The sequence below is a fragment of the Oratosquilla oratoria genome, chromosome 12 (genome assembly GCF_046742065.1).
Source record: "Oratosquilla oratoria isolate Oo_2021 chromosome 12, ASM4674206v1, whole genome shotgun sequence".
NCBI lineage: Eukaryota > Metazoa > Arthropoda > Malacostraca > Stomatopoda > Squillidae > Oratosquilla > Oratosquilla oratoria.
In genome coordinates, this window is record NC_134788.1 from 25,691,603 (window position 1) to 25,835,781 (window position 144,179).

General features: G+C 38.6%; 6 protein-coding genes and 1 long non-coding RNA gene across 7 annotated transcripts; 6 read left to right on the forward strand and 1 right to left on the reverse strand.

Moving 5' to 3' along the window:
- Positions 1 to 17,991: 17,991 nt before the first annotated feature.
- LOC143030610 (uncharacterized) lies at positions 17,992 to 20,372 on the forward strand. The gene has a single exon (XM_076193776.1). It carries the CDS (start codon positions 18,489 to 18,491, stop codon positions 19,851 to 19,853), a length of 1,365 nt encoding a protein of 454 aa, XP_076049891.1. The 5' UTR covers positions 17,992 to 18,488; the 3' UTR covers positions 19,854 to 20,372.
- Positions 20,373 to 29,540: 9,168 nt separating this feature from the next.
- On the forward strand, positions 29,541 to 35,428 carry LOC143031133 (uncharacterized). Its single transcript, XM_076194618.1, has 2 exons — positions 29,541 to 29,855; positions 32,640 to 35,428. The coding sequence occupies exon 2, from the start codon at positions 32,775 to 32,777 to the stop codon at positions 33,726 to 33,728; it is 954 nt and encodes a 317-aa protein (XP_076050733.1). The 5' UTR covers positions 29,541 to 29,855; positions 32,640 to 32,774; the 3' UTR covers positions 33,729 to 35,428.
- A 3,944-nt stretch (positions 35,429 to 39,372) lies between these two features.
- Positions 39,373 to 58,265, forward strand: LOC143030612 (uncharacterized). Its single transcript, XM_076193777.1, has 2 exons — positions 39,373 to 39,465; positions 56,605 to 58,265. Exon 2 carries the CDS (start codon positions 56,711 to 56,713, stop codon positions 57,494 to 57,496), a length of 786 nt encoding a protein of 261 aa, XP_076049892.1. The 5' UTR covers positions 39,373 to 39,465; positions 56,605 to 56,710; the 3' UTR covers positions 57,497 to 58,265.
- Positions 58,266 to 73,662: 15,397 nt separating this feature from the next.
- LOC143030613 (uncharacterized) lies at positions 73,663 to 77,239 on the forward strand. Its single transcript, XM_076193778.1, has one exon. It carries the CDS (start codon positions 74,132 to 74,134, stop codon positions 75,671 to 75,673), a length of 1,542 nt encoding a protein of 513 aa, XP_076049893.1. The 5' UTR covers positions 73,663 to 74,131; the 3' UTR covers positions 75,674 to 77,239.
- Positions 77,240 to 77,926: 687 nt separating this feature from the next.
- On the forward strand, positions 77,927 to 91,955 carry LOC143030614 (uncharacterized). Its single transcript, XR_012966918.1, has 3 exons — positions 77,927 to 78,082; positions 91,369 to 91,622; positions 91,813 to 91,955. It is a non-coding gene; the product is annotated as an uncharacterized LOC143030614 (long non-coding RNA).
- A 10,189-nt stretch (positions 91,956 to 102,144) lies between these two features.
- Positions 102,145 to 113,187, reverse strand: LOC143030615 (uncharacterized). The gene is made up of 2 exons (XM_076193779.1): positions 113,057 to 113,187; positions 102,145 to 104,842 (listed from the first exon to the last, which is right to left on the reverse strand). The coding sequence occupies exon 2, from the start codon at positions 104,628 to 104,630 to the stop codon at positions 102,672 to 102,674; it is 1,959 nt and encodes a 652-aa protein (XP_076049894.1). The 5' UTR covers positions 104,631 to 104,842; positions 113,057 to 113,187; the 3' UTR covers positions 102,145 to 102,671.
- A 17,618-nt stretch (positions 113,188 to 130,805) lies between these two features.
- Positions 130,806 to 133,493, forward strand: LOC143032042 (uncharacterized). The gene is made up of 2 exons (XM_076196510.1): positions 130,806 to 132,557; positions 133,481 to 133,493. The coding sequence occupies exons 1-2, from the start codon at positions 131,422 to 131,424 to the stop codon at positions 133,491 to 133,493; spliced, it is 1,149 nt and encodes a 382-aa protein (XP_076052625.1). The 5' UTR covers positions 130,806 to 131,421.
- The last annotated feature ends 10,686 nt before the right edge of the window (positions 133,494 to 144,179 follow it).

Here is a 144,179-nt window from a genome sequence, read left to right on the forward strand (position 1 = left end):
GGGGCCAAAAAGGTCAACTCCTACATAGGAAAATGGCGGATTGGGAGTAAGTCTATCGACGGGTAAGTCTCCCATCTTCTGAACACACACCTTACCTCTTACCCTTTTACAGGTGACGCATTTGGAAATGACCTTAGAAATGGTACGTTTCCCTCCCAAAATCCAGAAACCACCTGTACGGACGGCTCCTTCTGTAATCACTCTCCCTTGGTGGTGCACTGTCTCATGGTAGTGACGGATCAACAACAAGCCTAAGTGGGATTCCTTTGGAATAATAATAGGCCTTGCAAGCATACCAAGTACATCACTGCCTTGACTCAACCTGCCTCCTACACGAAGTAGGCCCTTCTGGTCTAAATAAGGAGACAGAGATGCAATGGGACTGGAAGGAGGTAAACAAACTTCACCTTGCAATTTAGTCATGGCAGACGAGAAATAATCCTTTTGGTATGTCTGAACAATGAAATCAGCTGCATCTTCTAGTTGATCGGGTGACTTATGTTTGTTGCATATATGCCAACCTGAACAACACTTGTTACCTTGTTTGAAAGAACGGGCTATATGCTTAAGGAGAGCTACCGCTCTTACAAGTCTCCTCCAACAGGAGAAATTAGAGAACCTCTGAGCTAATGACGCAATTGCAGGCTCTACATTGCTTTTGTTTGCACTAACAAGGGGTTCAGACTCAATTGTGTAGTCTGATACCTTCACTTCTTTATCTGTCTCAGGGCTTACAAGAGGAAAACTTCCACTGGTGGATACAACATCCTCAAATAAGCTTGAGGGACCTGACAACCAATCACTCTGATTTAGGTCGGTTATTTCAAGACCACGGGTAGCCAGGTCTGCTGGATTACAATCTGTAGGTACATAATGCCATTGGTTAGGTTCGGTGGACGACCTAATGTGGTCTACTCTGTTACTCACGTAGACCTGAAATCTACGCCTTTCATTATGAATATAGCCCAAGACAATCATGCTGTCAGAATAGAAATGCCTTGCGTCTAAGGGTTTGTCCAAGCAATCCGAGATGGAATTGCTGAGATTAACTGCCATCACTGCAGCACACAACTCTAACCTGGGAATAGTATGACCATGGTTGGGAGCTACTTTAGCTTGTCCCCTCACAAAACACACCTGGTAGCTTTTGGTATCACTGAAAACCTTAAGATATGATACAGCTCCTACTGCTACTCTGGAAGCATCTGAAAAGGTATGAAGCTCTATCCTGTGAGCTTGAGACAAAGAAATACTAGCAAACTGACGATTGATGCTTATGTCCTTGAGGTCCCTTAAGGACGTTAGCCATCTGGACCATTTGGTATGGATCTTAGCTGGTATGGGTTCATCCCAACCACACTTTAGATTGGTTATCTCTCTTAGGAGTAGTTTTCCCACTATTATTACTGGAGCTAAGAATCCCATGGGGTCAAACAGGCTATTTACAACAGACAGTATCCCTCTTTTTGTCGAAGGCTTGTCTGAATCCATGAACTTATAGACGAAAACGTCTCTTTGGATGTCCCATAAGAGGCCCAGGCTAGACTGCATAGGCATAGAGTCAGAAGTTAGGTTCAGCTCCTGAAGGTTATCAGCCAGCTCACTGGTGGCAAACTTTTCCAGCACTTCCTTACTGTTGGAAGTGATCTTGTGCAAGCGCAGACGTCCTCCTTCTTGAAGTGCTGACTTAGAGTCTTGGATTAACTTGTAAGCAGTCTCCGCATCTGGCAGAGATGCTAACCCATCATCCACGTAGAAATTGTTCTCTATGAAATAGCGAACTTCAGGAGAGGCATCTTCTACAGACTTACGCAAGCCATAGGTGGCAATGGCGGGAGATGGCGTGTTCCCAAAAACGTGAACAGTCATTCTATACTCAATCAACCTTTCATCAGGGTCATTATTCTTGTACCAGAAGAATCTGAGATAATCTCTTTGCTCAGTCTTCACTTTGAAATTATAGAACATCTGTTCTACATCAGCTGCCACTGCTACAGCTTCCTGACGGAAACGTAGAAGAATCCCGAGAATACTGTTTGTCATATCAGGACCTGACATCAGCATATCATTTAGGGAGAACTCTCTGGATTTGGCAGAAGAGTCGAACACAACCCTGATCTTGTCAGGTTTCTTAGGGTGGTACACCCCAAACAATGGAAGATACCAGCACTTCTGATCAGACTTCAATGGTGGTGCAACCTCAGCATGCCCACGATCTAACATCTTTTGCATGAAGGCCATCATATGCTGACGTTTTTCCGGCTTTGTGCTGAGGCTACGATGGAGAGACAGTGTGCGGTGCCACACAAAGTCTCTATTATTACTGGTGGCTACAACATTGGGACGGAAAGGCAGTGGCGCGACCCAATGACCACTTTGATCCTTGCGGAACTCTGAGTTCATAACATCCAAGAACTTCCTGTCTTCAATCGACAGGGCGGCCTTGTCATCATCTTTGGTTACCTTGAACAAATCATCCTTTACTTCAGAAACATGAATCTGGTTACCACATGGTGCGACTATAGAGGGACGTCTATCATGTACAAAGGATGTTTTGAAACTGCTAATGACAGGAGGCCTACAAGTGCCATGGAGACACACTTCCCCAATGATTGCCCAACCCAGACTGGTCTGTTGAGCTAGAGGGGCATTGACAGGTCCAATTCTCTGGTCAAAAATGTAATGAGCTGAAGGCACATCTCGACCAATGATGAGTAGAATCTCAGCTTCAGGAACCAGAGGTGGAATACATTCGGCCAGATCGGACAGATGGGGATAACCACGAGCTATGGCGGGGGTGGGTATCTCTTCTCTTACATTGGGAATGCTGTCGCATTCCACTAACTGAGGGATATGTACCTCTTGTGAGTTATGCCAAGACACGATGGTGTAATTTTTGGTGGTGCGCCCAGAAGCGCCCGTTACACCTGCACAGGTAGCTAGACGATATGAAACCCGATTGCTCAGCTTGTCAAACAAATCGAAAAACTCAGACCTTGCTAAAGAGCAATTGCACTGATCGTCTAGGATGGCATAACACCACACTCCGAGCTCTGGCTTACTTTCAGGATAGACCTTTACCAAGAAGGTCTTGGCGCAGGACTTACTCGTGGAAGTGGGGTTACTGCATATCAAGGTACATTTGGAATTGACCGCAGCATCCTCCCCTCCCTGAGTCTTTACTATGGGGGTAAGAACATTTGGAAGCGGCACTTGATTGACTACAGGGGAGCGAGGTGTTTTATCTTGAGCAACCTCCCTTCCATGCTGTGTAACCGCTTGAGTCGAACTCCTCTTCGACCTGGGTTCATCGTGATGTAAGGCAGTCACATGAGTATGGGCCTTACAGAGTTTGCAGAAGGTTCTCTCTTTGCAGCTGGAAGGAGGATGGTTACCTTTGCAACATCTGTTGCACATTCCTTTATCGTTTAGGAAAACCTTCCTCTCGCTCACTGACATGGTGCGAAAAGCCCTGCAGAAATCCAAATGGTGTACGTAGGCATCATGGTAGACGCAAAAATCTCCCTTTTCTGCCTTTCTTTGCTCGGTAGGACTAGCGGCGCCAACAGACCTGTCAGCGCCCATGGTCGACTTACTGCCACTGGACAACATGGTGTCAGTCTTCTTCACACGTACTTGAGGAAACTTAGAGGGAGGTGGCTTCTCTGGTTTCACAAAACCATCGGCTCCAAGGCTTTGATAAGAGAAACATGGATCATTCTCGACCCTTGCCATCTCCTTCACAAACTCAATGAAGAAGGAGAAAGGTGGGTACGGCACACCGTGAGCAGTCTTGTAGTTCATGGCTCTGCCAGTCCACGCTTTCTGTATACAGGGTGGAAGTTTTGCGACAATGGGATTGATGCCTGACGAGGCGTCATAATATGCAAACAGTGTACTGTATACAGGGTTAGCCTTCAAGGCTTCTATCTGGTACAGAATGTCACACAGGTCGTATAACCTTAAGGTGTCTCTAGGTGAAATCCTAGAGAAGTTGGCGAGCTTCTTTTTAATTGAAGTCTCAATGATCGAAGGGGCAGCAAACCTGTCATCCAAGCGCTCCCAAATTCTACTGCACGCCAGGTTTGGATTCTTGGCATTTGAGTTTCTGGTTGTACGGGCCCATTCTTTAGACTCAGGACCTAGGTACTTAACTAACAGGTCTATTTCCTCCTTACATGAGGTGCCTAACTCTTGCACGACTTCCTTGAAACTCTCTTTCCAAACAGCATAGTCTTCCGCAGTATCATCAAACGTAGACAGCCTGCTAAGAAGTAAATCCTTCCGCAAGAAGAACTTGCTCAAATCGGCAGAATTGGAGGTTGTCCCCAACCTAGGAGATGCACTCCGAGGAGGTTTTACTACAGGTGGTGACACATAAGAAACATGGTTAGCAACAGGTTGCTGCGCAGGTTGCACAGACCTCACCTTTACCTTTTCGATACGAGGTTCAAAACTGAATGGAACATTGTTAGCAGGCTGTGAGTTAACTCTGAAATCAGAACAGGGCTTGAAAACAGGGCTTTCAGGATTCAAGCCTACCAGATCCTTCTGACTAGCGGAAACATCGACTATACCACCCTGTTGCTCCACATATAGTTGGGTGCGGGTAGCGACTGTACCTTTTAGTTGGTCCCAGTCACTGCATGTTTCCCAATCATCGTCGGGTCCTAAGTGCCTAAGTTCGGCTTCGGCTTCTTCCAACTCCTTTTGTTGTGTCATAACTTTGAACTTGGCCTGCATTTCAGCCTGCTCTTTCATAAGCTGACCCTCCTGTTCGGCAAACTTGACTCTGATACGAGCGGTCTCCACCTTGGCTCGTTGCTTCCTTGCAACACTAACACTGGTGCTACTGGAACGACCTGACCTAACCGACCTTCTTGAACTGCCCTTCATGGAAGGGGGCATACAACGCTCAGAGTGGTCGACGAGGGATAAAGGAACTTGATTGGACTTCGGGTCATCTTGTAAAAACGGTTCAGTGTGGTGTTCCTCTTCCGAGAATTCAACTGAGGAAGAGGAAGCATAGTTACTGATTACCTGACGAAAAGATGCCTGAAAATCCCTGTCTTCGTGCTTCACTGATTCAGCACGAGCCAGACTTTCTGGAGTACGTTCACGCATTAAGAATTCCAGGTACCTTTTTACAGTATCCTGGTACACAGCGTGGGCCTCATACAACCAAGGACCATGATTCGGTTCTTCCAATAAGGCTTGTACTCCTTCTCTACTCGCCTTTACCCTCTCTTCATGCTGATCAGACGCTCTCTGAAAAGCCTCTTGCCCTTCAGCCGTGAGGACTCTGACCCTACCAGAGACGGGTCCTTCATCTATACTGTGGTTGGAAGACATATTGCCAAGCGAGAGAAACAGTGAGAGACAAGACAGTAATATGATAAAGAAGACAAGGAAACTCGAACTTAATCGAAAACCACGGAGTACGTTACCACACTCCTAACTATACGACTATTGAGGTAGACAACAACAGATTAAACCCTACATTTGGTTCAATCTAAAAATGCACATTAGTCGCATGCTTATATTAACATATGACAGGATTTAGGCAAGGTAGCTTGCCTTCAAAGGAAAAACACATGCTTAACTGCGACGTGGTGTTATGTAAACACTGTTGGGGCTTGGCAACCATACGTTGTTGCCACATCACACTCGCGCGCCGATACGATCACTAAGACTGCCACATCACACTCGCGCGCCGATACGATCACTACACTTTGGCTTGCGCTACACTACACTTTTACTTGCGCTACAAAACCAAGCGCACACACGTAAACTTATGCCAGGAAGGCGACACATCAAGTTCATGTGGTGACGACGAGGGGAATCTAGACGTGGCAACGGCGTGCAGGGCGTGGTCTGGCCGACACCTCAAGATGGACTTGGCATACTGCATGGCTAACTTTTAACTCCTTCGCAGCGGCTCTTTTCATTCACCTCTTCACGAAAGCGATTTTCTTGGCAGAGAGCGCCAATGGCCATCGTTTTTCATTATGGCGTCACAGATTACTCTGCGACGCATAGGGGGTTAGCGTAACGAGTGCCCTCTTTTCTGGATTACGTAACGTAAACAACGCGGGGTTAAGGATCCACGGGGTACTCGTCGCTAACATTTATTGGCAATAGAAAACACGACTTTCTCATCTTCACACAACAGGTGCTTCCGTTGAAACCATGGCAGCACACAGTAATTGGGAGGAAGAGTAGAAGTAGAAGTAGTAGGAGGAGGAGTAGGAGATGAAAAACTGTAAACAAACCAGAGCAACGCTCGTTACTAACAGCTTTTATACAGAATTACAAATAATCTGAACATGAAATACGAGCAGCTTTAAGGCTAAATTCATTATGACATACAAGAAACAATATACCAGATCTAAAACTAAATTCAGCTCAAAACTCACCGAGTAGGCCGCGAAGGGAGCGGGGTATACAACTGAAGGCGTTTCAAACCACACTGGCTGGAGGCGCGACGTAACATCGCACCACCGCAACAGGTTCTTACACACCTTCTTAAGTCTAATTCTTAAAGTGAACATTGTACAAATAATGAGATGCTATCTTGCAGCACAGCTTGCAGACAACTTACAACGATAGTATTCTTAAGCAGACGAAGCTTCTGCTCGCAGCATACTTAAATTAAACATTACGAAAAACAAACTTGGAAACCTCTTCCGAGGGGAAACGAGCCTTACGACAAAAAGATATGTAAACATGGGGATACACGGACATATAAAAAAGCCCCGTTACCTCTCGTAACGGCACATACAGTAATGTCTTCATGGTTCAATAATCAGAGACCTACAACAAACTTCATTTTCCCTTACTGATGAGTCGACTGATGTCTCAGTTACAAAGCACCTGTGCATATTATGTGTCAGATATTTCAAGAATGAGCTATGGACTACCTGGAAAAGACCACTCGCTCTACTCGCGCGGGATCGGTAGTTGCAGGAGTGATGAGATGTCTGTCAGAAAATTAAAATATAGTTGTGTATGAAAGAGGGCTATTGCTATCGGGCGATTCTTAGGGATATCTCTTCCACGTAGTCGTGATGTCCAAAGTGAGTCGCATGGTACTGACTCCTGCTGCCAGGAAATGTGGATAATTCGCTGGGAAGGACAATGGCAAGTTTGTTTATCCAGTTCAATGCTCAAATGAACCACCATCCGTGGGGTTTATACATAATATAACTAGAATGGAACAAGCATTTTGTTGTTTAAACACGTGTTTTATTGACACTATATACCCATTAAAAATAAAAATAAAATTATATGAAATCTGTGCTTACTTTTTTCGTTTGACTACCGCAGTCATAGTTTCGTTTACAGATATAGCCAAGTTGAAAATGTATTGTATCCATACATACCTGACTACAACTTCGAAGACAATGTCTGTCTATGGTTAAAAAAATAAAGTGCTTTCTGAAAGTGCCTTCACAAGGTTGGCTTACACACTTTAATGACAACGCCTTGCTAACCATGACCGAAGCTACAACCTTTTCTTCTGCTTCTTCAGTTTCGTAGCTTTCGTATGTGTATTAGCAAAGACTATGTAGGGAGAGATAGGAAAGCTCCAATACTTTATTGATAAAAATGGCAGCCGCTACACTACCGCCACCTGTTGGCTTAATACAATACTACAATATTTTCAGGGCCAACTATTATATATATATATATATATATATATATATATATATATATATATATATATATATATATATTTGCATTTCTTATTTGTAGTCTTGTGATAACTTTTTCTCGATATTATCTTTTAATATAATTTTATTAATATAAAATCTGATTTCAACTTGAAAGAAGTGTATGCTGATATGTTTGTATTTTTCTTACTTATTTTTTTGCTGATGTTCACTAGATATCTTTTTCATTTATTGTTTTCTATAATGGTCGTTAGTTATATAATTACAAAGGATTACAAAGGGAGAGCATGCCGACAGGAGACCTTTTGGTCCACATCTAGGTCGGATGCAAAAAAAAAAAAAAAATATATATATAAATAATAAATAAATGCATAGGTATAGTTAAATAATAAACAAACAGGTAAATTGTAAATAATAATAAACAGTCAAATGATAACAAAACAAATAATATAAAATAAATGATAATCATTACAGCATCTTGCTTAGGTGTCATTACAGCATTTCAACTCGCACATTAAACTCTTCCTCTCTTATGTGCTATGTTTCTGCCCCATACAGTGTTGTTGGCACAATCATTCCTTCATACAATCTCATAGCATCCACTCCCAAATGTCTATCTCATTATACTTTTTAATCCACCAATACAGTACTAAAGAGATATGGAGCAACAGATTGAATAATACAAGACTTGAAATACTTGTAATTATCAATTTAAACCAATGACCGTTCCTAAATAACATTCTAGCTAAAGTCCATTAAATGTGAAATCCATTATACTTAGTCCTTGGCTTATTTTCTTCTATCAGATAAAATAAAGATTCAATCTCTCTTTTAAACAAAGTTAGAATAATTGCAATGTGGATAGTTAAGAAAACACTTTGATTTTTCCTCAGCTTTATGCTTTATTCATGTTCTCAGAATGCTCTGACATGAATAATATTTACATGCAAGACATGGACATAGGAAATTCATCATGCACCTTTATCTAAAACGAATACACAATTAGAAAGATAAGTTTAAAACCAAACTTATGTATTAACTGAAGAATACAGATACGGAAAAAATAAAACAAACAAAAGGAAAATACAAATAATAATAAAAAAAATTGTAATAAAGAGAACAAGTAGAACAATTATATACAGTATATATATATATATATATATATATATATATATATATATATATATATATATATATATATATATATATATTTATATATATATATATAAATATATATATATATATATATATATGTATATATATTGCACTCAAGAACTATATTTAATCAGCAATCAGATATGTACATAAAAGAAAAACAGAACATAAAACAAGATATCATGCAAGACAAACACTGGAAAAAAAAAATTGTGAAAATATGCATACTAATCCAGAGAATATATACCAAATTCTTTTTATCATTGATGACATCCCTTTCTGTAAATACAAAAGTCATTGAATTCAAATCATACTGCATTACTGATGCGTAATTTTGATTAATTTCCTTTTTTTTTTTTCCTCCATCATATCCACTGTCATTACATTTTCTTTTGTTGTTTAGTTTCCTGTTATAAAACTTTGTAAAATAATATAGCCGCATCTTAATGTAAATGCAAACTATCATATTTTTCAAATCATCACACAGAATTAAAAGGATAATCTTTTGCATTTATTACATTAGAAAGCTTTCTCTTCAAATTTTCTTCATGCATGAGTTTTTCAATATTTTCAACAAACACTGTCTCAATTTGTTTGATAAAATTAATTATGGTATTATTAGCATAATATAAATACCTTCCCTCACCTGCATCCTTTAAATGTGTATACATATAATTTTGTTCTGAAACAGATTCAGATATTTGAAGAACCTCATTACAGTCATTGCATTTGTGATTTTTTAAACATTTATGACATATATAACCAGTTATATATATAACTATATTATTTTCTATCTCACACTGATTACAATTAATGTTATTATTTATAGAACTAACCTCTTCTGGATTAAATGATGCAAAGTATTTTGCAAGTTCACTGTCCATTCTTCTGGATTAAAAGTGGAAAAATATGTTGCAAGAGCAGTGTTTCCCTCACTGTTGTCCCCTTGAATGTAAAAATTTTCTTCTGGTACATTATCTAAGTCATAATTTTTATCTGGTGAAGAGTTTAGATTTAAATCATTATTGGTACTTTTTCCATTTCTGAAATACTTCAAAATTTCACTACCATCTTCTAAACAGTTACTATTCATAGATTTCTCCATAAAATTCCTATTCATAGATGCTTTTAAAAATATTACAAATTTAGGGACAGTTGGTGTGTCCGAGTTTCCACCAGCATTTCTAATTGAGCTAAATAGGTTTTCAAGTGCATCTTGATTAATTCGGTTTGTGATCAAATACTGAAAAATATTATTTAAATTAAAATCTTCCCATTATGATATTAAACTGCAAATATTTAATTTCCACCCTTCTGTGCATGGAAGTGATCTTTTAACTTTCCATGATGAAACCCATGTGCTTAAGTGCTGCAAATTACTAATTTGTGTATTCTCCCTATTTATTGCACATTTACTTTCTTTATAATGATGTAGTTGAGCACTATTAAAAGTATCAAATAAATTATCCATGTTATTAATAAATTCAGCAGTTGCATTGGCTTCGTCAGGTAAAGCACCCAGATGTGCATAAGTATAAATTCCTGCTGCAACACTTCTGCTAAATACCTGACTGGCAAAAGAGACACACATTTTATCAAAAGTGTTGCAAAAGTGGAGAGGGGGGGTCGCCGATTAAATGAAGCGGCCTTGCTGTAGATGTGCTGTGTCTTGCGACACTGCTTCTGACCCAGGGCTGTGGGCAAGGTGCAGGGATGACCCGTCATCCAGGAGGTGCTCAGATGAGAGGGAGGGTGGGAGGGGTGTGGAGTGTATTTAGGGATGAAATGGATGGGAGTGTTTTTATGCCTTTCCCTTTTTGGCTACCTCCCTTGAAAGGGAAAGCCTTGGTATATGTATGTATAAATGTTGCAGAAAATATGCTTATCTGTTAATTTGGGGCAAGACGCAAATTCATTTTTCTATCTCTTAGGTAAAATTCCTCTATATATTTCCACCTTATAATATCTTGCTTCATGATATTATTCCTAACATTCTTTAGGAGATGCGGTGTGTCATAAAAAAAAAAGAACTTTCTCATTATCATGCATGACAAATGGGGAATTTGGGGTTACATTTAATTTCTTATAAGTACTCCTATTGATTGAATCATGATCACACACTAGAAATTTTGGCATTGGTCCTGCAGTTTTTAATTAGGTTAAACAATCAAGAACCATCTTTGCTAATGTTTCTGAATTTATACTAGTATAAAAAATAAAATAACCTAAAATCTGTTTCCATTTCCTTTTTAAACCTTTTGCCATGAACGCCATAACATTTGTAGCAACTTTGTTGGATTTTCCATATTCCCCTAAATTTTCAAACCCATCTATGTTGTCCCTACTGATATTATAAAATATGCCTTGTTTTAAAGGCATAAGATCAAATGCCACACCACACACTTTATCTTGGCAGTTCATTGTCTCAGCCTTTTTCTTTAAATCCTAAAAAACATAGTCATTCCAACCTGCATTAGAATTCATTCTCTGTAGCCAATACCTCAGCATTCTCTGTGATGGCAGAACAGATTTTTGATAATAAATCATAGGCCCTTGCACTTTTGAAATAAAGGCTAAGAGCAAATGCTTGCTCTGTGTCCTTTCTTTTTTATTTTAGCAAGTTGCAACTGTGATTTAAAAAATTCAAGTGCATAACCACTTAAATATTTTGAAGTGTGTTTTATAATTTCAGAAGGATGACTGCATTTTGTGCAGGAACTTTTGTCCTTTTTTTTTCAAAATGTTTACTTTTTTATCAATTTATTTATACGCTTCCTACAGCTGTTCAGCAAATTAGCAGACTTAAGTCTCTTTTCATTTTTACATGGATTAGCTGAATGATCTGAAAAAATATATATATATAAATATATATTTATTTATGCATATATGTACACATATACCCTAATCATATACAATGATATATATATGTATATATATATATATATATATATAAATATATATATATATTTATGCATATATGTACACATATACCCTAATCATATACAATTATATTATATATATATATATATATATATATATATATATATATATATATATATATATATATTAGTAAAAACAAATATTTTTGCAAAAGGAATATACAATATTACAGGACAAATATAATCTTAGTATATATACATTATTACATAGTATATTATTACCACTCAAAATATTATAACTATCATTGATATTGATATTAAAGTGAATATGGAAAAATATTATAACAAGAGTAAAGTTATAAATAAATTTATTATTAGTATTAGCATTATGATAACCATTGTTATCCAAAATAATGTTACAAATAGTGACATTAATATGATTAATGATAATGCTAATGAATTTGCTCATGTTAGGTAGTACTATAAGTATATAAAATATTGGTCTCACTTGTTACTTTTGAAGCTGCATCTTCCACAGTTGTGTATGGTTGTTGTTGTTGTTGTTCCTCCTCAGTGGGTTCTGTATTTTGATCTGTATATATTTTATGTATAAATATGTTAAGGTAAAACTACAATTCTCAAAATCAATAAACACATATTAGTGATTATATATATATATATTAAACATGAGCATAAAAATTCAGCAATAGGGCATAAGCACATCTATATGTTATAAAAGAAATAATAATTACCGCTTGTATTCAGCTTTCTAAAATTTAAATCTGTGTATGCATGTGAATCATCCTCTATGGCATGCTTCAGAGAACCTGGAAATGGGATTTGTAACACATAATATAAAGAATTGAAGATAATAATCATTCAATTTATTGTGATTTTTCTTTTTTGTTAACTCACCAAATCCTGATTCCATATACTGTAGATAGAAAATTGCTACAGGCACTTCAGGTGCAGACTTATAAACCATGCCAGGTTTAATATATCTGTATCAGATGAAGCCTGAGATGCCACCTCCCCATTACTGTCTGTTGGTGTGATGGAGCTTCATATAAGAGGAATTGTTGCTACACCTGCACATGCATGCAAAGGAAATTAGACATAACCTAAATATTGAAACAAAATTAAACATTCCTCCTTCGTATCCTTCTCCTTCCGATCTTATTTCCTTCTCTTTCTTATCCTTCCGATTTTATTCCGGAACTTCATATAGGAGGAATTGTTGCTACACCTGCACATACATGCAAAGGAAATTAGACATAAACTAAATATTGAAACAAAATTAAACATTCCTACTGTACTTATGTTTTGATTATTTAATAGCAAACCACTTAAATAACATTCTAACAATTCATTATGTTTAATATATTCAAATAAACAACTTAAATACATAAAATTAAGATTCTGATCAGGTACTGCATTCTGGAGGAGTCTGGAGCTGGTTGTTCCATTTGTGTAGTTTTTTGGGAAAAAATGTCTACTGCATAGCCTGTAACTCCTGTTCAGATCCTGAGCAGATTTTTTAAATAATTGTGGGACCTGGAGAACATTCAGCCATGCCATACATCTGCAAAGATGTATATAATAAGATTATCATGTACAATATTGAATATTACAAAAATATGTACTGAATCAAGAAAAGTGTAATCATTACCTATTAACTATTTACTTTGCCATTAATTAAAAAAAAAAATAAAGTAGCTAAATTACTGTGTAATCCACACTATTTACTTTCCACACTATGCTTTGTCAATTCTTAAAAGACCTGTTTCAGCTCTCTCTTGTCTTGAATGTGACAAGGATTCAATGTGTCTTAAGGATTTGTAGGAGGGCAAAGAACCCCATCAACCCTCCCTCTTGGATGGAGTGAGAAGGAAAGGGTTATGGGGGCCTGGACGGGGGTAACGGTGTTCGATCGCCAAAAAAATAATGTCAGATTCGTTCGAATTAGCCCAAAATACCCTAGAAAAGCTCATATAGTATAATATATATATATATACAAGCCCCTGGCTTCGCCAGCCCGGCTGCGCCGGGGGGCTTGGCCTGCGGCGCACCTCGCTTCGCTCGCGGAGGGCTACGCCCCACCTTCAAACAAAGGCTATAAAATAAGCAACTGTAAATTATTCACCTCTTTTATTTTCGTCATTTTTGTTTTTTAGAAAAATATTTTTATTTAGACTTACGCCCAAGATCCGCTCGAGCCCTCAAGATCCGCTCGAGTCCCAAAGATCTACTCAAGTCCTCTAGATCCGCTCGAGTCCCAAAGATCCGCTCGAGTCCTCTAGATCCACTCGAGTCTCAAAGATCCGCTCGAGTCCTCTAGATCCGAAGGAGAAGAAGAAGAAGAAGAAGAAGAAGAAGAAGAAGAAGAAGAAGAAGAAGACGAAGAAGAAGAAGAACGCGAAGACGAAGAAGAAGAAGAAGAAGAACGCGAAGACGAAGAAGAAGAACGCGAAGAAGAGGAGGAAGAAGAAGAACGCGAAGAAGAAAAAGAACGCGAAAAAGAAGAAAAACGCGAAGAAGAACGCGAAGAAGAAGAGCGCGAAGAAGAAGAAGAAGAAGAAGAAGAAGAAGAAGAAGAAGAAGAAGAAGAAGAAGAGGAAGAATACCACCTGACCCCGACTTCTTCTTCTTCCTATTGGACAACCTTACACCCCCCCCCCGATGTCCCCAAAATACCACGGATTGAAAAACTGGAAAGACTTTATTTTTTAAGTTACGCCCAAGATCCGCTCGAGTCCCAAAGATCCGCTCGAGTCCCAAAGATCTACTCAAGTCCTCTAGATCCGCTCGAGTCCCAAAGACCCGCTCGAGTCCTCTAGATCCACTCGAGTCTCAAAGATCCGCTCGAGTCCTCTAGATCCGAAGGAGAAGAAGAAGAAGAAGAAGAAGAAGAAGAAGAAGAAGAAGAAGAAGAAGAAGAAGAAGAAGAAGAAGAAGACGAAGAAGAAGAAGAAGAAGAAGAAGAAGAAGAAGAAGAAGAAGAAGAAGAACGCGAAGACGAAGAAGAAGAAGAACGCGAAGACAAAGAAGAACGCGAAGAAGAGGAGGAAGAAGAAGAACGCGAAGAAGAAGAAGAACGCGAAGAAGAAGAAGAAGAAGATGAACGCGAAGAAGATGAACGCGAAGAAGAAGAAGAAGAAGAAGAAGAAGAAGAAGAAGAAGAAGAAGAAGAAGAAGAAGAAGAAGAACAACAACCCGAGGAAGAAGAAGAAAAGCACCAATACCACCTGACCCCGACTTCTTCTACTTCTTCTTCTTCTTCTTCTTCTTCTTCTTCTTCTTCTTCTTCCTATTGGACAACCTTACACCCACCCGATGTCCCCAACATGCCACGGATTGAAAAACGGGAAAAACTGGAAAGACTTTATTTTTTAAGTTACATTGATATATATATATATATATATATAGTATATATATTTTTATATATAAATATTTATATATATATTATATATATATATATTTATATATATATATATATATATATATATATGTATTTTTATAATATACTGCATATATATATATATATATATATATATATAATGTATGATCCTTAAAACAATATCTTATTGGCGACATGTCTGGGGACAATATATTTCCTTCCTATGGTAAATTAGATGACACATTATTACACCAAAAACACATGGTACAAATTACCTTGCTGTATCCTTTGGAAAAGCGTGAAAGACATGGTTTGGCGTTATTTCTTTTCTGCTCTTGCAGAGAACACATGGGTGCGACCTGCTATACATGATTTTGAATAGATGCCGGGAAACAAACAGACGATACTTTTGCATCAACACAGCCATCTAGCGGCCTGGCACAGCACTATTGACACGGACATCAAAACTCGCTGTTTTCCTATCTTCTGTATATGGTCTTTGGTTTGCTAGCAAAACAGGTAACAAAAGTGAGTAGAATGTTAGCCGGAAATTCACTTGAGTGTTCAATTTAGCCACCATTCCCGGGGTTTATATATGAAATATAAATGAAAGTGAGCATGCATATTGTTTATACAAGAGCTATATCAAAATACACCAAAGAATTTTGTCTTGCCATTATGATTTAGGGGTAAGATTGCCTTGGGGCACAATTTTGTTAGACAAATTTAATTGTATATCAATTGAATTGGCTGTTCTCACTGTATAACTATCACTCGATAAGCTTATCTCGCCTGTATGTTTTGGTAATGGTTGATGGATTGGCCAGGAAGGGGGTGGGTGAATCTAACCTAACCCAACCCCATGTAAGTAGAGGTGGTGATAGATTAAATTGGGTTGGTAGGGCAATATACTTTTTATTCAAGAGTGTAAGACATCAATATTTTATAGTTTTCTCCATAGGCTTTTGGTGCTATTTCTACAATAAATAAAGTCATGGGAGTGTCCCCTGAAAAATGAAAAATGAGTTTAGCAGCAAAGTTAATATCAGATTCCGTGAATCTGATATGAACTTGAATTAAACTATGGAACATTAATATCTTGCATCCTTAGAAGGGGGCTGTGAGCAAGTTTAACATGAAGAAGAAGGTAGGTGATGAGCCTACATCAGGATGTGCATGGCTGGGGCCAAAGCCATCACTTTTGCCATATGTGTATGGACTCTTGGGACAGGTAATCAATAGTTACTGCTAAGAATTGGCCCTGATATCTCGCAGGAATGTACCCATAGGGCTACAGAGAGTAGGATGCCTAGACCCACACTCCATCCTATTTTAGCTGCCTTTGTTGCCCAAGTAGGAAGACTCAGTGGAAGTATTCATTCTTCCCCCTACCACAGGGGAAGGTAAAAATGGAAATATATACTCAATGTGTTATGAGAAATAGGTACCTGGGAATGGATGCCAAAAGGAGATGCATGAAGGGGTGATTGCACTGACAGCAATGCATGAGGAGCTGAGATGAGATGGGGGAAAGGGTGGTGGATGGGAGTGGAATGAGTGTGAGTAGGTGCATGCCTTTGACTTAGCCACCTTCCTTATAAGTGGAGAGTAGTATGTAATTCGAACCAACAACTAGGCAAATGCAAGACCAACTTAAGAGTGTGGGATGGGTGAAAGGCATGCTTTGACACTGCTACCCCCATTTTAGTAGGAAAAAGCTTATGTAATATTGCCAGCAATTATATCTAGTACACATATTGGACAGTGGCTCATGTCAGAGATTTTATCTGGTAACTATGTTTACACTGTAGTGAAACAGTACAAATGGGTCAAAGCAAACACCATCATAATGAGCAGTGTACCATTTTTGTGGTTTCCACTATATGAAGGTAAAACAAGACAAATATAAGTGTAGTAGTTTCAGAGGGATGCATTTGTTGAGTGTAGTTGGAAGGCTTATGGGAGGGTTTTAATTGAGGGAATAAGGAGAGGAACAGGTAGTAATTGGTAAGGAACAGCATGGGTTTAGGAAGGGGGTTGCATGGGCCAGATTTTTGTAGACATGTGAGAAAGCTTTAGTAAAACTCAAGGATGTTCCTTGGACCATTATGGATTTATAAAAGGTTTATAACAGGGTAGACAGGAAGGCACTATGGGAGGTATTGCAGATATATGTGATTGGGAGAAGCTGTTAAGGGCAGTCAAGAGATTTTACAAGAGTTGTAGAATCTGTTAGAATTAGGAAGGGAGAGAGCAAGTGTTTTGGGATAAAGGTGAGGCTGCATCATGGATGTGTCATGTCATCATGTCTGTTCAGTGTGTACATGGAATGGGTGGTGCAGGAGGTGAATGGGCAGGGAATTGGAAATGGTTGATAAAAATGGAGAAAAGTGGGACGTGAGCCGGTTGTTATTTGCTGACGACATTGTGCTTGCAGCAGGGTCATAGGGGGGATTAAGGGAGTTAGTGACAGACTTTGGAAAGGTATGTGATTGGAGAAATTTTAAGGCAAATGTGGGTAAAGTAAGGTGATGTGGTGTACAAGGGGACAGGATGGGAGCAAGTTGGAATTAAGTCTGCAAGGATAGAGACTGGAAGAAGTCTCACCAGGAACTCACCAAGGAACGTGCCCAGCTCTGCCAAATGAATATAATCATTGACCAATATTAACAGCAGTCAAGTAGTTGGTGATGAGAAGTCTGGATACATACATAATTTGTTTTGGTACAAAAGGACTTGAGCATGAAATGGTATGTGTACATAGTCCATAATCCTATTATTACACATTATTATACATATGTATATATATATATATATATATATATATATATATATATATATATATATATATATATATTATACATGTATATATATGCATAAATACATGGAATAGGTTAGGTGAAATAGCCAAAGTTCAAGGAATACATAGGTTCAAATCTAAAAATGACAATTAGAAATCAAGGATAATTAAGTTGGCACTGTACCGAAATTTGAGGCTAAGTATGATGGAAATTGAAGAATAGGAGATGGGACCCAACAAGCGTTGCACCTTTTTCGTATACTACGATTAGGTCAATGTAATAAAACGAATGCACCTCAAAGATTTAGATGCCAATCTTATAATTGATTTTTTTTTTAAGGGGAATTATCACAACATTTTTTTTTGGGAGACCTATAGATTCCATGAATTTCTTAAACATTGCAGAGAATCCAGTGTGACATCTGTGGCACATCTGTGTCAATCTTATAATTACATTTTTTCAGGGTAATTATCAACATTTCTTTGGGAGACCTATAGATTCTATGAATTTCTTATATATTGCAGAGAATCCAATGTGACATCTGTGGCACAGCTATCTCACAAGTCATCTTCAATATCAAGTGATGACCAACAAAGGAGAGAAGCCTTTCCAGTGTGATTCTGCATTCTCAGAAAAGTCCCACTTCAAATATCACAGTATGACCGACACTGGTGAGAAATCTTTCCAATGTGACCTGTGCAATGCAGCTTTCCCATGGAAGAGTGATGTCAAACGTCACATGATGACCCACACAGGAGAGAAGCCATTCCAGTGTGACCTGTGCCATGCAGCTTTCTCAAGCAAGCGTGATCTCAAACGTCATATGATGACCCACACAGGAGAGAAGCCTTTCCAGTGTGAACTATGCAATTCTGCTTTCTCACAAAAAGGTAATCTCAAATATCACATGATGACCCACACAGGAGAAAAGCCTTTCCAATGTGACCTGTGCAATGCAGCTTTCTCACGAAAAGGCGACCTCAAGATTCATATGATGTTCCACACTAAAGAGAAGGCTTTCCAATGTGAGCTATGCAATGCAGCTTTCCCACGGAAGGGTGATCTCAAACGTCATATAATGACCCACACAGGAGAGAAGCCTTTTCAGTGTAACCTGTGCGATGCAGCTTTCTCACAGAGGAGTGATCTCGGACAGCACATGATGACCCACACAGGAGAGAAGCCTTTTCAGTGTAATCTGTGCGATGCAGCTTTCTCACAGAAAGGTAATCTCAAGTATCACATAATTACCCACACAGGAGAGAAGTCTTTTCAGTGTGACCTGTGCAGTGGAGCTTTCTCAAAAAAGTGTGATTTCAAACGTCACATGATGAAGCACACAGGAGAGAAGCCATTCCAGTGTGTAATGTGTGATACAATTTGCTTACAAAAGGGTGATTTTAAATGTCACATGATGACCCACACTGGAGAGAAGCCTTTCCAATGTATCCTTTGTGATACAGCTTTCACACTAAAGGGGCATCTCAAAAATCACATGATGACCCATACAGGAGAGAAGCCTTTCCTCTGTGACCTGTGTGATTCTGCTTTCTCAAGAAAGGGTACTCTCAAATGTCACATGATGACCCACACAGGAGAGAAGCCTTTCCAGTGTGACCTGTGTGATTGTGCTTTCTCACAAAAGGGTACTCTCAAATGTCACATGATGACCCACACTGGAGAGAAGCCTTTCCAGTGTGACCTGTGTGATTCTGCTTTCTCAAAAAAGGGTGCTCTCAAACGTCACATGATGACCCACACTGGAAAGAAGCCTTTCCAGTGTGACTTGTGTGATTCTGCTTTCTCCCAAAAGGGTGCTCTCAAACGTCACATGATGACCCACACTGGAGAGAAGCCTTTCCAGTGTGACCTGTGTGATTGTGCTTTCTCACAAAACGGTGCTCTCAAGTGTCACATGATGAACCACACTACGGAGAAGCCATTTTAATGTGATCAGTGTAATACAGTTTTCTCACAAAAGGGTGATGTCAAATGTCACATGATGACCCACACAGGAGGCCTTTCCGATGTCACTTGTGCAAAGCAGCTTACTTGTAAGAGTTGTATTAGGACAACTACTACCCATGGACAATAACCCCACAAGGACAACTACCCTATAGGTTATTGTCCATGGGGGTGGGTGGGTAAATGTCCAATATGAGGGATCTCAAAGATCATAGGTGACACATTGGAGAGAAGCCCTTACAGTGTGACCTATGTGATGCATCTTTCTTACGAAAGAGTTTCATCAAACTGCCTATGATGACCCACTGGAGAGAAGCAATTCCAGTGTGATCTGTGTGATGCAGCTGTCATGAAATAATAGTCTCAAATGACACGTGTGTAGTGTATTCAGATTAAAACAATGTTTAGGTTCATGGCGATATGTGCCTTTCGCTTTTGTTTTCTTGATGTTTTTGCATTAGTGGGTGCCATGATGTAAACAAAGTGTAATATATACGATGTAGTGGCAAGGATTTGTTTGGTTTATCCTTCTTAATTTAAGGATATTAATGATGAAACTGATTAATATGCACAGAAAAGCTAAGATATAACAATGGTGATGAGTCACAAAGTGTTTTTGAATGTTTTTCAGAAATCATTGGGCACCTCAGCCTCCTTTGATTACGTGCGTCATGACGTCTGGTGTCTAGACTAGGCTAAGGGTGACCACACCTAGTATAGGTGTCTTTACTTATATTACTTGGTGTTACACAACACTGGAAATCACCTGTTTGTTTTTCTCCTATTAGAGAAAATGTTTTAAGATGACCTAAATTTGCTTGAAAGTTTTTGATAGCCAAGAAGCTAGATCAGATTTAAAAGATGGCATCTTCCATAAAGATTGGACTGTTTAACTCCTCTGAAGAACTGCCATTTGATGTTTATTTGGTTTGTTTCAAGCACATTTAGCCACTTGGGAAATAACTGATGCTGTCAAGAAGAAAAATCTACTGTTTGCATAAGCACTAAAATGTTTGGAAGTTTAACAACTGTGACTGCTCCAGACATGCCAACTACAAAGACATATGATGAGCTTATTGAATTACTGAAAAAACATTTTATCACTAAGCCATCATATCACCGAAGCTTGTGTTCTTTTCAACAATGGCGTATAGTTGAAAAAGAAACTGTGAAAGAGCTATATGCAGACCTGAAAAAACTGGCGAAGGATTGCACCTTTGGTGCAACGTTTGATGCCAGGCTGCAAGACCAACTGTTTATGGCAACTGATGAAGTATCATACTTCAAATATCTACTTGCTGAAGGCCTGAAACTAGAAGCTTTGACATCTTCAACACTCCTAGACCGCATTCTGTCACTTAGTTCACATGGGGAAAGGAGAGATGGCAAAGTCCAGTTCATCAGGTACACTTGTGCATAAAGTGCATAGCAAGGCTATGTCAAAGTGTAAGCATTGTGGTTTCCTGCATCCAAGTTCTGCTAGTACATTTAAAAACTTGGAATGTAACTTTTATGGTTGCAAGGGTCATTTAGAAAAAAAAAAAAAATGGTAGAATTAAGCAAAATGATTCATACAAATCCAATAATAGTTTGAAGCAAAATAGTTCTAAGAGTTTTGAGAATAAAGATGTAAAATAAGTTTCTGAATCTGAACCAGAGAATGGAAATGAGTTAGAACACAGTGATAAAACATGTTGCTGAAAGTTTCATGTAATTGTATCAAATATGGTAGACCAGAAATGTACATGTTTATGTTAAATGATAAAGCTATATCTTTAGAGATAGAATCTGGTTCATGTGTTTCACTGTTATGTGAAAATTAGCTAAAAGTACTAAATGTTAAAATGACTCCATTTTCCAAAGAATTGACTGCTTATGGAGGTCCTCTTGTAGTAAGATTTAACAACTACGAGTGCATGCATGCATAAAGCTGTCCGTCGATTTCGACGATGACGTCACTCCATGCGAAGGAGTTGAAAGATGAAAGAAATTCAGCGTTGATGGGTCTTGCGGTGGCTGACGAGTCCAATGCGGGCGGCACATACACGTCCACAGATGTCACACACGTACTCTCCATCTGGGAGAGCTGGACGATGGCGCCTAGCTCGTCTTTCTTCAGCCACTCTGTCATAAATTTGGTTGAATGAGGTCATTCCCGACTGGCAGGTCGCCTTCCACTCATCTCTGTCTTCAGTTAGTGTTTCTAGTTGCATAGGTTGGATGCCACACTTTTTCAAGTTAGCCTTCAAGCAGTCTTTGTACCGTTTGCGCTGCCCACCCACTGATCGTCGTCCTTCTGCGAGTTCTCCATATAAAATCTGCCTTGGGAGTCTATTTTCCGGCATTCTTGACACGTGTCCAATCCATCTGAGCTGTTTCCGCACGATCATAGCTTCAAGAGAATCTACACCCGCCCTCATTCGTATCTCCGTGTGAGGTATGCGGTGCCACCACTTAAGGCCAAGAATCTTCTGCAGGAAGCTTATGTGGAACCTCTCTAGCGTCTTGATGTGCCCTCGGTAAGGGACCCAGGTTTCACTTGAGTAGAGCAGAATAGAGAGACAGATTGATTTGTAAACTGCGATCTTTGTGCGTACAGTGAGGTCCCTACAAAGAAACACTCTCCCTGAGAGTTTTCCGAAAGAGGTCGAGGCAAGGCTGATTCTACGATGTATTTCATCAGTCATATTACCTTTACTGTTGATAATTGAACCCAAGTATTTAAAGCTATTCACATTTTTGATCGATGTGTTATACACTTTGAAGGTGGTGGGCTCAATTTTGGGCTGCAAAGTGGACATCGCTTCGGTTTTGTCGGTGCTAATTACAAGGCCCGCGCGTGTGTAGGTTTGTTCCAGTTCTTGGAGATTGCGCTGAAGGCCATCAGAAGTGCATCCCACAATTGCGGCATCATCCGCATACTGGAGCTCAACCACGCAATCTCTAGTAGTTTTTGTGGGCGCTTTCAGTCGTCGTAGGTTGAAGAGATTGCCGTCCAATCGATAAGAAAGTGGCACACCGTCCTCTGGGCTGATGCCTTGTGCAGCAGCGATCATAACAGCTGCGAGGTACAGGTTAAAAATTACAGGAGCAATGACACAGCCCTGTCGCACACCGGTGCACACATTGATAGGGTCAGATCTAATACCGTTACCAAGGACTCTAACCATTGCACCGTCATGAAGGGCCTTGATTACGTTTAGGAACTTTGGTGGGCATCCAAATCTATGAAGCACCTCCCACAGCAATTCCCTATTTATAGTATCAAAGGCTTTCGTCAAGTCAATGAAAACCATATATAGATTACAATGTTGCTCAATGCACTTCTCTTGTATCTGGCGTATGACAAACACCATGTCGGTTGTGCTGCGGTTTTTTCTGAAACCGCACTGGCTTTCAGGTAAAACATTCTCAGATATTGTCTCAATGAGTCGCAAGAGCAGAATTCTGGCTAATATCTTGCCAGCGGTTGATAGGAGTGAAATCCCTCGGCTATTATTACAATCAGCTCTATCACCTTTATTTTTATAAATGCTGATGAGATCCGCATCTTTCCATTGTTGTGGGACGCAGCCGGAGTTCCAAGCTGCTGTGATTAGTGTGTGCAAGGCTCGGACAACAGCCTTCCCACCATGTCGAAGGATCTCCGCAGGAACTGCATCAGGTCCTGGAGCTTTATTGTTTTTTAACGAGGCCACTGCGTTCGAGACCTCCTGTATTGTTGGAAGTTCATCCAACTCCTCTAAGACCGGTAACTCTGGTACATTTTGTATGAATGAGGGGTCTACAGGGGTGTGCCTGTTCAGTAACTCTTGGTAGTGTTCCGCCCATCGTGCAAGTATGGCTGATTTTCCAGTTATAAGGGTGCCGTCTGCTCCTCTCACAGGGTGGATGGGGCCATGACGGGGTCCATACGCAGTTTTTATTGCCGAGTAGAATTGCTGCTGATTACCAACATCGGCGTAGCCCTGAATTTCTGCTGCCAACTGCGTCCACCAGCTGTTTTGCATTCTTCTCAGTTCGCGTTGAGCCTGACTCCGTGCTGCTTTAAGTTTTCCATGATTTCCATTTGTTGGATTGCGAAGGTATCTTAGGTTTAGCCTGTTTCGCTCATCAATAAGGGTCTGGATGTCCCCTCTCTGATCGTCAAACCAGTCTCTATGCCGTCTCCTAGTAGTACCCAGGACTCTGGTAGAACAATCCGTTAAGACATCTGCTACTGCACCCCACTTCTACGAGTATAGTACAAAGCATAGATTTTTTGTTACTGATTCACACTGTAATGATTTATGTGGTAGAGATCTAATGAACAAAGTAGGTATTAAGATCCCATGTTTAGATGAAGCTTTGAAAGTGAAATCAGTAAATGGCATGAATGTTTCTGATAATCCTAAACAACTTTTGGATAGTTATCAAATGAAGATTCACCTATTAAAGGAGTTCAAACTAAAATATGAACAAAGATGCTACTCCTAAATTCAGCAAAGCAAAGCAAGTGCTATTAGCTCACAAAGAGTTAGTTAATATTGCTGTAGAAGAGCTTTTGGACAATGAAATCATAGAACCTGTAGCTTATAGTGATTGGGCTTCACCCATTGTACCAGTTTTCAAAGATTCAGGTAAAATGAGAAATACTCATTACTTAAGCTTGATGAGATGTTGGCTACAGTTGAAGATAATCATGTGTTCTGTAAGTCAGATTTGTATAACGCATGTTTAAAAAAAAAAAAGTTTTCTGTAGAAGATCAGAAATACTTTATCTCAACTGAAAAAGGATAGTTTAAATACAAAAGATTGCCTTGTGGACTGGCATCTGCACCACGAGTTTTTCAAAGGTACATATCACAATAATTAAGTGGTATGGATGGTTTAATTATTTGTTCAGATGACATCCTTATTTGTGCCAAGTCAAAAGAAGACCAAAGTAATAAAGATAAGCTTGTTTTGAATGAATTGGGTGAGGCTAATGTCAAGTTGAATCTGGAAAAATGTGAGGTTAATAAGACTGTAATTAATTTCCTTGGTTATGTGATTTCTGGAGAAGGTTTAAATCCATGACCAAATAAAGTTAAAGCTATCCTTGATGCTCCAGTACCAAAACACTTACATGAGCTACAGTCATTTCTTGGATTAGTCACTCATTATAGTAGATTTGTCCATAAGATTCTGAAATTTTGTTACCACTATGATTTTTAACAAAAAACATTATCAAGTGTGTGTGGTCAAAACAGTGCCAAGTAGCTTGTAATGTCATTAAAGAAACTTTATGCAAATCTGATGTTTTATCATGCTTTACTGGAAAGTCAAAATTGATTCTAGAATGTGATGCTTCTCCAGTAGGTGTAGATTGTATATTGATACAGGTTGAAAATAATGTTGAAAAACGTATTGCATTTACAAGTAAAAAGCTTACTTCTGCTGAGAAAACTTATTCATAGACTGACCATGAAGGGCTAGCACTAGTGTTTGGTGTCACAAAGTTTAGATACTATGTATTAGGTAGGAATTTTGAGTTGAGAACTGGTCATTAACCACTTCTTGAATTGTTCAGAAAAAAAGAAAACAAAGCAAATCCAATAAATTGAAATGCAAGATTAATCAGGTGGTCTGTTTTGTTGTCACACTATATCTATGATCTCATTCTTAAAAGTGGTAAAACCAATGTAGTTGCTGATGCTTTGAGTAGGTTACCTATTGAAGTGCCACTAACTTGATTTGTTTTTATTTGAGACTAGTAGACATAATGCAGGAAGGGGACAGATGGGCTGATTGTACTTTCCTGGATTTACAAAAGGCATTCAATAAAGTACCACTCAAAAAGCTACTAAGAAAACTCAAAATGACAGGAGGTGTACAAGGAAAGTTATTGAAATGGATGGAAGATCTCTTGAAAAAGAGTAAAATGAGGGTGGTACTTAGAGACAGAAACTCAACCTGGGAAGAAATGGTAAGTGCAGTCCCAAAAGGTTCTGTATTAGCTCCAATAATGTTCGCCATACATATAAAAAACATGGATGAAGGTATAGAATGTTATATGAACTTCTTTGCAGATGACGCAAAACTACTAAAGAAAGTAAATACAGAAAAAGACTGTGAATCACTACAGAGAGACCTGGACAAAATCTGGGAATGGAGCCAAAAGTGGGCCATGAACTTCAACATCAAGAAATGTAGCATAATGGATTTTGAAAAAAAAAAAAAAAATGGAAATAGAATATCAGGGCAATATAAAATTGGTACAAAGAAAGTAAAAAATTTAGCTCAGAAAAGGGCCTAGGAGTAATTATTAACCAAGACATGTCACAAGAGAAGCATACTAACAAAATTGTTGGAGAAACCCACAATTGACTAAGAGCAATAAAGGTGGCTTTTAACTACTTGGATGAGGTAATGGTAAAGAAAATATTAGTCATACTGATAAGACCAAGATTGGAGTGCGCTGCAACAATATGGACATCCAGCACAAAAACAATATAAAGAAATTAAAAGAATCCAAAGAGCAATGAAAAAGATGGTGCCAACCCTTTCAAAATTGACATACAAATATTGTCCAAACTGGAACTACCAACCCTGGAACAAAGAGAAAGAGAAGATCTACTGGCCATTTACAGAATCAAGAAAGGCATGGAAGTCCTTGACACTGAAATTTTATTAAAGTGGGATAAAAGAAAAACAAGAGAACATGAAAAGAAACTCAAAAAGGATAGTTCTAGAAGAGATCTGAAAGAAAAAATAGTTTCCCACATAGAGTGGTGGTGTGGTAATTGTTGTTACGGGAATGGCAATTTCCCGAAAGCTTGTTTAATTTTCGAATCTGGAATCTTTCCTGTAACTTCGTACCAAACTATTGTAATTCTAATTAATATTATTAAACTCCCCTCCCTCTTTATTATTTATTCAAACCTATGTTATGATTTGATTAACAAATCGGGAACTTGAGAACTTACTTCAAGTATCAGTTGTCCCGTGGCTTCGAAAACGTTTTGAAGGCTCATTAAAAACTCCTGCCGAACAAGTCCCGGTACGCCAGACTAGCTTCAACCCTGGTACCAGTGACAAGCTTTAACCCTGTCACCAGAAGGACAATAAACCTCGGCAAGGATCTACAGCCATCGAAGCCTCAAACTTATATTCTGTTATAACGATTTGTTAGAGAACTCAAACAGGTAAGTATTCTAACGTTCAGTTTTGTTCATTTAATTACGACATTGGATGTCTGGAACAAATTGATTGAAACAGTAGTATGTGCAAAAACTATACAAGAATTTGAGAACAAACTAGATGCTGAAAGATACAAAGACGGTCACTACGAGCATAGCTCCCTTCCTGTATAATACAACTAGGTAAGTACGTCTCGTGGCACAGTGGTAGCGATCGCGGCCGCAACTACGGCGGTCCGCGTTCGAATCCCGCACAGAGCTGAAATAACTTCAGTATCTGCACTGCGAGTTGTTACTCCAACTCATGTGGGCGGGAAGTTGGGTGTGTGTGTGCATGCAAGGTCACTGCATTACCCATAGATTGGTCGTATGTAAGCTCTGAACTCTTCTGGGAAGGTAATAGCTGTTGATCACGAGTCCAACACGTGAACCAAGATCATGGTGAATCACACAACCACACACACACACACACACACACACACACACATATATATATATATATATATATATATGTACATATGTGTGTGTGTGTGTGTGTGTTGCTTTTTATGCTCTCCAATAAGTTATTTGAACACAGTACTGTATGAAATTATGTATTTAACAACGCAGTCGTGGAATTCTACATACACTAGTGGATGTATTATAGGACCAGAAGATATAAAAAAAATTATAATCTCAATCTATATTTGTTGAAAACTGTCAAATTTAAGCTTGAGTATGATATGTTATAGAACCAGTAGAATGCCATATGATCTGTACTAAACAAATTAATAGAAAAGTACACAAACAGATGAATGTTTGTAGCACCATTCATTGATATTGTCAAACTTCACAATAAAGAAAAGGAAATTGAAATGCTGTTTTGTTACAATACCTTAACATATCCTTTACAGGCCATGCTGACCTTATCAAATGTTAATCTGCTTCCATGATATGAAACACATTAGTATAATGTTCATGTATACATTTTCATGTACTGTTGCTTGGTTATCAGGAGAGAACATAAGCACTGAAGGGATCCTTCTTTCTGTAAAGTAGCATATGAAAGAAAAATTGCCAGTGTATTCAATAGAAATAAAACCAGGAGAGAGAGAAAATGCATTTTCTTTTTTTACTGTGTGAAACACCACAGAACAAAATACGGTGTGGGGACATTTTGTCCCGGGGGTGCAGATTTCAGGACATTTTGTCTGGGGACATTTTGTCCGGGGACCTTTTGTCCTACATTCACAAAATACACCACTATGCTCACTAATGTTGTACAATAGTATCTTCATGGCTCAATAATCAGAGACCTACAACAAACTTCATGTTCCCTTAGTGATGAGTCGACTGATGTCTCAGTTACAAAGCACCTGTGCGAGATGTTTCAAGAAGAATGGATTATGGACTACTTATAAAAGACCACTCGCTCGCGCGGGATCGGTTGTTGTAGGTGGGAAGAGGTGTCTGTATGAAAATTAAAAGACATTTGTGTCTGGAAAAGGTCTACTGCCACTGGGCGATTCGCAGGGACATTTCTTTCCTGATGTCGTGGTACAGGAGACCTAATTGGAGTTGGACGCTGAAATCAATGTCTGTAACTGGTTGCTTATGGGATATTCATTCAACAATAACCTCAACCAACAAAGTAAGGAAAAGGAGTAGGACGCTTAGCGGTAGGGAGAGGCAGAAAAATTGAAAAGACTTATAGTGGTAGGTAAACTGAAGTGAAAAGATGCAGTAGGAAAGTGAGAAATTAAATTAATTTCAGTAGAAGCAAAGCTTACGTAGATGTTTGTGCGTGCGATCGTATTTTTGTGATCTGCTCGTGTGTAGATGTAAGTTCAACTGGATATACAAGGGGCTAGTCATATCCTGGCTCCGGCCGACGAAACAGACATGCTGAAGTAGGGGAGCCATTTTAACGGCTACCTTTCCTCATGCTTGGGAAACACTGAAGACGGCGGCACACTAGACATTTGTCGTTTCCTTGCTATTTGTTTTTACACTTGCTTTGATACCCAAAGTGAGTAGCATGGTACTGACTCCTGCTGCCAGGAAATGTGGATAATTCGCTGGGAAGGACAATAATAATTGCAATTTTGTTTACCCCAGTTCGTTGCTCAAATGAATCACCATCCGTAGGGCTAAGATAAAATATAAGTAGACTGGAATATGCATTTTGTTGTTTAAACACGTGTTTCTATTGAGACTATATACTCATTAGAAATGAAAAAAGTATATGAAATTGGTGCTCATTTTTCTTTTGTTTGACTATCGCAGTAATAGTTTGGTTTACCAATATATAGGGGTTTATATAAGATACAAGTAGAATGGAACGTACATTTTGTTGTTTAAACACGTCTTTTTTATTGACACTATTTACTCATTAAAATTAAAAAAGTATATGGAATCTGTGCTCATTTTTACGTTTGATTACCGCAGTCGTAGTTTCGTTTACAATTATAGCCAAGTTGGAAATGTATTGTATCCATAGGTACCTGACTACAACTTCGAAGAGAACGTCTGAGCGTGGTTCTAAATATAAAGTGCTTTCTGAAAGTTTCTTCATTAGGTTGCCATACGCACTTTAATAGCAACGCCTTGCCAACCATGACTGAAGCTACAACCTTTTCTTCTGCTTCTTCAGTTTCCGTAGCTTTCGTATGTTTACTATGTGTATTAGCAACTGAGATACCTTTACTCAGTCTTACAGTCGTACGCGCCTACGAGGAGACAGTTGAATATTTGGCGTGAAGTTTTGTTACTGTTTTCGCCAATCACGGGAAAAACATACCCTGTGTGACGGATACTAGAGTTTGCGAGTAAAACAGGTTGCAAAAGTGAGTAGAATGTTAACCAGAAACTCACTAGAGTGCTCAAATTAGCCACCATTCCTGGGTATATATGAAATATAAATGAAAGTGAGCATGCATATTGTTTATGCAAGATTATATCATAATACACCAAAAAAGTTTTGTCTTGCCATGATTATGATTTAAGAGTAAGATTGCCTTGGGGCACAATTTTGTTAGACAAATTTAATTGTAGCTCAACTGAAGTGGCTGTTCTCACTGTATAACTGTAACTCAATAAGCTCATCTCGCCAGCTTGTTTTGGTCGTGGTTGTTGGAGGGGCCAGGGATGGGGTGGGTGAATCTAACCTAACCTAACCCCATATAAATAGAGGTGGTGACAGATTACATTAGGTTCGTAGGGTAATTTACTTTTCATTCAAGGGTGTCAGAAATCATGATTTTATAGCTTTATCCATAGGCTATTTCTACAAAAATAAACTCATAGGAGTGTCTCTTGAAAAGTGAGTTTAGCAGCAGAAACTGATATCAGATTAAGTGAATGTGCTAATAACTTGAATAAAACTATTGAATACTTATATGTTGCATCCTGAAAAGGGGGCTGTGCAGAAGTTTAACATGAAGAAAGAGGTAGGTGATGAGCGTACACCAGGAGATGCATGGCTGGGGCCAAAGCCATCACCTTTGCCATATCTTTGGACTCTTGGGGCAGGTAAACAATAGTTACTGTTAAGAATTGGCCTTGATATCTAATATGAATGTACCCATAGGGTTACAGACAGGAGGATGCCTAGACCCACACTCCATCCTGTTTTATCTGTCTTTATGACCTAAGTGGGAAGACTTGGCAGAAGTATTCATTCTTCCCCTACCACAGGAAATGGTAAAGATGGGAATATATACTCGATGTGTTATGAGAAATAGGCCCCTGGGAATGGATGCCAAAAGGAGATGCATGAAGGGGTGATTGTGCTGACAGGATTGCCTGCATGAGGAGCTGAGATGAGATGGGGGAAAGGGTGGTGGATGGGAGTGGAATGAGTGTGAGTAGGTGCATGCCTTTGACTTAGCCACCTTCCTTATAAGTGGAGAGTAGTATGTAATTCAAACCAACAAGTAGGCAAATGCAAGACCAACTAAAGAGTCTGGGATGGGTGAAAGGCATGCTTTGGCACTGCTACCCCCATTTTAGTAGGAAAAAACTTATGTAATATTGCCAGCAATTATATCTAGTACACATATTGGACAGTGGCTCATGTCAGAGATTTTATCTGGTAACTATGTTTACACTGTAGTGAAACAGTACAAATGGGTCAAAGCAAACACCATCATAATGAGCTGTGTACCATTTTTGGGGTTTCCACTGTATGAAGGTAAAACAAGACAAATATAAGTGTAGTAGTTTCAGAGGGATGCATTTGTTGAGTGTCGTTGGAAGGCTTATGGGAGGATTTTAATTGAGGGAATAAGGAGAGGAACAGAGGTAGTAATTGGTAAGGAACAGCATGGGTTTAGGAAAGGGGTTGCATGGACCAGATTTTTGTAGACATGTGAGAAAGCTTTAGTAAAACGCAAGGATGTTTCTTGGACTATTATGTATTTCGAAAAGGTTTATAACAGGGTAGACAGGAAGGCACTATGGGAGGTATTGCAGATATATGTGATTGGGAGAAGCTGTTAAGGGCAGTCAAGAGTTTTTACAAGAGTAGTAGAATCTGTTAGAATTAGAAATGGAGAGAGCAATGTTTTGGGATAAAGGTGAGGCTGCATCATGGATGTGTCATGTCATCATGTCTGTTCAGTGTGTACATGGAATGGGTGGTGCAGGAGGTGAATGGGCAGGGGATTGGAAATGGTTTATAAAAAAAGAGAAAAGTGGGAGGTGAGCCAGTTGTTATTTGCTGACGACATTGTGCTTGCATCAGGGTCATAGGGGGGATTAAGGGAGTTAGTGACGGATTTTGGAAAGGTATGTGATTGGAGAAATGTTAAGGCAAATGTGGGTTAAGCAAGGTGATGTGGTGTACAAACGGACAGGACGGGAGCAAGTTGGAATCAAGTCTGAAAAGATAGAGACTGGAAGAATTATCACCAGGAACTCACCAAGGAATGTGCCCAGCTCTGCCAAATGAATATAATCATTGACCAATATTAACAGCAGTCAAGTAGTTGGTGATGAGAAGTGTGGATGCATACATAGTTTGTTTTGGTACAAAAGGACTTGAGCATGAAATGGTTTGTGTGCACAATCCATAATCCTATTATTACACATTATTATACATATGTATATATATATATATATATATATATATATATATATATATATATATATATATATATATATATTATATATATATATATATGCATATGCATAAATACATGGAATAGGTTAGGTGAAATAGCCAAAGTTCAAGTAATACATGGGTTCAAATCCAAATATGACAATTAGAAATCAAGGATAATTAAGTGCACTGTACCTCAATATGAGGCTAAGTATGATAGAAATTGAAGAATAGGAGATGGGACCCAACAAGTGTTGTGCCTTTTTTGTATACTATCATCAGGTCAATGTAATAAAACGAATGCACCTCAAAGATTTAGATGCCAATGTTATAATTACATTTTTTCAGGGGAATTATCAACATTTCTTTGGGAGACCTATAGATTCCATGAATTTCTTATACATTGCAGAGAATCCAATGTGGCATCTGTGGCACATCTGTGTCAATCTTATAATTGCATTTTTTCAGGGTAATTATCAACATTTCTTTGGGAGACCTGTAGATTCCATGAATTTCTTATATATTGCAGAGAATCCAGTGTGACATCTGTGGCACAGCTATCTCACAAGTCATCTTCAATATCAAGTGATGACCAACAAAGAAGAGAAGCCTTTCCAGTGTGACCTGTGTGATTCTGCATTCTCAGAAAAGTCCCACTTCAAATATGACCGACACTGGTGAGAAATCTTTCCAATGTGACCTGTGCAATGCAGCTTTCCCATGGAAGAGTGATGTCAAACGTCACATGATGACACACACAGGAGAGAAGCCATTCCAGTGTGACCTGTGCCATGCAGCTTTCTCACACAAGCATGATCTCAAACGTCATATGATGACCCACACAAGAGAGAAGCCTTTCCAGTGTGAACTATGCAATTCTGCTTTCTCACAAAAAGGTACTCTGAAATATCACATGATGAACCACACAGGAGAAAAGCCTTTCCAATGTGACCTGTGCAATGCAGGTTTCTCACGAAAATGTGACCTCAAGAGTCATATGATGATCCACACAGAAGAGAAGCCTTTCCAATGTGAGCTATGCAATGCAGCTTTCCCACGGAAGGGTGATCTCAAACGTCATATAATGACCCACACAGGAGAGAAGCCTTTTCAGTGTAACCTGTGCGATGCAGCTTTCTCACAGAAAAGTAATCTCAAGTATCACATAATTACCCACACAGGAGAGAAGTCTTTTCAGTGTGACCTGTGCAATGGAGCTTTCTCAAAAAAGTGTGATCTCAAACGTCACATGATGAACCACACAGGAGAGAAGCCATTCCAATGTGTAATGTGTGATACAGCTTTCTTACAAAAGGGTGATCTTAAACGTCACATTATGACCCACACTGGAGAGAAGCCTTTCCAATGTGTCCTTTGTGATACAGCTTTCACACTAAAGGAGCATCTCAAACGTCACATGATGACCCACACAGGAGAGAAGCCTTTCCACTGTGACCTGTGTGATTCTGCTTTCTCACAAAAAGGTGATCTCAAATGTCACATGATGACCCACACTGGAGAGAAGCCTTTCCAGTGTGACCTGTGTGATTCTGCTTTCTCACAAAAGGGTGCTCTCAAATGTCACATGATGAACCACACTACAGAGAAGCCATTTTAATGTGATCAGTGTAATACAGTTTTCTCACCAAAGGGTGATGTCAAATGTCACATGATGGCCCACACAGGAGAGAGGCCTCTCCGATGTCACTTGTGCGAAGCAGCTTACTTGTAAGAGTTGTATTAGGACAACTACTACCCATGGACAATGACCCCACAAGGACAACTACCCCGTAGGTTATTGTCCATGGGGGTGGGTGGGTAAATGTTCTGCATGAGTCATCTCAAAGATCACATGGTGACACATTGGAGAGAAGCCCTTACAGTGTGACCTATGTGATGCATCTTTTTTGCGAAAGAGTTTCATCAAACTGCCTATGATGACCCACTGGAGAGAAGCAATTCCAGTGTGATCTGTGTGATGCAGCTGTCATGAAATAATAGTCTCAAATGACACATGCTTACTCACTTTGAAGAAAAATATTCCCAGAAAATTCATCTCAAACATCATGATTTTCCAGACTCTGGAGAGAAGCCTTTTACAGTTTGACCTGTGCAATGCAACTTTCTCAAGGATGATCTCAAACATCACTTGACGACCAACACCAGAGAAAGGCCTCTCCAGCAGTGTGACCAGGGTGTTCCGAAATAGAAAGTGATGACACACATGGATAAAAGCCTTTCTACCATGACCTGTGCAATGCAACTTTCTCATGAAGGAGCAATGTCTAGTGTGACAGTGCATTGCACATTTCTCAATAAAGACTGGAGCTATGTGGGGATATGATTGTTGGATTCAAACTAGGACCTTTGGTATTCAAGTGCAGAAATGAATATAAAATACTCCTTGGACAAAATCAACCTTGGCTCTTTTTTATGCTTCATAACAAGTTCTTTAAAGACAGCATTGTTTAAAATTGTTATTATGTACTTAACGATGCAATGGTGAAGACCTACATACACGAGTGGAAGTTTTAGTGGATTTATAGGACCAGACCTAAAATCTGTTCATTATCTCAATTTATATTTGCTGAAAAATGTCTAATTTATAGAGCTGGGCACGTTACTGCCAGACTGGTAGTGTGTTACCAAAAAATCTGTGGTGCATTTCTGTCAATGCATTTTATATACATATGTATATGCATACATATATACAATGCATATATGTATAAATATATATATAGTTTAATTGGTAATGCACTACCTGTGCTGGTAACTCACCCAGCTCTGCTAGTTTAAAGGTCAACTGAGAAGGGATTGGATTTCTTTAGTTTTTGTTATTTCATGTATGAAAATATAATTTGGAAGAAGTTAGAATGCTAAAATACATGTTTCTAGCATTGTATAGTCTTGATTTTATCCAAATAGCATGATCTTAAAAGTGTCTGATAACAGATGAACTTTTCAATGTTGTAGTTACATTTTCCACTGCTAGGGCAACTGAGGATGTAAGGTTTGTCGTTTACACTCTTGGACATGGCCAGTGATACAAAAGTGACTTCACATCAAGTGAAGAAGATTTATCGGATTTGGATGCCAAGCTTCATATCTACAGGCAAAAGTACCAAGGATTCATGAATTACAAATTGTTTTTTATCTGTGATAAGTCACAATAAAACAAGCCTATGTAGCAAAGAGAATAGAGAAATAAATTGACTGAAGGGGAGAGGAAGGCTAGCAAAAGATACTCACAGGCATGTCTATGAAATTATCTGCCAAAGGCAGTGGTTGCTGTGGGGGAAGTGAAGCCATCAATCATATGCCTGGTTACTTTCGCATTCCATATCAATTTCGCTGGTAGTAGTACTTGCAGAAGGTGAATATTCATCGTAAGAACTTTGTAACAGCTGAAAAAAATCATTAGGTCTACATCAGTATGAATTCCTCCTGGTCCAGTATAATTAGGCTTAACTCCTGCTGGGGTAGTACATAAGAATGAAGGAGTCTGCAAGAGACTGTAAGGCCTAAACTAGGTTGGGAGATTCCACATGTTTGACTCTCAAAGGAGACTTTAATTTGGTTTATTCCAATTGACAAGACGTGGTCATAGGCCTATTATGGAAGCCCCTGTCATCATTGTCATGCCTGTCACACTAGCTAACCTATGTCATGATTGCACCTGTAATCATTAGTCAAGCCTAACCATGCTTGTTAATGATTATCAGTAGCTCCTCTTGGGGATAGGTGCAACCTGCGTAGAGCCGGTGGCCAGGGGTAGTTGCTGCCGTTTGGCCCCCCAACTCTTGGGGTTGGGGGGTGGTCCCACGACGTAGTGAGTCCACTTGGCCAGACTGCGGTGTGGTCACCACCCAGCACTTCTAAGCTACCAGAAGGGGCTGGATGACCGCGTTGTGAACAGCTGCCCAGGATGTAACACTTCACCCCATACCATACAACACATAATGGAAGACTGCATTATACACAATTATGCACGCAAACAACACAACATACGCTCTATAAAAGATTTGTGGGAAAACCCAGTTTCGGCTATGGCATTCCTTGGGGAGACGGGACTGCTCGGACAGTCTAGGGAACGACAACAACAACAACAACGATTATCAGTGACAGCGTAGATAACACGGGCATTTTTGTTTGTTGAACCTGGGGTCTTGTCGATAACAAAAATTGTCGGTGTTGCATTTTTTTTAATGGGATTCATGCTGACTCGGCAAGACCAGGGACCCGAGTGTATTTTTTCCAAATGTTTCGAACAGAGTTTCGCTTTCAATCCAGGCCTCCACGACTCGTGCCGTCTGCACCGAATGATCCAGTCCTTTTTGCGAACAAGATATTTCAGAAAAGAATGAAAATGAAGTCCATTTGAAGTAAAATGTTTCGTCGCATCACTGTTTCATTTTGCGGCGACATAATAAACCATTTTTGAGCTTAATACTTGATAAAACCTTGCTAACACACGAAATATAACAGGTCACTGATCAAGTTGACAGTACAACTCAGCATTTTATAGTGCACGCATATGGGTGCATCAGAATATAAACCCCGAGGTTGACGTCACAGCCTTACGAGAACAGCCGAAGATAGGCGAACGAAAGTTCATCTGCTACCAATATTTTGATATGCCTTTTTATCACATTGCGCAATAATTAGGATTTAATTTTGCATTATTTGATCAAAAAGTGACTAAGCCATTCATTAGGAAATATTCAACACCCTTTGAAAACCTCAGTTGACCTTTAAGTTTGAATGTGACATGTTATAGAACCAGCGGAATGCCACTTGATCTGTACAAAACAAATGAATAAATTAAATGGATAAATTAACAACTTGTTCATGTACTGCTGCTTGGTTATCAAGTGAGAACATAAGCACTGAAAAAGTACCCTTCTTTCTGCAAATTAGTATATGAAAAAATATTGTGACTTGGTAATATAATGAACAAAAAATAAGTAGAGTAAGGGAGGTTCAAATATTTACATATGTTGACAAGCATGGATAGTTTAGTCTCAACTTCACGTTGAAAATGACCAAGGAAACCTGTGAGAGAAAATGCGTTTTTTTAAGTTCCTCCACTATGTTGGTATACACACATTTATCACTGTATTGCCAACTATAGAGCACCATTCTCCAGTCTTTCAGAGTATATATGATACGCGTCCAGAAGCTGGCAGGAGAATATTTGGCGGGAAAATTTGTTATTGTCACTGGCAAGTCTAAAGGATATGGTGATAATGTGGACGAATGTACGGAATGCGTGGGATGAGGGTAGAAACTCTTGGGACCCCGTTCTAACACTTTTATTCCTTTATGCCACGGTGTTAGCTCTGTTGCTACCATCACTTTCAGTTCTCTCCTTAATGACTGGTTTTATTCTGTTAACTGTTCCTTCTATGACATGATTCTTCATTCATTTTCAACTTCTCTCTTTTCATCACTGTAGTATTGTAAGTCACTCATCTGTAGGCCCCATGCCTCTTTCGTCCTACTTAGTCAAGTACTTAGTATTAGTATGGGGTGAATTAAATGTATTTTTCTTCTTTTCCGAATGATATTATACTACAACTTAAGTGGATGAAGTACAGCAGAGGAATCCCACCTGGGATCCTTGTACACCCACAAAGCCAAGTCTGCATCGACGTCACTATTTAATTCATCCAATAAATTTGAACGTTACAAATAAGTGCCACCCTTTAAGGGCGTGACTTTACCTCCGTGCACCAATAATTTCTTTCCTCCACCCTTTTCTCCAATCAGAAAGGCTGTTATACTGTCTCAAGCAATACTGCTTACGCAAGCAAACTTGTTACGAAGCGAAGTGGCTAAGCGTTAACAATTCGCAACATCTGCACCTCTATCTAAACCCTAGCTCGTGTTTACAAACAATCGACGGTGAGCGAGAATGTGTAACTCCGCAACTCCTTAGTGGCCATTGTTTTCAAAACATCTAAGTCGTAAAATGAATTTATCGTCATCTGCCCCTCTATATACCTACTTGTCTACCTCAATCTGCCATCCTTATGCACATGGGCTTTTATTTTTAGTAATCTCAGGTGGGCCACCTTGAACGCTTTGCTAAAGTCAATGTAACTAACATCGTAGCTATCATTGTTATCTGACGCTTTATATACGTTAGTGTAAAAAGAATGAAGATTAGTCACACATGACTTACCCTTGGAGAAGCCATGCTGTGAATCAGGAATCAATTAATGTCTCGATGTGTTCTCTGAGACTATTAGCTATTATCGGTTCAAGCATTTTACCTACGATATCAAACTGATTGGCCTGTAGTTGCATATAGATGATTTATCACCGTTTTTTAAAACAGTAACAACGTTTGCCTGCCCCCCAAGCAATAGCCACAAAACAAGTGTCTACCGACTTACTAAATATTTCTGTTAACTAGCTGCAGATTCCAAATTTACACTCTTTAAGCACTCTCGGAAAAAAAGTCGTCTAGGCCCAGGGATTTTGTTGCTTTAAATATTTCAATCTGTTTGACTACTACTTCTTTACTGATGATATTAGTCTACTTGTTCATCCCCACTGAAAACCGGATCGCAGTCGGGTACCATATCTAACCTCTCTTTAGCAAACACCGAGAGAAAATATTTATTAAACGCTTCACTCATTTTCCTCCAATCCTATCATGACATTTTCGTCGTTTTTAAATTGGACCCATCCTTTCTTTATTTTTTGTTCTCTAGAGATGAAAGAAGACCTTTGGGTTGGATCTAGCTTGTTTGGTATCCTTAATTTTATAGTTACGTTTCTCTGTGCGCGTGTTCTTATAACCAGTCTTACCACACCGTTATATTTGGACCTAAGGTGTATTTCCCCGTTTTATATTCTTATGTAAAGTTCTCTTTTCATACCGATCTCAGATTTCAGCCTGTCCGTCATCCATTTGGGAGTGACGTTCGACATTGAGTTTTTTTTTTTTTTTGTGACACAGGAAAATAGGATACGCAAGTTTGCTAGCAAAGCAAGTAGCAAAAGTGAATAGAATGCTAGCAGAAATACCTAGTGTAAAGCTACTTTAATGGCAAGTTTAGATACTTGAATGGTCAAATTAGCCACCATTCCTGGGATTTACATAAGAAATAAATATATAATTTAGCGTGCGTATTATGGTTTATACAAGATTTTTTATCTGTTATCTTTAACTATCACTGTACACTTATAGAGCGTTAAATACAATATGACAACCGCATTTATAGACTCGATTGTAAACATACGAGAACTTAACGGGAAGGTTTGTTATCGTTTTTCTTAGCCGCTATCCAAAAAGTCATCAGCAAAACATTCCCTGTGTGACGGATTCACAAGAGTTTGCTAGCAAAGTAAGTACCAAGAGGAAGTTACATGCTAGCAAGAAATGCCTACTGTGCTGCCACGTTAAACGATACTTTATGTGGGCTGGTTTTTCCTTAGTTCCGATCGACGCTGCCAAATTCGTAGACAGAATGAAAAAGGCTTGTCAAACGCTTGTTCATCGTTTTCATTCTCGCAAGGTAGACATGCAATATTACTATAGACATTAAGTTACAAATTCAGTATTATTCCAGTAACACGCAAGTACACCTTAAATTCGTATTTGCATTTCAAAGATTCATTTCTGCTATGGAATAGTTATGTTGGGGTAGAATGTATTAGGTTGATAGGATAGAATATTAGGTTATGTTAGGGTAGAATATATTAGGTTAGAAGTTATATGACAACATAAATTCCATGGTAGATATCAGTGTTTGAGTGATTCTAGAACTTTACCCTGCATTATTTGGTTACTGGTGTTTTATGTGTTATTGGCTGGAGTGCTCAAAATATAATGAAAGCTCTGTCTCATTAATGGAATGCACTATCATCTAACCTAAAATTGTGGTATATTCTTAGAAGTGCCACCTATCTATATAGCAAAAGAAAACTAAATATTCATTTTGTAAATTATACATACATATGCCAAAGGCATTCCCCCCCCCCCCTTACATGGGAGGTAGCCAAAAAGAAAGAGGCACAGAAACCACTCCCGCCCATTCCATCCCCTACACACTCCACTACCCTCCCCCTCCCCCCTCCCTCACATCTCGGCACCTCCTGGATGACGGGTCGTCCCTGCATCCTGTCCACTGCCCTGGGTCAGAAGCAGTGTTGCAGGACACAGTATATCCACAGCAAGGCCGCTTCATTAATTTGGCAACTCTGTCTCTGTCCCCTCATGCAGAAAAGGAGAAGACGGGGAGAAATCCCTTCGGGCTGCATCAATTTATTTCTCATACATACTCCCTCACCACCCCATCCCCCACCCCCTCATGCACCACAGCATCATCCATACACAACTCTTCTCCATTCACCCCTATCTTCTGTCCTCTCCCATCCTTCCTCAACAGACATTCCTCTCTTTCATAATGCCCCTTTTACCCCATCCATCTATCTCATCCTAGGATGCCCCCCTCAGATTCACTCCTTCCATCTCTGGCTTCCACACCTCTTTTACTAATCATTCTTCACTCATTCTTTCCATGTATCCAAACCATCCCAGTACTCTTTCATCAACCCTATCTCCCAACTCCCTTCCCACCCCTGTTCTCCTTCTCACTTCTTCATTTCTCACTCTATCCAGCCTAGTAACCCCTGTCATACTTCTCAGATATTTTATCTCAAACACATTCAAACTCCTCTCTTCCTCTCTTATGTTCCATGTTTCTGCCCTGTATAGTGCTGTCAGCACAATCACTCCTTCATATAACCTCCTCTTAGCATCCATTCCCAGTTGTCTATTTCTCATTACACATTTTAATCCACCAAGACATTTACTCGATTCTCTCAATCTACATTCTACCTCCACCCCCACTCCTCCATTTCCTGCCACATTTGAACCCAAGTATCAAAAATTATCCACTTCCTCCAGTCGCTCTCCCTTAATATTCACTTCCAGTCTGCTGCCACTCTCTCCCCTTGTACATCTCATCACCTTTTGCCCACATTTATCTTCAGCTTCCTTCTTTCACACACCTTCTCAAACTCTGTCACTAACTTCCTCAATACCTCCTCTGATCCTGCTACAAATGCAGTGTCATCAGCAAACAACAACTGGCTTATTTCCAACTTTTTTCCATTTTCTTTAACCATCTCCAATCCCTGACCCACCACCCTTGCATTCACTTCTCGCACCACCCCATCCATGTAAAGATTGAACAGCCAGGGCAACATAGCACATCCCTGATGAAGTCCCACCTTTACCTTAAAAGATTCACTCTCCCCATTTCTAATCCTAACACAAGGTCTACTACTCTCATGAAAATTCTTGACTGCTCTTAACAGCTTTCCTCCTATCCCATATATCTGCAATACCTCCCACAGTGCCTTCCTGTCTACCATGTCATAAGCCTTTTCCAAATCTATAAAAGCCAAAAAAACATCCTTACCTTTTCCTATAGCTTTCTCACATATCTGTCTATCCACAAAAATCTGATCTACACAAGCCCTACCTGTCCTAAAACCACACTGTTCCTCACCAATTACTCCCTCTGTTCCTCTCCTAATCCTCTCAATCAAGACCCTCACATAAGCCTTCCCAACTACACTCAACTAGCTGATCCCTCTGAAACTACTACACTCTCACTTGTCCCCCTTTCCCTCGTCAAGTGGAACTATACAGGCACTCCTCCAGTCCTCCGGCACTCTACCCTCTCTTAAACAAACATTAAATAACCTCGCCAGCCAGTCCACCATAACTGTACCTCCTTTCTTCAGACATTCTGCATAGCATCCATCCAACCCAGGTGCCTTTCCTGCTCTCATCATCTTAACAGCTGCTTTCACCTCATCTTTCCCTATTTCTCCTCCATTTTCCTCACTCATCACTCTCATTTTCTTAGTGCTTCCCACTGCAACTACCTTTGTCTCCCTATCCTCCTTCACATTTAGCAACTCCCTAAAATATTCTGCCCATCTTCCCCTTACTGCCTTCTCTTCGATTTTCATCTCTCCATCTGCACCTTTTACCTTTTCTTCTCTACTTGATTCGCCTCCTCTTCCTCTTTTAATTTCTTTCCAAAACATCTTTTTATTACTTTAAAAAATTTCTGTCATACTCTTACCCCATTTCATATCTGCTCTCCTCTTTGCCTCCTTTATCTTATGCTTGACTTCCCTTCTCTTTACTTTGTACCTCTCATACAATTCCCTCCTAATTTGAATCCAATATATGAAGGCCTGCTTCTCTTCTACACCCTTCTTTGCTTCCTCATCCCACCATTCACTACCCTTCCTTCTATTTCTTCCCGCCCTCCTTGTTCCACATACCATCTTTGCACACCTTATGACTCCCTCCTTGAACCATCCCCATTCCTCCTCCACTCCTAGTTCTACTCTGTTCTTCACTCCCTCCCACTCCTCTCTCAGCTTCTTCTTATACTCCTCCTTTTCTTTCTCATTTAAGCAGTTCACTCTAAGTACCTCCCTACCTTCTGCCCTTTTCCTCTTTCTCCACCTATTCTCCATTCGAAATTTACCTTCCACCAGAAAATTATCTGATATTCCCCCACTCTCTCCCCTTAAAGCATGTACATCCTTATCTCTTCCTACCATACTCCTGGTCACCACTATATAGTCCATTAATGCTCTTCCATTAATGCTCTATCTGCCACCCTTCCATCCACCACCCTCCTCCATGTGTACTTATGCTTGACTTTCTTCCTAAACACTGTATTTGCCATCATCAACTCTCTTTCTAGACACATCTCCATCATCAATTCTCCACTACGATTCTTACCTGGAACTCCATACTTCCCAATCACTCCATCTATTGGTTCGTTTCCTACCCTAGCATTAAGGTCTCCCAATACAACTACATTGATATTTCTCCTTAATCCCTCTATGCACTCATTTAAATCTACCCTAAAAGCCTCCCTTTCCTCTACACGCTTCTCATTAACAGGCCCATATGCACTTACAAAAACCCACATCTCCCTTCCCAGCTTCACCTTCATCCACATCAGCCTTGAAGAAACCTCCTTCCACTCCACTACACGCTTACCTATCTCTTCTCTTACTAGTACAGCCACTCCCTCTCTCCCTTGCCCCCTCTTCACTCTTGAGAACCTCCCAACTACACTCCCAAACTCACACTCACCCTTACCTTTTAATTTAGTTTCATTCAAAGCCAACACATCCATCTTTCTTCTCACAAGCATACTGCCTATCACTTCCCTTTCACTCTCATCTTTACCGCATCCACACACATTAAAGACCCAAACCTTAGGGTACTGTTTGGAAAACTCCTAGACCCTCTTATGCCTTTATTTTATTTTTTATTTATTTATTTATTTATTTATTTATTTTTTTTTTTATTTTTTTTTTATTTGGGGGGGGGGGGGAATGTCCCCTGTGGGGCTACAGGTAGCAGGATTCCAAGTCCTAACCCCCATCCCATTTTTGTCGCCCTTTATGACTGAAGTGGGAAGACTTGGTGGCACATTCTTTTCCCTCACCACAGGGTAGGCAAAAAAAGGAAATGAATATTCAGAGAAATGGTACAGGACAGTAACATGGGGTTGGGGGACAGCATAACAGAGGGACAGTTGTAGTATAATAAAAGTGTCATAATTTCTCTATGAACAGAGATTTCCTCTATCACAGACAAAATGATGTGTGGCTCTGGTCTGTAGGGGTGCCCCATATAGACCCTAAAGTATCAACTGCATGCTACTTTGCCACAATAACATGCAGCCAAGAGTCTTGGTGTTGTCATTCTGATTTATGAGTAAGATTGCTTTGGGGCACAAATTTGTCAGGCAAACTCAGTTGTACCTCACTTAAGTCACTATTTGCACTGTATAACTGTAATTCAATAGATTTATCTCATCAGCTTGTCCTGGTAGTGGTTGATGGAGGGGCCAGGGATGGGGTTGAGTCTAACCTAACCCAATTCCATGTAGGTATAGGTGGTGACATGTTAAATTAGGTTGGTAGGATAATTTACTTTTCATTCAAGTGAGTCAGAAATCATTATTTTATAGTTTAATCTATAGGCTTTTGATGCTATTTCTGCCAAAATTAACTCATGGGAGTGTCTCCTGAAAAATAGAAAATTAGTTTAGCAGAGGTTAATATCAGATTGACATGAATCGCACTATGAAACATTAATATCTGACAATCTTGAAATGGGAATGTGTGAAGTACCCCTGCAGAAGTTTTACCATGAAGAGGGTAAGTGATAAGCCTACACCAGGAGGTGCATGGCTGTGGCCAAAGCCATCACCTTTCTCATAAGTGTTTGGGATCCTGGGGCAAGCAATAATATACTGCTAAGAATTGGCCTTGACTTCTCCCAGGAATGTACCCAGAGGGAAACAGAGTAGGACGTCTAGTCCCATGCTCCATCCTGTTTTAGCCACCTTTACAACATGAGTGGGAAGACTTGGTGCCAATATTCATTCTTCTCCCTACCACAGGGAAAGGCGAAAATGTAAATATATACTCAATGTGTTATGAAAAATAGGCATCTGGGAGTGGATGCAAAGATGAGATTGTATGAAGAGGTATTTGTGCCGACAGTGTTGTATTGGGCAGAGAACTGGAATTTAAGTGAGGTAGAGAGGAAATTTTTTAATATGTTTGAGATGAAATATCTGAGATGTATGGATAGAGTGAGAAATGAGGTGAAGGGGAGAGTGGTAGTGGAAAAGGGGATGTCAGATAGGGCTGATGAAAGAATATTGGGATGGTTTGGACACACGAAAAGAATGAGTGATTAAAGATTAGTAAAAGAGGTGTGAAAGGCAGAGGTGGAGGGAGTGAACTTGAGGATGAGATGGATGGATGGGGTGAAAGGGGCATTAAGAAAGAGGGAAATGTTTGTTGAGGATGGAAGGGAAAGGGCAGGAAATAAGGATGAGTGGAGAGTTACTGTGTATAGATGATACTGTTATGCAAGGGAGGGGCAGGGAATGTGAGGGTAAGTGTTGCTTATGTGTGAATGATATTTTGATGCAGCCCAAAGGTATATTTCTCATCATCTTTTTGTGCATGAGGGGACAGAGAGGGGGGTTGTCAACTAAGTGAGGCTGATGGCCAGGGGTGGTTGCTACTGTTTGGCCCCCAACTCTTGGGGTTGGGGGGTGGTCCCACGACGTAGACGCTGCAGCTCCAGGACTTGGCCAGGCTGCGGTGCGGCCACCACCCAGCACTTCTAAGCTACCAGAAGAGGCTGGATGACCGCATTGTGAACAGCTGCCCAGGATGTAACACTTCACCCCATACCATACAACACATAATGGAAGACTGCATTATACACAATCATGCATGCAAACAACACAACATACACTCTATAAAGGATTTGTGGGAAAACCCAGTTTCAGCAGTGGCATTCCTTGGGGAGACGGGACTGCTCGGACAGACAGTCTAGGGGACGACAACAACAACAACAACTAAGTGAGGCTGCCATGCTGTAGATGTATTGTCTTGCAACATTGCTTCAGACCCAGAGCAGGGTGTGGGATACAGGGATAACTAATCATCAATGAGTAGCTAATATGGGATGGGGGAAAAGGTGTTGGATGGGAGTGGGATGGATAGGAGTAGGTACACGCCTATGACTTGGCACCTCCCTCATAAGGATGAAAAAAGCCCTTGCTATATAGATAGATAGCTAAGAGGGGGAGAGAATTGTGTGATTCAAACTCACAACTAGGCAAATGTAAGACCAACAAAAAGCTATGGGATGGGTAAAAGGTATACTTTGACTGCCACCCACCTTTTAGGAGGAAAAGGTCTATTGGTATGTAATATTGCCAGCAGTTATAACTAGTACACTGGTTGGACAGTGGATCATGTAGGAAAGTTCATCTGGTAACTGTGTTTATATTGTAGTGAAACAGTATGAATGGGTCAAAGCAAACACCATTATAATGAGCATTTTACAATTTTTGGGGTTTCTACTATATGAAGTTCCATACATATACCAAGGCTTTTTCCCCCTTACAAGGGAGGTAGCCAAAAAGAAAAAGGCATAAAATCATTCCCACCCATTCCATCCCTGAATACACTCCACACCCCTCCACCCTCCATCTTATCTTAGCACCTCCTGGATGACGGGTCATCCCTGCACCTTGTCCACTGCCCTGGGTCAGAAGCAGTGTCGCAAGACACAGCACATCCACAGCAAGGCCACTTCATTAAATCGGCGACCCCCCCTCTCCGTCCCCCCCATGCATAAAAAGAGAAGACGGAGAGAAATCCCTTCGGGCTGCGTCAAAATTTTGCTCACACATACTACCTCACCCCCCATCCCCCCACCCATTCCACCTCATGCATCACAACATCATCCATATACAACCATTCTCCATTCACCCCTGTCTTCTGTCCTCTCCCGTCCTTCCTCAACCGACATTCCCCTCTTCCCCAAAGCCCCCTTCACCCCATCCATCCACCTCATCCTAGGACATCCCCTCATGTTCACTCCCTCCACATCTGCCTTCCACACCTCTTTTACTAGTCTTTCTTCACTCATTCTTTCCATGTGTCCAAACCATCCTAATACTCTTTCATCAACCCTATCTCCCAACTCCCTTTCCACCCATGTTCTCCTCCTCACCTCCTCATTTCTCACTCTATCTAGCCTAGTAACCCCCATCAAACTACTCAGACACCTCATCTCAAACACATACAAACTCCTTCTCTCTTCCTCTCTTATGTTCCATGTTTCTGCCCCATACAGTGCTGTTGGCACAATCACTCCTTCATACAGTCTCCTCTTAGCATCCATTCCCAAATGTCTATTCCTCATTACACTCTTCAATCCACCAAGGCATTTACTCACTTCTCTCAATCTACATTCTACCTCCACCTTCACTCCATGTTTTCCTGCCACATTTGCACCCAAGTATCTAAAACTATCCACTTCCTCCAGTCGCTCTCCCTTAATGCTCACTTCCATTCTACTGCCACTTTCACCCCTTGTACATCTCATCACCTTACTTTTACCCACATTTATCTTTAGCTTTCTTCTATCACATACTCTCCCAAACTCTGTCACCAACTTCCTCAATCCCTCCTCCGATCCTCCCACAAGCGCAGTGTCGTCCGCAAACAACAGCTGGCTCACCTCCCACTTTTCTCCATTTTCTTTAACCATCTCTAATCCGTGACCCACTACCCTTTCATTTACCTCTTGCACTACCCCATCCATGTATAAGTTGAACAGCCAGGGCGACATAACGCATCCTTGACGAAGTCCCACCTTTACCTCGAACCATTCACTCTCTCCATTTCTAATCCTGACACAAGCTCTACTACTCTCATAAAAACTCTTGACAGCTCCTAGAAGCTTTCCTCCTATCCCATATATCTGCATAACCTCCCACAGTGCCTTTCTGTCTACCCTATCGTAAGCCTTTTCCAGATCCATAAAAGCCCAAAAAACATCCCCTTTCCTATAGCTTTCTCACATATTTGTCTTACCACAAAGATCTGATCTACACAACCTCTACCCTTCCTAAATCAACACTGTTCCTCACCAATTACTCCCTCTGTTCCTCTCCTAATCCTCTTGATCAAGATCCACCCATAAGCCTTCCCAACTACACTTAACAAGCTAATCCCTCTGAAACTACTACATTCACACTTGTCCCCTTTTCCCTTGTAAAGTGGAACTATACAGGCACTCCTCCAATCCTCCGGCACTCTACCCTCTCTCCAGCAAACATTAAATAACCTCTCCAGCCAGTCCACCATCACTGTACCTCCTTTTTTTTTTTTTAAACATTCTGCATGGCATCCATCCAGACCAGGTGCCTTACCTGCTTTCATCATCTTAACAACTGCCTTCACTTCATCCTTCCTTATTTCTCCTCCATTTTCCTCACTCATCACTCTCATTTTCTTAGCATTTCCCACTGCAACTATCTTTCCCTCCCTATCCTCCTTCACATTTAGCAACTCCCTAAAATATTCTGCCCATCTTCCCCTTACTGCCTTCTCTTCCATTATCATCTCTCCATCTGCACCTTTTACCTTTTCTTCTCTACTTGATTTGCCTCCTCTTCCTCTTAATTTCTTTCCAAAACATCTTTTTATTACTTTCAAAATTTTCTGTCATACTCTTGCCCCACTTCACATCTGCTCTCCTCTTTGCCTCCTTTACCTTTTGCTTTACTTCTCTTTTCTTTTCTTTGTACCTCTCATATGACTCCCTCGTCCTATTTTGTAACCAAACTGTGAAAGCTCGCTTCTCTTCTACAACCTTCTTTGTTTCCTCATCCCACCATTCACTACCCTTCCTTCTATTTCCTCCTGTCCTTCTTGTTCCACACACCATCCTTGCACACTTTGTGACTCCCTCCTTGAACCATCCCCATTCCTCCTCCACACCTAACTCTACTCTATCCTTCACTCCCTCCCACTCCTCCTTCAGCTTCTTCTTGTACTCCTCCTTTTCCTTTTCATTTAAAGAGTTCACTCTAAGCACCTCCCTACCTTTTGTCCCTTTCCTCTTTCTCCATCTATCCTCCACTCTCAACTTACCTTCTACCAAAAAATGATCTGATATTCCCCCACCCTCTCCCCTTAGCACATGTACATCCTTAACTCTTCCTATCATAATCCTATTTACCACTACATAATCCATCAACGCTCTATCTACCACCCTTCCATCCACCACCCTCTCCCATGTGTACTTATGCTTGACTTTCTTCTGAAACACTGTATTTGCTATCATCAACTCTCTTTCTAGACACATTTCCACCATCAACTCTCCACTACGATTTTTTCCTGGAACTCCACATTTCCCAACCACTCCATCAATTGGACCATTTCCTACCCTAGCATTAAGGTCTCCCAGTACTATTACATTGATATTTCTCCCTAAATCCTCTATGCACTCATTTAAATCTCTCCAAAAGGCCTCCCTTTCTTCTACACTCTTCTCACTGTCAGGCCCATATGCACTTACAAAGACCCACATCTCCTATGAAGTTGATATGACAAAATAATTAAAGAGTGACCAGTATGAACAGCAATGAAGTGGTGGCTGGTGGCAAGTAGTGTAGATGGGCACCTTCTCAATGCTGGATATACAAAACAACATTTGGCTATGAAAGTGACACAGGGCTGGGACACTGAACTGTATGAATGTGATGTCCATGCATCCCATTTTTATGAGTAAACCAATTCTATTCACTCTGGGAACACTCTTTGTAAAATTATTCATATGGTTATTAGGAATCAAAATTTCAGAAGTAACCACTGTCAGTGACTCAGCATCTGCTCATTGAGAGAGTGCAGATCCTAAATCCACTTGACCAACCAAAGTTTGTAGACAAGTACAACTAGTGAAGAACATGATGTCCTCTATGCCAGACTGACTTCATGAGTTGATATGGGAGGTGGATTTACCCTAATTATTATTTTTCTATTTGTTTAATTGATATTTATAATTTATAATTTATCAATAAATTTATTAGCATTTATTCAATATCAATTAATATTTGTACCTTCATATTAATATTTAATGATTAATTGATTAATTATCCCCATCTGGGGTAAAATCCACTCAGTACCATGCAGCTCATACTTTAGGGTCTATGTGGGGTGCCCCTGCAAACCATAATCACAGAGAATTTTGTCTATGATAGAGGAATTATCTACTCATAAAGAAATGATGCTACTTTAATGTACTGTTACTGTCCCTCCATTGTGCTGCCCACCTCCACTCTTAATACTGCCCTGTACCGCTTCTCTGAATATATATTAACATTTTTGCCTTTATCCCCCACCCCTATGGTAGGGGAAAAAAAGAATAAACACCAAGTTTTCCCATACGAGTTGTATAAGCTGGCAAAAAAAGGACTATGCACTCTGCTCTCTGTCATCCTAATGGGTATATTCCTATGAGAAGTTAAGGCATAAAAGGGTATGGGAAGAGGTTTTCAACTAGAACCCTAAGGTTTGGGTCTTTTAATTTGTGTGGGTGTGGTACAGATGAAAATAAAAGGGAAGAAATAAGCAGTATGTTAGTGAGAAGTGAAATGGGTGTATTGGCACTAAGTGAAACTAATTTTAAAGGGAAGGGTAAGTTTGAGAGTGTAGTGTTGAGGATGTTGGGAGTGAGATGATGAGAGAGGGAAGGGGTGGCTATACTAGTAAGGAAAGGGAGGCATGTTGGATAGATTTAAATGAGTGCATAGAGAGTTTTGGGAGGAATGTCAGTGTAATGGTATTGGGAGATCTCAGGGCTAGAGTGGGGGAGGAACCAATAGACAGAGTGGTTGAGAAGTTTGGAGTGTCAAGTAAAAATCATAGTGGAGAGGTTATGGTGGAGATGTGTTTAGAGAGAGGTGATGATAGCTAACTCAGTGTTTAGGAAAATAGTCGATCATTAGTACACATGGGAAAGGGTGGTTGATAAGGCTTCAACCTCTTCAATACAAGTCAACTTCTCACGCACAGCATCGCATGCCTGATGTATGATGATCTGATGATGCATCACAATACTTGAATTGTAAATTATAAAGTCACAGCTATATTACGTATTCTCTTTCATTCTGAATATATCAATAAATACAGAAGATGTGATCAAGGTAGTCAAAGAGGAAGGAAGTGTCAATAGCTGGTCCGAGTTTCGCTACGATTAGCGCTCCGAACAAGCGCTTTATTGCTACACTAGGAAAAATGCCTTGTTGTTATTGTGGAGAGTAACAATATGCTTTTGTGGAACCGGCAGGGTTTGTATCCAATCCAGTTCTTGGGTAAATAGTTTAATACAAAATGGAAAGCAATAAAGAAGTAAGAATTAATGAATCCAGGATTGAGTCCCCGTGGAAAGTAATACAAAAAAAAAAAAAAAAAAAAGTCTAAATAATACTCTGAAGACGACCAACAGGTACTTAAGTGATGAGTATTTCTCGGAATTTAGGAGGCAAGGGGAAACAATGGAAAAAACCTTGGACACAGAGAGATTTTAGGATTAGCAGAGCAATAAGAAGTAAAGAAATTAACAACTTAGCAGATGAAGTGATTGATTTAAAATTAAACTACAAAGTTCTTGCAACTAGAGGTATCCAACCTATGTACAACTAACGAGGTGATACTAAGAAAATTAAACGAACTAAAAAGTGAACTAAGAGCGATAAAAAGAGAAAATGAAAGAAAGGAAAACAAGGTTAGAAATACAAATGATGAACTGAAGAAAGAGGTAAAAGAACAATTGAAAGCAGTAACTGAAAAAATGGAAGAATCAATCAAAGAGACTGATCTGAATGAAATAAAAAATCAGTGAAAAAAGGGACACAAAAGTAAAAAACTTTCATTCAGAGAAAAAGTACAGTAGCAGGTAGAAGAGAATGCAAAGGAAACAGTGATCAAGGTTATCAAAGAAAAGGAAAATTGGGTGAGAGACACAGTGGACAAAAAGAAATGCATTGTGGTTTATGGTATCAATGAAAAATACGATGTACACAAATACCAAAGAGAAAAGGAAGGGAAAGAAATTGCAAAGGAGATTCTAAAAGTGGTTCAAGATGAAGGACAGAATTTCGATACAGAAATTGATGACATACACAGGATGGGTACATACTCAAGAGAAAAAAAAAACACAGACCAATGAAAATCAAACTAAGAATACATATGATAGCAGAAGTACTATCAAAACAACAAAACTAGCTAACAGTGAAAAATACAAAAATGTATGGATAAAAAAGGAAATGAATGCAGAAGAATTAGAGAAAGATAGGGAACAGAGAAGTGAAGCCGAGAAAAAAAAAAAAAAACAAGAAAAGAATGGAGATGGAAAAAAAAACAAGTTTTTTTGGAGAGCGCTGTATCTGAGACTGAGAAAATGGTACATCAGAAAAATGGAAACTTAAACCAAAAAAGAGAAGAGAAGAAATGTTTTTAAGTGGCATATGCAAATATGTTTTCAGGATTAAATGAATTGAATGACTGTCAATAGAGAAACCTGACATAATGGGAATTGCAGAGACAAAACTGAAAGGTCCTATACAATCAAGTATGGTGGGACAAGGATTAACCTTTGGTCGAAAAATAGGACAGACAAACAGGGGGTAGGAGTCATGATATTGACTAGAAAGGACCTAAATGTAATAAAGGCAACAGAAGGAAAAGATAATGTGGAATTAATCACAGTTAAAGTCAAAAACAACAGTATGAAAAGTAGAAGGCGTATGTGCCACCAAAAACTAAGACTTGGACTGACAGCGAACACTCAAAATTACTAGAAGACACAAAGAATGAATTAAGCGAGACACTGAAATATGGAGAAAATATAGTAATAGTAATATAGTATATAATATATATAATATAGTATAGGTGACTGTAACACGAAGGAAATAAATTGGGAAGAACTGGCAATGGGAGGTGGAAACATACTCTGGGGTAATGTCCTACTGGATATGACCATAGATTACACATTGATGCAATGGGTTAAAGAAAATGCTAGATTTAGACAAAACGAAGAACCATCGAGACTAGATTTGATATTCACCTCTGAACCAGAAATAGTGGAAGATATAAACTATAAAACACCAATTGAAAAGAGTGACCACACACTAATAGAGATCGAAGTTAAGGAACAAAATGTTGGAAAAAATGTGCAAATGATAAAACAAAGACAGAAGAAAAATGGAACATTTTCAAAGAAATATATAAAGAGGGAAAAGACAAATATGTGCCTAACCAGAAACAGAAAACTAAGTATATAAAGTGCTGGTATAATAAAAAGTGTAGCGATGCTAAAGATAGAAGAGACAAAGCTTGGAAAAGATGGAAAAGAGACTAAATGGCAAACATACATCAAACTGAGAAATGAATACGTTGACATACGAAGAGAGGAAAAAGGAAACTATGAAAAAGATATAATATCAAAATGCAAAGATCAACCTAAACTATTCTACAGATATGTAAATGACAAACTAAAAGATAAACATGAAATAGTTAAACTGCGTGAAGGAAATCAAGAATACACAGAAGATGTAGAAATGGTTGAAGTAATGAACAGACACTTTAAGTCTGTATTTACAATTGAAAGGTCACAATTGTGGGATGATAGTCACCAGGAAGGATCCCCTAAAATGAAAGAAGTAATGGTGACACAGAAAGAAATAAGGGACCAAATAAGGAAACTCGATGTCAGAAAATCACATGGGCCAGACAGAAAAGTAAACTGGATATTAAAAGAATGCATAGACGAATTCACAGATAAAATACACAAGATAATTGACTTCTCACTCAAAGAAGGAAAAGTACCACAAGACTGGAAAAATGCTAATATTATACCAATATATTAGGGAGGAAATAAAGAAAATCCAACAAATTATAGACCAGTGTCCCTTACAAGCACAATTGCAAAAATTTGCAAAAGAGTTATTAAGAATAAATGGACTAAACACTTGGAAGAGAACAAAATATTAAACCCCAACCAATTTGAAATTAGAAGTGGAATATCATGTACTACAGACTTAATATGCTTTTACTCAAGATTGCTAGACATAATAAGAGAAAGAGATGTCTGGGCAGATTGTGCCTTCTTGGAGATACAAAAGGCCTTTGACAAAGTACCACACAAAAAACTACTAAGAAAAATTAAAATAATAGGTGGAATACAAGGATTTTTTTTAGAATGGATGAAAAACTTCTTGGAAGGAAGAAAAATGAGAGTGATACTTAGAGAAAAGAACTCAAAATGGGTAAACATGATAAGTGGAGTACCCCAATGCTCTGTGTTGGCTCCGATAATGTTTGCTATTTACTATATAAATGACATGGATGAAGGAATTGAATGCTATATAAACTTCTTTGCAGATGATGCAAAACTGTTGAAGAGAGTGAGTAACAAAGAAGATTGCAAATCTTTTCAGGGAGATCTGGACAAAGCCTGGAATTGGAGTAAAAAGAACGAAGTGAATTTCAACATTAAAAAATGTAGTATAATGGAATTTGGAAAAAGCAAAATAGAATATCCGGTCAGTACAAAACTGGAACAAAAGAACTTACAAAAGTAAACTCAGAAAGAGACCTAGGAACATTAAACAAAATAGTTGGAGAAATCTACAACGTGATAAGATCAATGAAAGTGGCCTTTGACTACATGGACGAGGAAATGGTGAAGAAAATACTAGTTACACTGATAAGACCAAAATTAGAGTATGCAGCATCACTATGGACACCCAGTACAAAAAACAAAACAAAAACAAACAAAGAAACTAGAAAGAATTCAGAGCACTAAAAAAGATGACACCAACACTTATCATGTTGACATACAAACAAAGATTGGACAAACTAAACTTATTAACTCTGGAGCAAAGAAGAGAAAGAGGCAATTTGATAACCATCTATAGAATTATGAAAGGGATGGAAATCCTTGACAGGGATGATCTACTTAAATGGGACAGAAGTAATAAAAGGGGACACAAGAAGAAACTTAAGAAGGACAGTTACAGAAGAGATCTGAAAAAAAATACCTTTCTACGCAGGGTGATAGATACATGGAATAAATTGAAAGAGAAAACAGTGAATGCTAAAACTATACATGACTATAAGAAAGAACTGGATGTGGAAAGATACAGCTGTGGTTTTCTACGAGCATAGCTCTTCTCCTGTAAAATACAACTAGGTAAATACAGAATACAGGGGTCGCTCAGCTACAAATGCAAAATATAATCAAGGCACCAATGTAGGCATACTTGTATATCCACTTGCGCCTCATGATGTATACATTACCATCATCATATGGAAGACATTAATGGGCTATGTTGTGGTATCCAGGAGAAGAGTAGGAATATTTTTGGATGCCCATGTTCTTAGGGGATAGAGTGGGGGAATAGAAGATTTTTTAGGGGTGAAAGGCATGTTGAGAGTGGAGGACAGATGGAAAAAGAGGAAAAGAATAGAAGATAAGGAGGTGTTTGTAGTAAATTGCTCAAATGAATATAATAAGAAGCAGGAGTACAAAGAAAAGCTGAAAAAATGAGTGGGAGATAGTGAAGGATAGAACAAAGATAGAAGTGGAGGAGGAATGAAAATGTTTCAAAGGGGGAGGGACAAGGTGTGCAAAGATGGTATGTGGAACAAGGAGAGAATAGAAGGAATGGTAGTGAGTGGTGGTATGATGAAGTGGAGAAAGTTGTAGAAAAGAAGAAGTGAGCATTCATGGACAAGTTGCAAAGTAGGTCAAGAGAAATATGCAATAAGTAAAAATAATAATAATAATATAACGCAGCAAAGCATAAGATAAAGGAGATGAAAAGGATAGCAGATATAAAATGGTGGAGGGGTATGACAAAATTTTGGAAGTAATAGATGTTTTGGAAGTTAAGAGAAGTCAAGTATTGAAAAAAGGTAAAAGTGCAGATAAAGATATTAGAATTAAAGAGGAGGTGGTAAGGGGAAGATTGGCAGTATATTTTAGGAAGCTGTTGAATGTGGAGGAGGATAGGGAGGGATTAGTGGTAGCAGTGGGAGGCGATAGAAATTGACAGTGATGGGTGAGGGAAATTGCACCAGAAAAATATGACGTCGTCAGTCCTCCTCCTCGAGGAGGACTGATGACGTCATATTTTTCTGGTGCTGTTTGATCATCAAACATTTTGTTGTTTTATTATGATTTTTTGTTTTATTTGACCAAATGACAAGACATCGTGTCATCGGAGTTGAATGGCTTAAGAAAAGAGGTGCAAGTAGTCATTAAAATGATGAGAGCAGGTAAGGCACCTGAGTGTCATGTGGAGTGTCAGAAGAAGGGATGCATAGTAATAATGGACTTGCTAGTAAGGTTGTTTAATGTGTGTCTAAGGGAGGGTAGAATGCCAGAGGACTGGATGAGTGCCTGTATTGTTCTGCTTTAAAAGGGAAAAGGGGACAAATATGAATGTAGTAGTTTCAGAGGGATGAGTTTTTTTAGTGTAGTTGGGAAGGATTATGGGAGGGTTTTAATTGAGAGGATAAGGAGAGGAACAGAGGGAGTAATTGGTGAGGAACAGAACAGTGTGGGTTTAGGAAAGCTAGGGGTTGTGTGGATTGGATTTTTGTAGTAAGCCAGATATATGAGAAAGCTTTAGTAAAAGATAAGGATGTAGGAAATTTTGGATATTTAGGATTGGGGGAAGCTAATAAGAGTTTTTACAAGAGTAGTACAATCTGTGTTAGAATTAGAAATGGAGAGATCAAGTGGTTTGAGATAAAGGTGGGACTGCATCAGGGAAGTGTCATGTCACCATGTCTATTCAATGTGTACATAAAATGGGTGGTGGAGGAGGTAAATGGACAGGGGATTGGATTAATGAAAATAGAGAATAGTGGGAGGCAATTCATTTAATATTTGCTGACGACACTGTGCTTGTGGCAGGGTCAGAAGGAGGGTTATGTAAAGGGGCTTGGGTATGAAATGGTTTGTGTACAAAACATCCACATTCGTATTGTTACACATCTCAAAGAGTTAGATGTCAATCTTATAAATACATTTTTTCCAGGAGGAGGGTAACTATCAACATTTCTTTGGAAGAGCTATCCATAGACTCCATATACTTGTTATACAATGAAGAGAATCCAGTGTGACATCTGTGGCACAGCTATCACATGAGTCATCTTAAATATCAGATGATGATGCACACAGAAGAAAACACTTTCCAATGTGATACAGCTTTTTCACAAAAGTTTGATCTGAAATGTCACACAGTGACCCATGTAGTAAAGAAACCTTTCCAGTGTGACCTGTGTGATTCTGCTTTCTCAAAAAAGAGTGAACTCAAATGTCACATGCTGACCCACACAGGAGAGAAGCCTTTCCAGTGTGACCTATGTGATTCTGCTTTTTCACAAAAGGGTAAACTCAAACGTCACATGCTGACCCATACAGGAGAGAAGCCTTTCCAGTGTGACCTGTGTGATGTAACTTTCTCACAAAAAAGTCATCTCAAATATCACATAACGACTCACACAGGAGAGAAGCCTGTCCAGTGTGACCTGTGTGATGCAGCTTTATCAGGAAAAAGTGTTCTCAAATACCACATGATGACCCACACAGGAGAGAAACCTTTCCAGTGTAACTTGTGTGATTCTGCTTTCTCACAAAAAGGTAGTCTCAAATATCACATAATGACACATACAGGTGAGAAGCCTTTCCAATGTGACCTGTGCAATACAGCTTTCTCACGAAAGGGTGATCTCAAACATCACATGATAACACACACTGGAGAAAAGCCTTTCCAGTGTGACCTGTGCAATGCAGCATTCTCACGAAAGGGTGATCTCAAGCGTCATATAATGATCCATACAGGAGAGAAGCCTTTCCAGTGTGACCTGTGCGATTTTGCTTTCTCACAAAAAAGTGATCTCAAACGTCACATGATGACTCACAAATGAGAGAACCCTTTGTAATGTGCCATGTGCCATGCAGCTTTCTCACAAAAAGGTGACCTCAAATGTCATATGTTGTTGAGCCACACAGGAGAAAAGCCTTTCCAGTGTGCACTGTGTGATTCTGCTTTCTCACAAAAGGGTGTTATCAAACATCATATGATAAACCAGACTGGAGAGGACCCATTTTAATGTGACCAGTGTGATGCAGCCTTCATAGAAAAGGATGACCATGAACATCATGTGATGAACCACACAGGAGAGAAGTTATTCCTGTGTGTCCTGTGTGATGTAGCTTTCTCAAGTAAGTGTGACCTGAGTGATTCTTCTCCCTCGCAGAAGGGTGATCTTAACCGTGATATGATAACGTACACAAGAGATGAGCATTTCCAAATGTGACGTGTGCAACACAGCATATTCATGAGAGTTGTCTCAAAAATGGCATGGTGACTTACATTGGAGAGGGGTCCTTACAGTGTAATCCATGTGGTGCAGCTTTCTTTTGAATGAGTTTCATCAAACTGCATATGATAACCTCATCCTTCCCTATTTCTCCTCCATTCTCCTCACTCATCACTCTCATTTTCTTCGCATTTCCCACTGCAGCTATCTTTCCTTCCCTATCCTCCTTCACATTTAGCAACTCCCTAAAATATTCTGCCCATCTTCCCCTTACTGCCATCTCTTCCATTATCATCTCTCCATCTGTACCTTTTACCTTTTCTTCCCTACTTGATTTGCCTCCTCTTCCTCTGACCCAGGGCGGTGGGCAGGGTGCAGGGATGACCCGTCATCCAGGAGGTGCTCAGATGAGAGGGAGGGTGGGAGGGGTGTGGAGTGTATTTAGGGATGAAATGGGTGGAAGTGTTTTTATGCCTTTCCCTTTTTGGCTACCTCCCTTGGAAGGGGGAAAAAGCCTTGGTATATGTATGTATGTATGTATGCATATGATAACCCATGGGTGGAAAGCAGTTGCAATGTGATCTTTTGTGATACAGCTTTCTCAAGTAAAGATGATCTCAAATATCACATAATGATCTTAAAGGCCTTTCCAGCAGTGTAACCTGTGACGTAGAGCTTTCTTGCATAGGGGTGTTCAGAAATAGCACGTCATGTCCCACATAGAAATATGCCTATCGACCGTGACCTGTGCAATCCAGCTTTATCATGAAGGAGCAATATCAAGTGGCATATGATGGTCAACACAGGAGAAAAGTCTTTCCAATGTGACTTGTGCGATGCAGCTTTCTTGTGAGATGCTTTCAAAAGTCATGTGATAACTCAAGCAAAATTGAGACTTTTCCGGTGTGACATTGTGTTGCACATTTCTCAATAAAGATGAGCTATGTGGGGATATAATTGTTAGATTCAAATTTGGATTGATGGCATTTTAGGCTGAAATGAATGTGAAATACTCCTCAAAAATAAGTTTTATACTTGGCTCTTTTTTATGCTTTCTAACAAGTTCTTTAAACACAGTACCCTATGAAATTATTATTACGTACTTAATGATGCATTGGTGAAGTCCTACATACATCAGTGAAAGTTTTATTGGTAGTTGATATAGGACAAGAAGATCTAAGATCTGTTCATTATCTCAATTTATGTATGTCAAAAATTGTCTAATTTAAGCTTGAATCTGATATGGAACCAATTGAATGCCACTTGATCTGTACAAAATTGATAAAATAGATAAGACAAACAGATGAGTGATTGCAGCATCATTCATTAATATTGTGAAACTTCACAATAAAAAAAATAGTAATAAATATTTTGTTATAATACCTACATACATTCCGAAGAGGCCACAGTATGTGAAATACAAAGGCGGGACACCATGAGCATGGCTCCCCTTCCCACAAAATGCAACTAGGTAAACACAACTAGGTAACTAGGTAAATACACTGACTTCATCTATCGTTGTTTTAATCTGTATTCATGACATAAAACACACTAGTGTAATGTTATCAGCTTGTTAATGTACTACTGGCTGGCTATTGAGAACATAAGCACTGAAAAAGGGACCCTTCTTTCTTTAAATCATATGAAAAAATATTGTGACATGGCATTTTTTAGCCTAGAAACAAACTAGGAAAGAGTACTGAGATGGGTTCAAATATCTACATATGTTCACAAGCATGGAGAGTTTAGTTTCAAATTCTCCGTGTTCAAAAGAACAGTGTGTTCAATAGAAATAAAACCAGGCGAGATTTTTTTCGTGGTATAAAACACCGCAGAACAAAATGAACCACTATACTCACTATTGTTGTTCACTCGTGTCTTCATGGCCCAGTAATCAAAGTCATACAATAAGTCTCATTTTCCCTTGTCACTCATGAGTCAATTCATGTCTCAGTTACAAAGCATCCATGCACGTGTGTGATATTTCAAGGAGGATGTACCATAAGTTGTAACAAGATTCTTGACATTGCTTCCTATTACCTCATGTACAACATTGTCCTGTTTCTCAGATACTAAGTCCCACTTTGTTACAGTGGTCCAATGAGTAATATTACAGGATTTGGTACTGATGGTGCATTCAATGTGTGGAGACCTCACAACTCTGTGTACACAAAGATAAAAGAACATTCTCCGCATTGCATTGTAGTGAAATGTATTTGCTACAGGTGAAGTTTGTATGGAAAATATTCATTTGGGGAACTGCTTTCTAATCTCTTTCTGCTTAGTGAAATTGCAAAGTGGTTCGAATTTAGTTAAGCACACTAGGCATTTCTCATTAAGATGCTACTCAATGTGATTTTTGGTATCCAAAGTCACTCAGTAGCATGCTACTGACTCTTGTTGTTGGAAATAGTGGATAACTTGCTAGGAAACACTAAAGATGGTGGCACACTAGCCATTTTTTGGTACCTTTGTAAGGCCACGGATTTTTTTTTTTTTTTTTTTTTTTTCCTAAGGACTATGTGACTACTCACAAATAGGTATTGGGGAAATTGGATCTCTCACTCCACCCCTCCATTACATTATGAGGACATGTTCATATATATGAACCGATTAGGAACTTTAAGTTTTAGTAAAGGAGAAAAACCCACTACCCAGTTCAAGATTTCAGTACAGAAGCATTCTTAGGGTTTTAGAATTCATGAATATTTCACCACAGCAACGAAGTAGCAGAAATTTATATTACGAAATAGTAGGCGGGGACTCCAACAAAGCTACACGCACAATCACAAGCGCCCGGGATAGGCATTCAAAGGTGAGCCCCACTGGCAGAGATGAAGCTGTGATGGGGAGTTTACGAAAAAACCACAAAGACAACACATTTACACTCGTAACGATCATCAAGAGTCATGCATACCCGGACGTAGAAACCAATAAAAATCGCTGTAAACGGAAGGGGTTGCGACCGAAAGTTGCCTGCCCTCAACGATAAATTGGTGGTTATTATGTGTAGAAATAGAATTATATCTAAAAGGTGGCCGGAAGGGCGACGTAATCTCACATATTTCACACGGGCCATCTGTATTCGTAGGTTATTCTTGTCTTGTAATCCAATGAAAAGATTCGTAAGAACAAACCATCAGTGTAATTGGATAAAAAGAGTCAAGGGCAGCCCGGATTTACATGTGGGACCCCGGCCCTGTCAGGTTCATCCCCCATTACAACATTGCCCCAGTTTTCATGAAATGTGTTGTCAGCCACCTCGGGGTTTGTGTACAGTCACACTGCCACTCGGCGCTCAGTCACAGTCCGCTGATTACTCGTTTTCTTTACCACGATACACACACAAAGAAGTGTTTATACCATTGTTATGGAGTTGGCGCTAGTCCCCTAAATGCGCGGGGCCGCAGCCCTATAACCCTATCCTAAATCCGGCCATGGGAGAGGGACGTACAGGTGTCCTGTGGGTAGGCGCTACATACCTAACCCCAAGCCAACGTATTCTATGGAGTGAAACTACACCTTACTTGCACCATATCTGTGACATTGAGTATAGATTAAGGAGTTATAAGTTTTGTGATAAATACCATTATCTCTTATTTCAGTAAAACAGACTTGATTTTCCCATTTGCTCTCGGTCCTGCGAATGCAACGTAACACCTAAGCGGACAAACAAGGGGGGAATGGAATAAAATCATGTGGTGTCCACGAATTACCACGTATTCTTGAATATTAACCCTTGTATTTGGGATGGTGGCACCAAAACATGAACAAACATATTTTGAATACTAATCAAAACAATGTTAATTTAGAATTTCCCAACTAGTACTATATATATATGCATATCTGAATAAATTATCTCATCAGTGGTGTTCGGGACCGGGCATAGTTCCCATGAAGGCATAATGTACATCACGCCCATTCATGAAAAAAAAAAAAAAAACGCAGTCGCCATCCGAATACAGTCACTACACCTTGGAATTTGTGTTTCCCCTTCTCATAGATATTTGATATCCAAAATGAGCAGAATGATACTAACTCCTGCTGCCAGGAAAAGTGGCGAATTCGCTGGGAAGGACAATGGCAAGTTTGTTTACTCATTTCAATGAGCCACCATTCCTGAGGTTTATATAAAATATAAGTAAAATGGAACATACATTTTATTGCTCAAACCTGAGTTTTTTGTTTTTATTGACACCATTCAAAATTATATAAAATCAGTGTTCATTATTTTCACTTGACTACTGCAGTAATAATTTCGTTTACAATTATAGTCAAGTTGAAAGGACTTTGTATACCGAGATTCTTGTGTACAGCTTCGAAGGGTTCTAAAAATAAAGTGCTTTCTCCTGAAAGTTCCTCCACTAATCTGGCATACAAACTTCTATCGCCACGTCTTGCCAACCATGGCAGAATTGACCAACTTTTCTTCTGCTTCTTCAGTTTCCGTAGCTTTCGTATGAGTATTAGCAACTGAGGTTGTAGTGACGCATACTACGACCTGTCACAAACTGATCAAAGAAACCTCCGGAGCTAGCCTTATATAGTTCCCATAGTTGGCAAACGGTGAATATGCGCTAGCCAGTCAGGAACCAGCAAAGCGGACTCGAGAGACGAGCGACCTGCCTTGCCAATTACGCTGAGCCGCGGGCGACCGTTAGATAGGGCAGCTAACGGCCATACCACTCAGAACACTTATCAGGACCGCCCTCTACACGCGGAAAGTGAAATCAACTCACTTCTCGTAAGATACACACATACACCTCTGACGAACAGAGCCACAACACACGCACAAACATCTACACTTACTTTTTCTTCGACTAAAATTCGCTTCCTTTCTAACTTTCTCTTCTACTACATCTCATTTCAGTTTACCTCCCACTAAATATTGTTCCATTTTTCCACCTTTCTCTACTACTACGCCTCCTACCATTTTCTAAACTTTCGTTGATGATCCTAACCCCGTTGGTAATCCTAACCTCCGGCGTCAAGCGCTGCCCTCCAAGCTCCTGGTCCAGTTCTCCTAAGCCACGACAACAAATAAGCCCCTAATCGCTCGCAATTCGCCCGGTGGCAATAGCCCTCTTTTATACACTACTATCTTTTCATTTTCTAACAGACATTCTTCCCCTTCCACAAAACCCGATCCCGCGCAAGCGAGGTGGTCTTTTCTTGGAATCCAGAATCCAGAACACTACCGACTAGTGAACCAACAACATCTCCTCGTCCAGTCTTGTTGCCGTCCCATCGAGCCTCGGCGTCATCAGCTGCCACCGGCTCTCTGACGTTAGGCTCCCCGTCCAGCTACAACTAACTAGCTCCTCTAAGCTCTGGCCTTAGTCCGAGCTGCACCTATATTCCTCGTGTGACACTTCTAGTGTCGTACCTTGTGGCTAATTACAAAAGAGATTAAAGATTGCTTAGTGAGTTTCATTGTCCTGCCGTTGTTCCGAACGAAACCCACTACACCATGACGTCACGACGCACGCGCAAAAGACAAACCCGCAGACGACCAACGATTAGTTCTTTCAAAATTAATTCTTTCCCGTTTCTCTCTCTCTTTCCTTTGTTATTTAATTTTATGTTTTACCTTTTTGATCTATTTATGTACTTCGTTACTTATTTTTTTTATCTACCAATCTCTGCCCATGACGTCACGGCGCATGCGCAAAAGACAACAAACCCGAAGACGACCAACGATTAACCTAAAATGAATTCTTTCTCCTTTCTCTCTTTTCTTTGTTATTTAATATTATGTTTTATCTTTTTGGTCTATTTTTTATCTATTTTTTCGTTATTATTATTTTTTTTAATCTGCCAGTTTCTGCCCATGCCGACACGACGCATGCGCAAAAGACAACAAACTCGAAGACGACTAACGATTAATTCTTTCAAAATTAATTATTTCCCCTTTCAATCTTTTCTTTGATATTTAATTTTCTGTTTTATCTTTTTGATCTATTAATGTATTTCTTCGTTATTTATTTATTTTATCTACCAGTCTCTGCCCATGACGTCACGACGCATGCGCAAAAAAAAAAAAAAAAAAAATCTCTCCTTTTCTTTCTTTCTTTTCTTTGTTATTTAATGTCATGTTTTATATTTTTTGTCTATCAATCTATTTCTTCGTTATTACTAATTTTTTATCTACCAATCTCTGCCCATGACGTCACGGCGCATGCGCAAAAGACAACAAACCCGAAGACGACCAACGATTAATTCTTTCAAAGTTAATTGTTCCCCCTTTCTTTCTCTCCTTTGTTATTTAATTTTCTGTTTTATCTTTTTGGTCTATTAATGTATTTCTTCATTATTTTGTTATCTACCAATCTCTGCCTATGACGTCACGGCGCATGCGCAAAAGACAACAAACCCGACGACGACCAATGATTAACCTAAAATTCAAAATTAATTCTTTCTCCTTTCTCTCTTTTCTTTGTTATTTAATTTTCTGTTTTGTCTTTTTGATCTATTAATGTATTTCTTCATTATTTATTTTTTTATCTACCAGTCTCTGCCCATGACGTCATGACGCATGCGCAAAAGACAGCAAACCCGAATTTTTTCTCCTTCTTTTCTTTCTCTCTTTTCTTTGTTATTTAATGTTATGTTTTATCTTTTTTTGTCTATAAATTTATTTCTTCGTTCTTTAATTTTCTTTTCTTTTTATATTTTTTTATCTACCAGTCTCTGCCCATGACGTCACGGCGCATGCGCAAAAGACAAAAAACCCGAATACGACCAACGATTAATTCTTTCAAAATTAATTCTTTCTCCTTTCTCTCTTTTTCTCTTTCCTTTGTTATTTAATTTTCTGTTTTATCTTTTTGATCTATTAATGTATTTCTTCATTATTTTATCTACCAGTCTCTGCCCATGACGTCACGGCGCATGCGCATGTTTTATCTTTTTTGTACATCAATCTATTTCTTAGTTATTTAATTTTCTTTGTTATTTATTTTTCTATCTACCAGCCTCAGCCCATGACGTCACGACGCATGTACAAAAGACAAACCCGACGACGACAAACGATTAACCTAAAATTCAAAATTAGCTCTTTCTCCTTTCTCTTTTTTCTTTGTTATTTAATTCTATGTTATATCTTTTTGATCTATTAATGTATTTCTTCGCTCTTTATTTTTTATCTACCAGTCTCTGCCCATGACGTCACGACGCATGCGCAAAAGACAACAACCTGAATTCTTTCTCCTTCTTTTCTTTCTCTCTTTTCTTTGTTATATAATGCTATGTTTTAACTTTTTTTGTCTATCAATTTATTCGTTATTTAATATTCTTTTTTTATTCTTTATTCTATCTACCAATCTCTGCCCATGACGTCACGGCGCATGCGCAAAAGACAACAAACCCGAAGACGACCCACGGTTAATTCTTTCAAAATTAATTCTTTCTCCTTTCTCTCTTTTCTTTGTTGTTTAATTTCATGCTTTATCTTTTTGATCTATTAATGTATTTCTTCAGTATTCATTTTTTTATCTACCAGTCTCTGCCCATGACGTCACGGCGCATGCGCAAAAGACAACAAACCCGACGACGACCAACGATTAACCTAAAATTCAGAATTAATTCCTTCTGCTTTCTCTCTTTTCTTAGTTATTTAATTCTGTGTTTTATCTTTTTGATCTATTAATGTATTTCCTCGCTATCATTTTTTTTATCTACCAGTCTCTGTCCATGACGTCACGACGCAAACCCGAAGACGACCAACAATTAATTCCTTTAAGATTAATTCTTTCTCCTTTCTTTCTTTTCTTTGTTATTTTTTTTTATCTTTGTAATCTATTAATGTATTTCTTCGTTATTTATTTTTTATGTGCCAGTCTCTTCCCATGACGTCAGAACGTATGTGCAAAAGACAATAAACCCGAATTCTTTCTCCTTTTTTTCTTTCTCTCTTTTATATGTTTTTTTTCTATAAATCTATTTCTTCGTTATTTAATTTTCTTTTTTATATTATCTACCAATCTCTGCCCATGACGTCACGGCGCATGCGCAAAAGAGAACAAACCCGAAGACGACCAAATTCATATTGAAATTAAAATTCAAAAGATTTATTGCCATATAGAAATTATACATCAAAAGCGGTGTATTAGTATGCTAATAAACCCGCACAGACGTTTAAATAATTAATTGATAGTTCAGCTTTACTTTTGTGAACTTTTTCACAATTTTTTGGAGGAGTGTTATTATCTAAAAAGTAACATAGCTGTTCAGAGTAATCATTAATAAGGTCAGGATGCCTATATTCCATTAGTTCCCTGCAGTCTCTTTGAGACGAAAGTGCCCGTACATATTTCATCTTCAAAGTATTCTCTTATGATGACTACACCACACCCTGCTCTAACCCCATTTAATTACTGGTCCATCACAGTAAATATGTATGGAGTTAATTCCTGGTACAGTATTGATTTGGGACAAGAATTGCTGCCTCAGTTTATTACTGTTCAAATCACGTTTCTTAGTGTCCAGCTTGTTTATGTTTATTGGTACTTTGAGTGTGGTCCAAGTGTTTGGTTTCATTAGGTATTGTACGACAGTATGCGAGTACTTCATAGTCCATTACTGCTTCACACCGCAGTCTTGTCAGGCATTTGTTCTTTCTAACAGTGTCTGAAGCTATTTCCTCCCCTAATTTCCCTTGACCGTTTCTTATCATTCTTACAATTGACCTTACTGCTAGTTCTTTTTACTCTAATTATGACGCTTGAAAGATTTAGTTCTAGTCTCATGATTTGGATTCGTGTAGTTCTCGAACAGCCTAATATCATTCTCATGGCTTTATTCTGTATTATTTCTAGTGGTTTCAGTTTGTTTTCTGTGCATGCTATTAACAATGGTGCAGCATAATCTATCAACGATCTGATTGTGGTTATATACATCATTCTTAGGACAGGGATTCCAGCTCCAATTCCTTTATTGGACAATACCTGCAACGGCTTTAGTCTTGATGTGCAGACATGTTTCAAATAGTTTATTTCATTATTTCTCATCTGAAATCCAACATGCACACCTAGGTATTTATAGATTAAGACTTTCTCTAAATCTTTTCCATTTATTTCAAATGTTTTATCATTCCTCATTCGTGATTGTACTTTGCTTTTATTTTCATTTATTACTAATCCCATGTCTAAGCATAGATCTTTAAGTTCTGCCAATTCCTTTTCCATTATGCTTTCGTTTGCACATTCTAGTACTATATCATCATCGCTAGTAACCAGAAAAGGATACCCTGTGTAAAGGATACACAAGAGTTTGCTAGCAAACCAAGTAGCAAAAGTGAGTATAATGTTAGCGAAAAATACATAGTTTGTCGTCACATTAACAGCAATTTTGATACCCACTTGAGTGATCAAATTAGCCATCATTCCTGGCGTTTATACATGAAATACAAATAGAATTGAGCATGTATAATATTGCTTATACAGGAGTTTTATTTGCTAATTTAAGTATCATTATTTATACAAAAACAATATGACTGAGGACCACAATGAAAATAAGCTTACATGCTTTTTTGTGTTATCCTCGGCAGTTGCAATTGTTCTTTCGAACTATGTGTTCTTGACATTTTCTGCACTTCATGTATATTAATTCTTTGCCAAATAAACTTAGTATTATTATTATTATGACTATAGCAGTTATAGACTGGTTTGTAAACAACACAACTTGCGGGAAGCTATGTTATTGTTTTCGTCATGCGGTCTCCAAAAAGTCAATAAAACATTCACTCTGTGACGGTTACGCAAGGGTTTGCTAGGAAAGTAAGTACCAAGAGCGAATAACATGCAAACGAAAAATGCCTATGTGCCGCTACGTTAAGGGTTGCTTTATGTAGACTAGTTTTTCATTATGTCCGATCACCGCTACCAAATTCGTGAAAGCGGCTACTCAAACTCTTGTTCAGTTTTTACATTCGTGCAAGGCACGCAATATTACTAAAGATATATCATATAAAGTAACTGGTGGACACGTTTCTAAGACATTCGGTGTTATTTCAGTGACACGCAAACACATTTTTAATTATCGTTTTTCATTTCAAATATTCATTTTTGCTATGCTTATGGAATGGTTATGGAAGGGTAGGATATATTAGGTTAGGGGCTGTCAGACAACGTAAATTCCATGGTAGATATCAGTGTTTGAATGCATCTGGAACTTTGCCTTGTATTCATGGGCTACTGGGGTTTTATGTCATATGGACTGGAGTACTCAAAATATACACTGCCATCCAACCTAAAAAATAATGGCATTTTCTTAGAAGTACACACCTTTGCATTATAGCAATAGTAAATTAAATATTTATTTCGGAAATTGTAATACATAAAGATAATTTTGTGTTGTCACTGATTTAGTAAAATTGCTTTGGGGGCACAAATTTGTCATACAAATTGTATCTCGCTTGAAATGGATGTATTTTCTGTATTATAACTCACTTGATAACCTTATCTCACCAACTTGTTTTGGTGACAGGCTATCAGGGTGGTAGGGTAATTTACTTTTCATTCAAGGGTGTCAGGAACCATTATTTGATAGTTTGATCCATAGGCTTTTGGTGCTATTTCTTCCAAAATTCATTCATTTTTGTGTCACCTGAAAAAAAAAAGAGTTTAGCAGAAGTTAATATTGTACATATACCAAAGGCTATTTCCCCCTACACAGGGGGCAGCCAAAAAAGAAAAAGGCATAGAAACCACTCCCACCCATTTCATTTCCTATACCACTCTCCTCCACCCTCCTCCCTCCCTTTATCTCGGCACCTCCTGGATGACAACGGGTCATCCCTGCATCCATCCTGTCCAGGAGATGTATGTAGCCAAAGCTATGACTTTTCCCATAAGTGTATGGACTCCTTGGGCAGATATTTAATAGCGACTGCTAAAAATTTGCCTTACGTCTCACAGGAATGTACCCATAGGGATGCCTAATCCCATACTCCATCCTGTTTTAGCCACCTTTACAACCCAAGTGGGAAGACTTGAGGGCAATGTTCATTCTTACCCCTACAGGGAAAGGCAAAAATGTAAATATATACTCAACGTGTTATGAGAAATAGGCACCTGGGAATGGATTCAGAGAGAAGATTGTGCTGATGGCATGACATGGTGTAGAGACTTGGAATTTAATAGAGGTAGAGAGGAAAAGCTTAAATGTGTTTGAGATCCCACCTGAAGAATTCTGAGCCCAGTACGCCAAATATCAACAATGGAATAAAAGATAGGTTAGGTTGAATGAGGGTTATGCTTATTGTCATCAACTTATTCAACCAAAGAATCATAAACCCAGGATGGCCCACATGAAGAATTGTCACCCTAGGATAGCCTATATAATTGCCACCCTAGGATAGCCTATATAAAGTATTGTCACCCTGTCAAAATCTGGGGTGACAATTCTTCATGTGATCCAGGGGTGATCGTGCCGATGGCATTGCATGGGGCAGAGACTCAGAATTTAAGAGAGACGGAGAAGAAAACCTTAAATGTGTTTGAGATGAAATATCTGAGAGGTATGGAAAGGGTTACTAGGTTGGATAGAGTGAGAAATGAGGTGAGGAGGAGAGCGGTAGTGGAAAAGGAGATGGCAGATAGGGCTGATGAAAGAATATTGGGATGGTTTGGACATATGGAAAGAATGAGTGATGAAAGATTAGTAAAAGAGATGTGGAAGGTGGAGGTGGAGGGAGTGGAACTTGAGGAGAAAAGTAAGGATGAGATGGATGGATGGGGTGAAAGGAGCATTGAGGAAGAGGGGAATGTCTGTTGAGGAAGGGAAGGAAAAGGCAGGAGATAGACATGAGTGGAGAGTGACTTTATAGATGATAGGGGGTGCTCATGTGTGCATTGATATTTTAACGCAGCCAAAAGGGATTTCTCCCCATCTCAACTTTTTGTGCATAAGGGGACAGAAAGGGTGGTTTGCCAACTAAGTGAAATGGGATTGCTGTGGATGTACTGTGTCTTGCTGTATTGCTTCTGACCCAGGGCAATGGATGGGATACAAGGATGACCCATCATCCATGAGGAGCTAAGATAAGATGGGGGAAAGGGTGGTGGGTGGGAGTGGGTACATGACTGACTTGACCACCTCCCTTATATGGGGGAAAAAAAGCTTGTGGTATATAGATAGATAATTAAGAAGTAGGGAGAAGTGTGTAATTAAGAACATAAGAATGCAGGAGATTGCATGGGACCATAAGGCCTACACTAGGCAGTTCCATGTCCATTACCACCTGTCATCCCCATCCATAAATTTGTCTAACTGTTTCTTAAAACAACTGATAATTTCAGCACCAACTACATGGTTACTAAGTCTATTCCATTGGTTGACCACCCTATTAGTAAACCAATTCTTACCTATTTCATTCTTAAATCTAAATTTGTCTAATTTAAATTTATTACTGCAAGTCCTGCCTTGTTGATTTAATATGATAACCTTGTTTGTGTCACCCTTGTTAAAGCCTTTGATCCACTTGAACACCTCTATTAGATCACCCCACATTCTGCATCTTTCCAGAGAGTGTAAATTAAGGTGCCTAAGGAGCTTGTAAGGTAAATTTCTGAGCCCATTTATCATTTTGGTCATTCTCTGTACTGATTCTAGTGAATTGATGTCCATTCTACAGGAAGGAGACCAAAACTGTACCATATAGTCAAGGATGAGTCTAATGTCAGATATAGTTTGATAAATACATCTGCATTTCTATTCATAACTGTCCTATCAATGGATCCTAATGCTCTGTTAGCTTTATTCCTGGTGCTAATGCTCTGTTTCCTGGATTTAAGGTCAGGACTCACTAGAACTCCCAAGTCTCTCTCACAATCAGTTTTCTCTGAAAACATGTTATCTAAGCTATACTGTATCTGCTTTCAGGTTGTGCAGCTATATGTTTAACACTCTGCACTTTGAGGTATTGAAGTCCATTTGTCATTTTGCCAACCATGTGAACAATTTGTTAAAGTCTTTGTGCAGAATCTATCAATCCCATTTTCTAAGTCATTTATGTACTTAATGAACAATAAGGGACCCAAAACTGGGACCTGGGGAACTCCACCAGGAACATTTCCCCCATTTACATTTTACACCATTTATAGCGACCCACTGTTTTCTGTCACTGATCCAAGCTCAAATCCATTCAAACACTTTTCCTCCTATGCCCTGGGCTTTGACTTTATTTACTAGTCTCTTGTGGGGGACCTTGACAAATGCTTTGCCAAAGTCAAGGTGAATAACATCATATCTATCAATGTTATCTGATGGTTTATATACAAAAAGATAGAAGATTAGTTACACATGACTCACCCTTCAAGAAAATATGCTGTGAGTCAGAAATCAAATCATGTCTCTTGATGTGATTCTGGTAGCTATAATAACAACTAGGCAAATTTAAGACTAATGAAAGGCTGTAGCACGGGTGAAAGATATGCTTTGACTCTGCCACCCACCTTCTAGGAGGAAAAGGTGTATTGGTATATAATATTGCCAGCAGTTATGACTAATACACAGGTTGGACAATGGATCATGTAGGAAAGTCCTTATGAAAACTGTATTTCTTTACATTGTAGTGAAACAGTATAAATAGATCAATGTAAACACCATTATAATGAGCAGTTTATCATTTTTGGGGTTTCCACTATATGAAGTTGATATGACCAAATAAGTAATGAGTGACCAATATTAACAGCAGTGAAGTGGTGGCTGGTGGCTGCTGATGGGCACCATCTTGAGGCTGGACATGTAAAGCAGCATTTTGCCATGGAAGGGACACAGGGCTGGGACTCTGTAAATGGTGTGAATGTGATGTCCCTGCATCCCATTTCTATGAGTGAACCCATTCTATTTTATTGTGTGCTATTAAGGATAAAGTGCTAAAAGAAATTCAATACTGCCAAATTCAGTTCACTGTGGGAGTACCCTTGGTAAAATTATTCTTATATTAGGAATTAAAATCTCACAAGCAATCACCAACTTTAATGGGTTCAAATCAATGACTCAGCTGCCCAAAGTTTGTTGACAAGTACATTTTGTGAGGAACGTGGTGTCCTCTATGCTAGACTGACTTCATGAGTTAATTGATATGGGAAGTGGATGGACCCATTAATGTATTGTATCAATAAGCTATGTTGCATACAATTTTTTTTTTTTTTTTTTTTTTATTATTTATTTACCCCAATTATCTATATTTGTTCAATTATCATTTATCATGAATTTGTTACTGAATTTATTAATATTTATTTAATATCTATTAATATATATTGATTTACTATTAAATTGATTAATTTATTTGATAATTATTTATCCCTGTCTGTAGTAAAATCTGCTCAGTAGCATGCAGCTGATACTTTAGGGTCTATATGGGGTGCCCCTATGGACCAGAGCCACACATAATTTTGTGTCAGAGGAATTATCTACGCATAAAGAAATGTTGCTTTACAGTGCTACTTTAATGTACTGTGACGTTCCTTCTGTTATGCTATCCCCCAACTTTTAATATTGTCCTGTACCACTATGTCAGTGGTGAAATGGTGAGTTGTTGATTCAAACCCCACTAATAATACTGGTTGCTGTGTGGAATCTATTTCCTAATGACCAGAAAAAACATTTTATGAAGGCGTGATCCTGAAGCAAATTGAATTTGGATTAATTTAATGCCTTTCGCCATTGTTACCTCAAAATATGTAATCATTAACAAGTCAAAATACAATATGTATAGCTCTTATATACTTAATCACACATGGTTAAAGACATAACAATGGGATGTATCCACATGTCTCATGTTATTTGCGGTGTCCAAGCCCTGTGTTCCTTCCATAGCAAAATGTTGCTTTACATGGCTAGCCAGGATAAGGTGCCCACCTATGTATCCATACTACTTTCCACTGGCCACTACTTGATTGACGTTAATATTGATCACTGTTTATCAATTTGGTCATATCAATATCATATCTTTTTACACAATACAAGAATTTAAGAGCAAATTAGATATGATGAGATACAGAGAAGGGACACCACAAGTGTAGTTCCCCTTCCCGTAAGGTACAACTAGCTAAATACATATCAATTTCTTTAATATAGTGAAAATTCTAAAAATGGTAAACTGGTCATCATAATAGTGTGTGTTCTGACCCATTCATATTCTTTCACTAAAATGTAAAGAAATACAAAGTTGTTAGATCAAGTTTCTGACATGAGTCACTGTCCTACCAATATACCAGATATAAGTGCTGGCTATAATACATATTTATGCTCTAGTATTATGTTCTTGTATACAGTGTTTATATGGGAAATATGCATTTGAGAATCAGTAATTTGGGAAATGCTCAAAATAGACCAAAGCTTACAAAATGTCCAACTTTACATTGGTTGATGTTCATAGGCAGGGACACCTAAATTGAGATGATACTAGTATCAAATAGTTTCCACAAAGAGAATGATGAAACAACTATTTTGCCAGTATCGTAGCACAAATGTCACAACCGGTGAGATGTCGTTCCACCCTTCCAAATCTTATGACCAGATGAGAAGGTTGTTGTGGTGTGAGTATGCATGTAGCTATTTGATGATTTTCAGTGCATTTCTAATGAACGAGAAAAATGCAATATATCACAGGACTGTATTTGTCAGCATTGGTACCTATTTCATGTTAGGTGATGACATGTACACATGGTGTCTTTATGTACAAAGGGAGTTGAATGGTTTGCGTACAAAACATCCATGATCCTATTATCACATACCTCAAAGAGTTGGATTTAAATCTTATAATTAATTTTTTTTCCAGGAGAATTGTATTCAACATTTCTTTGGGAAAACTCTCCATAGCTTCCATGTATTTATCATACAATGAGGAGAATCCAGTGTGACTTCAGTGGCACAGCTATCACATGAGTCATCTTAAATATCAGGTGATGACCCTCGCAGGAGAAAAGCCTTTCCAGTGTGACCTGTTTATTGCAACTTTCTCATAAAAGTTTGATATCAAGCATCACATAGTGACCCACACAAGAGAGAAGCCTTTCCAGTGTGACCTGTGTGATTCTAAAAAAAGTGAACCTAAATGTCACATGCTGACCCACACAAGAGAAAAGCCTTTCCAGTGTGACCTGTGTGATTGTTTTCTTACAAAAGTGTAACCTCAAATGTTATGTGGTGACACACACAGGAGAGAAACATTTCCAGTGTGACTTGTGTGATGCAGCTTTCTCACAAAAAAGTCATCTCAAACATTACACGATGACCCACACAAAAGAGAAGCCTTTCCAATGTGACCTGTGTGATTCTGTTTTCTCACAAAAAGGTAACCTCAAACTTCATGTGACTACCCACACAGGAGAGAAGCCTTTCCAGTGTGACTTGTGTGATGCAGCTTTCTCACGAAAAAGTAATCTTAAATATCACATTACAAACCACACAGGAGAGAAGCCTTTCCAGTGTGACCTGTGTGATGCAGCATTCTCAGGAAAAAGTAATCTCAAAGATCACATGATGACCCACACAGGGGAGAAACCTTTCCAGTGTGATCTGTGTGATTCAGCTTTCGCACAAAAGGGTAAACTCAAACGTCACATGCTGATCCACACAGGAAAGAGGCCTTTCCAGTGTGACCTGTGCGATTCAGCTTTCTCACAAAAAGTTCATCTCAAATGTCACATAATGACCCACACAGGAGAGAAGCCTTTCCAGTGTGACCTGTGTGATTCTGCTTTCTCACAAAAGAGTGAACTCAAACATCACATCATGATTCACACAGGAGAAAAGCCTTCCCAGTGTGACCTGTGTGATGCAACTTTCTCACGAAAAAGTCATCTCAAATATCACCTTATGACCCACACAGGAGAGAAGCCTTTCCAGTGTGATCTGTGTGATGCTGCTTTCTCACAAAAAAGTAATTTAAAATATCATATGGCAACGCACACAGGAGAGAAGCCTTTCCAGTGTGACCTGTGTGGTTCTGTTTTCTCACGAAAGGGTAATCTTAAACGTCACATAATGACCCACACAGGAGAGAAGTCTTTCCAGAGAGACCTGTGTGATTCTCCTTTTTCACAGAAGGGTGAACTCAAATATCACATGCTGGCCCACACAGGAGAGAAGCCTTTCCAGTGTGAGTTGTGTGATGCAGCTTTCTCACAAAAGGATTATCTTAAATATCACATGGTGACCCACACAGAAGATAAACCTTTCCGGTGTGATCTATGTGATACAGCTTTCATACAAAAACATCAACTCAAATATCACATGCTGAGCCACACAGGAAATAAGCCTTTCCAATGTGAGCTATGTGACTCAGCATTCATACAAAAAAAACAATTCGAATATCACATGATGACCCACACAGGAGAGAAGCCATTCCAGTGTGAGCTGTGTGATTCAGCTTACATACAGAAAGGTCAACTCAAATATCACATGATGACCCACACAGGAGAGAAGCCTTTTCAGTGTGACCTATGTGATGCAGCTTTCCCACTGAAGAGTAATCTCAAATTGCACATGATGTCCCACACAGGAGAGAAACCCTTCCAGTGTAAGTTCTGCAATTCTGCTTTCACACGAAAATGTAATCTAAAGTATCACATAATGACCCACACAGGAGAGAAGCCTTTCCACTGTGACCTGTGCAATGCAGCTTTCCCACGGAAGAATGATCTCAAACGTCACATGATGACACACAGTGGAGAAAAGCCCTTCCAGTGTGACCTGTGCAGTGCAGCATTCTCACGAAAGGGTGATCTCAAACGTCACATGAGGACCCACACAGGAGACAAGCCTTTGTAGTGTGACCTGTGCAATTTTGCTTTCTCACAAAAAAGGTGATCTCGCTTGTCACATGATGACTCCCTAAGGAGAAAAGCCTATCTAATGTGACCTGTGCAATGCAGCTTTCTCACAAAAAAGTAACCTCAAATGATGTTGAGCCACACAGGAGAGAAGCCTTTCCCGTGTATACTCTGCAATTATGCTTTCTCACAAATAGGTGTTCTCAGACATCATATGATAAACCACATTGGAGAAAAGACATGTTAATGTGACTAGTATGATACAGATTTATCACAAATGTGTGATCTCAAACATTACATGATGAACCACACAGGAGAGAAGCCATTCCTGTGTGTTCTGTGTGATGCAACTTTTTCAAGTAAGTGTGACCTCAAATGTCACATGATAAACCATAGAGGAGAGAATCCATTCTAGTGTGACCTGTATGATTCTGCTCTCTCACAGATATCAAAGGTCACATGATGCCCCACACAGGAAATGAGCCTTTCCATATGTGACCTGTGCAACACATCTTACTCAAAAAAGTTGTCTCAAAGATCACATGGTGACTCACATTGGACAGAAGCCCTTACAGTGTAACCTATGCAATGCAGCTTTTTGCAAAAGAGTTTAATCAAACTGCATAATGTAACCCATGGTGAGAAGGAGTGCCATTGTGATCTTTGTGATGCAGCTTTCTCATGGAATAATGATTTCAACTGTCCCGTCTTTACTCACGCTGAAGAGAAACCCCTCCAGAAAATTCATCTCAGACATCATGATTTTACCCACTCTGGAGAGAAGCCTTTTACAGTGTGACCTGTGCCATGCAGCTTTCTCAGATAAGGATGATCTCAAATATCACGTGATGATTCACACCAGAGTAAGGCCTTTCCAGCAGCATGACCTCATGTGGAGCTTTCTCACGTGAGGGTGTTCTGAAATAGCATGTGATGTCCCACATGATTATAACCTTTTCTACAGTGACCTGTGCAATGCAGCTTTCTAATGAAGAAGTAATATTAAACGGCATATGATAATCAACACAAGAGAAAAGTCTTTCCAATGTGACTTGTACATTACAGCTTTCTCGTGAGATGCTTTCAAAAGTCATGTGAGAACTCACGCAAAAGTGAGACTTTTCTAGTGTGACATTGCATTGCACATTTCTCAATAAAGACTGCAACTATGTGGGGATATGACTGTTAGATTGAAACTTAGATATATGGCATTCAAGACTGAAAACAATGCAAAATACTCCTTGAAAAAAATACTCTTTTTTTTTATGCTTTCTAACAAGTTCTTTAAATACAGTATGGTATGAAATTGTTATGTATTTAACAGTGCAGTGGTGAAGTCCTACATACACCACTGGAATAGTTTTATTGTGTGTTTTACAGGACCAGAATATGTAAAACCTGTTCATCATCTCAATTTGTATTTGCTGAAAATTGTCTAATTTAAGCTTGAATGTGACATGTTATAGAACCAGTGGAATGCCACTTGATCTGTACAAAATTTTAGAAATTTGATAAGTAAGCAAATAGATGAATTATTGTAGCATCATTCACTAGTATTGTGAAACTTCCCAATAAAGAAAAAGTTGAAATACTGTTTTGTTATGATACCTAAACACATTCCTTACAGGGTATGCTGACCTTCTCCATTGCTGTTGTGATATATATCCATGACATAAAACACACTAATGTAATGGTATCAACTTGTTTGTGTACTGGTTGGTTATTGAGACAAGTAAGGTCATCATATTCAGACAAGCAAGGTAATTGTATTGAAACAGGCAAGGTCATCATATTGAGGCATGCAAGGCCATCACATTGAGACAGGCAAGGTCATCATATTCATACAGGCAAGGTCATCATATTCAGACAGTCAAGGTCATATTCAGACTGGCAAGGTCATCATATTGAGAAGGCAAGAGTCTAGTCATTTGTTAGCAGTATACCACATAGTGGACATCGCATTTACCAAGCTCTCTTTTTGGCTGTTGGGGCAAACTCCCAAGGTGCGGGCAATTCCAATGCAATTAGAATATGACAAGGGTAAACAATGTCGACGGGCGACCCATTTCCAAAGGTTTTATCGCTAGAGGACAAGGGTCACATGAAGAAGTGTCACCCCAGAACGCCGAATAACAACAGTGGAATAAAGATTAGGTTAGGTTACGGTTGGTTAGGTTGAATGAGGGTTATGCTTATTGTCACTTACACAACCGAAAATTTGTATACCCAGGATGGCCCACATGAAGTACTATCACCCTGTCGAAGTCTGGGGTGGCGAAGAATTCTTCGTGTGATCTGAGGACGATGTCTCTGGCAGGCCAAAATCGACATTCAACTTGTTGACAGTTTGTCCAACATTCAAGTAAAGCATTGGTTGGAGTGTCGAGGACTAAAGACAAGTGGAAAGGTACGCTCTCCGTCATAGCCACTTCTGCTGGCCCTGTTGATTGAATATGATGACCTTGCCTGTCTCAGTACGATGACCTTGCCTGTCTCAAAATGATGTCTCAACATGATGACCTTGCCTGTCTCAAAATTATGTCATTGTCTCAATATGATGACCTTGCCTGTCTCAAAGCGATGACCTTGCCTGTCAATGTGATGACCTTGCCTGTCTCAAAATTACAGTCTCAAAATGATGATATTGTCTCAATATGATGACCTTGCCTGCCTCAATATGATGACCTTGCATGTATCGATATGTTGACCTTGCCTGTCTCAAAATTATGACATCTCAATATGATGACCTTGCCTGTCTCAACATGACCTTGCATGTCTCAATATGATGACCTTACCTGTCTCAATATGATGACCTTGCCTGTAAATTGACACCACCTTGGCTCTTAACTACAGTCCCAGTTACGCAGGCACGTCTCAGGCGACGTCACATTTGGTCCCGAACTGGAGGTTGTCCGTGACATTCCGACGGATCGAGGCTGTTGTGAAGTCACGATATTTTGTGGATATAAACTAAACTAAATCTTAGAATGGCACAGTAGACTGTCATTATTAACTGATTATTATTATCATCATTAATCATCATCATCGTTACTTTTTTATTTTTTAACACAGAAGGTATGGTGTTGTGTTCGCCTGTAGTCCCATGTACATTGTATTAAAAAATCTTAAATGTTTTCCAATGTAGAACAGTGTCTTCCCTCCTTGCGTGGAATTAGATAGCCACTATATAAATTGATTACTTTCTTTTGTTTTCATAAATACACTGACATTTTATTTTATACCAATATAATTATGTGAGCTTATGTCCTTCCCCCACTAATTTATTCTATCTCATCCTTAACCTCGTTTGTTCCCAGACATTTGGTCCACCTTCTCCTTAACCTTTTCTAAGGAGGATCATGCCGACAGGAGACCTTTTGGTCCATAACTGGGTGGGATGTGGAAAAAATATAACAATAATAAAAGAAAAATAAATAAGAATTATAGTAATATATATAATGAAAATAAATGCATAGGTATAGGAAGATAATAAACAGGTAACTAGTACATACATATACCAAAGGCTTTTTCACCCTACACGGGGGGGGGGGGAGCCAAAAAGAAAAAGGCATAGAAACCACTCCCACCCATTCCATTTCCTATATATTCCACTCCCCTCCACCCTCCTCCCTCCCTCTTATCTTGGCACCTCCTGGATGACGGGTCATCCCTGCATCCTGTCCACTGCCCTGGGTCAGAAGCAGAAGAATCAGGCATTCATAGATTGGCTACAAATTAGGACGAGGGAATCGTATGAGAGGTACAAAGTAAAGAGAAGGGAAGTTAAGCATAAAATAAAGGAAGCAAATAGGAGAGATGTGAAATGGGGTAAGAGTATGACAGAACATTTTGAAAGCAATAAAAAGATGTTTTGGAAGGAAATTAAAAGAAAAAGAGGAGGCGAATCAAGTAGAGAAGAAAAGGTAAGAGGTGCAGATGGAGAGATGATAATGGAAGAGAAGGCAGTGAGAGGAAGGTGGGCAGAGTATTTTAGGGAGTTGCTAGATGTGAAGGAGGATAGGGAGGGAAAGGTAGTTGCAGTGGGAAGCGCTAAGAAAATGAGAGTGAGGAGTGAGGAGAAATAGGGAAAGATGAAGTGAAATCAGCTGTTAAGATGATGAGAGCAGGTAAGGCACCTGGTCTGGATGAATGCCATGCAGAATGTCTGAAGAAAGGAGGTACAGTTATGGTGGACTGGCTAGTGAGGTTATTTAATGTTTGTGAGAGGGTAGAGTGCCGGAGGACTGGAGGAGTGCCTGTATAGTTCCGCTTTACAAAGGAAAGGGGGACAGGTGTGAGTGTAGTAGTTTCAGAGGAATCTGCTTGTTGAGTGTAGTTGGGAAGGCTTATGGGAGGGTCTTGATTGAGAGGATTAGGAGAGGAACAGAGGGAGTAATTGGTGAGGAATAGTGAGGTTTTAGGACAGGTAGGGGTTGTGTAGATCAGATTTTTGTGGTAAGACAGATATGTGAGAAAGCTATAGGAAAAGGTAAGGATGTTTTGGGGGTTTTATGGATCTGGAAAAGGCTTACGGCAGGGTAGACAGGAAGGCACTGTGGGAGGTACTGTAGATATATGGGATAGGAGGAAAGCTGTTAAGAGCAGTCAAGAGTTTTTACGAGAGTAGTAGAGCTTGTGTTAGGATTAGAAATGGAGAGAGTGAGTGGTTTGAGGTAAAGGTGGAACTTCGTCAGGGGTGTTCAATCTTTACATGGATGGGGTGGTGCGAGAGGTGAATACAAGGGTAGTGGGTCAGGGGTTGGAGATGATTAAAGAAAATGGAGAAAAGTGGGAGGTGAGCCAGTTGTTGTTTGCTGACGACACTGCGCTTGTAGCAGGATCAGAGGAGGGATTGAGGAAGTTAGTGACAGAGTTTAAGAAGGTGTGTGAAAGAAGGAAGGTGAAGATAAATGTGGGTAAAAGTAAGGTGATGAGATGTACAAGGGGAGAGAGTGACAGCAGGTTGGTAGTGAGCATTAAAGGTGAAAGACTGGAGGAAGTGGATAGTTTTAGATACTTGGGTGCGAATGTGGCAGGAAAGGGAGGAGTGGGGGTGGAGGTAGAATGTAGATTGAGAGAAGCGAGTAAATGCCTTGGTGGATTGAAAAGTGTAATGAGAAACAGACATCTGGGAATGGATGCTAAGAGGAGGTTATATGAAGGAGTGGTTGTGCCAGCAATATTGTACGGGGCAGAAACATGGAACACAAGAGAGGAAGAGAGAAGGAGTTTGAATGTGTTTGAGATGAAATGTCTGAGAAGTATGATAGGGGTTACTAGGCTGGATAGAATGAGGAATGAGGAGGAGAACAGGGGTGGAAAGGGAACTGGGAGATAGGGTTGATAAAAAAGTATTAGGATGGTTTGGACACATGGAAAGAATGAGTGAAGAAAGATTTGTAAAAGAAGTGTGGAAGGAGTGAATATGAGGGGGCGTCCTAGGATGAGATGGATGGATGTGGTGAAAGGGGCATTATAAAAGAAATGAATGTCTGTGGAGGAAGGACGGGAGAGGACAGAAGATAGGGGTGAATGGAGAGGGGTTGTGTATAGATGATGCTATGGTGCAAGAGGGGGAGTGGGTAGGGGATGGGGGTGAGGAAGTATGTATGAGAAAAAAAAAAAATTACGTAGCCCGAAGGGATTTCCCCCCGTCATCATCTTTTCTGCAGGTAAGTAGTAAATAATAATTTGGCAGGTAACTAATAATAAATTGACAGGTAACTAATGATGAATAAAAAAAAATAATATAAAATAAATGGCAGTCATTACAGCATCTTGCCTAGGTATTTAGTCATTACGGCATTGTGGTGTGAATGTGAGTGTATGTGGCGCGGACGGGGACGGGTGGTTGGCACCCCTGATGGGGTCAAAGGGCACGAGTTTTGGTACTTCCAGAGGGGGTAGTGCCCGTGCATCGACGTGGGTCGACAGTACCAAGGAAGTACCGTGTGTGTGTGGAGGTGCGAATGAGAGAGAGAGAGAGAGAGACTCGCCCCACGAAGGGAGGGGCTAGTATTAGAAGTTAGGAAGGGAGGGACGCTAGAACGGAGGGAATCGTGAGGTGCGAGTCTTCCGAGGAGGTGTAAGGACCGACCCAGATGCATCCGAAGGAAAAGGATCGTCGACAACAAAACCAAGTAAGTTCCTTAACCCATTCAACTCCGATGACAAGATGTCTTGTCATTTGGTCAAATAGAACAAAAAATCATAAAACACCAAAATGTTTGATCAAACACCAGAAAAATATGACGTCAATCCTCGCTTCGCTGCGAGCGAAGCGAGGATTGACGTCCTATTTTTCTGGTGTTTGATCAAACATTTTGGTGTTTTATGATTTTTTGTTTTATTTGACCAAATGACAAGACATCTTGTCATCGGAGTTGAATGAGTTAAAGGCCAGGCATCTTGCTTAGTCATGTGTGTTACGACTATGTAGTTGTAACAAGCGAAACGTCGTAGCAATAAAGCCTCCTCCGTCCTCACTTGTGTTTATTTCGATAAACTATACAACTGCAATACTTCATACAGATCAATGCTGGACCTCCTGTTATCAAGTCTATCAATAGAACCATGAACTTAAGAAACTACAATGTCTGTTGTAGCTCTGTGCCAAACCTCTTCTACAACATTTGAATATACTATGCAGTCCTTGGACCTATAGAAGACTTTGTGGGCCTAGCTATTCATTTATTTATACGGGCGTTGTCAAGATCAATCAGCAACCTCAGACTACCCATGTAAAGGTAAGCTACTACCCCACATATTATCTTGTGAAGAGTACCAACCCCAGGAATGGTCTTGTAAATATAGCTAACCTAATGTAACGTAACATCTTCAGGATAAACTTGTTAAGATCGGCCACCCCAAAATATTAGCTTGTAAAACAATCCTCAGGTAATCTGAGTTGCGGATCTTTATTATATATATATAATATATATATATATATATATATATATATATATATATATATATATTATATATATATATATATATATATATATATATATATATATATATATGCATATATATGTATATATATATATATATATATATATATATACATATACTGTATATGTATATATATACATATATATACATATATATATATATATATATATATATATATATATATATATATATTAAGGCATATTGAATTGTATGCAACACCAAATTGAGCTCTGAAGGGTTTCCACTGAAGATTTTCAAGTCTTCTGAAGATCTCTAGCATAAATAGGTAAAGAAAAAACTAAGCGATAGAAGCCATCTAATGGGTAAAGCAGAATACAAGACGTTACGCTAATCGCAGATGGGTGATTATAAAGTCAGAAAGTAAACATACATACATATACCAAGGCTTTTTCCCCCTTCCAAGGGAGGTAGCCAAAAAGGGAAAGGCATAAAAAACACTCCCACCCATTTCATCCCTAAATACCCTCCACACCCCTCCCACCCTTCCTCTCATCTGAGCACCTCCTGGATGACGGGTCATCCCTGCACCCTGCCCACCGCCCTGGGTCAGAAGCAGTGTCGCAAGACACAGTACATCCACAGCGAGGCCGCTTCATTTAATCGGCGACCCCCCCTCTCCGTCCCCCTTTGCATATAAGGCGAGGACGGGGAGAAATCCCTTCGGGCTGCGTCAAAATTTACTCACACATACTACCCCAGTTTTAGGCCAGAGTAACTGTCAACCTCTTGTGATCTTTCCCAGTGTTTACTTTCTGACTTTACAATCACCCATTTTTCTATTCTTGTATCAATTGAGAAAATGATAACTACGATTAGTAAAACGTCGTTTATTCTGTTCCACCCATTAGATGGCTTCTATTGCCAACTTAGTTTTTTTCTTTACCTCTCCATGCTAGAGAGATCTTCAGAAGACTTGAGAATCTTCATCGGAAACTCATCAGAGCTCAATTTGCTGTTGTATACAATTCAACATGCCTTAAAGAAAATATCTTACCGCGTTACTCTAATATATGTGTGTGTGTGTGTGTGTGTGTGCAAAAAGGTCACAAAACCACGTGATCCAGTAAATTGGTGAATAAACGCAAAGGAGATTTAATATCTTCAGGGGAAATTTTAGATTCTTTTCCGGTTTCCTTTGTGGTTATTCAGTAGTATATATATATATATATATATATATATATATATATATATATATATATATATATATATATATATATATATATGGAACTAGTGAACCTACTGGCTGGCAGCTGTGGTTTTGGAGAGGCTCGGCGCTGTGTGGTGTCTTCATGGAAAACAACTCTGGTACAGAACTGCGCAGATTTCTCAGTGTCAGAAGTCTTGTCAGCGACCTTCTTATCTTTCACATTGCCTTTGGCGCCGCGGCGTGCTTGCTGCACACGTCTACAAAATCCTCGCCAGTATGACACCTCACAAACTGGTTCAGTTCTCAGAAATCCAATACCTTGCTCTTGGTTGGCTGCCATCATGGGTAGGATGCCAACCTCCACCGGTTCCTCCCAGGGACTCAAGATTCCCTCTTCACTCCAGTGCTCTTCAAGGTTAAAATTTTCCCTCACCCCCTCTCTGAGGGTGTGCGTTTAGCAATCGACTTTGTTCTTCAAAGAGGGCAAGCCTTCCTTCGGATATCTCTCTACTTCCCACTTCTGGCCATCAAATTCCGCCAGGAAGTCCTCGTCCTCAATCGTGCACGGCGCCGCCCTCCGCGGCTCCTATCACTTTCCTCCAAAATAGAAGTGCTCTCTATTGTGGAGGCCATTTGGAAACTGTGACGGGTTTCCTTTGCAGCTTTCATTCCATGTGGAGAACTTGAGAGATTAAACGATCCGTGCTATCAACATATTATGTAGATATTTGACACTCCCCTCGTTACCTGCTCCTATTTGTTACTAGTTTACAGAAGGGTTTCTTTCTTCAGTGCTTATATTCTTACTTGATAACCAAGTAGTAAGACATGAACAAGTTGATCACATTACATTGGATACAAATTAAATCAGCATTTGATAAAGTGGGTGTGGCCTGTAATGTAGTTAGGTATTGTAACAAAAAAAGTTGTTGAATTTTGTTTCCTTTAATATGAAGTTCCACAATACTAATAAATGATGTTACAATAATTCATTTATGTTTATTTACTTATCTATTATATTCATTTCTTTTGTACAGATCAAGTGGCATTCCACTGGTTCTATAACATATCAGATTCAAGCTTAAATTAAACCAATTCAAACAAATACAAAATCAGATAATGAACAGATTTTAGATCTTCTGGTCCCATAAAATATTCACTAAAACCCACTTGAATATATAGGATTTTACCCCAGTATTGTTAAATAATATAAAAATGATAAAGAACTAATTCATACAGAGCATCTGTGTATAAACTTAGTAGAGAGCATTTCATGAGAAAGCTGCACCCCACGAGTCATACAAGATAGACTTCTCTCCTGTGTTGATCATTATATACCATTTGATATTGCTCCTTTACATGAAATTTGCACTGCACAGGTCATGGTAGAAAGGCTCTCCATGTCGGATATCACTTTTGTATTTTAGATCACCTTTATGTGAAAAAGCTGCAGGTCACGGGTCATGCTGCTGAAGAGGCCTTTATCCGGTGTGGGTCACATGATATCTTATATCATCCCTATTTAAAAAACCTGCATCGCACAGGTTACACTGTAAAAGGTTTCTCTCCAGAGTGGGTAAAATCATGATGTCTAAGATGAATCTTCTAGAAAGGCTTATCTTAAGTGTGGGTGAGCATGTGCCATTTGAGACCACTTTTTCGTGAGAAAGCTGCATCACACAGGTCAAATTAGAACTGTTTGTTTCCAGTGTGGGTCATCATATGCAGTTTAAAGAAAACTGCATCACATGGATTACACCGAAAGGGCTTCACTTCAATGAGAATCACAGGTATGGGTCATCTGTGACATTTGAGAACACCCTAACTTGAGATGGCCATTTCGCAGAGGTCAGATTAGAAAGCCTTCTCCACTGTGTGGGTCATCACATGAAGTTTGAGATTACCCTTTCATGAGAAAGCTGAGTCACACGGGTCACAATAACACTGTTTATCTCCACTATGGTTCACAGGTCACATTGAAAAGGTTTCTTTCTTGTGTGGGTCATCAAGTGACATTTGAGAACACTCTTCCGTGAGAGAGTAGAATTGCACAGGTCACACTAGAAAGGCTTCTCTACTCGGTGGGTCATCATGTGACGTCTGAGAACACCCTTTCGTGAGAAAGCTTTATTGCACAGGTCACACTGGAATGGTTTCTCTCCTGTGTGGTTAACCATATGACATTTGAGATCATCCTTTTGCGAGAAAACAGAATCACATAGATCACAATGGAAAGGCTTCTCTCCTGTGTGGGTCAGCATATGACGTTTGAGGTCGCCCTTTCGTGAGAAACATGCATTGCACAGGTCACATTGGAAGGGCTTCTCTCCAGTGTGTGTCATCATGTGACGTTTGAGATCATTCTTCCGTTGGAATGCTGCATTGCACTGGTCACATTGGAAAGGCTTTTCTCCTGTGTGGGTCATTATGTGAAATTTGAGATGATCCTTTAGTGAGAAAACAGAATGACACAGGTCACACTGGAAAGGCTTCTCTCCTGTGTGTGTCAGCATGTGATATTTGAGTTTACACTTTTGTGAGAAGGCAGATTCACACAGGTCACACTGGAAAGGCTTCTCTCCTGTGTGGATCATCATGTGACGTTCAAGATTACCCTTTTTTGAGAATGCAGAATCACATAGGTCACACTGGAATGGCTTCTCTCCTGTGTGGGTCATCATGTGACGTTCAAGATTACCTTTTTTTGAGAATGCAGAATCACACAGGTCACACTGGAAAGGCTTCTCTCCTGTGTGGGTCATTATGTGATATTTGAAATTACTTTTTTGTATGAAAGCTGCATCACACAAGTCACACTGGAAAGGTTTCTCTCCTGTATGGGTCATCATGTGACGTTTGAGAACACTCTTCTGTGAGAAAGCTGCATCACATAGGTCACACTGAAAAGGCTTCTCTCCTGTGTGGGTCAGCACGTGACATTTAAGTTCCTTTTGTGAGAAAGCAGAATCACACAAGTCATACTGGAAAGGCTTCTCTCCTGTGTTGGTCATCATGTGACGTTCAAGAATACCCTTTTTTGAGAATGCAGAATCACACAGGTCACACTGGAAAGGCTTCTCTTAAGTGTGGGTCATTACATGACATTTAAGATTACCCTTTTGTGAGAATGCAGAATCACTCAGTTCACACTAAAAAGGCCTCTCTCCTGTGTGTGTCATCATATAATATCAAAACTGACATTTTTGTGAGAAACTCCATCATACAGGTCACAATGGAAAGGCTTCTCTCCTGTGTGGGTCAGCATGTTACATTTGAGTTCACCCTTTTGAGAGAAAGGAAAATCACACAGGTCATACTGTGTGGGTCACAATGTGACATTTGAGATCAAACTTTCATGAGAAAGCTATGTCACACAGGTCACACTGGAAAGACTTTTCTCCTGTGTGGGTCATCGCATAATATTTAATCTCTTCAATATGAGTCAAATTCTCACAGGCAGCATCAGCTGACTGTTGTACAATTATGTATCACACTATTTGCATAGTAAAATGTAAAGTTAAAGCTGTATTATTCATTCTCTTTCACTCTGAATATCAATAACCACAGAAAATATGATCAAGTCAGTTCACAGAATATGGGGGTCACTCAGCTGCAACTACAAAATAAATATAATCAAGATGCCAATGCCGGCATCTTCATACACCCACTCACACCTCATGATGCCTGTGTAGGTGTCATTGTATGGATGGGGGTTAAGATGACTCATGTGATAACTGCCACAGATGTCACACTGGATTCTCTTTGTTGAATGACAAGTATATGGAAGCTATAGATAGCTCTCCCAAAGAAATGTAGATGGTTACCCTCCTCCTGGAAAAAAAATTAATCTTTTGAGATGCGTAATGATAGGATTGTGGATATTTTGTACAAAAATAATTTCATGCTCAAGTCCCTTTGTACATAAACAGGCCACATGTACACTTCATCACCTAACATGAAATAGGTAGAAATACTTATATGGTTGTATGATATGCTGCATTCTACCCTTTCATTGGAAATACAGTTAAAATCATCAATGCTGGCAATATCATATACCCACTCACACCTCATAACACCTGCGTAGGCATCATTGTATGGAAGGGTTTAAGATGACTCATGTGAGTTGTGCCTCAGATTTCACACTGGATTCTCTTCATCATATGACAAGTATATGGAAGCTATGGATAGCTCTTCCAAAGAAATGTTGACAGTTACCCTCCTCCTGGAAAAAAATTGATATGAATATCATCTAACTCTTTGGGATATGCAATAATAGGATTGTGGATATTTTGAACACAAATAATTTCATGCTCAAATCCCTTTGTACATAAACAGACCACTTGTACACTTCATCACCTTACATGAAATTGGTAGAAACACTAACATATATGGTCCTATGATATGTTGCATTCTACTCTTTCATTGGAAATACAGTGAAAATCATCAAACAGCTACTAACATGCAAACTAATACCACCACAACCAGAATGACTCAAATTTTGCTCTAGCTTTCTCATGTGGTCATGATATTTGGAAGGGAGAATGGACCAGCTGGCTACAGCAGTCATATTTTAATAAAACTCCATAACAAGACTTGAATCCAAACATGAACTACTCTAGAAAGGCTTATTCAGCTCATTTCACTCATAAGTGGTCTGAGTCACAACATTAAAGATACATGGTGTACCCGTGTTGTTATCTTAGCATAATACAACATATAAAAGTTATTAAAGAATTTGTTGAGGTACTATCCATAATTTTTCTAGTCACATTTTGTAAAATACCTGTTAAGAAAATAATTATTATGTTCTCAGACAGTAACTACTATCAAAGATGTAACCCTAGTATATGTGCAAGTGGCGAGATGAAAATGTATGATGGAAGAATTCATGCTTCCATTATACTGGGTTTGTGTATTGTATACACAAACCCAGTCATCTTTCAGGAAACCTAATGTATCTAACCAGTTGTGACACTTGTACTACTGGCAAAATATTTGTTTCCTCATTCTCTTTGAGGAAACTTTATAGTATCATCTCAATTTAAGTGTCCCTATCAAAATCAATGAATGTAAAGCTGGACATTTTGTAAGCTTTGGTCTAATTTGAGCATTTCCCACATTACTGTTTCTCAAATGGATGCTCTCCATATAAACACTACATACAAGAACATAATACTAGTGCATAAATATATACTATCACCAGCACGTATATCTGGTACACTGGTAGGACAGTGGGTTGTGTCAAAGAGTTGATTTGACAAATTTGTATTTGTTTACATTATAGTGAAAGAATATGACTGTGTCAGAGCACACACATTATAATGAATGGTTTACCACTTTTAGCATTTTCACTATAAGAAGTTATGTGTAAATAGGTATGGTATTGATATGATCAAATTTATAATCAATGACCAATATCAACAGCAGTCAAGTGGTGGCTGGTGGTAAGTAATTTGGATACATAGGTGGGCACCTTCTCATGGCTAGGCATGTGAAGCAGCATTTAGCTGTGGAAGGGCCACAGGGCTTTACTCAGTAAATGGGGTGAGATGTGTGGATGTGATATGAATGTATCCCTTTGTTCTGAGTGTTTTTAACCAAAGTTATTTTATATTGTCCAAGCAAAAAATGGACCATGTGTGATTAGATATAAAAAACTATACATATGGTATTTTCACTTGTTGATGGTTACACATTTTGAGGTAACAGTGTTAAAAGGCATTAAATTCTGACAAGTTCAATTTGATTGAGGAGCACTTTATAAAATGTTTTTCTGGTTACTAGGAAATAAAGTCCATATAGCAACCAGTGTTATTAGTGGGGTTTCAATCAACAACTTTGCATCAGATTATTGAGAGTGGATAGCCTTATTCCAATCAGCCACCCAAAGAACTCAATGAGCATTGGAAGAGCATAATACCACTGTCGTCTATCACAGGGTTTCCAGTAATCATAATGTTTGATGGCAACAACAGCAGATCTGTGTCTCTCTTCATATAATTACTGCTTTTCCAGATAATATAACCGTCTTGTGTTATACATTCTCTGCATTAATAATAATTCTCATGGCATGATATGAGCACCCTGTTCAAGTGTTAATGAAAGATTGGCAATATCAATATACGATTCTAAATATTGCTGCATCCTGCCGTTTTCTTTCAAAAGGCCCTTTCCTCATAAAAAGGGGATGGCAGAGTCAAAGTATACCTTTCACCCATCCCACACCCTTTTGTTGGTCTTATGTTCCCCTAGTCAATTGTACAGATGTTGATCAAGCTTACAATAATTTTAAAACTCTGTTCTTGGGTGTATTAGACGATATAGCTCCTACAAAATCCATCAGAGTATAACAACATTCCGAGCCGTGGTTTACTGGTGACATCTTGAATATGATCAAAAGGAGAGATAAGGCTTTAAGAGATTATAAGAAAGCAAAAGATCAATCTGTTTTTGCTATGTATAAGAAGTTACAGAACAAGGTTCAGGTTATGGGTTCAAATTATATACTTTTGTCCAATTCCTAGCAGCAACTATTAATTACTTGCCCCAGGAGGCCAAACACATGGCAAAGGTCCACCACATATCCTCCTATCAAGGATGTCAGATATTAATATTTCATAGTGTGATTCATGTCAGTCAGATATTAACTTCTACTGATAAACTCATGTTCTTTATTTTTCAAGGGATACTCCCACAATTAAATTTTGGTAGAAATATCATGAAAAGCCTATGAATTAATCTATAAAATAATTATTTCTGACACCCTTGAATGAAAAGTAAATTACCCTACCAATCTAATTTAACCTGTCACCTCCTATACATATGTTGGGTTGGGTTAGGTTAGACTCATCCCCCATCCCCTCCATCAACCACTTGACCCCAATGTAACCAGACAAAACACCCAAAACACAAAGAAAACATTACAGAACTGTAATCAATAACATTTAGTGGTATTTTATCATTGAGAAAAGTTATGTCTGTATATTTACCAGATGTTATTTACTGATATCAAAGAGAAATTGGTGCGTTTTGGGTGATGCTCTGCTCCTACTGTATGAGTGTTTTGAGTCCATTTATTCTGATACAATACAAAAAAAAAAAAAAAGTTTCACTTGACTGGCTGTTGAAGCACTTCAAAACCTTATGACTAATAAGAAGTGTCAATTTCCCTCACTTTAGCAATAAACTAACTTCTGGTGAGTGAATGGTGTCATCAACAGGCACTTTGCTTCCACCTTGTGTTTGCCGAACATAACACTCAGAATGAGCAGTGTAACCCAAAACACTCCAATTTCTCTTTGATTTCAATAAATAATATCCGGTAAACACATTGACATAACTTTTTAAATGATGGAATACTACTAAATGTTACTGTTTATAGTTCTGGAATGCTTTGGGTCACAAATTAGGTGTTTTGGGTAATAGCACCCAAAAACATCGACCCACCACATAGGAAAAATTAATCTTTGAAATGCAAAAATGAAAATGAAAAACGTGTCTGCGTGTTACTGGAATAATACAGAATGCAGTAACCTTTAAAAAATGTTCACTCATTTGTAAATTTATGTTTACAGTAAATGAACGCCTGGCATACGTGAATGTAAACAGTGAACAAGAGTTTGATAAGCTGCCTTCAATCTGACTACGAGTTTGGCAGCGGCGCGGCGATCGGATCTAATACAAGCCAGGCACCACAAAGCAAGATCTAAGGACATAAGGTCTAACCACTTCCGACCGAATTTCGAGGGAGTTGGCGCAGCGGCCCCGTGAACGTCACCTGGCTGTTCAAAGTGGGGTTCACGGGTCCTATAGCTGTCAGTTGAAGCTGGTGCGTCGTTCGGGAATGTCGTTGCCTTCGCTCGCACCGCTCCACGCAATTAGTTATATTCTGACAAATATTATATAAAATATTATAGTTCCTGTCTATATATATGAATATATAATATATATGATATATAATATATATATATATATATATATATAATATTATAGTTCCTGTCTTCCTTGGCGTTTCACAGTTTTCTTCAGTGTTTCACAAAGAGAAAACGGACCCAGCCTAATGACGTCAGAAGCTGCGCACAATAATTCAAACGGTCTGACCTGTATATTTAGACCTTGCCACAAAGCAAGCTTGAAACGGGTTGCAGAACACTAGCCATTTCTCGCTGACATGCTGCTCATTTTTGTTACTTTGGTGACAAATTCCCGCGTATCCCTCACAACAGGAATGTTTTATTGATTAGTTTTTGGGTAGCGGCAAACGCAAACATTAACAAAGTTTCCTGACATGTCTAATTTAGTTTTGTTTACAAACGATTCTATTACCGCGGTAGTCAAATGGAGACAAAATACCGATTTCACAATGTTCTAAAGCTTTGATAAGTGTATAGTGACAATTGAATATAGAAAATAAGATAAACATAAACAACAATACACACACTCAATTATTAACAATACCAATTGTGGCTCTTTTACTCATGTAAGTAGCAAGAGTCAGTAGCATGTTACTCTGGATACCAGCAATCCAAATGAGTAGCAGAAGCGAGTAGCATGTTAACGAGAAATGCCGAGTGTGCCGCCACCACAAGAGAACCAGATTCAAACAAAATTGTCATTTCAATCAACAAAAAAGAGAAATTAGGAGGTAGCTCATCAAATGCACATTTCCCACACAAACTTCAACTGTGGCAAATACATTTGACTAAAACACAATGAGATGGTTTTCTTATCTTCAGAGCCCTTGCATGCCTAACTGCCACCCCGGGCCAAATTCTCAGTGACATAAGAACATAAGAATAAAGGAGACTGCAAGAGACCATAAGGCCTACACTAGGCAGCTCCGTATCCATCACCACCTGTCATCCCCATCCATAAAGTTGTCTAATCGTTTTTTAAAACAATTGATAGTTTCAGCGCTTACTACAAGGTTACTAAGTTTATTCCATTCATCGACCACCCATATTAGAACTTAATGAAAGTATAACTGTAAAGATTTATAGTTCAGCAAATCTCCAGACCTCTAAACAAGGTTTCTCTTTTCCATCTAGCATACGAATATACTACACAACGTAGAGAAAAAAAAATAGGCTAATTTCGCTTCAGAACTATTGTCACTTGTAACCACCAAAACAACGTATACTGCCCCAAAAATTATTTTAATGGCAAAAAATAGAAAATATTTATGCATATACAAATACTAAACTTAAATCATTAAGAGATAGAATTCAACATTTACAAGTAGGCTACAACTTTCGAACTTACCAAAATATTCGTGCCCAGTAACCTTGTTGATTGTTCCAAATTTTACCTACTTAAAAAAAAGTGACCCCCTCTCCATCACCACTTCGCACGTCTACCATCACTTGCTTATTATAGCTATTGGCTTGCGAAATAATCAAGCAACCTTTACAAATGTTATTTAATGCCCCTATCGCAGAAAGAATAAGGGGAAAATCTTTCATATTTTGTTCATTCTAACGCAAAATTCGAATATAACGGTAATAAATTTAAGGCTCCGCGGATCTTTTTATTATAATAATTTTGTCAGCCTTCTGGGCGGCATGTCCAGACAAAATTTCCGCCCCCCTCCTTAGATGTGCCGCCTCGGGGTATATGCACCCCCCCCCCACCCTCTAGATGTGCCACCCCAGGGCACTGCATCCCCCCCCCCTCCCCATGTGAGGACCCAGCTTATTTTGTACACAGAGCTGTGAAGTCCACCCACAGTGAATGCACCCCCAGTACCAAACCGTATAAAATTAATCAGTGGACCACTGTGTGTCTGAGATATGAGATGATGTTGTACATGAGGCAACAGGAAGGAATGTCAAGAATTTTGTTAAAATTGATGGTACATCCTCTTTGAAATATCTCGCACAAGTGCACAGGTGCTTTGTAATTGAAAAATCAGTCGACTCTTCAACGATAAATGAAAATGAGATTTGTTTTATGACCTTGGAAGACAAGGGTGTCTGTGTAACAAAAACAAATGTGTTTTGCTAAATGAAATGGTGATTTAGCGGGGGAGGTAAAGTCTCTGCTGGACTTTGTGGTTTTATTTGCAGGTGCGAAGATTATGTACAATGAGAGATAAAAGGAGAGGGTCTTCCTACCTCGACTAACTAGGTCCTTGACCTAGAGACTCCTCCTGCCAGGCCTTGACTTAGGCAGTCCTAGTGCTAGGTACGTGACCTTGATATTCCTAGTGCTGGGTCTTGACTTCGGCAATGTTCCTGCCAGATACTTGACCTGGGCAGTCCCTAGTGCCAGGTACATAACCTAGGACCTTGTGCCGGCCCTTGACTTCGGCAATCCTCTCTTCAACGGTGTAGCCATTCCTAATAAAGGGAGAGGAGGTAGGTCTTGTGGGTTGCCGTGAGATGTGTTACTCATCAAATACAAGTTAGTTCCGTTACATAGGATTTAGTTGTATGGTTGGTGGGCGTGGGTAGATATGGTGTGTATATATATTAAGTCACGGTAACGTAACTGGGGTAGGTATAAGAAAGGTTCAATAGGTCTGATGACATTAGGTATCTCGTGTGGTGACACTGCGGGGGCGTCCTGTTGTTGTCTTACATTGCATTAGGTGTTTTGGGATTGGAAAATTGGTGAGGTCTGCAAGACTGTCTTGCCAAAGACGAGTACCATGTTGCATGTTTGTGGATCACGGGCATGGTTAATGGTTAGTGGGGGTTACAGTATAGCATTAGTGAAAATAATGGTGCATTTTCTTCTCAGGTGTCTCATAGCATGCAGAAAAATGTGTATATTTCTATATTATTTCCTCTAAGTGATCTGTTGCCACTTGCTGTTGTCGTTCCTTAGACTGGCCGAGCAGTCCTGTCTTCCTGAGGAACACCATGGTTGAAATGGGATTTTTCCACAAATCCTTTATAGAATGTATATTGTGTTGTAGGCGTGCGAGATTGTGTTAAATGCATTCTTCCATTGTGCGATGTATAGTATGAGACGAAGTGTTATATCCTGGACAGTCATCCAGTCTCTTCTTGTAGCTTAGAAGGGCTGGATGATGGCCAACTTGCAGTCTGGCCAGGTGAACTCTTGTGTTATTTCTGTTTAGTCCAGTTTTATGTAATGTTTTGCCACTTGAAGTGGGAACCCTTTGTGCTTGCTGCCCCGGGATCCACTATGGCTCTCGACCGCCTTGTGCACAGGCACCCATACAACAAAGGCTCTAAACTTTTTTTCCGTTCATCATTTTAACATCTCTATGACCATCAACACCCATAACTGTAATAAAGAATCACAATGACATGCTTGTATTTAGGATACCCTTCAGCACTAGAACCAGGGCCCTGACATAGGTGTGTAACCATTACTAACCATCACCTACCACGCACGTGATCCACATGCTTGCAACATGGCACTACCTCCCCCTCTAGCTGACCTTGCTTTCCCAGAACAACCACCTTACCACAGAAAACATCTAACGCAGCAGAAATCAGACAAACAAGATATTGCTGCCAAATGTCACCAGACTAACCCATTAAACCCCCTTTATTATACCTATCCCTATTATATTACCCATAAGCTAACACACACACACACACACACACACATATCTATATATATATATATATATATATATATATATATAACATACCTAACCATACTTATTAATCATACGACTAACCCCCAGGAATAAACTCAGGAACTCGGAACTAGACCCATGACTTCTTTTCCACCTTCATATATGTATATACATATATATATATATATATATATATATATATATATATATACACATATATATATATATATATATATACATATATATACATATGTATATATATATACATATATATATGTATATATATATCCATATATATATATATGTATAAATGTATACATATACAAATGTACATATGTATATATATATATACATATATATTGTATATATATATCCATATATATATATGTATATATATATACATATATGTATATATATACATATATATATATATATATATATATATATATATGTGTGTGTGTGTGTATATATACATATGTATATATATATACATATATATATATATGTATATATATACATATAAATATATATATATATATATATGTATATATATATACTGTATGTATATATATATATACATACATACATATACCAAAGGCATAGATATCACTCCCAACCATTTCATTTCCCATATATTCCACAAATAAAAAATAATAAGTCTTAGTACACAAAGTCATCAATGAAAAAAAAATCTAGAGAACAGCACAATTCACCAAATTAATTTTGGTCACAGACAGCCTGATTACAAATTGTGTTAATGATAAAAAGTTATCTAATTTATAAATGCCATTACTGATATTAAGATTAGAACCTTCAGATTTTTTTTTTATAATACTACTTTCTATTATGTTTCTATTGACAAATGAATTACAAGAAATGATAACAGAAGCATTAGTCCAATCAATGCAATGATTGAAATTTTTCATGTGAACAAATAGAGCATTGGATTCTTGTGCTGTTTTAACACTATATGTTGTTTAATTCTAGTTGATAGTTTGTATATACACACATATATACACAAGTTCATTACACCATTACAAATGCCCCCTCTTTTAGTCTCTTCATTGCAACAATCTTTTATTATAAGGCCAGGATTTAATTGGGTATCATCTTTCATTTTTTGAAGGTATATGGGGGAAATTGCATTCTTCACTCTACGCCTCCATTACGTCATGAGGACATGTTCGTATAAATGAACCGATTAAGAACCTTAATTTTTGGTGGAGAAAAATTCCCACCACCCGCTTCAGGATTTCAGTAGAGAAGCGTTTTTAGGGTTTTAGATCACTTGAAACATTCCACCACAAGACGAGGTAGTGAAACCCTAGCTTAAATTACGAAGTTGTAGGCAGAGACTCTAACAAGGATGCAAACACAATTATAAACGCCCGGCGGGTATAACGCGTGGGGTAGGCATTCAACTAAGAGTCCGCCCATGGACAAGTAGGTTCAAGTGTATCAGTGGAAAATATTGGAGATTATGGAAATATTTGAAACAGAGTAGTTTGCCAATTTATATAGGCATGCATCTATGAGTCCGCCCATTGACAGATATGATAGGGAGTTAAGAAAAACCACAAAGACAACACGTTTACACTAGTAGCTAGGAAGAAGGGATCACCAAGAACCTTGCTTGCCCGGACGTAGAAACCAATCAAAATCGTTGTAAATGAAAGGGATTGTGGTCGAGAGTTGCCTTCTCCTAACGATAAATTGGTGGATGTACTAAGGTTAGATATTAGAGGATAGAACAAAATCAGTGATTATTATTATTATGCGTGGCCGGAAGGTTTAGCGACGTAATCTCACATATAACACTCGTGCCATTGAGAGCGTTAAATACTTATCACCCACGTGACTTCTGTATTCGTAGGTTCTTCTTCTCTGGTAATCCAAGGTAAAAATTTTGGCGTTACATACCTATCCCCAATCCAATGTCTTCTGTGGATGGAAAGTACGCCACTGAAGGAGTGACACTGAGGAGTTATATGTTTCAAGTGTTGTGAAAAATCCAAATAACCTTTATGTCATAGATTAGTAAAACAAACTTCATTTAGATTTGAACCTTTTTATTTCCCTTTGCTCTCGACCCCGCGAATGCAACGTAACACACAAACGGCCTAAAAGGGGAGAATGGAATAAAACCGTGTGATGTCCACAAATTACCACGTATTCTAAAATATTGGTCCTCGTAGTTGGGATGGTGGGAGCGAAACACGAACAAACATATTTTGTTCTCAATGAATTACTGTTATTCGTGGTATTCGGGACCGGACATAGTTTTGTTCCCATGAAGGAGTAATCTACATCACGCCCAGTCATTAATAAAAAAACTAGTTGCCATACCATTATGCTCTGTGTCCCACAATGCCCTCACCTGTTTTTATTTCTATTGAACACACTGTATTTACCTAAACATTTTATACAGGGAAGGAGCAACGCTCGTCGGGTTCCGTATCTGATTTTTGTAATACCTGGCCTCAAATTCATGTACAATTCCAACCTAATCTACATCTTTGATTTCCAATTATCATATTTGGACTTGAACTCGTGTATTGTTTCAGCTTGGGCTATATCACTTCCTAAGCTATTCCAAATATTTATGCATCCACATGGAAAGCTGTATTTCTTCACGTGCTTTACACATGTGGTCTTTCTTAATTTCTTAAGACCTCTTATTTTTAATCAGGTCTTTTCTGTCAATGCAATCTATCCCCTTTAGTGACCTGAACACTATAATCATATCACCTCTTTCTCTTTGATCTTTCAAAGTTGGCAGACCCAATGCTTTTAGTCTTTCCATTCAATCTTTCACTATAGTGCTGGTTAGTGATACCAGTCTATAATTAAGTGGTGTCTCCCTGTTTCCACCTATGTGAATTGTCACCACATTTGACCTTTTCCAATCAAGCAGCACAACGCATTCTTTCAATGAACACGTAACAAGACTGTGAATCTTGTCCACTAGTTGTTCCTTACATTCTTTAAAAATCCAGTTTGCGATCCAGTCAGGTCTTGAAGCTTTTGTCTCCTCCAATGACCCCATACTTCTACGTTGATATTTTCTAAGTCTGCTTTTTTCGTCCCCTTCACTTTCCTCCTAGAAAAAGTGCTCTCTTTTGTGAAGACCAATTGGAAACTGACAAGTTTACTTTGCAGCTTTCATTCCATGTGGAGAAGTTGAGAGACTGAACTATCCATTATTGTCAACATATTATGTAGATATTTGATACACACCCTCATTATCCATTCTCATTTGTTTGTTTCTTATAATTCCAAACCTAAACATTCTATACTAATTTACAGATAGAAGGGTTTCCTTCTTCAGAGCTTGTGGTCTCACTTGATAACCAAACAGTAACTCATGAACAAGTTTATCACATTACACTTGTGTGTTTCATGTCATGGACATGGATTAAATCAGCAATTGATAAAGTGAGTGTAGTCTGTAAGTAATGTGTTTAGGTAATGTAACAAAATAGTATTTAACTTTTGTTTCCTTTATTGTGAATTTTCACAATACTAATGAATGGTACTACAATAATTAATTTGTGTTTGTTTACTTATCTATATAATTTATTTGTTTTAGACAGATCGAGTGGGATTCCACTGGTTCTCAAGCTTAAATCAAACCATTTCAAACAAATATAAATTCAGATACTGAACAGACTTCGGACCTTGTGGTCCCATAAAATATTCACTAAAACCGACTGGAGTATGTCAAATAAATAATAATAAAAAATCATAAAGTGCTTGTTCTTACAGAGCATCTGTGTTTAACAAACTTGGAAGAAAGCGTAAAAAAGAGCCATTTATATATATTTTTCGGGAGGTATATTACATTCATTTCCGCCTTGAATGTCATAGGTCTGAGTTTGAATCTAACAAACGTCTCTCCACAGCTTCAGTCTTTAGTGAGAAATGTGCAATGCAATGTCACACTAGAAAAGTTTTGCTCTTGCATGAATTATCATGGGACTTGAAAGCATCTTACGAGAAAATTGCACCGCACAAGTCACACTGGAAAGACTTCTTTCCTATATTGATCATGTGGGGCGTCACATGGTATTTCAGAGCCCCCCTTACATGAGATCACAACTTAGTTAGATTCAAACTCCTAAACAATTTTAGAATAGATACTTGTGTTTCTAAAATATCCGATTTCAGTAAAGCTCAGTTCATAGGACTACGTCAGGAGCTTCAGCTTACAGATTGGGAGGCAAAATTAAACAAAAGACCTGTCGATCAGATGTGGGAAATACTTCAAAATACGCTTACATTCCTTTTAAGGACAGACGTCCCCCAAATCAGGCTCGACGAAGAAACTGAAAAAAGTATTGCTAAAAAGAGACAGGCTTATAAGAAATATAAGTGCTCGGGTGCATCTAATGACTATGAAAGTTATGTATCAATACAGAGAGATTTAAAAAAGACAATAAGAAAAAGAAAATGACGATACGAAATGAACATCGCTGATACATCCAAAGAGAATCCCAAAGAATTCTATAGTTACATTAGAGATAAAAAGGTTGTTAGGAATCACATTGGTCCACTATTATCTGATGACGATCAACTTGAATAGTGAAATGAAGGAATGTGTAATATCTTAAACAATTATTTTAGCTCGGTATTCGTAAACGAAACACCCACCTCAAAGTGAACTCCAAACTGAAACCTGTGAAAAGTCTGGGGTAAACTTACTACGGTAAATATAACAAAATAAAAAATTAAAAGGTGTATAGATAAACTCAAAGTTAATAAAACACCAGGGCCTGGCGGTTGGCATCCAAGAATCTTAAAGGAAATTAAAAATGAGATTGTTGTTCCATTAGAAATTATTTTCAAGAAATCCATCATATCCGGAGATGTCCCAAGAGAATGGAAGCTAGCTAACGTTACTCCCATATTCCAAAAAGGTGACAAAAAGAAGCCAAATAACTATAGGCCTATAAGTTTGACTTCAATCATAGGAAAAATAATGGAAACTATCATCAGAGATGCTATCAAACATCATGTAGAAAGTAACCGTTTGATAAATGATAGCCAGCATGGTTTCAGACGGAAACGTTCTTGCGTGACTAACTTACTTTCTACAACCCAGTTATCTCGAATTATGACAAAAGAAACAATATAGATTTAATATATCTAGACTTTGCAAAATATTTTGATACCGTCCCACACGAAAGACTACTTACTAAATTAGCTTTACACGGAATAAGTGGTAGCCTATTAGGTTGGACTAGTAATTGGTTGAATGGTCGAAAACAGAGAGTTGTTTTAAATGGAAAAACTTCTAGATGGAAAAATGTTACAAGTGGAGTTCCTCAGGGTTCCGTTCTTGGGCCACTTCTATTCATAGTATATATAAATGATATAGACCATGGACTAAAATCTACTGTTTCCAAATTTGCTGATGATACAAAACTGTGCGGAGTGGCAAATGATCACTCAAACCATGTAGATATTCAAGAAGGTTTAGATAAATTACAGCAATGGTCTGAAAAGTGACTAATGAAATTTAACACAAGTAAATGCAAGGTAATGCACATAGTTAAAAATAACAGTAAGTACGATTACAAGTTATTTGGAAATTCGTTAACAAAAGTGGATAGTGAAAAAGATCTCGGCGTAATTATCAGTAACGACCTCAAATCATCCAAGCAGTGTATTTCAGCCTCTGAGAAAGCAAATGAGATTCTAGGACTGATTGCGCGATCTTTTTATTTCAAAAGTACATCACTCATTAACAAGCTATATAAATCGTTGGTTCGTCCACATTTGGAATATGCTGTTTCCATATGATCACCGAATCTCATTAAAGAAATTGACAGACTGGAAAAAATACAACGGCGAGCCACAAAACTGATTCCAAATATCAAAAATAAATCATACAAAAATCGACTAACACATATGAATCTGTTTTCCCTAAAAAAGCGTAGACTCAGAGGTGACTTGATACAGGTCTTTAAGATTTTAAAGGGAATTGACATCAAAAGTGACCAAATTTTCACATTGAATGAGAATCAGACAAGAAACAATGGTCTCAAACTGTCCGGAAATAGATTCAATTTGGAAGTAGGTAGAAACAACTTTGCCAACCGTGTAGTCAATGAATGGAATAAACTTCCTGCACAGGTAGTGCAATGTAGTTCAGTTCGAAGCTTTACGAATCATTTAGATAAACACCTAAGCAAGATGCTGTAATGATTATAATTTATCTTATATTATTTGTTTTTGTTTTGTTATAATTTGTCTGTCTGATTTTCATTTATTATTAGTTATATGTCGATTTATTATTTACTATTTACCTGTTTGTTTATTATTTAATTATACCTATGCATTTGTGTATTTTATTTGTTTACATTATTATAGTTTTTATTTATTATTTTATTATGATTTTTTTCGCATCCGACCTAGATATGGACCAAAAGGTCTCCTGTCGGCATGCTCCGACATTGTAATCCTTTGAAAGCTGCAGGTCACATGTCACACTGCTGGAGAAGCCTTTCTCTAGTGTGGGTCATCACGTGATATTTGATATCAGCTTTACTTAACCCATTAAACTCCGATGACAACATTCTTGTCATTTGGTCAAATAAAACAAAAAGTCATAAAACACCAAAATGTTTGATCAAACACCAGAAAAATACGACGTCAGTCCTCGCTTCGCTGCGAGCGAAGCGAGGACTACTGACGTCGTATTTTTCTGGTGTTTGATCAAACATTTTGGTGTTTTATGACTTTTTGTTTTATTTGACCAAATGACAAGAATGTTGTCATCGGAGTTTAATGGGTTAAGAAACCTGTATTGCACAAGTCACGCTGTAAAAGGCTTCTCTCCAGAGTGGGTAAAAATCATGTGACTTTTGAGACCACTTTTTCATGAGAAAGCTGCATCACACAATCAAACTAGAACTATTTCTCTCCAGTGTGGGTTATCATATGCAGTTTAAGGAAACTCTTTTGTAAGAAAGCTACATCACATAGGTCAAAATGTATAGACTCCCCTCCAATGAAAGTCACCATTCGATCTTTGAGATGACTCTTGTGAATAAGCTGGGTCACGCAGGTCGCACTGAAAAGGCTTCTCTCCTGTATGGCTCATCACGTGACATATGAGAACACCCTAACTTGAGATGGTTATTTCGCACAGGTCACACTAGAAAGCCTTCTCTACTGGGTGGGTCATCACATGAAGTTTGAGATCACCCTTTCATGAGAAAGCTCTATCACACTGGTCACACTAACATGATTTTTCCTTCAGTGTGGTTCATATGATATTTAAGATCCCCTCTTGCGAGAGAATTAATTGCACAGGTCATATTAGAAAGGTTTCTCTCCTGTGTGGGTCATCATGTGACATTTGAGAACACTCTTTTGTGAGAAAGAAGAATTGCACAGGTCACACTGGAAAGTCTTCTCTCCTCTATGGATCATTATGTGACGTTTGAGAACACCTTTTCGTGAGAAAGATTTATTGCACAGGTCACACTGGAATAGTTTCTCACCAGTGTGTTTAATCATGTGACATTTGAGACCACCCTTTAGTGAGAAAGCAGAATTGCACAGGTCACACTGGAAAGGCTTCTCTCCTGTGTGGGTCAGCATGTGACGTTTGAGTTCACCCTTTTGTGAGAAAGCAGAATCACAGAGGGAACATTGGAAAGGCTTCTCTCCTGTATGGGTCATCATGTGACGTTTGAGATCTCCCTTTCGTGAGAATGCTGAATCACACAAGTCACATTGGAAAGGCTTCTCTCCTGTATGGGTCATCATGTGATGGTTGAAATTACCCTTTTGAGAGAATGCAGAATCACACAGGCTACACTGGAAAGGCTTCTCTCCTGTGTGGTTCATCATGTGATGTTTGAGGTGATTCTTTTGTGAGAATGTAGAATTACACAGGTCACACTGGAAAGGCTTCTCTCTAGTGTGGTTCAACATGTGACATTTGAGATCAACCTTTTGTGAGAAAGCAGAATCACATAGGTCACATTGGAAAGGCTTCTCTCCTGCGTGGATCAGCATGTGACGTTTGAGATCACCCTTTCGTGAGAAACCTGCATTGCACAGGTCACACGGGAAGGGCTTCTCTCCAGTGTGTGTCATCACGTGACGTTTGAGATCATTCTTCCGTAGGAAAGCTGCACTGCACTGATCACATTGGAAAGGCTTCTCTCCTGTGTGGGTCATTATGTGATACTTGAGATGACCCTTTAATGAGAAAGCAGAATGGCACAGGTCACACTGGAAAGGCTTCTCTCCTGTGTGGGTCAGCATGTGATACTTGATTTGACTTTTTTGTAAGAAAGCTGCATCACACACCTCACACTGGAAAGGTTTTTCTCCTTTGTGGGTCAGTATGTGACATTTGAGTTCATTCTTTTGTGAGAAAGCAGAATCACACAGGTCACAGTGGAAAGGCTTCTCTCCTGTGTGGGTCATTATATGACATTTGAGATGACCCTTTCGCGAGAAAGCAGAATCGCACAGTTCACATTGGAAAGGCCTCTCTTTTGTGTGGGTCAGCATGTGACACTTGAGAATACTTTTTCGTTGGAAAGCTGCATCACATAGCTCACACTTGAAAGGCTTCTCTCCTGTGTGGGTTAGCGTGTGATATTTGAGTTGACTTTTCTGAAAGAAGGCGGCATCACAGAGCTCACACCGAAAAGGCTTCTCTCCTGTGTGGGTCAGCATGTGACATTTGAGTTTACTCTTTTGTGAGAAAGCAGAATCGCACAGGTCACATTGGAAGGGCTTCTCTCCTGTGTGGATCAGCATGTGACATTTGAGATTACTCTTCTGTAGGAAAGCTGCATCACACAGGTCACACCGGAAAGGTTTCTCTCCTGTGTGGTTCAGCATGTGACATTTGAGTTTACTCTTTTCCGCAAAAGAAGAATCACACAGGTCACACTTGAAAGGCTTCTCTCCTGTGTGGGTCATTATGTGACGTTTGAGATTACCCTTATTTGAGAATGTAGAATCACAAAGGCCACACCGGAAAGGCTTGTCTCCTGTGTGGGTCATCATGTGACGTTTGAGAACACTCTTCCATGAGAAAGCTGCATCACACAGGTCACACTGGAAAGTCTTCTCTCCTGTATGGGTCAACATGTGAAATTTCAGAGCATTCTTTTGTGAGAAAGCAGAATCACACAGGTCAAATTGGAGAGGCTTTTGTCCTGTGTGGGTCAGCATATGACAGTTAAGTTCACCCTTGTCTGAGAAAGTAGAATCACATAGGTCATACTGGAAATGCTTCTCTGTGTTGGTCATCACGTGATGTTTGATATCAAACTTTCATGAGAAAACTGTCACACAGGTCACACTGGAAAGGCTTTTCTCCTGCGTGGGTCGTCACTTGATGTTTAAGATGATTCATGTGATAACTGTGCCACAGATGTCACACTGGATTATCTTCATTGTATGACAACTACATGGAAGCTATGGATAGGTCTTCCAAAGAAATGTTGATAGTTACTCTCCTCCTGGAAAAAAAATTAATCATAAGAATGACAACTAACTCTTTGAGATGTATACTAATTAGATTGTGGATGTTTTGTACACAAACCATTTCATACTCAAGTCCCTTTGTACATAAATGGATCATGTGTACATGGCATCACCTAACATGAAATAGGTAGAAATACTAATATATATGGTCATATGATATAATCTACTCTTTCATTAGAAATGCACTGAAAATCATCAAATAGTTACATGCATACTCACACCACCGCGACCAGAATGACTCAAACTTAACTCTAGCCTTCTCACAAGGTTATGAGATTTGGATGTGGGGAATGGTCCAGCTGGTCACAGCAGTCATATCTTAATATAACTCCATAACAAGACTTTAATCCATACATGACCTACTCTCACCTTTCTCACCCTACGCCTGGTAGGAATAATCCTGTCAGCGGCAGCTCTTCACTAGACTTCTCCATGCGTCTCTATCCTCGTAGGTCTCTTTTTCTTTCACTTCTGGTAAGTTGGTGTCTCTTCTTTCTAATGCTTCTTCAGCACCATTAATCCATCTGGTTCTGGGTCTCCCTACAGGTCTTCTACCTGTGGGTACCCATTCCAGCATTTGTCTTGGGTACCTTCAATTTGTCATTCTCATAACATGTCCAAACCACCTCATCTTCCACTCTTCTATTAAATCCAACACTTACATCACTCGTATTTCCTGTCTTATCCGCCCATTCCTTAATCTATCGCGTCTTGTCACTCCTCTTATTATCCTAAGGGATCTCATTTTGGCTGCTTGAATGCGACATTTTAATTTGGTGTTTAGGGACCAGGCTTCACTGCCATATGTTAACACCGGTCTTAACACTGAGACATAAATTGTCTTCTTGCATTGAAGTGGGATGCTTTTTTCTTTTAATAGTGGGTACAAAATATTTAGAGTGTTGTTATATTTTGTAATCCTGCTGTTTATTTCAGTCTCCTGCTGGTTATTATCACTGAATTCCACTCCCAAATACTTAAAATGTTCGACCTGAATTAATTGTTGTCCATCAACTTCAATTCTTCCCTCAACTCGCCTTCTATCAACACACATTACTTCCATTTTGTAACATTCATCTGCATCCTGTATTGTTTTAGCACATCATTCCATTTGTCCATTTCAGTTTGTAGATCTTCCCAACTGTTTGCAGCTAAAGCTATATCGTCAGCATACGCAAGCACCAGTGGGTTCATATTTCTCTCTCCTTCAATATCCTAAATTATCCTATCCATGTCCATTATAAACAATAATGGAGATAGCACTCCGCCTTGTCTTACTCCACACTTGACCCTAAACCACTTACTGTCTCTTTTCTCAGTCTTTACTCTACTTTCACTATTTTCATATAAACTCTTAATAGCTTTTATTAGATTCACTGGTACCTCGTATTCATCGTGTTCAATAGCTTGCCATAACTAATCTCTTGGTACTCTAGTGAAAGCCTTTTGAAGGTCAATAAACCCAAGGCATTGTCTGTCCCACTCCCAACATTTTTCCATTAAGATTTTTAGAGTAAAGATATTGTTGATTGTTCCTCGTCCTGGTCTAAAACCACTCTGAGATTCTTTTATTTTATGTTCAACTATGCTTCTTAATCGTTTTTCCAAAATTCTTTCATAGATCTTTCCTGTGTGTGATAGTAGAGAGATGCCTCTATAGTTTCCACAATCTGTTTTGTCACCTTTTTTGTGCATTGGACATATCACCGCTTTTGTCCAATCATCTGGGACTTGTTTATTTCTCCATGCTATATTTATCACTTCTAACATCCACTCTAGTCCAGTGTTTCCCATTTTCTTTATAATTTCTGTTGAAATTTCATCCTCTCCTGATGCTTTCCCATTTTTCATCCTTTCTACAGCTGCTCTCAATTCTGCTTTAGTTATTTTCCATTTATTTCTTCCTGTGTCTTCCACTTCGCTTTCCACTTCTCTTTCCCCCATATATTCTGGGTTGTACTCTCTTTCATCTTCATCTTGTCCTGTGAAGTTCAACAGATCCTCAAAATACTCTGTCCATCTTTGACTAATTTCTTGTGATTCTATTAATAATCATCCTTGTCTCTTATAGAATGGGTTGGTACCGTATTTCCTTTCCTATACGACTTTGCAAGACTAAATATTAGTTTCCTTGTCCCGTTCATATCTCTTTCAAGATCTCCAATCTTTAACCAGCTGTTTTCCTTTGCTTTTCTTTTTATAGTCTCTGCTTCATTTCTCCTGAAGACATATTCTTGCCTATCCTGAGGCCTTCTTGTCTTCATCCAAATTCTAAAGGCTTTATTTTTCCGTCTTACCGCTTCTTTTACTTCTACTCTAAGAACGCTTATTCCGTTTATCTCATTTGACTGAAATGATTGATGTGAATCACATTATCAAAAATATATGCTCTGCCTGTGTTATTTTAGCAAAATACAACAAATAAAAGTGATTTAAGAAATTGTAGAGGTACTATCCATTATCTTTCTTGTTACATTTAGTAAAATACCTACTTAGAAAATAAACAACTATTATGCTCTCAGACAGGAACTGTTATAAAAGAAGCAACCCCAGTTAATGTGGAAGTAGCTAGATGAATATGTATAATGGGAGAACTAGAGCTTTAACATTTTCAACTTACAAGTCGTTGAAACACACATTATATACACAAACCCGACCATCTTTCATGAAACCTATGATATCTAACAAGTTGTGATACTTGTGCTATACTGTTAAAATACTTGTTTCCTCATTCTCTTTGTGGAAACTTTATTTGATATCAATATCATCTCAGTTTAAGCATCCCTACCTATCAACATCAATTAATGAAAAGTTGGATATTTTGCAAGCTTTGGTCTAATTTGAGCATTTCCCATATTACTGTTTCTCAAATAGACGCTTCCCACATAAATACTCCATAAAAGAACATAATACTAGTACATAGATACGTACAGTGGTGGGATTAAAATATTTTGTCATCCGGTTCTATATACATACATACATACATATATATATATATATTTATATATATATATATATATATATATATATATATATATATATATATACATAGATATATACTATATATATATATATATATATATATATATATATATATATATATATATATATATATATATATATATATATATATACATGTCAAATTTGCATTATTTATGTCCACATGTTGATCCTGGATTCTAACAAATAAAATGATCAATCATAGCTATTTCCCCCCCAAAAAATGTAAGAAATTTTTAAACATCATATAATGATATAGAGGTAATGATAAACTTGATAATATGAAGATATATCTATGCAGCGGCGGCGTCAGGAATTCTTAATTGGGGAGTCTAAGGGGGGGCTGAGCAAATTTTTTGGGGGGGCTAATAGTAATAGGATAATACACATATATTATCCTCATTTCAGAAGGGGAGGGGGTTAATGGTTGGGCTAGCACTGATGGCTGACAAATCTTTAGCCCTGGCAATTAATGATTCCACTTAATAAAATTATTTAAATGAGTGTTTTAAATTTTCAATTTGCTCATTTCAGTTGGGGGGGCTAATGGGGGGGCTGGCCACTTTTTTGGGGGGCTAAAGTATAGATGGTGGTCGTTCACCAAATTAGCAAAAAAGCCATTAGATATAGAGTATTAATTAAAATAAAAAAGGCCATATTTTGAACCTAGCTGCCAGTGTAATTTCCTTGAATTATTACGCCTTCATCTGGCAAAATTTGTAATTCAGTTATTTGCTAGAAATCGTAAAATTTTCAGGAAATGAATTCGTGCGTTTTAATAAGTTATTGCTTTACTTTTTATCATGGTAACAAACCTGGTCACTACTTATGTAAATAAACTATGCACTAAATCACTAACGAAACGTACCTTTCAGGTACTTACCGGATACAGGAGACCAGTGACAATGACTGACAGCGACTAGCCGGTTCGCCGAACTAGTAAAATTCCGTGAGACAGTTCTAACGAACCGGTACGAACTGGCTGAATCCCACTACTGGATACGTACTATCGCCAGCACTTATATCTGGTACACTGGTAGCACAGTGGCCCTTGTCAGAGAGTTGATCTAACAATTTTTTTTATTTGTTTACATTTTAGTGAAAGAATATGAATGGGTCAGAGCACACTCCATAATGGTGACCAGTTTACCACTTTTGGAGTTTTCACTATATCTAAGAAGTTGACATGTGTGCAAGTAGATATATTGATATGAACAACTTGATAATCGATAACCAATATCAACAGCAGACAAGCGGTGGTTGGTAGCAAGTAGTGTGGACATATAGGTGGGCACCTTCTCATAGCTAGGCATGGAAAGCAGCATTTAGCTATGGAAAGGGCACAGGAAATGACACTGTAAATGGAGGGAGATGTGTGGAACTACCAACCCTGAAACAAAGAAGAGAAAGAGGAGATCTACTGGCCATTTACAGAATCATAAAAGGCATGGAAGTCCTTGACAGAGAAGACTTATTAGTGGGATAAAAAGAAAACAAGAGGACATGAAAAAAAAAAAAAAGATAAACAAGAGATCTAAAAAAAATAGTTTCCCACACAGAGTGGTGGATGTCTGGAACAAATTGGACAAAACAATAGTGTGTGCAAACACCACACAAGAATTTAAGAACAAACTAGATGCTGAGAGATACAAAGACAGATCACTACAAGCACAGCTCCCCTTCCCGTATAATACAACTAGGTAAATCCGTGAACTTCTTTGCAGACGATGCAAAACTACTAAAGAAGGTACAGAAAAAGAATGTGAATCACTACAGAGAGACCTGGACAAGGTCTGGGAAAGGAGGAAAAAGTGGGAAGTGAACTTCAACATTAAGAAATGTAGTATGATGGAATTTGGAAAAAATAAAACAAAAATATCAGGACAACATAAAATCAGTGTAAAGGAAGTAAAAAAAAAATGGGTTCCGAAAAGGACCTAGGAGTAATCATTACCAAAGCTATGTCACCAGACAAGCAGATAAACAAAATAGTAGAAGAAACCTACAATTTACTAAGTTCAATAAAGGTGACTTTTCATTACTTGGATGAGGTAATGGTAAAAAAATACTAGTCACACTGATAAGACCAAGATTGGAGTATGCTGCAACACTATGGACACCCAGTACAAAAAAAATATATAAGGAAAATAGAATCCAAAGAGCAATGAGAAAAATGGCCCTAACACTTTCAAAATTTGTCTAAACTGGAATGACCAACCCTGGAACAAAGATGAGAAGGAGGCAATCTATCAGCCATTTACAGAATCATGAAAGGCATGGAAGTCCTTGACAGAGAAGATTTATTAAAATGTGTTAGAAGAAAATCAAGGGGACATGAAAAGAAACTCAAAAAGGATATTTATAGAAGAAATCTGAAAAAAAAAAATCCACACAATTGGATGTAACAATAGTCTGTGCAAACACCATACAAGAATTTAAGAACAAACTAGATGTTGTGAGATACAGGGTGGGGCGCGGAAACTTCCCGATTTGGGGATTGAATTGTAAAATGTTTACACTTCACAATTCTTTATTCTACTTTTATGTCTGTCACAAAACATGGGAGATTTACTTTTACACAGTTCTAAAAACAATATCTTTTAAATGTCCACCTCCATTGTCAATACACTGATTCAGACGATTTCAGAAGCTTTGGTCTACTCTCTCTAGCATGGTGAGCAGTATATTGGCTATTTGAGTGCGGATGGCATTCTGTAGGTCTTCCAGGGTCTATGGAAGGTCGCTATAAACCATGGATTTGAGATAACCCAACAGGAAATAATCATAGGGGCCTAAATCAGGCGAGCGCGCTGATTTCCCTGAGAGGCAATTTAAACTGGCCAGCGCGCTCGCCTGATTTAGCCCCCTGTGATTATTTCCTGTGGGATTATCTCAAATCCATGGTTTATAACGACCGTCCACAGACCCTGGAAGACCTACAGAATGCCATCCGCACTCAAATAGCCAATATACTGCTCACCATGCTAGAGAGAGTAGACCAAAGCTTCCGAAATCGTCTGAATCAGTGTATTGACAATGGAGGTGGACATTTAAAAGATATTGTTTTTAGAACTGTGTAAAAGTAAATCTCCCATGTTGTGTGACAGACATAAAAGTAGAATAAAGAATTGTGAAGTGTAAACACTTTATAATTCAATCCCCAAATCGGGAAGTTTCCGCGCCCCACCCTGTACAAAGACGGGTCACTACAAGCATAGCTCCCCTTCCCGTATAATACAACTAGGTAGATACATCATATCAACTTCATATAGTGGAAACTCCAAAAATGTTAAACTGGTCATTATAATAGTGTTTGCTTTGACCCATTCATAATGTTTCTTTACAATGTAAGCAAAAACACGTTACCAGATGAGCATTCTGGCATGAGTTACTGTGCAACCTGTGTACCAGTTATAATAGCTGACAACATTGCAAACCAATAGGCCCTTTCCTCCTAAAAGGATAGTGCCATAGTCAAGGCATACTTTTCATCCATTCCATACCCTTTTGTTGGTCTCAAATTCATTTAGTTGTGGGTTCAAATTACATACTTCTCTCCAATTCCTGGCAGTAACTCAATTACCTACCCCAAAAGTCCAAACAGATATGGCAAAGGTGATAGCTTTGGTCACAGCCATGCACATCCTGGAATAGGCCTATCATCTACCTTCTTCCTCATGATAAATCTTCTGCAGAGGTCCACCACACACCCTCCAATCAAGGATGTCTTATATTAATGTTTCATAGTGTGATTCATGTCACTCTGATATTAACTTCTACTGATAAACTCTTGTTCTCTATTTTTTCAGGGGATACTCCCACAAATTAATTTTGGTAGAAATACCACCAAAAGCCTATGGATTAAAATATAAAATCATTATTTCTGACACCATTGAATGAAAAGTAAATTACCCTACCAACCTAATTGAACCTGTCATCTCCTATACATACATGGGGTTGGGTTGGGTAAGGTTAGACTCACCTCCTCCATCAACCACTCAACCCCAATATAACCATTGCATAGCAGTCAGTCAAACACCCAAAACACAAAGAAAACATTACAGAACTGTAAACAATAACATTTAGTGGTATTTTATTTTTAAGAAAAGTTATGTCTATATATTTACCAGATGTTATTTACTGATATCAAAGAGAAATTGGATTCTTTTGGGTGATGCTCTGCTCATACTGTATGAGTGTTTCATGTCCATTTATTCTGATATTAATACAAAAAACAGTTCTACTTGACTGGCCGGGATTTTGTCTGTTGGGATTGTCATGCATTCCTAAAGGTTTCTCCATGCCCCCTCTCACCTATGTCAGTGATGCCCTTCAAAACTTTGAATAATAAGAAGTGTCCATTTCCCTCAGATTAGTAATAAACCAACTTCTGGTGAATGAATGGTGTCATGTACAGGCCCTTTGCTTCTACCTTGTGTTTGTCACACAAAACACTCAAACAGAATGAGCAGTGTCTCCCAACACACTCCAATTTCCCTTTGATTCCAATAAGTAATGTCTGGTAAACACATTCACATATCTTTTTTTAATGAGAGAATACCACTAACTGTTACTGTTCATAGTTCTGGAATGCTTTGGGTCACAAATTAGGTGTTTTGGGTAATGTCACCCAAAACACCAATGTTTTAACCGACCCACTACATTGGAAAAATTAATCTTTGAAATGCAAAAAAGAAAATGAAGAATATGTCTGCATGTTATTGGAATAATACCAAATGCAATAACCTTTCAAATATATTCACTTATTTGAGTAAACTTTTAGAAGAGCACACCTACATCATATAGCAATAAAAATTGAAATTTTAAATATTGTAAATTATAATACATTCACGTAATATGGGTTTTTCTTGACAGAAACAACAAAAAAGTTGCTAAATCAGATTTACTAATGAACGAAACTGCAGCGGTTGAATGATGTGCCATGATTGTTTTGATAGATGCTGAGATCAAAGAAATGAAAGGATGACAAATTAGTCTATTATGACCTAACCACTATTTTGTAGGTTGGTATCTCAAATTGTAAATATTATCCAAGTTATTGTCACAGATGCTGATGGCCTGATTATTATTGTATCTTGGGCAATTAACAGACAATGGCAGAACCCCATGTTCTCTCATAAAGTCCAAGGAAGCCTTAATGTCTTTGTAACAGCACTTATTAATGTCACCTGTTGTTGGAGAACACCCAGTCCACAACATGAAAGTCATCATCTAACAGACAGTTACTGGAGTGGACAGACGACGTGGCATTTGGACCGTATCCTAGCGGCTTCGTTCGTTAGTAGATTTGCTTGAAGCAACGTTTTTTTTTGTTATTCGTTTCCGCCATGAAAATCGCATATTATAGCTAGGTCAATATGAAAATGGAATTCCTGATATTTGAGCTGAAGTAGTTCTCATGGGATTCAAAAAGTCGCTATGAGTATAATGCAATTTGAATTACCATCTAGCTGTCCTAGTTCTCGAGATATTGCATTTTGAATGGAATTAAATCGGGCCTATTTTGTCCGAGGAAATCGGGCCGAAACGTAAACAATGACGGTTTTTACTGACAGGCACAATTTTATATAAAAAAAATTAGCATATGGTTGCATTATTTGACCTATTTTCTATAAAATGTGTGATTTCCATGTAATTTGATCATAGAATTACGTTTTTATCCTCTGCAAAATTACCCACCACAGCTACGAATACCGTGAAATTACATGAAAATCACACATTTTAAAGAAAATAGTTTGAATAATTCAATTATATGCAAGCTATTACATTAATAACCCAATAGTAACAAACTTAATAGTGTAGTTTGATCCATACCACCAGTGATCATAGATAGCGGGCAGGACGAATCGTAGCTGTGGTCCGTAATATTACGGAGGATGAAAACGTAACTTGTCTTTGATCAAATTACATGAAAATCACACATTTTAAAGGAAATAGTTCAAATAATTCAACTATAAGTCTATTACACTAATAACATAATAGTAAGAAACTTAATAGAGTGAAGTTTGATCCATACCACCAGTGATAGATAAGATGGCAGGATGGATGTTGATGTTGTTATCCGATAATCCGACCCGATAGAAAAAAACAACTAATTAAAACCACCGATTTCTCATCTCTACCGTAACACGCTGCCTTTATTTTGGTATTAGAATAATCAGCGATACTAGTAGTTTTGGTTGATTATGATCAGTTGCCCGCACCATAAATTTGTTAGCTCATTTTTTACGTTGAAACATATACCAATTTTCGATCTGCTGCTGAATGCAGGCCGCCATGTTTATCTTATGTCTTTATTGACCGACATGTAACTGGTGATGTGAATGTTTGAAATTTACTACGATCGTAGTAAATACACTCACACAACATTTTTATTAATTAAATTTCCCGCGGTGTATGTAAATTTGGCCGTTTGAATGGCGTGCGCATAAAATGACGCGCTATTGTGCTCGTCATCGACGGTGGCGCCTCTGGTGGTGTTTGACCTACCTAGCTGTGGTTGTGAATTAAGTCTGAAATCAATGTAATCAGTTCGGTCATGCAGGGAAATTGGAACCCGAAGATTGCGTCAGTAATGGCAACAGAGAAGACGAAGACTGAACGAGCATGATCCTTGGGACAGGAGAATGAATAGAATCTGTCAAGAGAGTAAGGAATAATATAAATATATGATTTGCACTTGGTATGACTATGAGTCGAGGTCGACATCTACTGTTGGCTAAAGACTAAACCGTTTATTGTCTAGTATCACGTAATCAGTAGAACTCAATATTGTTTTCATTCGTATCTTGATCGTATTACAGGAAGTTCATTAAGTCTTATACTTTTAGTATTCTGGAATAATCATGGTAGAATCTACAGAACCCTTTGTGGACAACAATCATCTTTACCATAGTCTAAACTGAAAAAAAAAAAAAATAGAATGAATATTTTCATATGAAATCTGTGTTTAGGCTGCATCAAATAATGGTGATAACATGTGAGGACTGTTTGGATAGACCTGTTGGCAACTGCCACTTTCATATGGACCCAGTTAATTTATCCAATACATACCTCTTTTTTATAATCATTGGGATCATGTCATGATTAGCACACCCATAATTTTTTTAAATATCCTAAAATTTATCCTTCTTTAAGGTAAATTAGGTTAGGTTAGGAAATTTATTTATTTATTTATTTTCTTATTTTTTGTATATAAATGATTTAATACAAGGATAAATTTTGGAATAATATTTCAAAAATGTTGGGTTTGCTAATCTTGACATGACCCAATTATTGTACAGTGGCGGTTATTCTCTCACCCCTAATGTGCTCCCTGCAAAGTGTAAATGTACCACAGTACATGTATCTCCAGTGCTACATTTTCATTTTTTCACAAATCATGAATATAAATTTGGCATGTATGTGACATTACTTTATCTTGTTTTTGTTAGATATTAATGCTTGTATTTTTGTTCTTATAGCAAATCTTATATTACATCTAGTTTCTATGTTTTATTATGTAGCATCTTTGTGTAAATTAAACTAATGTAGATGCTATTAAGGAAATAATCAGATTAAAATAGATATTTGGGATGGTGACTTAATGGTCTACCAGTATTTCTTGACACATTTTCCACAAATTAAAGATGGGCGATACTACAGATGTTTTTCAATACAATCCTGAGTATCTTCTGCTCAAGTATCGAAGTATCGAGTACTATAGTGTCCAGTATCATTCACATCCAACCCACTACCCCGATCTTCCCAACAGTTAATATACTTGAAACCAAAATATATTTTACAGGAAATTTTAGCAGCATAGAGTGATTTAGCGAGCATATTGGACACTGGAAATTGTGGAATATTTATTATGTTAAATCTTAATGCATCATTTGGCCCTACTTTAGATTAATTTTGATTAGACAATCTAAAATCTACAGATATTTGTGAAATTATATTAAAATTGCTGGGAAATTATCTCTTGAGCAGAATAATGAACAAGCAGAATAATGAACAGAAAATGCCAACAGAAAATCAGAAACCAGAAAACTTAATGAAAGAAAATTACAAGAAAGTATACTAGGTTTAATGTAATTCAACATTAACATGATAGACTTGTCTCAAATACCATATAAGCATAATGTGAACTAATTCTTACGCTGATATCAAATTCTATTTCCCAATTAATGACACCAAGAATAAAAAAAAAAGAATGCAGTAAATAATGACAGACCTGAATTAAACGAACAAGAAACTTGAAAAAAGAATTGTATATAATTAAGTAATTTGTAAATTACAATACTGGGATCATGTCAAGAATAGTGAACCCAACATCTCCATGTGAAGAACAGCTAACCCAATGATCCTCATGTGAAGAACAGGGAGCCCAAAGATTCTAATGTAGTGGCCAACCCACATGTCTTCATGTAAAGAAAAGCAGACCTTTGACAAAAATGTAAAAAATAAGATGTTAAATTTATATTGATGAATAAACAATGAAAATAATATGGTAACAAGTTCAATTTCCATGAAAAATATGTTATGAGTAGTTATTCAAAGGATACTGCATAACGATTGCATTACAGATCATTGATGACCTGGGAACCGCATATCTAACCTAACCTAACGTTGAAACTTCCTGGGTATCTAAATACAGAAATTAAAATCAGTATATGAAAACCCCTATGAAACCAGTGAAGATTCATAGAGCTTAACTAGTGAACAGAAGCTTTTAAATTTAATCAGTTGTTGAAATGTATTTACCAAAGTGTTGATGTTAGAACTAGCGAACCTGATTAGACTCATGTCAAGAAAAACAAACTGAATAATCTTGTAAAGAATAGCGAACCCTGCTGTGACTGGGTTCGCTAATCTTTACCTGAAATTTGGAAATTGATGCAGAAATAGATATCAAAATCTCGTGAATCTCTCGAACGTTGATTTATGACATCATTGAATAGTATGGGTAGTGGTTCTATGTGAAAAGCTATAAGATATTAACTATTTCTATGCTGTTGTATCCTACATTATACACTGATCTCATTTTTTTGTTCCCCCTGCAGTATTTATTGAGCCACTTTTTTTGCTATATTATGTCCTGATCAATATATACTTCCCCTGCCTCCTCTTTTTTTTTTTTTTTTTTTGTCCTGATCAATATATACTTCCCCTGCCTCCTCTTTTTTTTTTTTTTTTTTTGTAGGTGCGTGACTCCGTAATTTTTTAATGTTTGTTCAATCTCATCTTCCTTTAAGCTTGTTTAATAAGATTTGGTTGTTTCCTTCCCCTACTGCACTTTGGTCAATGCCGCCCTGTTATATTTGTATCCGCTTGTGTTACTCGTATTAAATGCTCTCAACAAGTTAAATGTCAAAGTCATAATATTTTTCTTTCAGGACGAGGACAAATATCTTGTGAGACGAAGTTTTCTAAGGAAAGAGTGCTCGTAAGTATCACGTGATGACCCACATTGGAGAATAGAGTTTCAAGTGTGACCTATGCCTTACACCTTACTCAACAAAGAGTGTTTTCAAGTAACACATGATGGCTCACACTGGAGAGAAGCCTTTCAAGTGTGACCTGTGCGATGCAGCTTTCTCTGGAAAGAGTGCTCTTAAATATCATGTAATGACCCACACTGGAGAGAAGCCTTTCAATTGTGGCCTATGCGATGCAGCTTTCTCACAAAAGGGTAATATCAGACGTCACATGATAACCCATACTGGAGAGAAACCTTTCAATTGTGACCTATGTGATGCAGCTTTCTCAGGAAAGAGTGCTCTCAAATATCACATGATGACCCACACTGGAGAGAAGCCCTTCAAATGTGACCTGTGTGATGCAGCTTTTTTAAAAAAGGGTGATCTCAAGCAACATGTGATGACCCACAGTGTAGAAAGAGAGAAGCCTTTCAAATGTGACCTGTGTGATGTAGCCTTTTTAGGGAAGAGTGCTCTCAAATATCACATGATGACCCACACTGGAGAAAAGCCTTTCAAGTGTGACCTGTGTGATGCAGCTTTGTCTGGAAAGAGTGCTCTCAAATATCACATGGTGACCCACACTGGGGAGAAGCGTTTCAAGTGTGACCTGTGTCATGCAGTTTTCTCAGGAAAAGGTCATCTCAAAGATCACATGATGATCCACACTGGAGAAAAGCCTTTCGAGTGTGTCATGTGCGATGCAGCTTTCTCACTAAAGAGCACTCTCAAACGACACATAAGGATCCACAGTGGAGAGAAGCCTTTCCACTGTGACCTGTGCAATGCGGCTTTTTCACGAAAGAATAATCTCAAACAACACATGATTACCCACACTGGAAATAGGCCATGCAAATGTGACCTGTGTGATGCTGCTTTTTCTCAAAAGTATGAACTCAAAAGACACATGATTACACACAATGGAGAGAAACCTTACAATTGTGACCTGTGTGAAGCAGCTTTCTCAAAAAAGAGTCATCTCAAACAACACATGATGACCCACACTGGAGAAAGGCCCTTCAGTTGTGACCTGTGTGATGCTGCCTTTTCACAAAAGGGTAATCTCAAACGACACACGATGACTCACAATGGAAAGAAGCCTGTCATGTAAACGTTGACGCCACGTGGTGACCCATACAGGAAATAAGCAAGTTCAGCTTTCTCACGAAGGGATTATTTCAAATGTCGCGCAGTGACTCACTTCCTCACGAAAAGTTGATCTCATGTATTGCATGATCATTAACGCTGCTTAGAGGCCTCTCCAGTGTGACCCGAGTGATTTAATTTTTCTGTATGATTGTATTTTCATGTATTAGATATTGATTCACTGTTACCAGTTTGGGAGATTTGTCACACATGCATTCTGCCGGTTGTAAATGTTTGTTGGTTTACTCTTAGTAGTGAAGTTTTTTGGGTGACCTTTATTGACCTATTATGTAATTGCTATTTTGTTTGTCATAAAGGTTTTTAACGCACAATCTTTTAAACAAAAAACTGTCAAAAATATTAGAGGGTGGTTGGTGGATATATATTAGCACATCATGACATGCAGATGTCCTTTTTATCATAGCTTTGTGTAAGGCTGTTTGGAGTATACGCCATTGTTACTTGTAATTTGTGTTACTGTAAATATATCTACAGTAATATAATCAATATAACCATTGAGACATAACTGTCATATTTCAATGAAGTCTGTCAATGTTACATGATGAGTTGTTCATTATTGGTGAAGAATAAATCCAATTTGTTTGCTGAACGATTATGTTTTGTTATCATGTGTGTCAAGTGGGGCTTCTCCATAGTGTCAAGCAGTAGTTTTTGTATATGTCTGTTCTCTCGTAACTTCTGAGACAGAACTTACCGGGTTGAGTTGTGATGTCTTCTCGTGTTCTATTGAATATGTTGATTTCGTGAAGTTTACGAGATAATTTTGTGACGGATGATGGCAGTTTGTAATTGAATTATATGAAGGCTTTGGTCGGGGGCAATAATTTCTACTTGATTACCTGAGTCATGAGAACTTTGTGTCGTATAATTTCTGACATATATCATGACATCCCATATTAAACGTAGTTGTTGTTTGATGTTCCTACATCTAACTTATCTTTCTGCAAGTGTGCCTCAGGGCAACATACATTGGAGCATCCTCGACGGTGAGCTTTGGGCATGTAGTAACTGCTTTGGAGCTTGTGTATCTGTTGAGTGGACCTAGTCAGCTTCTGGAGATGTTGATTGTTCATTATAGTTTTCTCAGAAATTGCCATATTTGTACTTGATATACCAAACTTCATTTGGTCACATCATTGGATATAATATACAAGGAAAATATACAACAATGATAATAGGAACAATAATAATAATACTGCTATGGGAAAAATATCTTTTCTTGGCTTGTAATCACCTTTTTATGTACATAGGTCCCTACTAAATTATCTACATATATATGAAACATTTGTAAATTTGGGTTTGTAAAATTACATATGCATGGGCCTGGTAGTGAGAAGAGCGTAGAGGAAAGGGAGGCATTCTGGGTAGATATAAATGAGTGCATAGAGGGATTAGGGAGAAATGTCACTGTAGTTGTATTGGGAGACCTAAATGCTAGGGTAGAAATGAACCAATTGACGGAGTGATTAGAAAGTGTGGAGTTCGAGGCAATAATCGTAGTGGAGAGTTGATGGTGGAGATGTGTCTTGAAAGAGAGTTGATGATAGCAAATACAGTGTTTAAGAAGAAAGTCAAGCATAAATACACATGGAAGGGTGGCAGATAGAGCATTAATGGACTCTATAGCGGTGACCAGGAGTATGGTAGGAGGAGTTAAGGATGTACATGTTCTAAGGGGAGAGAGTGGGGAAATATCAGATAATTTCCTGTTGGATGGTAAAATGAGAGTGGAGAAAGAGGAAAAGGGCAGAAGGTAGGGAGGTACTTAGAGTGAACTGCTTAAATGAGGAAAAAAAGGAGAATGAGTATAAGAAGTTGAGAGAGTAAAGGATAGAGTAGAACAAGGAGTGGAGGAGGAATGGGGATGGTTCAAGGAGGGAGTCATATGGTGTGCAAAGATGGTGTGTGGAACAAGGAGGGCGGGAGGAAATAGAAAGAAGGGTAGTGAGTGGTGGGATGAGGAAGCAAAGAAGGGTGTAGAAGAGAAGAAGCAGGCATTCATAGATTGGCTACAAATTAGGACAAGGGAATTGTATGAGAGGTACAAAGTAAAGAGAAAGGAAGTTAAGCATAAGATAAAGGAAGCTAAAAGGAGAGCAGATGTGAAATGGGGAAAGAGTATGACAGAAAATTTTGAAAGTAATAAAAAGATGTTTTGGAAGGAAGTTAAAAGAGGAAGAGGAGGCAAATCAAGTAGAGAAGAAAAGGTAAAAGGTGCAGATGGAGATATGATAATGGAAGAAAAGGCAGTGAGAGGAAGGTGGGCAGAGTATTTTAGGGAGTTGCTTAATGTGGGAGAATAGGGAGGCAAAGGTAGTTGCAGTAGGAAGAGCTAAGAAAATGAGAGTGAGGAAAATGGAGGAGAAATAGGGAAGGATGAAGTGAAAGCAGCTGTTAAGATGAGAGCAGGTAAGGCACCTGGGTTGAGTGGATGCCATGCAGAATGTCTGAAGAAAGGAGGTACAGTTATGGTGGACAGGCTGGTGAGGTTATTTAATGTTTGTTTAAGAGAGGGTAGAGTGCCAGAAGACTGGAGGAGTGCCTGTATAGTTCCACTTTACAAAGGAAAGGGGGACAAGTGTGAGTGTAGTAGTTACAGAGGGATCAGCTTGTTGAGTGTAGTTAGGAAGACTTATGGGAGGGTCTTGATTGAGAGGATTAGGAGAGGAACAGAGGGAGTAATTGGTGAAGAACAGTGTGGTTTTAGGACAGGTAGGGGATGTGTAGATCAGATTTTTGTGGTAAGACAGATATGTGAGAAAGCTATAGGAAAAGGTAAGGATATTTTTTGGGCCTTTATGGATCTGGAAAAGGCTTACGACAGGGTAGAGAGGAAGGCACTCTGGAAGGTACTGCAGATATATGGGGTAGGAGGAAGGCTGTTAAGAGCAGTCAAGAGTTTTTATGAGCGTAGTAGAGCTTGCGTTAGGATTAGAAATGGAGAGAGTGAATGGTTTGAGGTAAAGGTGGGACTTGGTCAGGGGTGTGTTATGTCGCCCTGGCCGTTCAATCTTTACATGGATGGGGTGGTGCACGAGGTGAATGCAAGGGTAGTGGGTCAGGGGTTGAAGATGATTAAAGAAAATGGAGAAAAGTGGGAGGTGAGCCAGTTGTTGTTTGCCGACGACACTGCACTCGTAGCAGGATCAGAGGAGGGATTGAGGAAGTTAGTGACAGCGTTTGAGAAGGTGTGTGAAAGAAGGAAGCTGAAGATAAATGTGGGCAAAAGTAAGGTGATGAGATGTATAAGGGGAGAGAGTGACAGTAGGCTGGAAGTGAGCATTAAGGGTGAGAAACTGGAGGAAGTGGATAGTTTCAGATACTTAAAAAGTGTAATGAGAAATAGACATCTGGGAATGGATGCTAAGAGGATGTTACATTTACCTAGTTGTATTTTGCGGGAAGGGGAGCTATGCTCGTGATGTCCCGCCTTTGTATCTTGCAGTGTCTAGTTTGTTTTTAAACTCATGAATGGTTTTTGCGCATACTATTTCATTGTCCAGTTTGTTCCAAGTGTCCAAAACTCTATGAGGAAAACTGTTTTTCTTCAGTTCTCTTCTATAGCTATGTTTTTTGATTTTCTTTCCATGTCCTCTTGTGTTTTTTCTCATACATACTTCCTCACCCCCTGAAGGAGTCATTGTGCCAACAGCAATGTATGGGGCAGAAACATGGAACGTAAGAGAGGAAGAGAGAAGGAGTTTGAATGTGTTTGAGATGAAATGTCAGAGATGTATGATAGGGGTTACTAGGCTAGAGTGAGAAATGAGGAGGAGAACAGGGGTGGAAAAGGAGCTGGGAGGTAGGGTTGATTAAAGAGTATTAGGATGGTTTGGACACATGGAAAGAATGAGTGAAGAAAGATTAGTAAAAGAAGTGTGGAAGGCAGAGGCGGAAGGAATGAATATGAGGGGGTGTCCTAGGATGAGATGGATGGATGGGGTGAAAGGGGCTTAACAAAAGAGAGGAATGTCTGTAGAGGAAGGACAGGAGAGGACAGAAGATAGGGGTTAATGGAGAAGGGTTGTGAATAGATGAGGCTGTGATGCATGAGGGGGAGTGGGTGGGGGATGGGGGGTGAGGAAGTATGTATGAGAAAAAATTTGACGCAGCCTGAAGGGATTTCTTCCCGTCTTCTTCTTTCCTGCATGAGGGGACGGAGAGGGGGGATCGCCGAATATATGAAGCGGCCTTGCTGTGGATGTGCTGTGTCTTGCGACACTGCTTCTGACCCAGCGCAGTGGACAGGATGCAGGGATGACCCGTCATCCAGGAGGTGCCAAGATGGGAGGGAGGGTGGAAGGGAGTGGAATATATGGGAAATGAAATGGGTGGGAGTGATTTCCATGCCTTTTTCTTTTTGGGAACCCCCCGTGTAAGGGGTAAAAGGCCTTTGGTATATGTATGTAAAAATCTAGGCTAGCCACTAGCATTCAACTTTTTTTTTTTTTTTTTTTAATTGTAGTAAAAGCAATTCATGTCATATTTTCTAGTGTAATTGGTGCATTTTGGTGCTAATCTTTTACTACAGCCAAATTACCCTACTTACTTTATACATATATGTGCATTTAACATATTAGTAATCCATACTTTTGGACCTATAAGATCCAAATTTTCTGACTCCATACAATTCTATATTTTCAGATCACTTCAAAGGGCTTCCAGCACCTCGTGACTCCTTTTGTTATGTATGCGGCGAGTATATAAAGAAGAGAGGCAAAAAATTATCCTTGGAAGTATTGGTGAAGGTTTGTGAAGCCTACCAGAAGTACTTCGGGATGTTAGTTGGGAACCAGGACAAGCCTTGGGACCCTCACTACTGTTGCGAGCACTAAGAAGACACTGAAAGGGTGGCTGCAAAGTGAGAAAAGATCCCTGAAATTCTCCAACACACAGGTCTGGCTAGAGCCAACAGACCACTCCACATTTTTTTCTTTTTAATGGTGGGTGTTAGCAAGTGGCGGAAAGAAAAGAATGCTTCTGCTGTCCATTACCCAGACACCCCATCGTCAATTGCTCCAACTCCTCACTGCACGATATATCCCGTGTCAGTGCCACTTGCTCCAGTTGAAGTCCAAGGCAAGTATTTTGATGAAGAGGAGATGGATGCTGAGGATTTGGCTTACCTGCCTGAGGTACCAGAGAAAGTTCCTCACTTCCCAAATCAAAAAGAAGTAAAAGACTCGATTAGGAATATAGGTCTGACCATGTCCAAAGCAGAGCTATTGATCTCCAGATGAAGCAGTGGAACTTGGTCAATGAGGTGCAGGTGACAAGTCGGAGAATTCAACATGAACCTTTCTCAGGCTTTTACACACTTAGGGATGGCATCTGCTTCTGTCACAACGATCTCAACCAGGAATCAGCCTCTTTTAAGTACCTTATTTAGTTCTTCCTCAAGTTGTTTATAATTTTCTCAGAATATGCTACATTTGTACTCCCTATACCAAAGCAAATTTGATCACACTGTTGAATATTACATCCAAGGGAAATGTGCAATAATAATGAAAATAGCAATGATGATAATAATAATAGTAGTAATAGTAATGATTAAAATCTCGCTACTAAATTTTTTACAATAAGCCTGTGTTTAAAAGGACGGCCTCTTGCTAACTAAAGCCAGTACAGCTTCAACCGCCCCCGCAGCAGCACCTCGCCTTCACCTCCAGGCCTTCTCTCTCCTAGCATCGACCTAAGACCTCCAGCCCTAAACTTCCTCCAAGCAACGATTGAGGACCAGTTCCGTACTTCCTCTATCCCTGCCACGATTAAGCCCCCCCCCCAGGCTCGCTATATACTTCTTCCTATACTCCTCTTTGTGATTGTTAGAGATAGAGAATACTGTGCAGTCTGGCATGTGATTTCTTCCTTGGTTGTCTAAACCGACCATTACCCACAGAACACTACAAAGGTGCCACCTGTTCTTGGTAGTAGCCAAAGGAGAACTGTCGGCCACCTTGAGAGAAAAATCTTCCGTACATAGTAAGTTAACCAACACTGCTCAAGTGTTACAATCAGTTTCCTTTATCCCCCTTTTCAACAAGGAACTGCCCCTCTCCATCACCCTCTCTGGGAAATCATCCAGATAAAAAATTGAATATTGTTCTTTAATGAACAATGAATTTAACCTTTCTATATAAAATTGTACATTTGGGTTTGTCTGGCCAGGAGTAAACACCGTGAAGCCATGTTTGAAAGATTTATATAGGGACTTGCAAGAATTTTTGTGGTTCCTGGTACAACCAATGGTCAAGTGTGTAGCTTACATGTATTCATTGCTTGGTAGGCATTTTTTGGATCTATATTCATATTCCAATTTTGGTCTTATCAGTGTAACTGGTATTTTCTTTGCCATTTCTTCATCCATGTAGTTAAAGACCTCTTTCATTGATCTTAATAAGTTAAAAGTTTCTCCTACTAATTTGTTGACATATTTATCTGGTGTCATGTCATTTGAGATAGTTACTCCTAGATCCTTTTCCAAGTATACTTTTTAACTTCCTCTGAACCAATATTATATTGCTCCAATATTCCATTTTTGCTCTTTCAAAATTCCATTATACTATATTTCTTAATGTTGAAGTTCATTTCACTCTTTTAACTCCATTTCCAGACTTTGTCCAGGTCATTTTGAAAAAAATTCCAGTTGTCCAATGTACTTACTCTCTTTAATAGTTTCACACCATCTGCAAAGAAGTTCATATAACATTCCTCCCCTTCATCCATGTCATTTATATAAATAGCAAACATCGGAGCCAATACAGAGCCTTGTGGGACTCCACTTATCATATCTTCCCAATTTGAGTTATTGTCTCTTAAGTACCACCCTTATTTTTCTTCCGTTCAAGAATTTTTTCATCCATTCCAATAGTTTTCCTTGTATTCCACCTATTATTTCAAATTTTCTTAGTAGCATTTTGTGTGGTACTTTGTCAAAAGCCTTTTGTAAGTGCAAGAAAGCACAATGTGCCCATCTGTCTCCTGCTTGTATTATTTCTGTTAATCTTGCCCATCTGTCTCCTGCTTGTATTATTTCTGTTAACCTTGAGTACTAAGTTTGTAGTACATGATCTTCCACTTCTAAAACCAAATTGTTTAGGGTTTAATATATTGTTCTCTTCCAAATGGATAATCCATTTATTTTTAATAACTTTTTCAATTTTTTTTGCCATTGTGTGTGTGTGTGTATTTGCGTAGTTGTATTTTACTGGAAGGGGAGCTACGTTCGTGGTGTCCCACCTTTGTATCTCACAGTGTCTAGTTTGATCTTAGATTCATGAATAGTTTTTGCACACACCATTTTTTCGTCCAGTTTTTTTCCAAGTGTCCACCACTCTACGTGGAAAACTGTTCTTCTTCAGATCTCTTCTATAATTATGTTTTTTTCTATTTTATTTCCATGTCCTCTTGTGATTCTCTTGTCCCAGTTTAACAAGTCCTCTCTATTGAGTATTTCTGTGCCCTTCATGATTCTATAGATGGTCAATAGGTCACCTCTCTTCTTTGCTCCAGAGTCGGTAACTCCAGTTTAGCCAGTCTCTCCACATATGATAAGTTTGCAAGTGCAGGGGCCATTTTTGTGGCTGCCCTCTGGATTCTTTATATTTTCTTTATATTCTTTTTGGTACTGGGTAACCACAATGTCGCCACATATTCTGGTCTAGGTGTGACTAATAATTTTTTAATAATTTCTTCATCCAAATATGTAAATGTCACTTTATTGATCTTAGCAAGTTATAGGATTCTCCGACAATTTTGTTTATCTGTTTGTCATAAGACAAGTCGTTTGAGGTAATTACACCCAAATCTTTTTTGGATCCCACTTTCTTTACCTCCTTAGTTCCAATTTTATATTGTCCTGATATTCTATTTTTACTTTTTCCAAACTCCATTATGCTAATGTTGAAGTCCACTTTCCATTTCTGACTCCAGTTCCATACCTTATGCAGGTCTTCCTGGAGTGATTCGCAATCCGTTTCAGTGTGTGTGTGTGTGTGTATTCACCTTGGTCTTTGGATCACTTTCTGGACTTGTGATCAACAGCTATTTCCCTCTTGGAAGAGAGCTCAGAGCTCGTATGACCGATCTATGGGTAATGCTGTGACCTTACACGCACACACACACCCAAGCCCCCGCCCATGTTGATAAAATATCGCCACAGATAATATCGACACACTTTGGTTTGAAAATAACCTACGGCACTAGTTTCCTTTGTTTCCGCCATCTTTGTTTACATTCTCCTCTCATTAGCGACTTTGGGGAGAGAGGCTGTTTTCACCTTGTTTGAAGTTATTCCGTCCATTATTGATGCAGGTCAGATGGATCTCCGCCTAGGCTTACTCCTGCTTGGTAAGGTTGTATGTATGGTGAAAAATGTTTTTTTTTTTTTTTTAATGTTGGAATGGCTGTGGTTGTGAATTAAGTCTGAAATCACTGTAATCAGTTTGGTCATGCTTATTATATGCAGGAGAATTGGAATCTGAAGCTCACATCAATATTTGTGGGGGATATAGGATAATGGCAACAGAGAAGACGAGGACTGAACAAGCATTATCCTTGGTACAGGAGAATGAATACAACCTGTGTCACAAAACTTAGGAATATTATGATTTGCACTTGGTAAAGTCGAGGCTAGGATCTACTGTTGGCAAAAGACTAAACCATTTGTTGTCTAGTATTACATAAACAGTATAACTCAACATTGTTTTCATTTGTATCTTGATCATATTACAGAAAAGTGAATACAGTGCACTTTAATTATTCTGGAATAATGGACAAATCCACAGAACCCTTGTGGACAACAGTGATCCTCACCGTAGTCTAAACTAGGGAAAAAGGATGAAATATATATTTTTGTATTATTATGAAATCTGTGTTTAGACTGCATAAGATAAGAGTGATAACATCAATAGATATAAGATGCTACATAAAATATGGTGATAACATTAGTACACTAAACCCAGGCATATCAAAATAAACATATAGGATGTATACACATGTTGGCAGCTGCCACCATCATATAAACCCAGTTAATTGATCAAATATGTTGATCCATTACATACATCTTTTTATGTGATTATTGGAATCATGTCAAGATTAGCAAATTCAACATTTTTAAAATTTCTAAATTTTAGCCTTCTTTAACTAAAGGTTAGGCTAGGTAATGTAGCTCTGCTTGCAGGTTATAAAATACTTAATACAATGATAGGATTTGGAATAATATTTTAAGAAAATTTTAGTTCGCTTATTTTGACATGATCAAATTATTGTACAGTAGTGGTTATTTTCTCCCACCCTATGTACTCCCTGGAAAATGAAAATGTACCACTCATGCTACATGTATCCCCAGTGCCACATTTTCAGTTTTTATACAAATTATGAAGAAATATATTTTTGCCTCAAATAACATTCTTTTACCTTATTTTTTTAATGTATACTTATCATATATTTGTATACATATAGCAATTACATCTAGTTGCTGTTATGCAGCTATAACTTTGTATAAATTAAACTAATGTAAGTGCTATTAAGGTAATAATCAGATTAAAATAGGTATTTGGGATGGTAACTTAAGGGTCTACCAACATTTCTTGGCACATTTTCCACAAATTAGAGTTGGGTGATACCACAGATTTTTTTCAATATGATCTGATCATTTTGTGCTCTAGTATTGGAGGTATTGAGTACTATAGTACCCAGTATAATTTATATCTGACTTGCTATTCCAATCTTTGTGACAGTTATTATATTTGAAACAAAATTATATTCTACAGGAAATTCTAACAGCACAGAGTGATTTAAATAGCATATTGGACACTGGAAAATGTGGAATACTATGCTAAATCTTAATGCATCATTTGATCCTAGAATAGATCACTTTTCACAAGGCAATCTAGAATCTACAGATATTTATGAAATTATATTAAAACGGCTAGAAAGTTATCTTCCATAACATGCCAACAGGAAATCCCAAACCAGAAAACTTAATGAAGGAGGAAGTATACTAGGTTCAATGTAATTCAGCATTAACATGATAGCCTTGTCTCAAATACTGTATAAGCATAATATGAAATAACTCATAAGCTGATATCAATTATTATTTCCCAATTAACAGCAAATGACAGACATGATGAACTGAACAAATAAGAAACTTGAAAAGGCAATGATCCTCATGTCAACAGCGAGCCCAAAGATCCTAATGTAAAGAATGGCCAAACCAAAAGAGTTCATGTGAAGAAAAGCAAAAATGTAAAAAATAGTGTGCTAAGTTTATATTGGTAAGTAAACAATGAAAATAATATGGTAACATAATATTCAATTTACATTAAAAATCTGTTAAACCTATTTATTGAAAGGGTACTGCATGGCGATTGCATTACAGAACCTTGATTATCTGTCAACAGTATACCTAACCTAACCTTGAGACTTCTTGGATACCTGAATATAGAAATTCAAACCAACATATAAAAACCACTATTAAACCAGCAAGGATTCATAAAGGTTAACTAGTGAACAACAGTTATGAAATTTAATTAGTTGTTTAAGTGTTGTTTGTGTACCGAAGTGTTTATGTTAAGAGCAGCAAACCCGATTGTACTTGTGTAAGGAACAACGAAATCAAAAAGCTTTCTTGTAAAGAGTAGTAAACCCTGCTGTGATTGAGTTCGCTAATCATGACATAATCCTAATCATACATACATATACCAAGGCTTTTTCCCCCTTCCAAGGGAGGTAGCCAAAAAGGGAAAGGCATAAAAACACTCCCACCCATTTCATCCCTAAATACACTCCCCACCCCTCCCACCCTTCCTCTCATCTGAGCACCTCCTGGATGACGGGTCATCCCTGCACCCTGCCCACCGCCCTGGGTCAGAAGCAGTGTCGCAAGACACAGTACATCCACAGCGAGGCCGCTTCATTTAATCGGCGACCCCCCCTCTCCGTCCCCCTTTGCATATAAGGCGAGGACGGGGAGAAATCCCTTCGGGCTGCGTCAAAATTTACTCACACATACTACCCCACCCCCCACTTCCCCGCCCATTCCTCCTCATGCAGTCACAACATCATCCATATACAACCATTCTCCACTCACCTCTGTCTTCCGTCCTCTCCCTTCCTTCCTCAACAGACATTCCCCTCTTCCCCAAAGCCCCCTTTACCCCATCCATCCACCTCATCCTAGGACGTCCCCTCATGTTCACTCCCTCCACATCTGCCTTCCATACCTCTTTTACTAGTCTTTCTTCACTCATTCTTTCCATGTGTCCAAACCATCCTAATATTCTTTCATCAACCCTATCTCCCAAATCCTTTTTCACCCCTGTTCTCCTCCTCACCTCCTCATTTCTCACTCTATCTAGCCTAGTAACCCCCACCATACTTCTCAGACACCTCATCTCAAACACATTCAAACTCCTTCTCTCTTCTTCTCTTATGTTCCACGTTTCTGCCCCATACATTGCTGTTGGCACAATCACTCCTTCATACAGTCTCCTCTTCGCATCCATTCCCAAATGTCTATTCCTCATTACACTCTTTAAACCACCAAGGCATTTATTCGCTTCTCTCAATCTACATTCTACCTCCACCTTCACTCCACCTTTTCCTGCTACACTTGCACCCAAGTATCTAAAACTATCCACTTCCTCCAACATAATCCTAATACTGCAACTAAATGTTATGAACTACTAAATTATATATTAATAAGATGCACAATTAAAAAAAAAAACGAGAGTAGAAATAACATAAAATGTCTTTTTACTAAAGTGTTTTTTGAAAGATTGATATTAGCCATTAATATACTTTGAATGTTTTAAAAATGGCGTCTTTCACCATAACCTGAAAGATTAAATCTTATGTTGATTTACAACTAAGATTGCTACAAAGCACAAATATTAATGCAAATTATTTGAAGTGGCTGTTTTCACTGAATAACTATAATTTGATAAGCTACTCCAACCATGTGCCTTGTTTTATTATTTCATAGAAGGTAGTGGTGAATCTAACTTGACCTTGGTGTAGGTTATGATAGATTGATAAGAAATTTATTTCTCGCACCAGAATGGAAAAACTCAATATTTCATAGTTTTATTTAAAGGTGGTATTTGTGCAGAATGTTACTTGTTTTCCCACCAACCATGAGATAAGGGGAATGAGGGGTTGATTTCCTGAAGTAGATATCAGGTTTTAGTAAATCTCTCAAATGTTGATTTATGACATCAACGCTATTGCGTTGTACATTATACATCAATCTCTCTCTTTTTTTTTTCCTGTACACTATTTATTCAGCCACTCTTTTGCCTTGTTATGTCCTGAATAATATCTACTGGCCCAGTCTTTTTTTTTTTTTTTTTTTTGTGAGACTCCATAGTTTTTAATGTTTGTTCAACATCTTTCATTAAGCTTTTTTAATATGAGTTGGTTGTTCCCTTCCCCTAATGCATTTTGGTACATACCCCATTATATTTGTATATGATTGTGTTACTCTTTATTTTATGTTCTCAACAAGTTAAATGTCAAACTTATTAAATATTTTCTTTCAGGACGAAGGTAATTATCTATATTTCTTTGAAAAAAAAAACATCCAAAGAACCCATATATTCGTCATACAATAAAGATAATCTGGTGTGACCTGGTGTGACAGGAAAGAGTGCTCTTAAGTGTCACATAATGACCCACACTGGAGAATAGCATTTCAAGTTTGATGTGTGCCATGAACTTACTCAACAAAAAGTGCTCTCAAGTACCACATGATGGCCTTTTAATTGTGACCTATGCAATACAGGTTTCTCACGAAAGAGTATTCTTATAAACGACACATGATGACCCACACTGAAGAGAAGCCTTCCAAGTAGGACCTGTGTAATGCAGCCTTCTCAGGAAAGGGTGCTCTCAAATCTCCCATCATGACCCACACTGGAGAGAAGCCCTTTAATTGTAACACGTGCAATGAAGCTTTCTTCGATAAGGCTAATCTCAAGCGACACATGATGACCCACACTTTAGAGAAGCCTTTCAAGTGTGACCTGTGTGATGCAGCCTTATCAGGAAAGAGTGGTCTCAAATATCACATGATGACCCACACTGGAGAAAAGCCCTTCAAATGTGATGTATGCAATGAAGCTTTCATAGCAAAGGGTGATCTCAAGAGACACGTGATGACCCACACTGGAGAAAAGCCCTTCAAATGTGACCTGTGTGATGCAGCTTTCTCTGGAAAGAATGCTCTAAAATATCACAAGATGACCCACACTGGAGAGAAGCCTTTCAAATGTGATATGTGCCATTCAGCTTACTCATCAAAGAGTGCTCTCAAATATCACATGATGACCCACACTTTAGAGAAGCCTTTCAAGTGTGACCTGTGTGATGCAGCCTTATCAGGAAAGAGTGGTCTCAAATATCACATGATGACCCACACTGGAGAGAAGCCCTTCAAATGTGACCTATGCAAGGAAGCTTTCTTAGATAAGGCTAATCTCAAGCGACACATGATGACCCACACTGGAGAGAAGCCTTTCAAGTGTGACCTGTGCCATGCAGCTTACCCAACAAAGAGTGCTCTTAAATGTCACATGATGACCCACACTGGAGAAAAGCCCTTCAAATGTGACCTATGCGATGCAGCTTTCATAGTAAAGGGTAATCTCACTCAACACATGATGACCCACACTGGAGAGAAGCCTTTCAGGTGTGACCTGTGTGGTGCAGCCTTCTCAAAAAAGAGTGCTGTGAAATATCACATGATGACCCACACTGGAGAGAAGCCCTTCAAATGTGACCTCTGCGATGCAGCTTTCTTAGATAAGGGTAATCTAAAGCGACACGTGATAACCCACACTGGAGAAAGAGAAAAGCCTTTCAATTGTGACATATGTGATACAGCTTTCATAACAAAGGGTGATCTCAAGCGCCACGTCATGACCCACACTGGAGAAAAACCCTTCAATTGTGACCAATGCGATGCAGCTTTCATAGCAAAGGATGGTCTCAAACGTCACATGATGACCCACACTGGAGAGAAGCCTTTCAAGTGTGACCTGTGTGATGCGGCTTTTTCACAAAAGAGTGCTCTCAAATATCACATGATGACCCACACTGGAGAGAAGCCCTTCAAATGTGACCTATGCAATGCAGCTTTCAGAGGAAAGCGTCATCTTAAGCGACACGTGATGACCCACGCTCGAGAAGGAGAATAGCCTTTTAAGGGTGATGTATGTGATGTAGCATTCTCAGGAGTGTTCTGAAATATCACGTGATGACCCACACTTGAGAGAAGCCCCACGTATGTGACCTATGCGATGTAGCTTTCATAGCAAAGGGTAATCTCAAGCGACACCTGATGGCCCACACTGGAGAAAAGCCTTTCAGTTGTGACCTGTGTGATGCAGCCTTCTCATGAAAGAGTGCTCTCAAATATCACATGATGTCCCACACTGGAGAAATGCCCTTCAATTGTGACCTGTGTGATGCTTTTTTTTTTTTTTTTTTTTTTTTTTGCAGAGTAGGACCTCAAACGACACATGATGACCCGCACTGGAGTTACTTGTAAGATGCGGCTTTTTCACGAAAGAGTCCAAATCTCAAAGAGCACATAATGACCCACAATGGAGAGCAACCGTACAAGCGGGACCTAGGTGGTGCGGCTTTTTCACGAGTCATCTCAAACAACACATAATGTGACTTGTGTGACTTGTGTGATGCGGCCTTTTCACGAAAGAATGGTCTCAAACGACACATGACCACATTGGAAAAAAATCCCTTCGTGTAATAATTGACGTAACGTGGTGACCCATATAGGAAAGAAGTTCAGCTTTCTTATGAAGGGTTTGTTTCAAATATCGCACACTGACTCACTTCCTCATTAAAGGTTGATCTCGTGTATTGCGTGACCATTCATGCTGCTGAGAAGCCTCTCCAGTGTGACCCGAGTGATATAAGTTTTTTGTATGATTGTATTTTCAGCTATAAGTATTGAGCCACTGCTGTAGATCTGTTTGGTAGACGAGTTGTAACACACGCATAATGCTGGTTGTAAATGTTAGTTTAATCTCAGTTGGGAAGTATTTTTTCTTGATTGTCCTATTACGTAGTTGGATTTTTGCTCATTCTTAATTGAAGGTTTTTAAGTGTTCTATTTGTATGAAAAACTGTCGAGAATATTAGAGGATGGTTGGTGGATATATATCTGCACATCATGACGTGAAGATGTTCTGTTTAACTTAGCGTTGTGTAAAGTTGTCTGGAGTATACGCCAGTGTTACTTGTAATTTGTGTTACTGTAAACATATCTACGGTAATATAACTAGAAGTGTTTACTTTATCATTTGAGACATAACTGTCACATTTCTATGAAGTCTATCCAAGAGTGATAAATAATAAAATATAGTGTCGCTTCAGGCCTATTCTTACGGGCTTTGAGAATTTGTAGTTCCCAATATTTAGACATGGAACTAATTTCAGTAAGAAGTCAACTAACAAAATTAGGATACCCGTCGTGGTTTATTACAAAAAGCTCTTAGTAAGGCCAAAACTAGTTTTTACAAATCAGATTCCCATTCCGCCATGAATCACAAGTGGGATAATAGATGCATAAAATTACCTTATAATAGATCAATTAATGACTTGTCTCATTTGTACCAAAGCAAAAAGTAAATTTTATCTTCAACTATCCCAAAAACTTGTTCAGTAAAGTTGTTAATATACATCATAGATCTAAGAGTAATACAACTGGAGTTTATAAGTTACCTTGTTTAGATTGGAAGGATGTATATTGGGGACAAACGGGTAGAGACCTCACCACCAGGGTCAAGGAACACAAGAACTCTGTAAAATATGGGCAGGAAAACTCCGCGGTATTTCAGCACGTCGCCAACAAAAACCATCGGATATATTGGGATGATGCTGAAATAATTTACAAGTCCAAATGTAGTTTCAGAAGAAAAATGGTAGAATCCTCTTTGATAAACAATTTTTCAAATTATAAAAATTCTTACGGTCAATGGTCACCAGATTGTATTTCATCATTTGCAATAAATAAAATGTTACCATCTACATTAGCGGTGGACAAAAGCCACCAAGGTCCACGCAACGCCGGACACGTGACCTGAGCCCCCGTCCCTTCCCGCTTACTTAACTACTGCATAAATACACATTGTTCTCTACTCAGTAATTCATATCTGCTGAAGAGGATCACAGTTAGTGATCGGAATATACAGATCTTTATACTTTCGCTTATTCTTCTCCGAAAGTGGGTCATCAGTATTATTTTACAAATGTGCTACGACATAACTTTGTTATACATATATATATATATTTATACATATATATATATATATATATATATATATATATATAAAATAAATATTAGTTAACTGCAGTTAGAGTGAGTTCGAGAGGCATTGTCGACTTATGGATTTTTGAAGCTAGAAACTCCAAAATTTCGAAGCGCAAGGAAGAAAGAATCACATGGGTCATTCGACACACTGAGCTAGAAGTTAACGGAAGCCATCGGAGCTGGAACACATCCTACCCGGCCAAATCACTACATTATCACCATCACAAGTCCATTCTGCATTTGATCGTCTGAGTGAACTTGGAGTGGTAACATCGGCCAAAAGAAAGGGAAAAGGTAGATAGCCTGCACTACACGCGAGCCAGAACGAAGAACTGCAAATTGGACCAATTGCTTCACCTCATCGTTCGGGCTTGCGCAGGAACCCCCCATGCAGTGTTGAGTATCGTCGGTACTAAATCAAGGTATGATAAATATTCGCGGCTGGAAGAGCCTGTAAAGCATTGTCCTTTACAAATCTATAGCTGCAGGTGTGTAATTGTGTGACCAAGTGTGTAACTAAATGTGCGATGAAAGTGAGTATTCTATAACAAATTGTGATCATTCTGTGTTAAGTGCCTTGTTGGGGGCAGAGTTAAATTGCCCAGTTACTGTCGCCCCCACTTGTGAGGTCCTGTTGACCTGAGCAGTCAGTCGACCAGATAATTAAACTCGTTACTTACAAGATCATTAATTACTTTATCATGTGTGCATGTGTATGCATATGGTATTAATTTATGTAATTACTAATGTTAATAACTGATTATTTTTGAATATTAGTGAAAATTCTTTGAAAAATAGTTTGATTAGACCCTTGCTCTACTGATGTTCATATATGACGCTGTACTATGAAATTAGATTATGCAGCATCCTCGTAGGCCAGTGGAGCTGCCGGAGTTAGGTAAAAATATATTTACATTCAGTAAAGTTAGTCAAGTCCTACCAAGTTCTAAAGGGTTTTGACACACATTATGACAGATATAATTCTGTTTACTTTAGCGCTGTATTAAATTGTTATTTATAATTTGTTACTGTAAATATAACTACGCTAATGTATTCAGCAGTGCTTTTTGAATCCCTGGGGCAAGAGGCTCGTAGATACAGGTCGACAAATGAGGTAGAAAGTGGGGTAGAGAGTGAGAGTTTCGTTTTTATTGGATCGGCTTTCTGGTAAACAACAACTCGAAGGCGAGGATTGCATAATTTCGTTCTTAGTGTCATGTTTATGAACAAGGGCCTGGGGACTCGATTTTATTGCTGTAGTTTTACCTTTCTTGGTGCGACCTGGATGAGTGTGCAGTGAATTTGAGATTGCTTGAGTAAGTATCGCATGCGGATTTGTAACGGCGGATCTGATTGGAGAAAGAATGGAGGAGAAAATTCAATTGGTTCACGATTGTAAGAGGACACGCTAAGGGGAGGGTCTTAAATATAAATTAAAGATCACTGAACTAAAGAAATCCTGACGTCACTGCAGAACTGACCTAGGACCCAAATTGAGTGTTACTGACGAGATTGCTTGCAAGAACATTGTAGAGTGCCGTATACAAATATTAACAGAAGATAGCCATAGAAGAAAAGATAATTTTATTCACCTCGATTGAAGACTATAACTGAAGGAAAAGAAAATAGCAGTAGATTATTGGGGGCATGGGGCCCACCGACTAAAATTGTGTGTGGTAGACAGGACACACACCTGGAGATACAACATTCACAGTTTAATTGGGTCTTTTCAGGAGATGGCATATAATGACTTGCTCATTGTTGTTGAAAGATAAATCCACGATATTAGTTTATCTGGATGGTTTTGTTAATATTTGTGCCAAGAGCAATTTGTTTCATGGTGACTTGTAGTAGTTTTGATTGTAGTTGTTCTTCTTTAGTTCCTCCTGAAAATAATAATAATAATAACAATGGCGTCGGTTCGAACTCTGACCGTGGCGCAAAGGTCAGGAAGGGCATAAATTCTGAGTAATGGCCCCCGACCGCTGCTCACCTCGGACCTGTAGTGACATGGCGACGTCACTGTGTGATACATCAGCTCCCTCCAGGTATCGTCACTGCAGTGGGATACCGTGGACACCGTCTCTCCTGCGTTCATATCTACAACAAAGTAAGAATTGAATGTTCAAAAACTGACAAATTGAAAAGCTTGATTGATAACAATGATTAAACATGCATGCCAACCCAGACTTTGTGAGGTATTAAGATATGTAGACCTATATCATAAGACCATTGTTTCATATGATGTAACAAGTCTATCAAAGTTTCCATTAAAGGAAGCTTGAGAGGTGGTCAACGACATAAGGGACGAGGATTTTCCCCTGGGCAAGGAAGACTTTTAGTATCTATGTGTACAATTTGGCCCTTTCGTCTTTAACAACGAAGAATATTTTCAGTGTCGTGGATTTTCTATGGAGAGTCCCCTTAGTGTTGTCATGGCTTAATTATACTTGGAAATGTTCAAAAGAGGTAATTTTATATCTATAATGGACCAGGATACCACTTGGGTGCCGTACGTAGATGACATACTTGTCATTGCCCCTAGAGGAACCCATCTTTACGAGAAGCTAAATAGGTTAAATGGGATAGAATAAAACATTCAGTTCACAATAGAGCATGAAGTGAATGATAAAGTGGCCTTTCTGGACACAGTGATATGGAGAAAATGAAATAAGACAGCTTTTTCAGTCTACAGGAAAAGCACAAAGACGACATCGTACACTACTACTCTGCCCACAATGACAAAATCATGAGGGCTCACGGGTGATATGGGACAGTTTCTCACTAAAGCGGAGTTAAAAATTGCATACATTACTGGCACCAGGATAAATGATACTATAAAAAACAGGTAATACCAAGGCCGAAGCAGAAAAGAACAGCGTAGTTATTACGGAGAGACGGGCAGAGGGATTGCCAAGAGGACATCTGGGCACAAAGTGGCGTCAGAGCCCACCGAATTTCTAATTCTTTGGTGGTACACCTTAAGAACTTTGGCCACCTACCAGAGTGAGAGAAAACAGAGGTAACATAGAGGTCTACCCAAGAAAGAAAAAAAAGGGCAATTGAGGGAGCCTACATCAGTTTGCATCCACGTAATAACCACCGTGATGGATTCGTCAAATTAGCAACGCCGAGCGGAGGTGTGGGAGGAGCGACGGTGATCGGGGAGGAATGGGATAAGCTGGGAGTATTTAAACTGTTATTTTATTTCATTTATTTATTTATTTATTTTACACTCTGAAGAAGTCCTTCTAGGACGGAACGTAAGTATTAAAACTCCAACGGTTTTTGGCGTTTTCCTCACCACTCTTATACATAAGTCGAAGGTGTGTGTGTGTGTGTGTGTGTGTGTGTGTGTGTGTGTGTGTGTGTGTGTGTGTGTGTGTGTGTGTGTGTGTGTGTGTGTGTGTGTATTCACTTTGGTCTTTTTGGATCACGTGTTGGACTCGTGATCGACAGCTATTTTCCTCCCGGCAGAGAGCTCAGAGCTCGTAGGTCCGATCTATGGGTAATGCTATGACCTTACACACACACACACACACCCAACTCCCCGCCCACGAGAGTTAGAGTAACGACCCGAAGCGCAGCGATACCGAAATAATTTCGGCCCTGGGCAGGATTCGAACCAAGTACTACGGGCACCACCATGCTAGCACTTCAGCGCTCTACCAACTGCGCCACCGAGTCGTGTGTGTATTTACCTAGTTGTATTTTACGGGAAGGGGAGCTATGCTCGTGGGGTACCGTCTTCATATCTCATTTTATCTAAACTATTTTTAAATTCATGTATTGTTTTTGCACACACCACTTTCTCATCTAACTTGTTCCAACTGTCTATTACTCTGTGAGGAAAGCTGTTCTTTTTCAAATCTCTTCTATAGCTGTCTTTTTTTATTTTCTTTCCATGTCCTCTTGTATTTCTGTCATCCCATTTTATCAGATTCTCTCTATCAGTAATTTCTATGCCTTTCATGATTCTGTAAATAGCTATCAAATCTCCTCTCTCTCTTCTTTGCTCTAGTGTCTGTAGTTCAAGTTTTTCTAGTCTCTCTTCATATGATAGTTTTGAGAGTGTTGGTGCCAATTTTGTAATTGCTCTTTGTATTCTTTCAAGTTTTTTTTATACATTTTTTTGTACTTGGTGACCATATGGTTGCTGCATATTCCAATCTTGGTCTTATCAGGGTGATTAGGATTTTCTTCACCATTTCTTCATCCAGGTATGTAAATGCAACTTTGATTGTTCTTATTAAATAATAAGTTTCTCCAAAAATCTTATTTATATGTTTCTCAGGTGACATATTATTCATAACAATGACTCCCAGGTCCTTCTCATTTTCTACTTTCTTTTATTCCCCCTTCTCCCAATTTATATGCTCCTGTTATTCTGTTTTTGCTTTTTCCAAATTCCATTATACTACACTTTTTTTGCATTGAACTCCATCTCCCACTTCCTACTCCATTCCTGTACTTTATTTAGATCTCTCTGTAGTGATTCACAATCTTCTTCAGTTTTCACTCTTTTCAGTAGTTTTGCATCATCTGCAAAGAGGCTCATATAGCTTTCAATTCCTTCATCCATATCATTAATATATATAGCAAACATTATTGGGGCTAGAACTGTTCCCTGCGGAACACCGCTTATTACTTCATCCCATTTTGAGTGTTGGTTTCTTATCACTACTCTCATTTTTCTTTCTTGCAAGAAGTCTTCCATCCAATTTAGTAGTTTGCCCTGTATTCCCCCTTCAGTTTCTAATTTCTTAAGCAACTTCTTATGTGGTACTTTGTCAAAAGCTTTTTTTAGGTCTAAAAATGCACAGTCCGCCCATCCATCTCTTTATTGTATTATATCTATTAGCCTTGAATAGAAACATATTAAATTGGTGACGCATGATCGTCCTTGTCTGAATCCAAATTGCCTTGGATTTAACACTTTTTTTTTCTAAATATTTTACCCATCTACTTTTGATAATTCTTTCACAAATTTTTGTTATTGTACTTGTTAGAGAGACTGGTCTATAGTTGGTAGGTTCTTTATTTTCTCCTTTATATATAGGTACTATATTTGCTTTTTTCCAATCTTCTGGAACTTTTCCTTCTTTCAAGGAACTATTTAGTATGCTATGTATTTTGTCTGCCAGTTCATTCCTGCATTCTTTCAGTATCCAGTTTGCTATTTCATCTGGTCCATGCGATTTTCTGACATCAAGATTACTCAAGTGTGTTAATATTTCATTCTTTGTTACTTCTATTTCTTCCATAGGGGGGACTTTCTCTTTCCATTCGTTCTCTTCAGGTTGTATGTTCTCCCTTATAAACACTGATTTAAAATGTTTGTTCATAATTTCCGCCATTTCCATTTCCTCAGTGTATTCAACTCCCTCCTGTCTTAATTTCTCCAAGTCTTGTTTGTTTTTCAGTTTATTGTTTACAAATCTGTAGAATAGTTTTGGTTGATCTTTACACTTTTCTATGATATATTTTTCATATTTTCTCTTTTCCTCTCTGCACGTTTGTACATATTCAGTTCTATAACAGGTATATATTTTCCATTTTTCAGGTCTTCTGTCTTTTTTCCATCTGGTCCAGGCTTTGTTTCTTTTGTCTTTTAACTCCCTACAACTTTTGTTGTACCAGCATTTTACATATTCTTTTTCTTGTTTTTGTCTTGGGACATACTTTTCCACTCCTTTTTTGTAAATTTTTGTCAAAATATTCCATTTCTATTCTACTGTTGTTTCTTCTTTGCATATTTCTTCCCATTTTTTGTTTATGAAAAAATTCTCTTATTTTATCAAAGTTTGTTTTTTCATACATCATTCTTCCTTTTCTATATTGTTCATTTCTTTTCATATATTTTTCTTCATTAAGTTCCAGTTCAATCAATATGTGGTCACTTTTACTTATTGGTGTTTTATATTCAATTTTGTCCACTATTCTAGGTTCGGATGTAATTATTAGGTCTAGTCTCGATGGCTCTTCTTCATTTCTATACCTAGTGTTCTCCTGTATCCATTGTGTCATTTTATGGTCAGTAACCATCTCAAGTAGAGCGTTTCCCCATGAGCCGTCTCCACCCTTTACTGTCATTTCTTCCCAGCAGATTTCTTTGCAATTAAAGTCGCCCATCATAACTATTTTTCCTCCCTCTTCCATTGTATTGTTTAATGTTATCTTTGTGTCCTCTAACATACTTTTATGTTCACTCTCTTCCCATGAGGCTGTTTTCGGGGGCACATAATTTATCACAAACTTTCTGCTCTTCTTATCTCTGTCTTCTACTTCCATCATTATCATCTCTACTGTATTCTTTCCATATGTGACACACTTCACGTTTATATCCTTCTTAGTCAGGAACATAACTCCACCCCCTTCCTTTTTCACTCTGTTTCTAATCCAATAATTATATGCATCATGTCCTACAATGTTGGGTGGTAGTGGACCTTTTAATTTTGTTTCTACAATTCCCATTATGTCTGGTTCTTTTTCTTTCAAATAATCATTCAGCTCATTCAATCCTGTTATTAATCCATCTATATTTGTGTAAGACACTCTTAGTTTTCTGCCACTTCCATTGTGTTCTCTGTTTTCCTTTTGTTTTTCTCTTGTATGTCGACTTTCTTTAGTTTCATATTCACTACTCTCCAATAGAATCTCTCTTTTTCTGACTCCGTTCTTATCTCGTTTTTTTCCTTAGCTTCAAGTCTTTTCTGTTTTTCTTCCTCTCTTTCCTCTTTATTCATTTCCCTTTTTATCCATACCTTTTTATATTGTTCACTTGTTGCTAGTTTCCCTGTTTTGGATAAGATATTCTCAGCCGTAGTTTGTGACCTGAATTTAATCTTAATTGGTCTGGTCTTGTCTGTACTATATTTCCCGAGCCTGAGTTTCTCTTCGATTTGTTTCATTATTTCTGGTTCATCTTCCTGAACTAATTCTAGTAAATTTCTTACTTTTTCATTTTCCTCTTTGATTCTTGTGGTTCTATCTGGGTTATGTTTCTCTTTCATTCCTAATATAATTATACATTTCTTTCTGTCTGCTAAGTCTCTTACTATATTCTCCTTCTGTCTCATCACTTTAATAACTGAGTTTTCAGTTTGTTCATTCATTTGCTGCCTGATTATTTCAGTGAATGCAACTTTGCTATTTTCTTGGATTTTTTTTCCAACCCTCCTTGTTCTCCTTATTATTCTCCTTTAAGACTTTATTCTCTTCTTTTACTTCTTTTAACTGTTTTTTTATGTCTTCAATTTCCTTAGTTAAGTTTTTGTTCGCCTTCTCTAGTTCTTCCAATTTTTCAACCCTCCGTACAATGTTGTTAACATGACCGAACCTACGCTCCAAGTCCTCGATCATCTTATCGACCTTATCTTCTAGTCTTGTCAGTCGGGGGGGGGGGGGGGGTTGTGTTCCCCCCCCCCCACCCTCTTTAATCCCTGGAAAATATTCTCATCACTTTCTACTGTATTGCTCTTATCTATACTTCTAATCTTTACATTTTTATTAGACATTTCATCGTCGCTCAGCTGGTCGGGGGGCCGTTTGCTTACCTTTCGCCTGTCTGCCTGGGCCAAGTCCTCTCCTTCCTCATTTCCATACATTTACCACCCCAACTCCACATTCCCTACTTTCCCACTACCCCACGAGCAATTTCCCCCCACCCTGTAAATACAATAGGCACTTCTCTTTGCGTTGGGATCCACGAAACTTCAATTTTCTTCAGAACGTCTTCTAAGCCGTCCGTTCGTTGAAGTGTGTGTGTGTGTGTGTGTATGTATATACATACATATATATATATGTATATACACACACATATATATATATATATGTTTATATACATATATATATATATATATATATATATATATATATATATATGTAATTGTTCATAGTTCTTATTATGTCTAAAATTGTGATCTTTTTTGTGTGTTTTGCTTGCCTTTTTTTCTGGGCATGTTTTTCTTGTTCTGGGTACCCAGGACTGCACCCTTCTCTCTCAAATGTTAAGATTTTCCAGATTTTATCAGTGCTTTAGTAAAAAGACATTTTATATATTTTCTCGAATTAAATGCCAATCAGTGGAGATATATTAATTAAGAAGTTATCATATTTACCGTTCCTTTTTAAAAGTCTAACACCTTTGTTTTGTATCATGTCTAACAGTCTCGATAGTGCATTGTTTAATATTTCATAATAGTTACAGTAGTGTAATTTAGAAACTGCTTAATTATTAAGCGACACCTTTGTTGGGTCTTAATCTAGATGTCATGTAATATTGCATAGGTAATAATTGCAGTTGTACCGTATTCAGTATTCACCTTTATATGAAAAGTATTGTCAAATGTTATTCTAAAGTTTCTTGATGTTGTCACTATATTCACTGTTGTTATATATGTCTTCATCATTTCAATTTGGCCAAGTTTCTTTATATTTCTTCTGGAACCAGATACTATATATATATATATGTGTGTGTGTGTGTGTATATATATATACATATATATATATATATTGTTTCTTATTCGTTCAGTCCATCATATCAATCATTATTGGATTTTTTCATGGTGTCGGTAACTGGGAAATAAAATTTCATATGATCAGTATGTCATTAGTTCACATTATGCTTATAGAGTATCTGAGACATGTGGGACCTAGTGTAAGCCTACTTCCTTGTAACTCTCCTTTGTTAAGCTTTCTCTTTCTTGTTTCTGATTTTTCTGTTAGCATTTCATGGATTTCTCATTGAAACCATTTTATTTTTTCACAAATATAGATTTTAGATTGTCTAGTAAAGTATAATAAAATCTAGGGTCATATGGCGCATGAAAATTCAGCATAACATTACACGCATTCCAGTGTCCAATATGCTCACTAAATCACTATGCTGATAGGTTTCTCTGTCGCGAAACCATCCCAATCCGTACAACTGAAGCATTGGCGCGTCAATTAATTTACGATTTGGTTTAGACGACGGGAAACGCCCGCGCGCGCACACACACACACATATGTATATATATATATATATAAATAGATATGTATGTATGTAGTAAGGAAGATAAATGAGTGGAAGGGCGGTGATCTAAACACAGAGAACAGTTGGAGTTTTATTCACTGAAGTTTCGTCCTTACCAGGACATTCTCACAATACATACAATCTCAGAAAACGAACAGCTTGTATAATTCATCCTTGCCGTGTTCCTCTCCATCCATACCCTCATCCGTTCTCAACCCTACTCAGGTGACTCCGACCATGCCGCTTCTCCCTCCGTTCTCAATCGTCCTCTTGCCCTCCTTGATGATTAAAGTGCTTGCTGCTCCTGCTAA

Excerpts from the sequence above, each read along its gene's own strand:
- LOC143030610 (XM_076193776.1), top strand. The coding sequence starts at position 18,489 with ATGACCAACAAAGGAGAGAAGCCTTTCCAGTGTGATTCTGCATTCTCA.
- LOC143031133 (XM_076194618.1), top strand. The coding sequence starts at position 32,775 with ATGACCGACACTGGTGAGAAATCTTTCCAATGTGACCTGTGCAATGCA.
- LOC143030612 (XM_076193777.1), top strand. The coding sequence starts at position 56,711 with ATGAGTCATCTTAAATATCAGATGATGATGCACACAGAAGAAAACACT.
- LOC143030613 (XM_076193778.1), top strand. The coding sequence starts at position 74,132 with ATGACCCACACAAAAGAGAAGCCTTTCCAATGTGACCTGTGTGATTCT.
- LOC143030615 (XM_076193779.1), bottom strand. The coding sequence starts at position 104,630 with ATGACCAACACAGAGAAGCATTTCCAGTATGACCTATGTGATTCTACT.
- LOC143032042 (XM_076196510.1), top strand. The coding sequence starts at position 131,422 with ATGACCCACACTGGAGAGAAGCCCTTTAATTGTAACACGTGCAATGAA.